The sequence below is a fragment of the Clinocottus analis genome, unplaced genomic scaffold (genome assembly GCF_023055335.1).
Source record: "Clinocottus analis isolate CAN_PGR_092001 unplaced genomic scaffold, fCliAna1.0.p SCAF_36, whole genome shotgun sequence".
NCBI classification, from domain to species: domain Eukaryota; kingdom Metazoa; phylum Chordata; class Actinopteri; order Perciformes; family Cottidae; genus Clinocottus; species Clinocottus analis.
In genome coordinates, this window is record NW_027176109.1 from 12,517 (window position 1) to 156,695 (window position 144,179).

General features: G+C 43.0%; 5 protein-coding genes and 1 non-coding gene across 13 annotated transcripts in view; 5 read left to right on the plus strand and 1 right to left on the minus strand.

Moving 5' to 3' along the window:
• Window positions 1-19,296: 19,296 nt before the first annotated feature.
• Window positions 19,297-71,539, plus strand: LOC137799534 (A disintegrin and metalloproteinase with thrombospondin motifs 16). Its single transcript, XM_068596330.1, has 24 exons — window positions 19,297-19,389; window positions 19,528-19,600; window positions 22,946-23,298; window positions 33,177-33,567; window positions 35,296-35,498; window positions 37,512-37,595; window positions 38,428-38,587; window positions 40,823-40,928; window positions 41,214-41,351; window positions 44,882-45,035; window positions 48,110-48,205; window positions 50,941-51,089; window positions 52,455-52,627; window positions 53,197-53,327; window positions 53,584-53,707; window positions 53,783-54,027; window positions 54,153-54,288; window positions 55,569-55,695; window positions 67,152-67,359; window positions 67,973-68,167; window positions 68,363-68,419; window positions 69,065-69,283; window positions 69,892-70,039; window positions 70,147-71,539. Exons 1-24 carry the CDS (start codon window positions 19,297-19,299, stop codon window positions 70,260-70,262), a joined length of 3,879 nt encoding a protein of 1,292 aa, XP_068452431.1. The 3' UTR covers window positions 70,263-71,539.
• Window positions 71,540-75,313: 3,774 nt separating this feature from the next.
• On the minus strand, window positions 75,314-75,385 carry trnae-cuc (transfer RNA glutamic acid (anticodon CUC)). Its single transcript has one exon. It is a non-coding gene; the product is annotated as a tRNA-Glu (tRNA).
• Window positions 75,386-75,834: 449 nt separating this feature from the next.
• Window positions 75,835-85,971, plus strand: ice1 (KIAA0947-like (H. sapiens)). 4 transcript variants are annotated; one of them, XM_068596384.1, is made up of 20 exons: window positions 75,835-76,027; window positions 76,236-76,294; window positions 77,072-77,183; window positions 77,301-77,377; window positions 77,463-77,500; window positions 77,618-77,700; window positions 77,796-77,872; window positions 78,082-78,119; window positions 78,205-78,278; window positions 78,376-78,412; window positions 78,660-78,716; window positions 78,844-78,927; window positions 79,022-79,341; window positions 79,982-82,654; window positions 82,844-83,012; window positions 83,137-83,297; window positions 83,516-83,706; window positions 83,822-83,922; window positions 84,012-84,110; window positions 85,226-85,971. In XM_068596384.1, exons 1-20 carry the CDS (start codon window positions 75,938-75,940, stop codon window positions 85,438-85,440), a joined length of 4,755 nt encoding a protein of 1,584 aa, XP_068452485.1. In that variant the 5' UTR covers window positions 75,835-75,937; the 3' UTR covers window positions 85,441-85,971. The 4 variants fall into 4 exon arrangements, with proteins under 4 accessions (XP_068452485.1, XP_068452487.1, XP_068452489.1 ...); XM_068596386.1 differs by lacking the exons at window positions 75,835-76,027; window positions 76,236-76,294 and adding an exon at window positions 76,322-76,448; XM_068596388.1 differs by lacking the exons at window positions 75,835-76,027; window positions 76,236-76,294 and adding an exon at window positions 76,325-76,441.
• Window positions 85,972-86,979: 1,008 nt separating this feature from the next.
• LOC137799543 (terminal nucleotidyltransferase 4A-like) lies at window positions 86,980-95,881 on the plus strand. Of its 2 annotated transcripts, none has more exons than XM_068596339.1 (12): window positions 86,980-88,051; window positions 88,580-88,703; window positions 90,071-90,117; window positions 90,577-90,697; window positions 90,892-90,999; window positions 91,108-91,236; window positions 92,424-92,637; window positions 93,075-93,201; window positions 93,289-93,392; window positions 94,413-94,597; window positions 94,703-94,825; window positions 95,378-95,881. In XM_068596339.1, exons 1-12 carry the CDS (start codon window positions 87,198-87,200, stop codon window positions 95,864-95,866), a joined length of 2,625 nt encoding a protein of 874 aa, XP_068452440.1. In that variant the 5' UTR covers window positions 86,980-87,197; the 3' UTR covers window positions 95,867-95,881. The 2 variants fall into 2 exon arrangements, with proteins under 2 accessions (XP_068452440.1, XP_068452441.1); XM_068596340.1 differs by having other exon boundaries at window positions 94,416-94,597.
• A 16,321-nt stretch (window positions 95,882-112,202) lies between these two features.
• On the plus strand, window positions 112,203-115,223 carry LOC137799544 (nuclear factor 7, ovary-like). Its single transcript, XM_068596341.1, has 2 exons — window positions 112,203-113,055; window positions 113,129-115,223. Exons 1-2 carry the CDS (start codon window positions 112,995-112,997, stop codon window positions 114,532-114,534), a joined length of 1,467 nt encoding a protein of 488 aa, XP_068452442.1. The 5' UTR covers window positions 112,203-112,994; the 3' UTR covers window positions 114,535-115,223.
• A 5,465-nt stretch (window positions 115,224-120,688) lies between these two features.
• adcy2a (adenylate cyclase 2a) overlaps window positions 120,689-144,179 on the plus strand; it is a 48,533-nt gene continuing 25,042 nt past the window's right edge. For 2 of the 4 annotated variants that reach the window (XR_011079424.1, XM_068596337.1), the window contains exons 1-3: window positions 120,689-121,085; window positions 124,762-124,959; window positions 134,528-134,689. Coding sequence is in view for 2 of the 4 variants with exons in the window: in XM_068596337.1 (XP_068452438.1) it covers window positions 120,846-121,085; window positions 124,762-124,959; window positions 134,528-134,689 (600 nt within the window). In the remaining 2 variants the exon portion in view is untranslated. The remainder of the gene's footprint in view (window positions 121,086-124,761; window positions 124,960-134,527; window positions 134,690-144,179) is intronic. The other 2 variants (XR_011079425.1, XM_068596338.1) reach the window with 1 other exon arrangement.

A 144,179-nucleotide genomic window follows, 5' to 3' on the forward strand; every position in this document is an offset into this window, starting at 1 on the left:
GGCTTGGAGGGAGGGCGGGGGGGGGGCAGACCAGCTGTTCACAGGATCTACTGCAGAAATATGGAAGGCATCTCCTCTGGTGCAGGGATTCCCCCCATTAGGCTCAAATCATTTGCCGGATTTCGCCTGTGTTAGCCACCTCAGTGTGTGTGTGTGTGTGTGTGTGTGTGTGTGTGTGTGTGTGTGTGTATGTCATAAACCTACAGATATGTTGAAGAAAATTTCAGCTGAAACATCATTCAGCAATAATTCATAGCGCCATCGCCCTCTGGTGGCCAGATGCTGTACAGCTACAAGACGACAGAGTCACAAATAAAACACATAAGTGAAATAAATACATTTTTAAAAAATGCACACACACGCACACATAATCTACTGATACGTGGCCGATGATTGACTTGCCCACAATTTGGCTCGTGGAGCAAAAGCTCATTACCGACACGCACGGGACGAGATGTAAACGCTGAAGTGGAAAGCGGTGGAGGAGATAAGCTTACAGCGAAGGCATGCATCATGCACTATCACTAATCTCCAAACTGCACAGCGCACGTAATGTGCGCACACTTGTGCACGCATGCATAACATGCAAGCAGGTGCCGGCCATTCATCTTGTCAGTCTCGTCATAAGTACAGACGCTCTAATCATCCAACAATCATAGAATAATATTTTCCCCCTTTAAAAACAAAATGACCCCCCCTCGCCTCTCTTTTTGCAGTCATTATGGAATGCAGCCTTGGCGCTGCGTGCGTGTGTGTGTCTGTGTGTGTGTGTGTGTGTGCGCCTTATGCCGTACAACCCGAGCACAGAGCGAGAAGCTAGCTGTCAGTCTTCAAAGGTTTGGCGCAGGCCCCCTCGATATGTTAGCATCCTAATTAGCTTGATTGAAACGCACCCTCGGATTATCACGTCAAGTTTTCCGTTCATTAGACGGCGGTTGTTTGTCGAAGAACGAAAAGCATGAAATGTTCTTCTTCCATCCCAGTTTCCACCCGGTTCTCTACGCGGAAGCTGAAGGAACGGTGACTTCTTTCACTCCTTTACCTCCTTCTTGAAGAAGAGCCACATTATTTTAATTATATTAAAGGAAATAGTGTTTTATGTTCTATGTATTCATGTGTCTATGTGAGGCTATCCATCTGATAAAAGTATATGGACATTACTTTGCTGCTAATATTGACCCAGAAATGGATGCTATAAATCACATAAAACCATTAAAAGCATCAAAATATATAATGCAGAACAATTTTAAAGCAACACAACTGTCCCTGTGTCCTTGTTTCTGTGTCTTTGTGGCAGGAAATAGGATGATGTGCTTTTACTTTAGAAAACAGGATTTAAAATCAGCATGCAAGTCTAATTTATTTCCTACAGCTTCATTTACAACACGACATCATCATACTACTTTTATATCACGTTGAAAGTTGATGTTATAACCAAACATTTCATATATATGACAATCCAACATGTAAAAGTAACCAGATCTAAACGTATAAAGCCTCTTTTTTCAATTATTTGAGTATGCATGTGTGCTTTTTATGAGGAAAAAGAAGACAAATGCTGAAACCTGCTCCTCAAACGCAGCACAACAAGCTGAGCCAGCACTTAAAAGTCTCCACTAGAGCAGCGCCGCCTCCACCGCTGCTGGATGATGAGTTCAACCCAAGCAAGCGCCGACCTCGGGAACCCTTCCCCGGTTCGTAATCAGCTTAGTCTAATGATGTTTTCAACATTGACTAATGAACTGTAACAGCTCTGATTGATGCGTCTGAGTGGGCAGCGTTTAGTGGGGGATGAAGGCCGGGCGCCCAAACAATGCAGGGAGTGATTGAGGAGATGTTTGGAATACCATCTGAGCTCAGCCGGCTCTCAACATGTCCGCCTGACGGCCTCTTCTCTTTCTTCGAGTCTCTCGGTCGTCGGCCTCTCGAGGGGGAATCCCCCCCGATGAACGCCGGCCGCTCGCACGACGTTCGAGCCGAGTCACGCCGTGTGAAGACAGAGAGGCCGACGTCGGTGCTTGTGTTTGCCTGAATGAGCTGAGGTGAAGGTAAACGTCACTTTGTGAATTGGTTTCTAACCTTCAACAGGTTATTCCCAACCGCCCTGATCAATAATCTCCTGTATGCACTCTGGGAAACCTCTTCATGGGAAGTTGCACGTCGTAGATGAAGGTTTAGAAAATGTCCACTGAGCACAACATGCTCCAGATAAAAGGATGGGATTTGAATTGTTCCATTTCATATTGAATATGATGAATTAGACTTTACGTGTCGTGATATTTTAGTTCATGTGGCTCAGTATGTTTTTAAAATTGAGAAGTGTGAGAAAACTAGGTTTAAATAGCGCTCCTACTGGTAGCTATTAGGTATTACAATGGATTTACACAGGTCAAAGGTCAAGCCAAAGAAGCAACACTAAATGTACTCTACAGGTATATTAATGTCATAAAATAACAGGTAGATATGTCATAAAATAACAGGTAGATATGTCATAAAATAACAGGTAGATATGCCGTAGAAGAACTTCTTAATTCATCTAACAAAAGGCGAGATCCCATAAGGAGCGACTTTACCAGTTACTTTGCAGAATTAGATTATTAATACACAATATAAATGAATCAATACATGATCATATTTTGCATCTTACCTCACCTGTTTCCAGGTGCAACACTAAAGTGATGCGTCACTAATAATCCAGTAACACAATAAACACAATGCTGAAATGGGACACATTTTGAAGCAGTGAGTGGGATGTTTCCTGGCTTCACGTATAGTATAATATATGTATGTGTATATATATATATATATATATATATATATATATATGTTATATTATATGTGCTATCTAGACTTTGTCACAAGAAACATGCAAACTGATGAAGAAGACTAAAGAAGTGCAGCATCATAGAGCATAAGAAGATTATTAGAATATAACGCAGCCAATGCAAGATCAGGAGTGCAGAGATGACATCATCGACAGGAAGCACAGTGAATGAATGGAGACTTGAAACACATCATGGATGCAGACGAGGTGTCTGCAGCTTTAACACCCTGAGGTGCAGCCAGCGATCACCTCCAGGAAACAAACATCTGAATATTAGCGTCTTCGTCTTCGGACACATGGGAGGAGAAATCTCCTCCCATCTCCTCAGTATCGACAGGAAGGAGGAGGACTGGAGAGAAAGCACCTGTTGAGACAAGAGGATTACTTTTGATATCTTCAGTCATCACAACAGGTGTCGCGTCTTTCGTCCGGAGCTCGTTCACACGGCTCTAGAAGTCCAGCAGAAAAGAAACGTAATGGGGAAACTCGTGCAACTGGTGAGAAAAAAAACCAACATCCCGTTGGTTGAAGTGAAGTGTGACTCAAGTGTGTAATACATCACAGGGGGAGAAACCCATTCCTTCCTCTGAACATCAGTTAAACTGATACGCGTATCAAATCTACAATCCAGGATGGAAGAAAAGACATTCAGCAGTGGCAAAAACATAAAAAAAGAAAGCTGACGTAATACAGAACGCGTCAGAAAAGACTAAAGCAGTGACCTCTGAAGACACAAAACAGATCTTTATATTATCCTACAACAAATAAACTCACAGGAGATTGTTGAGTGTGGCTCATTATCTTGTGACTTTAAAATAGCAGCTTTCTAATTATCTTAAATCATGGGCATAATAAGTAATATGTATATTACCCAATGGCCTTTGTGCTCCTAGTTCACACACACATTACTATAAGTATCATAAGTATCTACTTAAATATGTCACCCTGCTTCCTGCAGTGGGTCTATTAAAGTGAACATGGACAGTAATAGTTTGGAGATTAAGGCGTGTAGGGATGACTATAGGAACTTGTACGTTAATTAATGTCAAGCCTCAGCTCTCAAGCAAATTCCTTTCTTGGTGCCACAACACGGCAACTGCAGTGTACCACCACAACGGGGGTCTGTGAGACAGGGAGAGCATCTCCAGGAATTAGTGCGTGCACTTCTTTGTTGACCTCTATTCATTTGGCATTAGCTCGGCCTACATTCTGCATAGTTGCATGCTCGCGACAAACTAATATCTGACTCCAGATCTGGAACGGGACGAGCGCTAACGTGGCTCTGCTGCGCCGCAGCTGCTAGCAAGGGAGGCTGTTTCCAATGAGAGGGATTAGTGATAACCAGTTGCTGCAGGATAAAGGAGAGCCTTGGGAGCAAAAGGGGGTCTCCCTGAAACCCCCCAAAAGCACACACACACTTGCACACAATTTACACAAGCACATGCTAGCACCATGAAACGGGAGCACATGCTATGTAACTGACTTCTAGTTTTTTTTAAAGGAATTGCTATTGCCAGTTAGAATAATTGTATGGAAGCCCATTTCCGCCACAAGAAAAATTTAGGACCAAAAAATAAATAAATAGGACAAAAAAAAAATAAAAAAAAATTAATCCACTTTTTTTTTTCATTGTCTTTTTTTTCCGTTGACTTGAAAAAAAAGGCACACAAAAAAAAATTGGACAAAAAAAAAAAAAAAGATTTTTTTTTTCCTCGTTGACTTGGAAAAAAAGGCACACAAAAAAAAATTGGACAAAAAAAAAAAAAAATTCTTTACGTTGTCTTTTTTTCCGTTGCCTTGAAAAATGGCACACAAAAAAATTGAACAAAAAAAAAATGAATCCACTTTTTTTTTTCTTTTTGTTGACTTGGAAAAAAAAGGCGCACAAAAAAAAAAAAAAAGACTTTTCTTTACGTTGTCTTTTTTTCCGTTGACTTGAAAAAAGGTTCCCGAGCGAAGGTCAGGGAGCCTTTCAATTGCGTGCGTAACTTTTTTTCTCGTAGATTCCCGGGTGTATAGTGGAGCGTTTCAGCGTTGCTGACATTTGCGACAAACACAGCACAGATTCATTCTCGCGGATCTCTCTTTTTTTGTCCTCCCACCCATGTGCAAAGGTTTCATTTCCCTCCATCCACTTCTCACATTGCTGAGTGTGGAGACTTCCTTTATGCGGCTCTGCAGTGAAAGGCTCTTCATGTCGGGAGACGAATGGTCTGCCGTCTTCAGATAATAGGCTTGTCGTTGTCTCAGCTGTACGGACGGAGTGACAACTACTTGGAGAACGCCCACACAAAAATGCTCTGCCTTTTCACAGCGGGGACCGGCCCGTGGAAGACACACTTGTTCGGTGGTTGCATTGGTACACCGATCGAGTCTGCATGGGTCTTTGGTAATTTGAATCTTTGCATTGTCACTTTTAGTAAATACAATATACTAATACGGCACAAAGTTGCAGTAAGCAAAACAATATAAGCCAGAGATAGTGATACACATGAAGAGGGTAAAGAGTACAAGATGCATCTCTCACTTTTATTCTCACAAAAGTATTTTGGGATTTTTATGACTTGTTTAAACTTAGTACCCGTTTGCTGAGCTTTTAATATTCTCAAAGAAATAGCCAGTGACTGAAAAGTAAGCAATAAAACCTTGAAAAGTAGTCACCGTCTTACTGTGTGCAGATACCGCATGGATTATGTATTGCTGATTTAAATTCAGACTGTACCACCAGGGCTTGTTAATTCTGGCTACCTGAGGATTCTGGTGGGACTTGCTACTGCTGAGGTTGGGTACAGTTCACATTTGAACAAGAATATATATGGAAGCCCATTTCCTCAACAAAAAAAATAAAATTAGGACAAAAAAAAAAAAAATTCCGACCCAAATTTTTTTTAATGATAATAATAATAATAATAATAATAATAATAATAATGACCAAAAAAAAAATTCCGACCAAAAAAAAATAAATACAAAATTCCGACCAAAAAAAAAAAAAAAAAATTCGGACCCAAAAAGAAAAAAAAAAAAATACTAATGACCAAAAAAAATTTGGACCCCAAAAAAAATTAGGATAATAATCATGACAAAAAAAAGTTAGGACCAAAAAAAAAAAAAAAAAAAGTTAGGTCCTAAGTTTTTTTCATGTCCTATCGTAAAAAAAAGGAATTAAAAAATTAGGTCCTAATTTTTTTTTGGGGAGCGGGAATGCGCTTCCATATATATATATCTGTGTCTGTATCCATTGCTAATTATTTTTGTATACTTTAGCTATGGAAAGAGAGAAATAGATAGATATAGGGAAAAGGGATAAAATAGATACTTTAAAGATTAATAGATATATAACTGCACGTTATTGCATCAATATTGAGCTAAACTGATTACATTGAAACAGATAAATGATCATCATGACACAGCAGCCATAAATAAAAAGATAGAGATAGAGAGAATAAAAGTAGGTCCAGATGAAGAGATAGACAAAGTGGTCTTGATACGGAGATACACAACAAAAATACACTTAAATTACAACTTAAATGGACAGAAATAGAAAAATACTAAATTGACCAAAATGTTTGCGGTCTAACTCCATGCAATATATATAATCAATAAATATCTTACAGGAAATATTTGTTTTGCCACATGGGTCATATTCTTGGTGACAAAAGCCTAATTAGCAGATGTTAATACAGCACAAACCACCTCATAATGCTGCTCAAATCAATGTTTGGAATATGTTTTCATCGTTAGCAACACAACACTGTTAATCCACATGTCTGAGGTCTGAGTATTGTTCCACAGCTGGTGGAAAGTGACCCTTCTGGTTACTGTCTCCTTCGCCTTGATGCGAACCAAATGAAGATGTGCTTACGTGTGACTTTCTCATGCCTTTTCATGAATAAACACTCTTCCCGTTCCGCCTTGAATATAAAAAACGTAGGAAAATTTAAATAAATTAAAGAAAACTGAATACATGAGCACTCCAAGTGGGAAAATACAGCCATTGACATCCTCTCTTCTGCCGAGACAGACACAAAACAGACTAAGCTTTTGTTACATGTGAGGTAAACAGGATAAATGGTGGTATTACAGACCGTGAAAGAACATCATTAGGTTTAACCCTTCAGGGTCTTTGGCCTTTTTCTCGATTTTACATAATTTCTTAAATTCACCTTCACAAGTGTTTTTCTTTCTTCTTCTTCTTTGGATATCTACCAGAACATTAGACAGCTTCGCTTCTCACGAGGCTTTGATCCCGCTTCGATATCGCCAAGAATTGGAAGCTGTGGTTGTTTGAATACAGGCAAGCATGTGTTAAAACAGTGAGGTGCTTAAGTTTTACAAGCAGTTACAGTGGCAGATACCCATGGGGACCTATTAAAGTCTCAGTATTAGTTTTCCAGTAAGCCCGGTGAAAGACTCCCTCTGTGCAAATTGTGTAAAAGAAAGACTAACAAAACAAAAGCTCACCTAAAAAAAGGGGACGGGACTTCAGATCTGTTTCATAATGCCGTTAGCTACGTTAGCTAAGTGGCTGACGGGCGATAGAAGGAAGATCCTTCTCACGCAAGCGCCCCTAAATCAAGTCAAAGCCTCTGTGCCAATGTGTTTAAATGTTCCCAACAGAAATTGTAGTTAAGGCGAATACAAATAGTAGGAAGTCAACTGAAGGCTTCATTATTTAGAGAGCTGGTTTAGCTACGTTAGCTAAGTGACTGACAGCGGTCGCTTTATGAGTGACAGCAGGAAGATGCCTCCAGCACTTCTTACGCAGGCTTGCCTAAATCAAGACAAAGCCTGGCATGTTCTGTATGGCTGAATGCACGTCAGTGTGTTTAAATATTCCCAACAGAAACTGTAGTTAAGGTGAATATAATCAACGGTAGGAAGTCAACACAAGGCTTCATTATTTAGAGAGAGAGCTGGTTTTTGCTTTAGCTACGTTAGCTCAGAGCCGGTTTCTGGTTTAGCTACGTTAGCTCAGAGCTGGTTTCTGGTTTAGCTACGTTAGCTAAGTGACTGACGGCGGTCGCTGATGAGTGACAGCAGGAAGATGCCTCCAGCACTTCTCCTCACGCAGGCTTCCCTAAATTTAGACAAAGCCTGGCATGTTATGTATGGCTAAAACTGTCAATATGTTTAAATGTTAAACAGAAATGGCAGTTAAGGTGAATATAAACAGAAGGCCTCATTATTTAGAGACAGAGCTGCTTTTAAAGCAGCGCAGATCAAAAAGTGAGTGTAATAAATTACTTGACATCTGTGAGTCCGTAACGTGTGGTTATATTTTACTGTTATTTTTCTTTTTCAGCCTTTCAAAAAAAAGGTTGTCTCTGAATGTCGGATCTGTCTCGCTTGTCGGTTTCAGATTTCTGTCATCTTTTATCTTTCGCCCAGATCGAAGGTAGGAATGTGTTTTTTACTGGCGCAGACATGGATATGTAAACTCCCTGCACTACGGGGTCAGAGGGCGTATGGCGTTGTGAAGGAAACCCTATTTTTTATTTTTTTAAAGTCATAATAATAGTGACAGCAAGGAAATATGTTCATGGAGAATTTATGGGCGATGGTTTGAATTTCCATTGTTATGCTGAACAAATCAACTACTTGTGAATCCATTTAAAAGAGATGTTCATAATATGTGAGAATGTATCTGTGAGACTGCTGCTGAGGTACTTACTTCAAGATCACGGGGTTGCACGTTGTACACTTACAGGACACGTTTATGGTACATTGTACTATAGTTAATAGTTTGTCTGTGCACTTTATTTTATATGTTATTGTAAATGTACCTTTTTTGAGCCACAGCACATTTTATACAATAAAAAAAATCCTGCGACACGTCAACAACCCAACAAGTGACAAAATGTCCCATTGTAGCATAGCACATCATATTATTGCGCTACCTACTGGCATGGAAGAGTATTTCATCACCAGGCCAGCCGCCATATTGTAGGCCTGGACGCTACAACAGTGGCGAATTATTTGCGGCAACAAAATTTGACGTTTTTGCGCAATGGTGGAAAAATCACTGGTCGAATGTACGAACCACCCGCCAAGACAAACTCCTCGTATGTAAACATACCTGTCAATAAGGTAAATTTTAGACAGATACACTGCCAATTTACAGCCCGTTTAGAATTTGCTAAAAACTAATCATAACAATACAACCTTACCCCTATAATCTAATAATCTTAATCTATAATCTTGTTTTAAATGTTTGTCTTTGCCCCGGGAGCTGCTTAAACAGTGTTTCTTTGTCGTTTAACAATGACAATAAAGTATTCAATTCAATTATCCTTTCCTTGCTTTTCCTTCCATATTTCTCACTTGTGGGTTTCTCTCTGCGTTTGATGCTTCCGAAACTAATATGCTCAGGTTCAGTGACACCGCCATGACAGCGTCTGTCAGCTTGTGTCTCATGACCTTTGAACCTCACAACCAAAATGAAGCCTGGTCCCCTGATGGACACCTATTTGTGGAGCGGTGACGATTGTCTGGTCGCATGTCGAGTGTTTGTTGTTGTGGTTTTTTCTCTATGCGCTGCAATTAAAGACTGGTGGGGATAAAGTGCATATCGGTTTAAGGGCCGCGCAGCTCTTTCACTATTCCAGCATGCCGTAAGATTGTGAAACCCACGTGAGGACACTTGCGAAAGAGAATATACTAACTAGTTTGCGCTTCAAACAAACGTTGCTTCACAGCAGCACTCGCAAATATGTCAATTCTGTCAATGGAGACGTTTGTATTCCTGAGACAAGCGCACACAACCTGTGTTAGCGTCTTAAATTATATTTAATTGCTTTGGCAGATAGTCAGCACTTTTTCTGACACTAGATATCTGTACTTCAAAAGATGACTGTTTGAGCCCTGAGGAAACTGACTAACTATAACACATAAATCACGCTAAATGCGTATGACACTGTCAGTAGCCCGGTAGCAGGGAATTACATGACCTCTGCTGATGTTCTATTTATTTTGACTCGTCTGAAACCCTTAATGATCCTCCTCCGTGGCCTTATGCATCACCTGCTCTCTATCTCTTGCAGGCTCATTCATGGACACTAATTCATTGCTGTTAGTAAACCTTAGCTTGAATGCCCATTAGTATAATGCTGTTCAGCTTGTCTGCACTTTGAAGAAAATTAAGCATTACTAAAAAAGAACAAAGCGGGCCCTTCATAAGCGGAAGGTGGAGGGTCGCTGCAACCACACGAGGCATTTCCTTCAGCAAGCGGCTGAAAATGTACCGCCGATGGGGCAAAGCGTTCAAAAAGGCTTAGTGGATATGGTCATTGTCAATTAGGCCATTGTGTCCCCTCCGTGCATGTGAGAACGTGTGATTACTGACATATTCACATTTTTTTTTCCAGGACTTTGTGGAAAAAATGCAACTCACCATCCAGTCGGGCAACCTGCCCCATGCAGTGCCCGTGTGTTTGTGTATGTGTGTGTTTGTGTATGTGTGTGTATCCGTGGGTGGTCTTAATGTGAGACTCCCATACTTTGATGAACCCGGGTGGTTGTTGGTTTGGTGACTGGCGGTGAATTCAAGTTTGTTTCCGAATTACGTGCGAAAGGAAATTTTAATCCATATGAGCGAGTTCACTCTGTGAGGTCATTTGTTCACGTGCACGCTGCACAAATACATACAGTAAAGTCTCCCATAATATCTGCAAGAGTCGAGTTGCACAGAATATATCCCGAAATTCCTATAAATCCCAAACAATTACTAATTAACTTGCTGTGTAATCCTCGATCCTGTCCATCAAAGGCGACCATTTGGGTTCACATAGATGAAACGTGGCCCTTTTCATACTCCGGCTGACCCACGTCGGTACCTATAAACTGGAGGGATCCCGTTGAAGTTACAGAGGCGGCCACTGTGTAAAGCCCACACACTGTGTATCTGCTCTGCGTCCCTTCTCTGGGATGTATAAATCAACTGAAAGAGTGCTGCAAATGCACATGAAATATGTAAAGAAAGATGCTTATCTCATGCTGGTTTAACACTTTTAACTAAAGATTGAGCTACGGTGAAAGGTCAAGGGTCAGAATTAGTTTCATTCCCCGTTCTATATATGGAATCTAGGTTATAGTACGAGTGAAACAGAAGACCTGAACCTCCCTTTTGCAGCACGTTTCATTGCCTACGATAAAGAAACGGGTGCACGGACAGATTTTATGAATTGGACTTGACTCAGCAAGACTTTTGCGAGTATGAACGTTCACACACAGCCTTTGGGGCTAAATGAGGACTTTTGTTCTTTTTCCTCATCTTCCTGCCAGCGGGTCCAGTCCCACACCGCACCGTGGACACTGGTGGGTTGTGTGGGTCAGACGCTGTTGGCCAGACTTCGGTTCCCACAGGGTGAAACCCTGCCACCAGTTTTTTTTTTTTTTTTTGCAGACATGCAAATGTTTGAGTGCCGAGAGAGTAAACACTTTCCTATGGGTCTGGCGGCGTAAAATAGAGCTATTGTACAGTACAAGAAGGTGAGACTTGGGCAGTGCTACGAAAACTGGCATCGCATTCATCCTCAATTTTGTGCGAGACTCGGGCAAAGTTTTCTGGAGATCAAGGCTTTTTTTTTTAATAAGAATTTGTCCGAGCCACATTCACTGCACATCTTACACATGTGTTACTCATGGATGTGGATGGAATATGCTGCTAGTTACATCCAACTCTGATTAAAAAAAAAAAACCTTTCAAATTGGCTTTAGAGGCTCTTGTTCCCCGCCAGGATGAAGGCAGTTATTATAACCGGGCTGCTTACACAATACAGAGGTGGTGAACTTTAGCAGGCTCTCACCCCTGCAGAGTGTCATAAGACTAGCCACTTTGTTTTTAGGTTACACCCCTCCAGAGATGCTCTTTCTGCCCCGGCGAACACATACAGCTGACTACCAATAATTAGCGCAATTCTTCAGCCTTTCATTTTCAAACTCAGACAGAGAGAGCGGCGCTGCGTTAGCTCGTTGCTAACATTGCTAAACTTTAATGTGAGAGAGCACCTTGTGAAAAGAGAAAGAAAACACAAAGTGTGTGTGTCTGGGTTAGGGATTTATCCGGTTTATCTTGGAAAACTGAAGTAAAATACAACATAATTATCTAAATGACTCACAAGGAGGAGTATGTGACCTGACGCATTAACTTTGCTGGTGTCGTAATTCGATGATTTCACGCGCTCAAAAAAGCGTGACCGGTGTTTGGACGGGACACTTGTTGCCGTAAATAATGTGCAACTGATTGGATTATTAACCCGAAACTGCTACTTGGACAACAGCGATAGATCAACGTGATGATTACCACAATAAATCAGATTAATCAGGAATATGGCAGCTCCGTCCGGCGTCCTGTCCCGATGTGAACCGCCGCCGGTCGGGACGAGAGACCTCCCACGCTGCAACACTTCTTCCAACCGGTGTAGAGCACGGCCATCACGAATAACCTCGCTAATCAGTGGTTATTATGAGGAATAACGCTGCAGTCGCTCAGCCATGTCCGATACATTATCTAGTTCAGTGGAAGCTATGTGGGGGTGAAGCGGTGCAGTAACGTGTCCGAGGTGAAACTTTGGAGAGTATGCAAGCTAACGTTTTAGTGCTAAATTACTGGAACTAGCCAACGTTGATGAGAAGACTTAAATACCTGGTGGAGTCAGGCTTAAAACCAGAAAAAGTAATGCTGCTTTTCAGGTCATTTTTCACAGATTCGCTCGCACATTCTTCTCAAATAACTTCGGAAGAGAGCAACTGTCCTGTTCTGTGTTTCTTCTCACATCTGACATCGATTCCAGTATCCACACTGCTGAAGACAAACCATGTGGCTCACACAATGTGGACGACAGCTTTTTGTGCTTACAGTTGATACAGTGCATGTACATATTACCACCTTTCTTGCACATATTACCACCTTTCTTGCACATATTGCCACCTTTTTAAGCCTATTGCCACCTTTTTAAGCATATTACCGCGTTTCTTGCACATATTACCGCGTTTCTTGCACATATTACCGCGTTTCTTGCACATATTACCGCGTTTCTTGCACATATTACCGCGTTTCTTGCACATATTACCGCGTTTCTTGCACATATTACTGCGTTTCTTGCACATATTACTGCGTTTCTTGCACATATTACCGCGTTTCTTGCACTTATTACCACCGTTCTTGCACATATTACCACCGTTCTTGCACATATTACCACCGTTCTTGCACATATTACCACCGTTCTTGCACATATTACCACCGTTCTTGCACATATTACCACCTTTTTAAACATATTACCGCGTTTCTTGCACATATTACCACCTTTATTGTACATATTACCACCTTATGTATCGTGTTTTTAGATTTTATTTCCTAAACTGTTGACTGAGAGAGCCCTGCACACTAATTCCACTGTCTGGACTGTTGGTAAATGCACAAATGGCAAATAAAAAAACCTTGAACCTTGTTATGAAGATTTTAAGAGCTTAAATGCTGCCAAGTTCTTTTGGACTGACAATCAGTCATCGGTTTGTGTAACGTAGGTATATATTGTTATTAATAATGCTTGTTTCTGCAGTTTTTTATACAGAGGATTCCTCACTTTGGCAGGTAACTTATTTTTGCAGTCCCTCCAGCATCGAACCAGCCGCTCCGTCAGTCTATTTCCTGTTCCTGTTCAGAACATTTTGCCACGTTATGAATAAATAAACGGTTGTGAGTCCGCAAACTGTTCTTCCCACTTAAACGTCTGCACAAACCAGCCCTTCATACGTGCCTCTTATTGCATACATATTAATCATGGAAAAGCATCCTCTCTGCCCATTTCATGTGTTAAAATTCAAAACTGTAGCGCTTTCTTTGGTCAAACAAATCGGATCTTTAAATAGACTGAATAGAAAGTATTCTCAAACGTAATGCAAGATTGATAAATGGATGACTGGGAATCGGTCCAGTGTTGGCCGAAAGCCAGACTTCAGCACCATCTGCAAATATTTAGAGGAAACAGTTGTTTCCCTCTGAGCCGACGCATCCAAGGTGCACGAGCTGCTCTCGATAAGGTCACGACTACAACGGTCTGGGCATCGGTATTCTTTGACAGCGTGTACGGCATTTCTGCAAAGCCAGACTAAACCTTCAATCATCAAACTGGCTGGCAAACCAGCGTCTCCCTCTGCCCCACACTCACCTTCATCTTCCTCTCCCACCTCCCTTCACTCTCGCTCGCTGTCAGCTCCCATCAGCCTCCCCTCTGCGATGCTCCGAGAGGAATTTTACAGCCGCTGTCAGCTTACTATTCACACACGCACACACATTCGGGACCAAAACACACACATGCACGCGCCTAACATGCGTGTACAGTTTCACACTCAGACACACAGACGCACATAAATCACATAAAAGAGTGTGTGTGTGTGCACACACAGCAGACTCGCATGTGCTCACCACAAGCCCATACGCTCCCGTACACTCCTGCACTCATGTTGCCCCGATGACAATTTTCGGCAGCTAATTAAATTAGACCACGGAGTGAAAAATACCTGCAGAGATAAAAGCCGAAAGAAACTTTAAGACCCACATTGTGAATACAAAATAAAAGAAATCCTCTTGAACCCAAGGCGTCGAGCTCGAAAAGGAAAAGCCTGAAATGCAACTAACCCTAACCCCTAATTTTATTTATGGCTTGAGTTGTGTTCAGAGCTTGTATATGGGGATGATATATTATTCTAGCCCTGATTTTTATGTTTAATTTGATACCTATCATGTATTTTTTGGGTGTGGGGAATTTATATCATGTTTTTTTCTTGATTTGTACCTCGTGACTTGATATAAAAGGGTCCCGATAGAGTTTTAAATAATCCCAGACATAAAACCCATGCAGGAACAGTTTGGGATTTTTAGGAAACTTAAGACCCACATTGTGAGTAGTACGGGAATAAAAAATAAAAGAAATCCTCTTGAACCCAAGGCCTTTAGCTCGAAAAAGAGAAAATTAAAAGAGTGTAACTCTGCAACAAACCCTAACCCCTTATCTTATTTATGGTTTGAGTTGTGTTTAGAGCTTGTACATGGGGATGATATACTATTCTAGCCCTGATTTTTATGTTTAATTTTATACCTATCATGTACTTTTTAGGGTAGGGTCATTTATACCATGTTTTTTTTCTTGATTTGTATCTCGTGACCTGATATAAAAGGATCCCCTCAATAGAGTTTTAAATCCTAGACAGAAAACCAGTGCAGGAATAGTTTGGGATTTTAGGAAACACACGCATTTGCTTTCTTGCTGAGAGTTACATGAGAAGATCACTGCCACCATATTTGAATAGTAAACAGGAAGCTTTTGCCAGGAGTCGGCTAATTCATCAACAGAAGGACTGGAAACAGCTTCTTTGGCTCTGTAACCATATCACATCTGAACATTACCTCTGCACAGACCAATGCTCATAAAGTGAAGTGGTTTTAGCGACGCCATGTTGTGGAAGGATCTTCAAATTGGCCATTTGGGTCCATTTGGCAGCCATCGGGACATTTTTCTCGGCTAACGGTAAAACAGTTTTTGGTCTACGTTTTGAAAAATCAATCAATCAGGCCTCAATAAATGTTCCCATTCAAAGCTAAAAAGGGTGGGGGAAGCATTCCCAGGGAAGAATTACTGAATTATTGGTCTATTTGACAACCTAAAGTATCAGGAGTCATCCGGTAGATGGAGACACAGACGGTGTTTTCACACGCAAGGTAAAGCTAATCAATGCAGACATTGGAGTTGGATTGGAGACATTGGAGTTGCCATTAAGCGCTGTAGCGTAGGCTTCCCTTACAGAACCTCTAACACGTCATTTTTTTAAGCTAGCTAGCTAAACAATTGGGGTTTTCCCCGACTAGCCCGTCTAACTCCACCACTACAAAAGACCCGGTCAATAACACACCATATACAAAACAAAAAAATAGTTCATTCACGGTTTACTTTTTCAGGTTTCATTGCCACTGAACATATCAAACAAACAATTCAGGGACATGTTCTGTACGGCCTTAGGCTCAATGTCCAGGAACATAAAACAAGACTCAAAAAATAGCGTCTGGTTATACCACATCAAAGTCTCTTCCACAATTAATAGAATAAAGAAAAACTCCAGTGAACAGCTAAATAAGTGTGTGGGGGAGGGGTGTGTGAGAAAGTCCCTTTGAGGTCCGTTTCTGAGTATGTGTGTGTGTGTGGCTTTTGGGGAAATAGAGATGGCGAGCGTAAAGGTGTTCAAGGACTTACCTGCCGGGTCCAACGATAGGACAGGAGGTCCTCAGGTGGCCTACGACCGGGGTCCCAACTTGGCTCCGCTCTGGGAAGCGGCTTCTGCTCAGTAGCTTCAGGCGTCCATCTTGATTTCCAGGCATCGGAGGATTCAGCCGGTTTCAGTTCTCTGAGGCTCCCGATGTTCGTTAGACCAACTCGGTTAAGCCTTCACCCACTATCGCTTCTCTCCGCCCGTTCCTCCATGTGGTGTTTCTGGCTTCAGGTTTTTTTTTTTTTCTCTTTCTCCTCTCTCCCGGGCTCACAGGTGAGCTCATTTATAGGTTCTTTGGCTCCACCCCTTTTTCCAATCAGGGAGGGAAAGGGCTGGTCCTATGAGTAAATGGATTTCCTTGTCTGCTCCAGCGCACAGATGTGCTAAACAGCAAAGGTAAGACATAGTTTGTGGTCGCGGCCGCATCAAGTGAAGCTAGTTTCTCTTCGGCTGCTGGTCCAGTGGCTTTCAGGTGGTGTAGCGCTTAGTCCTTTAAGCTAGTGTTTAAATGTGTGTAGTCTCAGCTACGTTTCTCTGTGCGGGTTGAATGAAGCAGGAGAGTTGTCAGAACCAGCAGCACTAAGTTATGCGCGGCGTGCACCGTTAGCGTTAGCATTTTGTTTGGGTAACAATGATTAGCTTTTAGCCGAGCTTCTTCCCATTATTTTGGGTATGCCGAAGACGAGATTATTGCCACATGTTAAACATGCTAAACGTGTGCTTATCTGGCGGCGTGATGCCATGTGCAATCTGTCAGACCGGCATGCACCGCGTGTGTGTGTGTGTGTGTGTGTGTGAGACGCCTCAGTGTGCGTGGAAGTACACGGGATGGAAGGAGCTCCCTTCACGAGCCGGGTCTTTTGCCTTTGTACGAGCCGAAAGAGAGACAGAGGCGGGTCGAGCAGGAACTCCGGGGTTCAGAGGTGGCAGACAGCTCTCCGGGGTCTTCTCTTCATGTCTCAAAGTCTGCTCTATATACCTGCGCACGGCCCACAAAGGAGGACTCGCAAGCCAAAAGTCTGACTGTTCCAAAAGTTCAAAACCCCTCCAATCAGCTCTGTGCACATGCCGAGCAAACGCAAAGAAACTGACTCGCACAGAAATATGTGAGCAGCATGTTTTCAGGTGCAGAGTGAGTACCGCGTGTGTGTGCATGTGTGTGTGTGTGTGTGTTAATGCAAGAGTATGGGTGATATAATTCCAGCAGCAGCTGACACTGTAAAGATTCCCTGAGCCTCCAAACATGTGGTAGGAATTGTCTCTGATGGCATTATATCACTGATTAAATCCAGAACTGGCAGAAATCTGGAAGTCAGCGTTGAACATGTATCAGTTTTATAGACTTAGAGCAAAAGACTCTCAGGACGATACTGCTCAGACGTTTACTTGTTTCGTCCACTTCTTATCTGCGGGGAGTTGCATTTCTTGGTCATTTCCAGGCTTTTTGTCTCAGTTATTCCCGTCCTTCAAGACAAACGCACCCTTTATATTAGCATTCGGTGGATGCTTCAAACGCCTCGCACGAACCCTCGGGACGGAGCGTTTTGGAGAAAAGTCCTGTCCCACTTGTTCACTCGCAGCCATTTATCGGAGAGGTCTTCTCTCATCACCCGCTGTCTAAACTCTAAAATGCTGAAACACGATAGCGAGGTTTTTCTTTTCTTATCTCAAACTCAACGGGTGTCATTAACCGTGCCGGATTCCCAAAACCTTTGTGGCTGAGACCCATCGGCTATCGAGCTGTTGAACTCAATAATGGTTAATTTGTGAAAAATGGTACGATGTTCCAACGTGCAATCTGCATGTTTCAGCAGGAAAATGAATTGAAATTCACAAATTGGCCTCAAAGGGCTTCAGAATGTGCACATCCTCTGTCCCAGGACCCTCGCGTTGGGTAAATGAAGCCTTTACCAATCCATTGCACACCGACACTTGTGGAACCGATGCTGCATGGCGTAAAAAAAGGCGGTGCAACCACCCAATCACCTCTGATTCCCTTCACTGTGATCTAGATATTCTGACTTTGTGCCAAAACCATCACACCGTAAACCGTCACACATTGTACTTCCCCCCGCTGGGCGCTCATCTGGTTTCCTTTTGGGAGGATGAAATGCTCCCAGAATATGAAACAAGCGCTCCCGACCCCCCCCCCCTTTTTTATTTTTTGGCTCCCACACTCCTAAAAAGCACTTTCCATGAATGATTGCGAGGAGTTTATACACGTTGGCACGCTGCCTATCAGTGCAGCTGCGAAATACGGGAGAGATGGGAGAGTGGCGGGCGGATGAAACGGGAAGGGCGGGGTCAAAGGTTACATTTCAGGCCGTAGTAGTCTGTCACAAATTACTGATTACCAGCTCCGGGGAGGCAATCTCCTCATCACGACGTGGTGCAGAACCCAGACTACTGAATTCCAATAAGAAATGAACTTTGAAATGCATCAATCAATTAAACTACCTGATGTGGAACTTTATATACATATAATTATATGTATATACCCTTTTTATTGCCGTCTCCTTACAGTGCAATGCAATTATGCAAATGACACACTGACTCAGCTCCTTTCAGTCATCTACCTGCAACCTGAGAGATGGACACAAACCCACAGCTCAGCACAGGTGTCGAATGTGATTGGCTACTGGCAGTATTTACCAGCGCCCCACCCCCTCCCCCAAAACACACACACACACTCTCACACACACATAGCAGCCTTGCCTTCAGTGCTCCCTCGGCCAGGCTCCCTGCAGAGGGGGTGACAGTGCGACTCTGCCAAAGACGGGACGGAGCCTATTTGAGACAATCACATGATTCCACTGGGAGTCAAAATGGTGCGCGGGGGTCACTGGGTAGAGAGAGAGAGGGAGCGGCGGAGAGAGCGCGTGTGTTAGAGAGAGAGAGAGAGAGAGAGAGGAAGAGAGAGAGAGAGAGACTTTGGATACTGGTGGTCGGGCTCTGCATGGAGTGGAAGAAAAGAACATGACTTGCCGGGAGAGGAGACTCGAGTCCAAGCGGAATACTGCGCGCGGGCGCAGATGAGCGAAGAACCCGTTGATGCCTCACGCACCGCGAGACCCGCACAGCCGCGTCCTCTGCAGTCGGACTTATTCATTTCATCTATTTCAGCAGCTGGCAAGAGGCCAAGTGGCGTGACTCCACGCTGCAGTTTGTTGTTGCTGTTGTTGTTGTTGTGTTGTTTGCGTAAAGGTGAGATGTTCCTGTTCCTGCGGACCTGCGCAGCTCGGAGAGCCTCGACGCGGCCGCTGCTCGCGTTTCAGCTCTTTTGCTTCTTCACTCTGAGCAAAGTAAGTCACGTTCGCGTTCATTCATCTGCACGCAGAGCTCGTAAAAGTTGTCGACACTTCAAATGACAGAGAGCCGAGTTATTTCCCGTCATATATTTCTTTGAGAGTCTCACGTGTGCGTCTCCTTCCCTCCTGCAGAGCGGGCTTCTGAATGACGCTGACCAAGACGCCTCGGCCCTGCTGCGATCCCTCAATCTACCTCAACACACAGGTATACGTCATAGTTGTGCGGCGTGTTGCAGGTTTCTGTGTAGGTGTGTGTGTGTGGGGGCGAGAGAGTGCTATGTTTGTGTTTTTCGGTGCATTTAAAGTATCATCCTCCCCTTGCATCCCTCCACCGGGGTCAGCAGCATCAGGCAGCGCTCACCTGCGCCCTGTGTTGCCTCTCTTCACCGCTAGGGGGCGACCTGCGCCCTGACACGGAGCCATCAGAGCAGTCTGCTGCAGCAGTGGAGCTCAAATCTGAGTCCAATGCAACAAAAAAAGGAAGAAGAAGTTTGAGTTGCTGTAGTAAACCTCACGAGTCGACTCTGACGGGACTTTGTGGAGCAAATGAAAGCAATTCATTCACAAGCATCAATGTGTGCCATCAATCTCGTGGCTTTGAATGGTACAATGCAAAGGCCTCGCACATGTGTTGGCACACCCCGAGCCGCTTCAAAGCCTCACTGAAGGCTTCAGCCGCTCAGTCAATTCGGCAATTAGTGCGAGCGGCGAGCGCGAGACGTTCATCTGTTCTTTGTTTGGTGGATCTCGACCCCATGTGGTGCGCTGAGTCAGCAACTGCTTGGGCTGTGTGTACGGCTCTCCCACTCTCCTTCAGATCCTTTTGTTTTGCTGTTGTTGGTTGTTGTTTTTTGTTGTTGTGTGCGTTGTATCCATGAAAAGCAGACACACAAGTAAACACCAAGACTCTCCTCTCGCGGAACACATGTGTGGGATGATGTGAACCAGAGCGGAGGGGAAAGCCCTGTGCCGGCCGGCACAGCGATAATATTGCTGAGTATGAATGTGTTGCACATCCATACGGAGGAAAAGAGACGTCACGTGTTCATTCTTTTGTTGAGGTTAAGCCAAAGCGCCCATTGGTTGGACCTCCTATCAGTACTAATGGCACTCAGGATCCACTAAACCAACAAAGTAGCCACCGCAGGGTCTCGTCTCAGTCCGTCAGACAACGTGTGTGTGCGTATGTGTGTGTGTGTCCTCCATTCCCGCAGACTCTGTGTTTGTACACTGTCAGACATGGGTCACTGCAGCTGTTTTTCGAGTTAGGGCGGAACAAACACAGTTTGACTAGGTGTTAATGTGCGTTGAGGGTGAAGGGAGAGGGGGGGGGGGGGGCGCGAACGCCAGAAGATAGAGAGAACACACCGCTTTCTGCTTTCGTCTGAGTGCTTCGGTGCCGGCTGCACAGGAACATATCTCGAGACTTGGAAGTGTGTGTGTGTGTGTGTGTGTCGTCTGCTCTCCGCGGCCCTGCAGCCCTCCGGGTGCGTCTGCGTTGTAACACTGGAAGGGGGCCGGAGGTCGGCTCCACGAGAGCTCACAACACAATGCAGGGCCTGAAATAAATGCATCCACTAATAAGCATGTGTCATGTTGTGGGGGGAGGGGGAGGAGCTTCCAAAGGTGCACCACACGGACCTCAGGCGTGCAACCGGTGATGACACACCGTCTGTCGCCCTGAATGTTCCCCCCCCCCGCTGCCAAAACATGTCTGTCTGGACTGCGGGCGCTATATTTACTCATTATTTGGGCTCGCTGGAGCAGGTCACGCTGTACAGTAATAGAGGACGGCTCTTGTTGACGCCCCCCCCCCCACGACGTTGCACTTAAAAGCTGATAAAGCGACCGCGTCTCGTCTTCCCCGTCGGCACGACCGAGCACTTTGCAACCCTGTAACCAAATCAAGCGTCGATTTGTGTGCTCGAAGTGTTTGAAGGTGTGTGTGATGGTTATACTCTCGGGTGGGATGGCCTGCTTTGTGCAACATGCCAGAACGGAAATGGGATGAAGGGCTTTTGTGTCCGCTGCCCCATCAACATGGAAGATGTTGCAGAGTGTTTTAAAGCTCAGAGAACTCAAACCGCTTTTAAATCTAGAAGAAAGCAATGGAGGCAGGTTCCCTAAGATGTAAATGTTTCTTAAACTGACTGTTTTAACTTGTCTTCTTCTATGTTTTCTGTCTGTAACTCTGTGTGTTTTTTACGCTGCTGCCCGTCTTGGCCCTCGAAAAAGAGATTTTTAATCTCAATGGGACTTTCCTGGTTAAATAAAAGTTTAAATACATTTTTTTTAAAAAGGCTCACGGCACAACAACACAAGTTGGTGTCAAGTTTCTCCCGACTGAAACAAATTCACGCTTTGGATAGATTCTGGAGCATTGTGCGAGATGATTTTGTGCGTCACGGTCACCAGAAGCAAGACGATGACTTAACGCTCTCACTCAGAGGTTTGGACGCGAGCGGCGTGCGATGTCACGGATTCCTTCTGGAAAACCAATCGCGATCCGGCTGAAGGACTTCAGCTACTTCTCCGGAGTTGACCCTCGGCCACAAAGCCATTTAGACGGTTTAAGTGGTCTAGAAGGCCCGGCCTGTGACCTGCCACCATCTCCCTTTATGACCTGCAGTTATTCAGCCCGAGCCGTAGTAAAAAGCGTAGTAAAAACACAAGGTCAAACATGATTCACTCCTCCGCTGAAGGGACTGCGTTGGGATTGTCTCAAACTCTTCCTCTTCTTGTAACTCTGCGTTGACCCGGGCCGGCAAAAGTATACGAGGCAGATCAGGGGAAACCTCGCGGACGCACAAAAGCTCGTAGTTTGTGTTCAGCTTGTGATGCAACCGAGGTGGCGGCTGACACAGGATGCTCTTTGTCACAGTGAATGGTTTCGACAGATGGAGTTAATGAAGTTACTGACCACAAGGACGGCGCGTTTAATTCCTGCCAAGTTGCATCTGCAAAATATAGCTCATGAAATCACAGCTTTTTTCTCAGCAATCTCTGCCCCTGTTTGATGCCACGACACCTCTATATATTAAATATATTCATATTCTGAAGGTAGATTTTATGCTTTAAGCTGTTAAAAACTGTGGAACCAATTTTGTCTCCAGACCTCTTTTCCTTGTTTGAGTCGTTGTAGGAACCCCAAATTAATTACAAGAAAAAAAAAGGAATATCTGTAAAAAAAATATATTCGTATTACATATATTTTGATGGTAACTATGAACATCCAGCATGATATGAGCCAGATTCCCCAAAAAAGCCTCCTGGAGCGTCAATAAGACACCTTTTGGGAAAGATTATGACCTAAAGAATCAGAATCTGCAACAAAAATCACAATAAAACAAAGTCTTGTCCTGTTAGGAAGGAGTTTCAGTCAAGAAACTGTGTCGTTCGGTTCAAAAATAGAAAATATTAGGTATTTTATGTCAAAAGATTGTCTGAATGGGGCATACTGGGACTTAAAATTTAGCCCAAACATCCAATAATCTGCTTTTTTTATGTTTCCCTCCTCCTCTCTCTCTTCCATCCTTTATCTCTCATCCAGAATATGAGATAGTGGCTCCCTTTGAGGTAAACAACCAAGGTGTTTACATCTCTCACGACGTTGCACACGACCAGCGCAGAAGGCGACGCAGATCTCTGGCCGGCTCGTCAAAGACCGGCGGCGGCGGCGGCGAAACGGTCCATTTCCGAGTGAGCGGCTTGGGGCAGGACTTCCACATGGAGCTGACGGAGGCCTCGCAGAGCCTGATCGCACCTGGCTTCACCGTCCAGCTCCTGGGAAAGAACGGCACGAAGAGCCTGAGGGCCCGCCGCCAGCACGACCTCTGCTTTTACCAGGGGTCGCTGAGGTCAAAGGTCAACTCCTCGGTGGCATTGTCCACATGCACGGGGATGGTGAGTCTGAACACGCTCGGGGGTCGGGTTGCGGGAGGATTTGGGTGAGAAGGGGAGGGGGGTAAAAAAAGACTGCAGGGTCGGTTTATTTGTACGTCTTTTTTAAATTAAAAACTCGTTCTGTGTGTATTGCAGGTTTTTCCCTAAATCAGCTAATGAATCACCGGCACTAATGAATTAAAAAGTCACGTCTGTGAACACTGCAAAGTGTTTGCCAAGAAAATCACCGTGCATAACATGCCCAAAGCAATGTGACGGCGGTAGTTTATCTTCATATTTATTATGCACATTATACTGTTTGACCAGCTCAGTGTTTTATGAGGCTCACTCTCAACCCTTCCAAGCAATAATATTTGGGAACTGACTGAGTGCAAATGGCAAAACACAGCAGATAGAAACCGTAATTGCTCTGAGTTGTCTAATTTAGGAACGGTGGGGGGCAACTCGGGAGCCAGCTTACTTATTAGACAAGTTTATGAAGGCAAGTTCATGTCATAAATATAGAGCGCAAATGAGCTCCACGCGAGCGCAAATCAAACAGTTTCACACGTAATTTACTCAGACGAACGCTTTTACATCAATCCACAAAGGTTGCACTCGCAAAAGTTCATCAAGAATCTTATTGGACTAAAGTTGCAAGTTGGCGGTAAAAACTTTTTTTGCATAAACTTGGGATTCAGTTTGAGACATAACAGACCAACAGACCAACGTATAACTGTCAGGCAACAGACACGCGAGCGCAGTTTACAGCTTTCAGAGCAAGCAGCAACTTTTGCAAGAGCAACTTTTGAAAGATTAACTTCTGCTCACGCGAGCGGGGATTTCGCTCGCGCAGTGACGTAAAAGCGCTCGTTACATTAAGCGCTCATTTGCTCATTTGCTATTTTTGACATTAATTTGCCTTCGTACGTGGTGATGTTCAAAAGTTATTTATTTTTAGTCATGCATCTCAGATAAAAGTCATTTTATGGCATTAAAAGTACAAATGCTAATTAGTACACTCGGACTTGTTTGTCTTCTGCAAAGTAAGATCGCTAAAGCTGCAGTTCTTGCCTTGGTGGTCCTCCTCTTCTCCAGAGGAAACATGACTGTGAGAATGAGATGAAGTAAGCCCATGTGAAGCAGTGAGACCACACTCGTCCTCTTCGCAGCCTGGAGAACAAAGCGCTTCATGAACACACACTCATCCTTTCAGTCTTGGACTCACATACACATGTGTTCATTTACAACTAAACAATCACTGGAAACAGCAGCCGGGCAGCAACGAGACAAACTCCTGTAATGTTACTGGGTTGTTGTTTTTTTTGCACTTAAATGTGAGCGAAATCTGGCAATCGATGGATTGAAAAAGTCTTGAGAACATTTGAGCTCGTGGAGATATAAACTTTGCATCTGGAGGACCTTGTACAGCAGAAAATACTAAAACAAGCTTACAAATTTGCCGGATTTGCGAAGCTTAAAAACCACTATGACATCTTTCACTTCAGCGTCGCATTCCAGTATTTAAAATATGATCATTTCTTGGTTTTTGATTATTTGCTGTTTATTTATAAATATATATGTTGTCTGAGAATGGCCCTCTGAAAGTTTAGAAACAGGATGGCATATCTCCGGGGATTCCTCTTCCGTGTGTGTGTGTGTGCGTGTGTGTGTGTGTGTGTGTGTGTGTGTGTGTGTGTGCGTGTGTGTGTGTGTGTGTGTGTGTGTGCGTGTGCATTTCAGACCAGATTCCAATAAAAGATTCAGCCAGAAGGTCCAGGGGTTGCTCAGACTGTAAATGTGGTTCTCACGACGGAGGCTGGTTGGGATGGACCCGGGTCAATGCGTGAATGGGAATTTCCACATCGGAACACAATGATATTCAGACTCATGAGAATATAAAATCAGGGCATAAACACGACTGGAACACTGCAATATCCTATGTACCTGAACTCATCCGGCTGCGGCCGAGGCACTGAAAAGAAACAAAGGTTTCTTTACACACCAGATGTTCCAGATTATTTGACGACAGTTGCTCAAAACCTGGTCGCACCTGAGCGCTCAGGGGAGGCCTCGCACTTTGGTCAAAGTCTGGCAGGAGGCCGGTCGATATTGACCGTACGCACTCAGATCAATAGCTGCATCCGCTGGCGTGATGCTGCCCACATGAGATCCTTCCATCCCCTTCGTTGGCTTTGCTTTGTTTGAGACATTTTATCTCCCGACCCTGACCTGGAAATCCCACACAGCCGAATCCAAACGGACTTTCGGTGTAAAAACATGTCGTTCGTCCCAGTGGCCCAAATATGGAAGTTTCCTCTTTAGTGTCCAGATTCATCAGGAACATCTCGTTTCTTTTTTGTCAACAGATGTTCGTTGTGTTTACGTGTGCAAACGTTGTTTGTTGAGTGCGCGTGTGTGTTGTAATGCGTCTCTTTAAACAAAGAAGGGAACGTGCTTCTTTTTTTTCGATGTATATTGATGTCGCGATTGCATTCGTGCAGACGGCTCGCGCTCAGCGAGATGTTGTAAACTCACATTCTCTGCATTGCTGCGATCGCAGTGGTTGTTGGGATTTAATGGATCCTTTTTAAAATTGACTTGCTTTGTCTTTGTTCATTTGCATGTGTTTGACTCACACACACTCTGTCTGGTATATTTCTCCCGGCTCGCCAGTTTAGGGAGACAGAAAAAAAAAGAGGGAAGGATACAAAATGTACAGTCAAGTACCATGAGAGTCATTGTTCCCCTCTGGCATTTTGAAGTGCTGAAAACCCCCTTGTAAGGAGTGTTACGTTGTAAAGCTTATGCATAAATTGCCTTTTCAACTCCTCTGGCAGCCCATTTAGTGGTTTGCCCCGCTTTGATGACAGTAGGGAGTTCAACCATAAAAATCTTGTACTTACAAGCAAAGGAATTGGAGGAATAAAAGAAGCGGGCCGATCCCACGACTCTGTTCACCTGCCAAATGGTTTGAGACGCGGTGACACACATGTGGAAGAGGGGATCATAAAGCGAGGTCCTTCTATGTGTCGACTTTATGCGGCGGCGTAATCCTCTTCAGTCTGGCTTTTATAGGGGTGAGGGAGTTGAGGGGTGAGAGCGGCACGCAGGCATTGTTCTTTTTTTTTTGTTTCTTCCAATACATGACATCTCGGGTGATTTTGGTCCAGACGGAAATATCCCAACATCTATTGAATGAACTTGCATAAACGTTTGAACAGATATTCCTAGAGCCCAGAAAAAAAGAAGTCTTGTGACTTGAGTGATGTCATTTAGCGTAGTCTCCGGGTTAAAACTTCCATTTGCCTCATACTTACATACAAAAATACATACTTACATACATAAATACATACTTACATACATAAATACATACTTACAAACATAAATACATACTTACATACATAAATACATACTTACATACATAAATACATACTTACATACATACATATTTACATACATTACATACATTCCTATTAGCCCAAACTTTGTGTTCAATGCTAATTAGTACATATTAGCATGCTAACACACTTCGTTGTGTGTGTATGTCATTGTGAGTGTGTTGTGCGCTGATGTTAGCATTAGCTCAGAACACCAGTAAAACACTTACCTGCTTACTTCAAATATTCTGTTAATATTCTGACTATCTAAATGTACTTCATACTTCTATTTTCCTCAAATACATACATACATGAATACATTCCTATTAGCCCAAACTTTGTGTTCAGTGCTAATTAGCACATATTAGCATGCTAACAGACTTTGATGTGTGTGTATGTCATTGTGAGTGTGTTGCAGGCTGATGTTAGCATTAGCTTAGAACACCACTTAAACCTATAGCACTACCCCATTAGCATGCTAACACACTCAGCTAAGACATCGACATGTTTGTCTGTAGTTGTGAGTGTTGCATGCTGATGTTAGCATTAGCTCAGAACACCACTAAAACACTCATTATTACCATATTAGCATGCTAACACACTCAGCTAAGACATCCACATGTTTGTATGTCATTGTCATTGTGGGTGTGTTGCATGCTGATGTTAGCATTAGCTCAAAATGTACTTGCGTCCTTCATATTGAGCTACACAGTATCTGTTCGTCTAATCACATTTTTTCTCAGCTTTCGCATGCACACCTTTCCTTCCGCACCAAAGGGAAATGCTCAGCGTCCTCCCACTACAAATCACTTGGAGGTCATGTGTTTTCCTCTTGTAAAAGGTCGGGTGTGTTTCTCGCCTCGGGCCGATCAGTAGTCATAATAATAGAATGTTGTGCACTCGTCCCACCTCTGGGATTTCCAAGGATATCTGAGGGTATGCTCTATTGATGTGATGACGCTTTGAAAAGCAGTCGGTGTGGTCCTGGCAGGTTGCTATCATCAATGTTCTCTCCACACAATGAGAACAATCACAAGTTTTGAATTTGCTCAAGTCACTGTGGTTTTGTCGGTCACACAAAGCAGATTACTGAGTCATGTATGCGTGTGTGTCAGAGGCTGGGATTAAGTCAGCTTGGAGCATTTGGGGGGGGGTTTCTTCCCAAATTGATATAAACCCAGTCGGTGTAATGGGTTCTGGGCGGCGAGCCAGCAGATGACTAAGATACGTCGTGAAGAGAAATCGCTAATTGATTTAGAAATAGTGCTGAAGTGAAAATGTCAGCGTATCATTACCGTATTGTCCAATGAGGCCGCTCGCCGCCGTGCCAAAGATTTAAATGTGCCGGCAGCTGCCAGACACTTTGCATGCACCGAACGCAGGCGAGAGAAACGTAGAAAAGAACAGAAAATCTGCTTTTGAATGACGGTTCGTGGCGGCAACTTCGTGGCTAATGCATTCAAAAAGCTTAAATAATTATGTCGTTGAGGTTTTTTTTGGTTACAATACGCAAAACGATGGGTTGTATATAAGTACATACTGTACTTCTCACGTGCAAATATGATTTTTAAGTAAGTACAGCAGGAGGTGGTCGGTCTCAAGTGACTTTAAGAGAGGAAGGCAGAATGAAGCAGAGACCTATGTACTCTCAAGGTGCACCATCAGGTGCACCTTGTAATGCACTGAATACCCCCCCACCCCCCCTCTTACTCTCCTCCCCTCCCCCCTCCCAGTTCCGTTTTCCTACCCATCCCTCCTTTCCTGTCACTGCTTGTCTGGATGCGTCTGACTCCAAAGAGTCCAGCTGTTTACGCCCTCCCAAGTAGTGTTTCAGCATTTTACGACCGCTATTTCCACCTCGTAGAGCGCAGCGTGTAATCTGATGACTCTGGCTATTTAGGAAATGCACGGTGACTTCGCGTACACACACACACACACGTACACACACACTGAGGAAGTAGCGGACGCATGTTGTCCTGTGTGACACCCGGCGAGGGTTTAAAGACTGCACAGTTTACAAGCTGCAGACATCATAAAAAGATCATCTGTAGTGTATGTTGGCTGTTAAGAAGACAAAGAGGACGCACGTTGCTTTGTTTTTAGACAAAAGAACATTTTAAGTGAATTTACGTACAGTATTCTGCTATTTCATATGGTTTTCTGGACAGTTGTTGCCCTGGTTTCTGTTATAAAGCTGGCTTTGCATACTAGATATAACATTTTCATCCTTTGGAAGAACCCAGAACCTACCAGCACATGTTAAATAATACAACATAAACATCTGGGTTGAATATCGGAAGCACAGGACAAAAGCACAAAGGCAGAATTCATTTGACAACGAGGGCCATTGATCGAACTTGAGGGGGAAGAAAAAAATTCCACCCCGTCAGTGTGACAGCAGACGTAGATGAGAGGAAACAAGAGGGTGTGTGTGGAGACACGTGCATCTTGTTATGATGGAGCCTCAAAACACCAGTAGCATGAAAACCGTAATGTGACCTCAACTTTAACAAGGACATTTGAAGGAGATAAGGGTTGTTTCAAACCAATTTAAAGCTGAATAGAAATGGACAGTTGGCATAAGGATCCACTCAGACTTCATAACATGCACGACATGCTAATGTACACTATGTACAGTTAGCTAAGAATTAGCTCCCACAGCAATCTCGATAAATCTGTCATTTTGCTGAGGGTTTGGAGCATCGTCATGGACCTTTGGAGATCTTCTGAGTCAGTGAATCTGTTTTACACCAACCATGATGTCGGCAGAGGAAAGAAATCATAAAAAAAGCATATGCATGAAAGAGAAGAGACAGAGAGTGAACGTCGTCACCATGAGTTCAGCCATAGCTATTGTGACTTTCATGCACATTGACGTGGCTGCAGACTACATCTCTGCATGATTCACCTTTGATAGTTTACGCTGATACTCTTAATAGTTAAGAAGTGCCGTGCGCAGACAGCGAAAGCAAAGCCATCTTGTAAATAAACCCCCTGTAAGTAATACAGCTCTGCACATGAATTAGCACATATTAGCATGCTAACACACTCAGCTAAGACATCGACATGTTTGTATGTCATTGCGAGTGTGAGTCTGTTGCATGCTAATGTTAGCATTAGCTCAGAACACCACTAAAACACTTAATATTATCAAAATGTACTGATATATATACTTCATAGAGCTTCAGAGTGTCTGTTCTCTTTCCATCGTGGATTTCCTCTTCTTTATCCGTCCCGGCTCGCTCTACTACTATTAGAATACATTTCCCTCCTTTTTAATGCTACGGTCCAGATGCCAAATCACCAGAAACGCTTGTCTACGCTATCACGCTAATGCCAATCCCAGCGCTCAACCCACCCACGCTCACTACGTACTGAACGGGTGACATTTTCAAGCCTGACAGCAGTTCAGGCCGGAGGCCTCTCCGTGCCTTGGAACCAAATTATGACAATCGCCTGTGATTACACAGCGCCGGGGCCGGTGCCATGTGGAGGGACCGGATCATGCGCAGGCTGTCACATGTGATCGCAACCAACGTTTTTTCCCGGCGAAGCTCATTTCGTGACCGTTTGGTAATGGAGCTCCAGTGGAAGGTGCCTCGCTCTTCTCTGTGTCTCTTTTCTCTCAATGATTCATCCCACACCCTCTGCTTTTCTTAATCCCCCCCAAAAGGAAAGCTGGAGTGTAAATCAGGGGAAATTGTTTCATTTTGAAGCCCGAAAACCACAGCTGATCCTTTTTTTTTGGAGGTTTTAACACGGTGTAGAAATGACAGTGCTGCTGTAGAAAAACATGTCTGAGACTCGAGGACTTCACTGTGACGATTCATTGTGTTTGTGGTTTAAGGGGGCCTAAAAGATTGTATTCATTTCAATAAGTACTGGGCGAAGAAGTGTGTTTTCCGGCCGTAAATAGGTCTCCAAATCTATTTGTGCGTTGCTGTTTTTGGGGTTATCATTTGTCTGTCAAAACACCATGTTTCTGTACGCTGGGAAATGATCATTATCCGACGCGGAAACACCTGTAAACAACAACTGCTGTCCACCTGTGGTAAGGGCAAGTTAACAGTGGGCTATATGAGCAGGATATCTTCTGACTAAATAGCCAAATATTTGACAATAAACTGATACGAACTCTTTGGACGTCAGAAGGCAAACAGATGCATGCATTATATCAAAATGGCTGTCTTCTTTTTTACGATATTTTGAAGACATTAAGCCAAATTGGCTGCCGTAGAATCAATAACATTATATTTGTAAGATAATTGCATGATAACTCTTTTTTGCCGCACTGCGTGATGAAAGCTGTGAACTCCACAAACCGGGGCAGTCACAGCTCACACATCTGTGCTGGCTTGTATTTGCAGAGTTCATCTTTTTTTTTTTTAAACTGCTGCCGCTTAAACACAGTTGCAGCATTTTCCAAGGACTCCGTTCCACTGGTTTCCTGAGCCGTGGTTGAAAGGCTGAAGGGGGTAAGCGAGTGATGACGGAATAGGGAGGGAGGGGAAATCAGTTGTGGAGATCATTGTGCAGACATCAAACGCATCAGCAATGAGAGCTGTGCTTCTGCGAGATGGACGGATACAACGCAACGTGAGACACTCCCACCTTGAATGCACACACAGGTGTGCACAAATATGTCCATTCACACGGACAGACATCCAGTTGCACGTGGATAATCTCTGTCTTCCCGGCTTCCACGCTCACCAATTTTTTTTTGGGTCCCACGTACACACACATCCCCTTTGTGCTGTGTTGATACAAGCACACACACACACACACACATAGGCGTACGCGCTGACCCTGGGCCAGACGCAGCCTCGCGACTGCCACTGTGTCAGCCTGTTTCTGTCAGCCAAAAGGACCTCACACTCCATTCCCAGTGAAGAGAAAAAAGAAGAAAGAAAAAAACGTAGTCAATTAAACGTATTTTAGGGAAACTGCTCTTTCTGCCAAGAACAGTTACAGTCCAAACACTCGGTGCCAGTTGACTGTCAACACAGATGTGGTGCGTGTTTGGAGAGACCGAGAGAGACAAAGAGAGGCCGAGACCAAGTAATCTCCAAGGAAAAGTATCTGTCTCCTTCCCAAAGAGACAAAGACAGACGGAGATAGAGAGGAAATAAGGTCAACGGAAGAAAACCTGCACCCAACCTTTTCAGATTTATAATAGGCTTTCCCATAACGTATCCATTACAATCGAAAGCATAAGGCGCTGGTACTTAAAGTGGGGCCCAACAATCACAAGAAGTATGCATTAAATCGAAAAGATTTGTTTCATATTTAGATCATACTTTGTTTGCTAGATTACTAATTAATGTGCAGACCAGAGTAATGAATACGGAGACTTTGAGAGCTGTGAGCGTACACGTCGTTTGCAGGCGAGATGCCACCTCCCTTCATCCTCACGTCAGCTCTTTTTGTTTGAAACTCTTTCTATCTGACCGAGTCTTATTTAGATTCTGCTGAGATAACGTCTGAAGCCGAACAGCAAAACAGATGTTGAACATGAAGAAACACGGCCAGTAATTGAGCCTCGCAGAGGTTTAGGGGGGTTGAGGTCAGGTTCACAGTGACCCCGGAGTAAAATCTTGACTAATTGCTGACAGAGACGGATTGGAAAGCTAAGCGGATAGCTGGTGAAGGGTATTATTCTGTTTATTGGTAACAATACGACTGCAGCCCCAAAGGCTACCTTTTTGAGTGGAGGAGGATGTGTCAGCTGTTGGACACGAGACACTATAACAATACACACTCGACGAGTCCCTTTAGAATATTCTAGCTCCTTGAATTAACTCTGAGAAAGTCAAACATATGTATATACCGTAAAAGTCGGATAACAAGCTGCTCCTACCTTAGCTAACGCTGCTGCTAGCTCCCCTCTGCTGCTGCTGCTGCTAGCATAAGTTGCTGCGTTGAGCCCGGCTGGTCCTGCTACCTTCAGTGGTTGTTGGGAGCTAGCAGAGAACCAGCGGAGAACTAGCAGCAGCGCTATCTGGCTACAGCGGGGAGCTAGTGAGGAACTAGCAGCAGCGCTAGCTGGCTACAGCGGGGAGCTAGTGAGGTACTAGCAGCAGCGCTAGCTGGCTACAGCAGGGAGCTAGTGAGAAACTAGCAGCAGCGCTAGCTGGCTACAGCGGGGAGCTAATGGGGAACGAGCAGCAGCGCTAGCTGGCTACAGCGGGGAGCTAGTGAGGTACTAGCAGCAGCGCTAGCTGGCTACAGCAGGGAGCTAGTGAGAAACTAGCAGCAGCGCTAGCTGGCTACAGCGGGGAGCTAATGGGGAACGAGCAGCAGCGCTAGCTGGCTACAGCGGGGAGCTAGTGAGGAACTAGCAGCCGCGCTAGCTGGCTACAACAGGGAGCGAGCGGGGTTACCCACCGAAGGTAGTAGCGGCTTGAAACCTGACTTTTACAGTAGTTTTGCAAAATAGAGCATATTTTTCCCCCCGGGCTAAATCGATCCCTAAAGAGCTAGCTCTGTAAAGCTAACAAGACTTTTCTGTTTTGCCTCTAGTCAGGTTTGATCAGAACACAGGACGCCGACTACTTCTTGAGACCCGTGTCCCACCGCTCGGCCCAGACAGGGAACGTTACGACGCCCTCCGGCCACCAGCCACACATCCTCTACAAGAGCAAGGGGGCTGGGCCGAGAGGTCACGACCCCCGGGCCTTTTGGAAGAGGTCCCCGGATTCCTCTCGCCGCGAATCGAGCCGACACTTTGTCACCAAGAGGTCCGCGAATCACGGCGATCAACAAGGCGGCGGCGGTCACGCTGACCCGATGGAGCATCGTGGCGGCGGCCATCATGACGGCGGCCATCGTGACGGCGGCCATCGGGACGGCGGCCATCCCCACGACCGGGACCCCAGGCAGAGGCAACACTTCTGTGGGAGACGGAAGAAATGTATGTAAGGGCAATTTCTTATTCTAATCCACGTGTTGCATGCGGCGTTATTATTATAAACTGCACTTTTTCATATATGGCTCTCGTCTTCATGTTGAGATGAATTAAAGGCCTGCAACTGCTTCACATGCATATGTGGAGCAGGACTGTCATACAGATGTCTTTAGTTTTCTATTTACATTCTACAAATCAAAATGAAAGCGGTTAACCTAAGAATGCTCCCACCTAGACATGTGTCTCACATTGCACTTTTTAGGCATCGCAATGATAATAGTAATATGCTTTACTTTCCAGATATAACTAAATTAGTGGTTTGAACTCACATTTCAAAGAATTATCACTTCACTGCCACAGAAAAAAAGATTGACGTATGTTAATAATTATATTTGTTGACATTTAACCGTTAAATATGTTCGCAGATGGCCTCCGAGATGTTTGATTAATGTATTGTCATATTGCTTTTATTGCAATAAATGCCTGTGGTATCATATATTTAGTTAGTGCACAGAGTATTCCTGAAGTGAAAACAACACATGTTGCACAGTTTGTAACACACCACGAAGACTTTGTGTCATTAACACGTGCGCTGTGGTATGTACAGACAACAAGATGAGTGTTTTTATTAACTTTCAAAAGCTACACTATTAATCCATGCTGCCCAGCATTTTTGTCTTATCAGTCATTTTCTAAGCTAACCTTTGAACACAATGCTAAATCAACATGGTCATTTTCCTTGAAAAAGGATCCTGAGGTTTTCGATTTTTGTGTGTGTTTTTTTCAACGTGATGACTAATGTTTTCCTTTGAAGAACATAATCTCAATCTATATTGACATTTTGTGACGTGACCTGTGGAAAAAGGTCAAGGGAAATGTTGTATATTCACTTTAACACTGTGACAAATGTTTACTCTCAAGGAATTACCACCAGATCAGTTAACATTGACGGGGTCTACAGGGGTCGTTTGAAAAAAAAAAAAAAAAAAGGTACCACCACCATTACCCTGCAGAACCCCAGCTGTCTGTTCCCTCGGGGAAACACAAAGATGTTTACATTCCCAGAGCATGACATCACTGAACACCTGTGCCATGTTTGAGTCAAATAGGCACACTGGTCGCTCACCTGCCGTCCGCCTATATAAACAAAACCTTCGAGCCTTTTTAGTTTATCGCAGCCGGGCTGTGAAGGTTTTGATGAGCTGGAAACGGAGAGGAGAAGAAGGTTGATAGAGTTTGAGGCGGCGCTTATCTTTGACTTGTGTGTACTAAGTGAGGATGGATGTCAGACAGGTCTCTGAAGATTAAGTGCGTGTTTATCTGAGTCACATGTTCACTTAACAAAGCACTGATAAGTTTTCACAATAAGCTTGTATTGGGAATTCATCGCGATTTACGTCATCAATTTTTTTCATTTCTGAGGAAAATAACCCGGCTTATCTTATCTGTGAAAAATGACCTTCATTAGTGGTGAACATGTAATCAGCTGTGGGAAGGGAAGGATTGCATATTTGTAATAGGCTTCATAACTGCCATTAACTTATTATATGTGCTTTTTGTTTATTGCTTTTCCATCAATCACGTTGATCCCACTCTACTGTAACGGTGTGATCCCATGCATGTCGACTCTGCAGCCTCATTCACTTTTTCTTGGTTAGTTTCCGCCATTTTCTTTGGTTTCCAAACGGTTAATTGGTTCACTAACCTGTTTTTGTTTTTTTTTAATTTATTCAGACATGCCCAAACCTCCAGAAGAAGACGCCTTCGTCCTTCCAGACGAGTACAAGTTCGTCCCGAGGAACAAGAGAGCGGCGCCGATGAAGAACCAGGCCAATCAGAAGCTCAACGTGGAGACGCTGGTGGTGGTGGACAGGAAGATGATGGACAACCACGGTCACGAGAACATTACCACATATGTTCTCACTGTGCTCAACATGGTGAGGGAATCCTACTCATTGCATTACATTTAGCTAACACTTTCATCCAAAGCGACTTACAATAAGTGCGTTCAACCGTGAGTACAAACTCAGAACAACATGAATCAGTAAAGTACAATTTCTGCAATAAAGTCAAACTACAAAGTGCTATCAGTAAGAGACATTTAAGTGCTACTAAAGTGCCGCTACTGCGCTAGCTTCCTTAAAAGTGTAGTTGAAAACTCAAAGGAAGCGAAAGAAAAGGAAATGAGCATATAGTTAGCATGAAAATATCCTGGACTCAGAACATGGTGAAGATTAAAGCTGCTAAACATTAGCGTGTTAACATTGTCATTTTGAGCATTTGTAGCCTTCGGATGTTAGCATTTAGCTCGATACAGTTTCACAGAGCTAGAAGCATTGGCCGACGTATTCCTATATAAAAAAGAAATGTGATGGAGGATATATTTTTCTACTAGCTGTGTGTTTAGCTTCATGCAAGGAAGAGAATCTTGCAAAATGGTGAACATTAAAGCTGCTAAACATCAGCGTGTTCACATTGTCATTTTGAGCATTGTAGCATTTGGATGTTAGCATTTAGTTCGATACAGAGCTGGTCGCGACGTGATGGAGGATATGTTTTTCTACTAGATGTGCTATGTCTTTAGCTTCATGCAAGGAAGATCATCTTGCAATACATCAACATATATAAAGTGAAAGGTATTAGAGGGTGCAACAAAGTCTATTAGTTAGCGGCGATTTATTTTCCTCTGATTTCTGTTCTGGCACACTGATTTCTGTCCTGATGTAGCACGCAGAGGTCAAACATCAGCAGAGGTTGATTTGGGAGCCGTAAGATTTCGCCATAGCTTAAGGTTTAGTGACTTGACACCCCCCCCCTGTCTTCCATTCTCACTTATCAGAAAGAGCTGAAAACATGAAACCGATATCCGGGTGAGATCACAGTGTCCGCCCGTCCCTCTCAGCTGATCCGCGAGCAAATTCCGTCGTGGTGGTTTTGCTACTTAATGACTGACTGACAAATCCAAAGATAATCCGGCTATTTTCAAAACATAGTTCCCTCTCGTAGAAATCCAAGTTGGAGCGGTCACAGCCCGCCGCAGAGGAGTCACCTAAATGCAGTATGGGGTTTCACAGAAAGCACCCAACACCCCCTCCAACACCCCCAACCCAGCTGCCAGCTCCCATGGGTCTCAAAAGGGTGATTTCATGTTTGTCAAAAAAAAGTTAGCAGAAGAAAAGGCTTAAAAAATAACTACAAAAATGAAAAAAACACCCTATTTTATGTAGCATTGAACACCAAAGCTCTATAAAAACTGATTGTTTCTTCTTTAAAGGAGTGAAAACACACTATTTTATGTAGCATTAAACACTGAAGCTCCATAAAAACTGATTGTTTCTTCTGTAAAGGAGTGAAAACGCACTCGTTTGCTGTAACCTTTAAATTTTGGAAATCTGCAAGCTCTGTCAAACAAACGGTGTTCCAGGAGACCTTAGCAGTGGTTTCTATTGCCTCTTTGACCTCCGTATTTAGCTTGAATTTGGTAACAAACCACAGCCATGTGTCTTCACATGAGTCAGTGCCGAGGAAGACCAAAACATCGGGAACATAAGGAACGAATGAAGGGGGGAGGGGCTTAGTGAGCGACACCTGAGGGCCCAAAAGAAAGACGAGAACAAGAGCAACAGATTGTGTTATGTTTGATGGTCAGATAATCGTGTGAGGACTAGAAGCTGAATTAAGAACAGCAGTTGTGTCTGTCATACCTTAGCGACACAAGTATGTAAGGTATATTGTCTCATACACTTGAAGTAGACCTCTCTGTCGTCTGAATCTGACTATTTTAATGACTAATCCTGCATGTCTGATGACAGAATACCACCAATCCAATCCAAAGCTCTCTGAAAATACATGTTCAAAAGTGACATATGCTTTCTTTCAGCCAAAACTGTCTCGACAATCGTAGACACTAGTGTTAATAACCGGTGATGATGTCTGTTTGTGTGCCCTAGGTCTCCAGCCTCTTCAAAGACGGTACAATAGGGGGGAACATCAACATCGTGATAGTCGGCCTTGTGCTTCTGGATGAAGAGCAGGTGAGCCTCTCAAAGCATGTAAACCTGAGTATGTCAAAAAAAAAGATCCTGATACTCAAACCGCTAAACTGAGACTGACTTTTAAACGGGTTTGTGTGTTTGAAAGTTGGGGAAAATGTCTTCGAGAGCATCGCGAACAGATCATGTGTTTGTTTGTTTGTCTTCGTGCCTGAAGGTCCAGATCTCTTCGGTTCCCCCCGAGGGGTTTTGCAATCGCAGCGGTTAATTACAGGGTGTGCATTTCCTTGGATCTTTGCCAGATTTAGTGCGGGAGAATGAAGGATACTTTGAGCGCGAGAGAAAAAAAGAGGGAGAGGATAACAGGTGGGAGCACTGTCAGCGAAAAAGAGTCGAGCGGGTCGAGGTGAGCGGCCTCTGGTTTCCATCCACCTGTGATGTTGAGAGATTTCAATCTTCCTTTAAGAGGCAATTATCTACAGGAAGCATGCCAAAAATGGCAAAAATGTCCCAGACGTTTGTCTTGTCCGAGTAGAAACACTTAAGACGATCAGTGTGTCCCTCTCTCTCGTCTCCATATTGCCTTTGTCCTACACATGTCTGAAGATCTTAGTAATTGAATGTGAAGACCAGGCAAAGGATCTGGTGGAAGGATTAGCAGTAAATGCGTTTGCATTGACTTCCTCGTATTCTTGTTTATGTGGCGACGTGAGGTGGTTTGATTAACGTCTGTCGACGCAGACGGGGAAAGGTAATGTCATTCACAACGACCGACTGCTTTACCGTTTTAGATCCGCAACACGTTGGGGGCTCACAGCGTCGTCTCTCTTTCTGCCTCCTTCTTTTATCGTCTCTTTTATCGTCTCTTTTGCAGGACGGTTTGGTGATCAACCACCACGCAGACCACACGCTCAACAGCTTCTGCCACTGGCAGTCCACCCTGGGAGGCCGAGAGGGCCGACACCACGACCACGCCATCCTCCTCACGGGACTGGACATCTGCTCCTGGAAGAATGAGCCCTGCGACACTCTCGGTAGGCTGACACCCTCGACGTTAAGATCGGTTACAAAATGCCCTGAAGTGTCCTTTAAATGATGTAAATAGCACACAAAAAGCAGGTGAAATATAAATAATGCCGAGTGAGTGTTATTTTGACACACAAGTTCTCTTTTGGTAAATAACAAGAGCACTTGAATATAAAACAGTGTTTGCAATGTTGAATTAAAAGAATACGTGAATTGAAACATGATTGGATTATTATGTGACTTGTACTTGTTTTGTTGTATGAACAATACATATTTACATTTAAATGAAGGTATTGTAAAACCAAAGTGATGAAATAACGTATTGCTTAAATGTTTTTTTTTTTTTTTTCGTCAAGGATTTTTTTTTATTGTCTTCATTTATTTATTTATTTTTTTGGTCCTATTTTTTTTTTTTTTTTTTTTTGATCCTAATTGTTTTTTTGTTTTTTTTTGGTCCTAATTTATTTATTTTTTGGTCCTATTTTTTTTTTTTTTTTAATTTTTTTGGTCCTAATTTATTTATTTTTTGGGGTCAAAATCTTTATTTTTTTTGTGTGGCGGAAATGGGCTTCCATAGTTATGTGTGCTTTGCAGCTCTTTAATATAAATATGGTATTCTCTCCTGACACCTTCTCTGGGAAGGTGTCCGTGTCCTGCATCACACGACGTGACCGAGGGTCACTTCAGCCAAACCACATGTAGAAAAAACAAAAAAAAGCTTTCAGATCTTTTTAACTCCACAGTATTACTTACTTAAAAAGTTTAAGTTTAACAGCAGATGAAAAGGAAAGTTATTACTTAAGCACAACGAGCCTCATCGAATCCAAAACGTACATTGCTGCATGAATGCAGGTGCAAGAAAACAACGCGTACATTCATGTTTCCACTGAATTCACAGAGCATTCAGACATTTTTTTATCTGTTATATGTACAGACCAAGCTTCCTTTAAAGCCACTCGCACTCAGTTAACATGAGTGTGACCCATCTAACAAACTAACAACAGCTTGTTTGTGGTAATGACCATGCAAACACATTGTTGTCTTCCCCCCTGTGAGAAAAAACTTCCATTGTGTGTCCCTGAGAAACATGGCCATTCTCACACACACACACACACACACACACACACACACACACACACACACACACACACATGTACAAGAAAACACACATTCCCTTCACACCCCAGAGTTAGGTTTTGACTTCAAAGTGTGGAGGCTAGCATTAGCGCTAATCGTTGCTATGGAAGTCCAGTTCAAAGGTCTGTGTGTGTGTGTGTGTGTGTGTGTGTGTGTGTGTCTCTGCGGTGTGTTTGCGGTCAAACAAAGTTAGAGTTAGCGCCGACATTCCCAAAAGGTGCGAGGCAAAATGACCATTAGAGCTACAAACGTACCGCAGTGTATTCACTTTATCGTTCTGGCCTTATCTCTCAATGTTTTCCTCCATATTTAAAAAGCAGTTTATAATATCGGTGATTTACCTCTTTCCTGCCACGAAAAGGCAAACAAACGGTCGTTCTCACAGTCAAGCAAGCAGTCTGCTTGTGCTTAATATCATTATTCACATTAGCAAACGTACATGAGAACATTACTTCAGGGGTTTTGTGCTCTATGGCGAATGACTTAAAGCCGTAAAATAACAAAACACCAGGCTGAATTCTCCCTAAGACACCGAGACAAAAACATTAAGAGAGGCCCCCGTGGGTATTATCCTTTTTGATTCAGAGCCAGGGTGTGTGTGTGTGTGTGTGTGTGTGTGTGTGTGTGTGTGTGTGTAGGTGTGTGTGTGACAGAAGGAGAATGGACAGAGAGAGGGCATAAAGGGAGCTGAATAGTAAAAGGGGGTTTAATAAAGAATGAGAGATGTGAGAAAGAAGTGAAAACAGATAAAGAATGTTTTAAAGTGACGTGAAAGGTAGCAGGGGATCGAGGAATGTGTCCACAGAGTCCCGTATTTTAACATGTGGATGGGTTCTTAACCCGGTTCTGGTGCGTTTGATCTTTCTTTATTCATGCAATCTGAGTTCAGAGAGAATCCTGTTGGGAGTTTCAGAAAAAAAAAAAAGAGGCAAAAGTCCACGTTTTGTTTGGTTCGAGTAAACACAGCTTGACAGTTGGTTATTATAATCAATCAATTACAGTTTACGTTGGAACGGAGCGAGTTGCCGTTGATGAAATAATTGAAGTGCGACGTCGAATTTTTGTCGAATTATATCGTTGTTGTTTTTTTTTTGTTTTTTTTGCAGGTTTCGCTCCAATTAGCGGGATGTGCAGCAAGTACCGGAGCTGCACCATTAACGAGGACACGGGCCTGGGTCTGGCATTCACTATCGCGCATGAATCCGGACACAAGTAAGGATTTCACATCCTCCTCATGAGTGCAGTTAAGGCGTCAACCATGGCACACAATGTCCAACCATAGGCTTTTTTAGTTTTTGTTGCATTGCTGTCTTTCTTAAATGATATCCATGCGCAAACCCTCCCCAAAAAACATAATAATGCACTGCTGTGGTTTTTGCTAGCTCACACATTCCCATGTTCCGGCCACCTTGTCGTCCTCTGTCTCTGTTAAATGAAATAATATGGATCCATCGCCACCCAAACCACAACTTGCAAATGCTTTGTCCGCTCCTAAAGTTTCGGGATGGTCCACGATGGCGAAGGGAACGTTTGTAAGAAGTCCGAAGGCAACATCATGTCTCCCACGTTAGCGGGTCACAACGGCATCTTCTCCTGGTCGGACTGCAGCCGGCAGTACCTCAGCCGCTTCCTCAAGTAAGCGGACGTGTTTTTACTACTACTGCTACTGCTATGGCTTTGTGGTTTTGCTAAAACAAGATTAAAATAATTGATTTAAGAAGCTACTTCTTGTTGAAAATGGCATTTTTAATGGATACGACCGCTTGAAGGGTCACATTATTTTCTCAATCACATCCATATGGCACACTGATAATACTGAGTAAAGAGTAAACCCTCCTGCCAGCCTTTGTTAACTGCTCATGCAAAAAAAAGAAGCATATAAAGCACTGTGTCAGTTTATAAAAACAGACTTAATAAAGCAAGAGTCCCACTGGTAATAGCCGTTTTGAACATGCATTGTGTTTTTATTATTCTGCACGTGTTACTGATAGTAAAAACAAGTCAGCAGCAGATATATCATTTAAATGCTGCTCTGATCCCCAAGAGTGCCAAGTGAAAAACTATTATTGGACTTGATTTTGCAAAAGCAAGGACCCACTGCATGTGTGTGTGTGTGTGTGTGTGTGTGTGTGTGTGTGTGTGTGTGTGTGTGTGTGTGTGTGTGTGTGTGTGTGTGTGTGAGGGGGGGTGGGGGGGATATATAGCTGACAGAGCAATTAAGTGGTATGTGGCGCTGCTATTCTGCTTTACAGCCTGCATACTGTACGTATTACGTGTCAACATATGGGTGGGGGGAAGTGTGTGTGAGGGGGGGGAAGTCATGCATGTGTGTGTGTGTTTGTGCATCTATCCATGTGAGGAAAACAAGCATCACGGGCGTAGCGTCCATGTGTCTGTGCATGTGTTTCTATGTGTGTGTGTGCTTGAAATGAGATAGCTCAGAGTCAGTGCCCGCCACTAAATTTACCAGTGTGTTAACTGAACTGTCAGGCCTCCCCTCTCAGAGTGGTGGAGACAGACAGTGTATTTCCTCGCTGAGTTATTAGAGCCGTGGTGACCTCACCCTTGTTAGGGCCTGTCAGCCTTATATTAAACTCTCGTCGTCCGTGGACGGGGGGGAAGGGGGATGTCTTCACCACTTGAAACGACCAGGGGTCGTCTTCCCGGGATAATCCCTTTTATGATTAAAAAAATGCTGAAATGCTGTACGTTTTCCTAAATTGCAATCAACAGAATGTTATGATATTTAATAGCTTTTGGCTACATGTGTCTAGTTGCGTTAGCTAACGGAGGTGGAGCGTTGTTGGCTACATGCGTCTCGTTGCGTTAGCTAACGGAGGTGGAGCGTTGTTGGCTTCAGGCGTCTCGTCGTGTCAGCTAACGGATGTGGAGCGTTGTTGGCTACATGCGTCTCGTTAGCTAACGGAGGTGGAGCATTGTTGGCTTCATGCGTCTCGTTGCGTTAGCAAACGGAGGTGGAGCGTTGTTGGCTACATGCGTCTCATTGCGTTAGCTAACGGAAGTGGATCGTTGTTGGCTACAGGCGTCTCGTCGTGTCAGCTAACGGATGTGGAGCGTTGTTGGCTACATGCGTCTCGTTGCGTTAGCTAACGAAGGTGGAGCGTTGTTGGCTACAGGCGTCTTGTTGCGTTAGCTAACGGAGGTGGAGCGTTGTTGGCTACAGGCGTCTCGTTGCGTTAGCTAACGGAGGTGGAGCGTTGTTGGCTACAGGCGTCTTGTTGCGTTAGCTAACGGAGGTGGAGCTGCGCCAACGCTGTGTGTAAAGATGCCCGATCCGGACGGACAACTTTCATGGCAAGGGAAAAGCAAAATCCCCTTTAAAGCCACTTGTCTCGCACTGATGACCCTGTTGGAAAGGCAGTGAAACGTTAAAAGGTCTCTCTTTTCCCAGGGTCAGACACAGCCAACATCTGAGGCGACATCTTTATGTCTCTTGTGGAAGCTTTATGTCTCGTGACTCGCTCTATTCGATGTATTGCCAAGCACGCAGCCCGGCGGTTAGTTGGGCTCAGCACGACGACTGGACACAGGAAGCTAGGCTACGTACAACATCTGTGTTAATCAGTGACTTCAGAAAGCGAACGGATAAACACATTATATCTCGCTTCTGAACACACGTCTGTACGAAGTGGAACAAACAGAGTTAGCTGTTTTATGAGTGTCTGACTTTTTCCTGGCCTCAAACGGTAACTTCCTGCCAACGAACCAGGAAACTTCACACTTCAGTGTTTAATCAGTGCGCTTTAGAGGTGCCGATAGGTGGATTGTGTTACCTTTTGGACTGGAGCGCAAAGCTAAGCTAACAGAATCCACCTGTGACCACTAATCCCTTTGCTCGTTTTGTAATTATATTTAGGCTGTAACTGTAATTTTAACAATTGTCAGTAGTCAAGTTCTTATTTCTCTCCTGGAATGAAACGGGAAACTTTTTTTTTTTTTTTTTGCCTTTTTTTTAAGTCAAAGGGGAAAAAAGACAATTTTGGTCCTCATTATTTTTTTTTATTTTTTTTTTGGTCCAATTTTTTTTTTCCATTTAAAAAAAAAAAAAAAAAAAATTAGGACCAAAAAAAATAAAAAAAAATTAGGTCCTAATTTTTTCTCTCTTTTTTTTGGTCATAATTTTTTTTTTTTGTGTGGTGGAAATGGGCATTCATACATTAGAGAATATGAAAAGCTTCTCTAAAGTCTATTTGTAAAATCTGTTAAATTGGGCTTGTAATTTCATGACTGAGTCCAGGCGTGCCGCGGTCCCCGCTGATGCGCGTGCACTTTAAACGTAAATGTATTTTTACAGAAACCTTATCATGTGAATGATGTCAAAACCATCTGAATGTTGCACTTGCAGAACAGCCATTGTTTTCTGTCGACCCAAAGGAGCCGTAAAGCGATAGAAGATCTCCCTCTCACACACACACACACACACGGACTCACAGACACACACTCTGCTAAAGCAATCAAGACCATTCACAAGCACCGCGGACCTTTCCAACATATTTTGCCTTTTCATGCTCTTTCCACCATATAGTTGCATTATATTCCCCTGACTGCAGTGTATAAGCAGTAAAACATCTCTGTATAAGTAACCAGTGATATCAGTTAACATTGGAAACCCCCTCCATGACCCCCCCCCCCCCCCCCCCCCCCGCGCTGGTGTTAGGATATGAGCAATATGGGCAAGGATTTTATACGTCCGTCATAATTGAGCCCCTGATCCATTAAAACCATTACTCTTCGGGTTTGAATTGGGCGAAACATGTGTTGTGTTACTGTGGCAACACTTTGCACAGCGCTCTCCCCAAATGAGAAACAGTGCAGGGAGTATCTATTGTGGAATTTCTGTGTGCACAGCATGGAGCCTTATATATATATAAATATATATATAAACCAGTGACCTTACGTTAATAAAACACTGCATCACATGTCTGTTTGTGTCTGCATGCATGTTGTTTATCGCCAGATTAATGACACATGCTGCTTCTTTTTTTACTGTCCTCCGCTGACCTTTTCACCTCTGCTCCGCTCCTCTTCTCGCACTTTTGTCGACCTCTTCGTTCGTCCTCGTCCTGCTGCGTCCTCTCTTTTTCCTTCACCAACTTCTGCATTACGTCGTCTTTTATTCCCCCGCCCCCCCTCCCCTCCTCCAGCTCGGCCCAGGCTGTGTGCTTATCGGATGAACCCCGAGCCGTCAAGGAGTACAGGTACCCCGAGAAGCTGCCCGGCGAGCTGTACGACGCAGACACGCAGTGTAAATGGCAATTTGGGGAAAAGGCCAAACTCTGCACCCTGGACTTCAAGAAGGTATACAATCGACTCCATTGTGCCATCCCATGCTAAGTTTAAAACAAGTTAAGTCCCATGCAATGCTTTAATTTTCTCTGGGGTTTTCTCAGCACACACACACACACACACACACACTCACACACTTAAACTCAAAGTTCTCAATTACCTTAAAACAATGTGGTGGCAATTGTTCCCTATCGGAAAAAAACACTGTGAAAGAGGTTGAGAGCAGGATGGGGGGAGAATGAGGTAGGGGAAAAAAATGAAAGAGTGAAGGAAAGAGGAAGGAAAAGAGAAACTGATTAGGATTGAATTCCCGCATGTGCTCATACAGACACACACACACACACACACATGCATGCACACTGTACTCTCTCACACACACAAACACAAAATAAACAGTTGAGAGTTATATTTCTGCTCATGAAATGCTCACTGGGATGGATGACTAAATATACTCTGGAGCGTTGCCAATGGGAATCTCTGCTCGTTGCTTCTTCCTTTTGTCTCATTACTGCTGATGTTACTGTTTGAGACACCCCGTTAGAGTCCAGGGAGGGTTTGGATTACTTCACTGCTTCATGTAAAATGTTATGAAATATCGGTGGTGCTTCTGGATCGGTGATCTTCCTGGGAACAACAATGGTTCCCCACCTTGAACCCCACAGGTTGCACCTGCTCTGCCGAAAGAAAAGAGGAGAAGAAGAGTCAACGGCTATTTGTTTGTGGTGTTTCTTTTAGTTTTACACTCAGAAAACTCATATATATACGTCTACCTTCAATAAGACACACCTACCTTCAATAAGACACGCCCACCTTCAATTAGACATAACTACCTTCATTAAGACACACCCACCTTCAATAAGACACGCCTACCTTCAATAAGACACGCCTACCTTCAATAAGACACGCCTACCTTCAATAAGACACGCCCACCTTCAATAACGTCTGCGAGCATCATGAAGCTACACAAAGATTCATGCAACTCAGACAAAAAGCAACACAATAAAAATCACCCGACGGCAGTGTTTTAGGGTTAAAGGGACACAGCGATCCACTTTTATTTTTTTGGACGAGACCTCTCGTGACTCCTGAATGTGCACAATGGAAAAACTACCTTGTTCCACAGTGTGTTTTTTTCAGGGCACGGCCTGGTCTTCATGGAGCAAACATGATTAGTTCTCACAGCTTCAAAGCATCAACACTTGACACGGGATGAGAACCCAACGCTTAATACGGGGAATTGTGGTCGACATTGTTTGGAAACTGAGTGGATGGAGTATGGGACGGGACTGGCAAGAATAAAAGTTATTTTCAAGATCACTTTTGAAGTTTTCTGCTTTACTGAAGATGTTGGAAAGCGTTAGAAAAGGAGCTTCGCGATGCCTTTAGAGATCATTTGCTAGGATCTCCATGATATGAGCAGATGGTTTCCTGCTTCGCTCGCCCGTTTAAACATTGAAACATCTCTTCATCATTTCAACTGTAAGATATTATAGAATCCCTCGTGGTTTTTTTTGTTTTTTGGTCTTTTTTTCCTTCTTCATGCACCTGGTATAAGCGGCAAGGTGCACGGTCCCGGAGCAGCACTTACGCTCACTGTCTTCCCAGACACTTGTTACTCATGAAAAAATAATAACATGACAATCGTCCTCGGCGGTGCAATTTATCGCGAAATGAATTCATATTTCATGCAAACTTTTTGGCGGGCGATGTAGAGATCAGGGTACCGCCGGAGGAGCCAAAGGATACTCTCTGTGGTGTGTGTGTGTGTGTGTGTGTGTGTGTGTGTGTGGTTAGGATAGAGCTGGGCCATACCCTTGCAAAAAAAAAAAAGCCAAATAATAAGTGTGAGTGTTTTTCACCTTTTTCTCTCTTCAACTCAGTTTCGGTCCCACTCTGTCCATCATCCCTCTCTCTCTCTCTGTCTTTTCCTTCCACCACTCACTCACTCTTTCCCCCTGTTGCTCTCGGCCATTCGCACCACTACAAAAGGCCTGAGCGAGCAAAACAGCTGGACGAATCGGCCTTGGGATGAATTCCATGGTGGTTCTTGGCAGCGACAAGCTGAGGCCAAGGTGCCTGTCAACATCTGCACTGAGTTGTCAAAATCTGATATAGTCATTCAGAAAGTAATACAGTGGATATGTAAAAAAAGAAAAAAAGAAAAAGCAGGCCATGTTTCTCAGGCAATGTGAGCAGGGAAAGCACCCGGTGCTCCCATCTGAATCTTTCAGACCTCTGCTGAGAAACACAGCCATGAAGTCATGTAAGAAGTTTAAGTCAACTGTTAATTTGCACAATCAGCATTATCTCTATATCCTTTGTGGGTTTTCATATTTTTTTCCCCCCGAAAGAAAATGTATGAAATGATTAAATCAACTTTAATTGTTTTGTCATTTTTTATTACAACTGATGTGAGGCCTGTGGGATGATACACTGTTGTTATCCTAGCTACTGAAGCGTAAATATTTTTTGGAAACACACGGTTGCTGCACACTGAAAGCTTGCCAACGGGTCATTATTCAGACAATCTCTATTTCAGCAAGTTTCCATCTGCATGTTTTAATAGCTCTCTAGTGTGCGAAACAGCAATGTTAGCGTTATTTATTTTCCTTCCCATGGCGAGCTTTGTTTACAGCTGTTGCGCGATACCGATACTGAGCACGAGTTAGCAGTGTTAGCAATTTTTAGCAGCGTTAGCATTGGCATCTAATTGACTCTCTGCCTTTCTGGCAAAAAAAGCAACGTTAGCATTATTTATTTTCCTTCTCATCGCGAGCTTTGTTTAGAGCTGTTGTGCGATACCGATACTGAGCACGGGTTAGCACATGTTGGCAGCGTTAGCAGTGTTAGCCGCGGCGTGTAATTGACTCTCTGCCTTTCTCCCGTGTTGTTCCCAGTGTTTTAATAGCTCTCTAGTGGCAAAAAAAGCAATGTTAGCATTATTTATTTTCCTTCCCATTGCAAGCTTTTTTTTACAGCTGTTGCACGATACCGATACTGAGCATGAGTTAGCACACTTTAGCAGCGTTAGCAGGGTTAGCCGCGGCGTGTAATTGACTCTCTGCCTTTCTCCCGTGTTGTTCCAGGATATCTGCAAAGCTCTGTGGTGCCACCGTGTTGGGAGGAAGTGTGAGACCAAGTTCATGCCAGCTGCCGAAGGCTCCGCCTGCGGCCCTGATATGGTGACTTAACACGTGTTTTTGTGTGTGTGTGTGTGTGTGTGTGTGAGGTGGAGGGTACGCTGGGCGATATAGGCTCACGAGCCTTGTCACCTCAAGAGTGGTATCACATGACACGCATGGAAACCAAGTCATTTCCTTTGGTCTTTTTTAAAGTGTTCTTACCCAAGGCTTTTATAGCAGCTAGCTAGCAGGCACACGCAGCGCTGTTTTTAAACGCTCGCTCCACAAACACTACGATTTAAGTGTTCCACTTTAGCCCTAAGCAGCCAAACATTATTTAGCAGTCGGAGCGCCTGTTTTGTCAAACGAGGACAGCATGTGATGGTCTTCTGTTTACTCGACTGTTGCCAGCACACTGCTGCATGGCAACATCTTGCCAAATAAATCCTACAAATGAAAGCCACCAAACAATAGCCTCTCGCAAACCTATTTGCAATTTTTTTTTGGTGAAAATATGCTCCAAAAAAAACAAGAACATTGGATGTGACAGCTCTCAGATGCCCTGCATGTTAAACGCACCGAGCTGCACAAGTCCAATGAAGTAAGTGGATTTCAGAGTGGATTTTCCCCTTTAGGGCACAAGTTGGCTCATGGAGTTTCTTCACAGCGCTGCTCAGCATAATCAGCTGTGTGACATTTAGTTTAAGAGGGGTAGAGCTTGTAAAGAGACGCCTCACACACGGTTGCATGCATAGATTCCTCCTGCCGAGGGATACCAATGACCCCTCTGAGTGAGTAAATTGCACAAGACAAAGGACGATATGATCTTTTATGGTAAACAGAGCTCAATTTATGGAGACGCTATCATGAAAGTAAAAATGTGTCGAGTGGTTTAATGTTGTGTAGAGCAAATACTTCCACCCAGTTCGGCCATTTCAAAACAAAAGGCCTTGAAACTGAGGGAGCCTGCACTTTGTTTAGGCGTCTCTTTAACACACTAATGCCTTTGTCCCACGACAGACTAATACATCAACGTCCGAGCAAAGCAGCTTGGATTCACTTGGATTCGGGTTCATTTGAGTGCAGTCTCGGTTTAAAAAATCGCTTCTTTTTGATAGCGGTACCACGCTCTCCCTTCGTTATTTCACCTCGGGGAGCAGCTGCAATTGGTTTGGTTGCTGACGTGACAAAAAATATGCCATTGGGGCCGGCGCCAAAAAGCAATCTGTGCTCTTTATTTATTCTTTGTTTCATTCCTTACTTCTTTCAAGATGATTCTCCCCCCAGGGCTCTCGCGCTCTCTCTCTCTCTCTCTCTCTCTCTCTCTCTCTCTCTCTCTCTCTTACCCTCTCTCTCCCCTGACAGCCCCTCGTCCACATTTTGCTTCTCAATATATTGAACTTGATGGTTTAATCCCGCCCTTTCCCTCCACGGGACAATTAACTGAACACAAACAATGACAGGCTCACTTAGGAATCTGTGGCACTCAGCCGCAGGGGGAAAACTGAGGGGGAAATCAGCTGTTCTAGTTCTGGAGTCCGGGACCTCCAGATTAGTCGGTGGGGCGTGTGAGGCTGTGTGTGTGTTCTTGTGTGTGTGTGTGTGTGTGTCTTGTGGGCAGGCACAGACACACAACGCGAACAAGACCAGCTTAATATATGTCACACTAATCAATACCAATGCACGAGTGGGCTGTGTGTTGCACACAGTGTGTGTGTGTTGCATACAGTGTGTGTGTGTGTGTCAATATGAGCCGTGGGGACTAAAGTCATCTTAACACACACACACAAATCCAGCTAAATCTGGTGCTAGCGACCAGCCATGTGACATAATGTTGCTTCAACTAAGTCGTGATTCTCACTTTACATTTGGGGACTTTTTTTTGGGGAGTGAAGTGCTGCTAATTTTTGAGCAATACGATTGGTTGGTTTGGTGATGACTCAGCCGTTTTGCTGTTTTTTAAAAGGTGCATGCAGTAACCTCCGTCGTCCCATCCGACACACTGTATTTACGTTTCTTTTGCCATTTGGTTTAATATTTCTCTCTCCCGGCCTCGCCTGGTTGCCTCATCGTGGAACACATGTCCACTCGGTGCTGCGCTCAGGAGGGGTGGTGAACCCCACTGACGCTCCTCTTATGTGGGGTAAAAAGAAGCAGCTGGTGGCTCCATGAGAGCACATGGCTCCCTGCCTCACCAAATTGGGCTTATTTATTTTTTTTAATGCTTGGTCAAAAAAAAAGAAAAAACCCCTGCTGGCTCTGGTTTAATTCTTTCCAACCTGTTTCTTGTTTTATAGTGATTGTGTTTTACTTTCACTGCTTTTGAAAAGAAGAAGAAAAGCTAATGTTGTTACGGTTGTAGGTCAACATGAAAGGCAATATTACGACTATTACTGTATGAGAATATCCTGGTCAGGTATGACACCGTTTTTTCCACATTTCAGTTTGGCGTGTTTGGCTCAGTCCTGTTAGCTTTAGCTGGGGGAAAGCTTCAGAGTAGAGGCTGTCCAAAAAGCAGCAGCACTGATAGATTGTGACTCTGAAACCAGGACTGGACCACAACCTCTCTGACGGCAGTTAAACCCGAAATCTATGTCATGCAGGACGTATTATACGGTCTGACAGACGGCCATCATAAAGAAGATAACGGGGGCTGGGTCCACTGGAAAAGTCTGGATGTTTTTGACGCTTTTGTGAGACTTTTTGGCGCCTCCCTCCTCTGCAGCCTCAGCCTCTCTGCCTCCATCTTAATCCCCTCCATCGGCTCATAACGTCCTTCTTTGTCGTCCTCGCAGTGGTGTCGTAGGGGCCAGTGTGTGAAGCAGGGCGACGAGGGCCCGAGGCCTCAGCACGGCCAGTGGTCCGAGTGGTCGTCCTGGTCGTCCTGCTCGCGGAGCTGCGAGAGCGGAGTCACCTACCGAGAGCGGCAGTGCAACAACCCGAGGTAGAGGTAACACACAGTAACACACAGTAACAGGCCCCCGAACGACAAAGTGTGTAGCAGTGCATGTGAGCAACACAATTGAGGAGATCGGTAGCATCTCAACTCTGCATGGTACCCAAACAAAAAACACAAATATTTAGTTTTTATTTTATTTTTTTACTCTTTTTTTTGCCTTTTTTGCTGAAGACAGAAAGACACATCTACAGAAATGAAAAACAAACGACAATAACCACAAAAAAAAGGGTGTGGTTTGCTCTGTCCTCTCTAAAACACAACAAATCCGTCTCATATATTTCCATCTCTTTGTAATTGCCTTTTTTACAAGCTGCTAGCAGAATTTAAGCAGATATCTGTCTGTCCACTAAACATTTTATTTTTTAGCTTTGTTGGAGGAGCTAAGCTAGCTGTTTCCCCCAGTAATGGAAAGCTAAGCTAAGCTAACCATCTCCTAGCTCTAGCAATAGCAATCTTCTTTTCTAACTCTTCTTTTCTCTCAAAGTAAAACAGTATTTGTACATTTCACCAAACACATAACAAGTAAACTAATGCTAAAGGATGCTAAAAATGCTAAAAGCTCAAAACGAGGATAACACCCACAACTAAAACTGACTGTTGTCGACCATTTCCTATCATTTTTAGGACACACTGAAGATTATCAAGGGACTATATGTTTTGGTTTGCTCTGTTTGTGAATGCAAGACTCAAGGCCAAGAGTATATTAAGACATGTGATTAAAATAGTGAGGATCACTCACACGGGTCTGTCGCTTCATCACTTATCTGCTCACTTAGTCTCTATACTCATCAGTCACTCAGGATTATTTGCTCTTGCTCCGTCAGTAGAGGGGCCCTTTCCCAAATGCCGGGGCCTCCTCTCTCTTTATCATGTCATGCCAAGATCCTTGACAAGTGGCGGGTTAAATTAGACAGAGGGTGTTGAGGAGAAAGAGAGAGATGGTGGAGGTGGAGGGTGAGGAAGACAAAGACAGGCATGAGGAGAGACAGGAAGGTGAAGGAGAGGTGGAGGGGTAGGAGAGATGACAGAGAAGGGATTTTTAAAAATGCAAAAGATGAAATGCAGACATATAAAAAGAGAATCTGAGAGATAAGTGAGATTAGAGGGCTTAGAGAAGGTGTAATTGACCCGTGGAAGAGATTTTAAGGAACATAGCCCGAGGACATACACCTGTGATTGGAGAACCCTTCACAAAGGCATACTTGCACACAGCCATATATATATACTTGCCCATATATTTATATATATATGGGCAAGTATGTGCATCTATTACATGGAATTACAATTAAATGCAATGTTCTTCTTTGTCATCTCAATCTTTAAATCTTCATTTTCCTTCCTTCTTTGCAGACCCGCGTATGGGGGACGGTTCTGCGAGGGCTCCTTCAGGTCGTACAAGCTGTGCAACACCGAGGATTGCCCCCCCGACACCGCCGAGTACAGGGCGCAGCAGTGTGCCGAGTTCAACGGCAAACAGTTCAGAGGGTGGTACTACAGCTGGAGGCCGTACACCAGAGTGGACGGTGAGAGAAAAGAAAAAAAGATGGGGAAAACCAGGGTTATATGGAAGTCCATTATGACACACAAAAAACTAATTTTGTATTATTATAAATAAATTATCTTTTATTTTTCACAAAAAAAAGTGATTTTATTTTTTACCCTCCAAAAAATATTTTATTTTTCACAAAAAAAAAGTGATTTTATTTTTTCACAAAAAAAGTGACTTTATTTTTTACCCCCCAAAAAATATTTTATTTTTCACAAAAAAAAGTTTTTTCTTTTTCACAAAAAAAAATAATTCACCCAAAAAATACATTTTCAATTTTTTTATTTTTTATTTTTATAAATAAATTATCTTTTCTTTTTCACAAAAAAAAAAAAAATTCACCCCAAAAAAAAAATTCACCCCAAAAAAAAAATTCACCCAAAAAATAAAAATACATTTTCAAAAAAAACATTTTTCACAAAAAAAAAACATTTTATTTTTCACAAAAAAGTTTTTAAAAAAATTGTTGCGGAAATGGGCTTCCATAGGTTTTTGCCACATCACGCTTGTTGTCTGAGTCTCCTGTGTGTCTTTCCCTCCTTCCAGATCAAGACGTCTGTAAGCTGTACTGCTTTGCAGAGGGATATGATTTCTTCTTTGCTCTGGCCAGCAAAGTTAAGGACGGGACGCTCTGCTCACAGGACAGCTCTAACGTCTGCATCGACGGACTGTGTGAGGTAATGCTCCCGAAAGTCCGAGCAGTGAGACTGAAGAGTGATTTCAAAGCATTCGGAAGTCAGCGCTCGATGATGTCATAGTTGACGTCTCTGAAGTGGAGTGTGGATGTAGCACCAGGAGAACATCTGTAGACGCCCGCGTTGTGCTGTTTCACCACGACTTTAAATGTCATGTTTGTTTTAACAATAGTTCACAACACGTTGTATGCTATATAATCTACTTTCTTCAATAAATCAATGTTTTTTTCTCCCACAGAAAGTGGGCTGCGATCGTGTTTTGGGCTCCACGGCTGTGCCTGATGCTTGCGGGCTGTGTAGCGGAGACAACTCCACCTGCAAGATCTACAAAGGGCAGTACAGCAAGCAGCATTATACCAACCGTAAGTCACAGTCGTTCATTGGTCCCCTCCTTGGCTTTTCCCTTGCCTTTTGTCACTGTTTGTCCTCTTTCCCAGAGTACTACGGGGTGGTGACGATCCCAGCGGGAGCTCGGAGTATCCGCGTGATGGAACTGAATACGTCCAGCTCCTACCTGGCTGTCAGGGACACCCAGAGGCGCTACTACCTGAACGGCCACTGGACGGTGGACTGGCCGGGCCGACACCCCATCGCCGGAGCTATCTTTGAGTACAAGAGACCGTACAACAGACCAGAGAGCTTCATATCAACCGGCCCCACCAATGAGACGCTCGTCATCGAGGTGAAGAATCCCCGGACACAGACGGATGTCATACACTTTATATATCAAGTCATGCATGTATTGGTGCAACTCTGTGTCTCTTTGTGCTTGGTCGCATGGCTCTTACCACATTCTCCCTCCTGTAGATCTTGTTGCAGGGCAGGAACCCAGGCGTACGTTGGGAATACACTCTGAAGAAAGCGGATGAGAGAAGGAACCACATCAAACACAACTACACGTGGGCCATCATACGCGCCCAATGCTCAGCGACGTGTGCCGGAGGTAAGCGTAAGCATGCATGACACAAATAGTTTGTAATTGCATCATCAAATCCCACTGAAAGGTTGTTTTTGAACGTGTGTTTTTCTTAACTGAGATGTGTTCAGAGTGTGGTATGGTCCTAAACTTATTTAAAAGTCTATTCGTTGGATGAAATGAACGGATCACCTCCAGATCCTCGATCCCGGTCGTCATCTAAAGCTCAGTCTGACCTCTCTAATCTGTCCTTTTAGCTGCAGGTTAAATGGAGAGGGAGGCATTCCCATCATGAGTATAGCTCTTGTTTGGGACTGGTGGGACCTCTTCTTGTTGTATTGGAGACCTGCTATTACATGCACACACACACACACTCAGTAACACACACATGTGCTAAAGGGGAAAACAAGCACACACATGCATGACTTTGACCAGTGGCCTTTGTCCCACCTGAGGCCTAGTATTAAAGGAGCACACACAAACACATGAAAACTGTGTTGTGTTGACCTCGGGAGACCCTGGCACGGCGTGTGTGTGCGTGTGTGCGTGTGTGTGTGCGTGTGCGTGTGCACTGGAGTGTGAACAAAGCTCCCAGTGTGGAGTTCCTATTGATTGACACTGCAGGTTAAAGTTCCCCACCCTGGTCTGTTGCAGGTCCAACCTCACCAGCTCCGCCTCTTTGTGTCCTGATTGTAGGCCACGACGGGCTGGGGGTCGTTTGCGTTATTAAAGAGTGTGACTGACTAACTGACCCGAATGACTGAGGATGTGCAGATTGACCAAAGCCCAAGGCCAAATACCAAACGGCTGATCTGTAAAGCCGGGGGTTCATGTTTCACATAAATCAAAAAAGTGGATTTTTAGATGCCAATTTTTTTATGTTTTAGAGATAAAAAGTTCCTTGCACATCACACAGTTTAGTTTAGTAACAGTTTAGTTTAGTTTATTTACTGGATCTGGATTAGCATTTACTGGATCCCCGTTAGCTGACGCCTTAGCGGCCGCTAATCTTCCTGAGGTCCACTACACAGTAATGCTGATCAAATCCATCAGCATGCCTTTAACTACTAGAAGATATTGCAAGGTAAAATGTTGTAACATTAATACACATGTTTCACATTGCAGGTATGTTTTGTGCAAACATTTGATAGCATCCAAAGATTTAGCCAACAATGCTGTTTTGTGCTAAATAAGTTTGTCAAACAGCTGTTTCCAAGACCAAGAAAGAGCCAGCTCGCTCAATAACACTGGTGTTTTAATACATTAGTGCCAATAATAATCCCCCACCCTCCCGCCTCCCTCTGCAGGTCAGATGAACACCAAGGCCGCGTGCTACAAAGACTTGAGAGTGCAAGTGAACACATCCTACTGCAACCTCAGATCGAGACCGGCCACTGGACCGATGCCCTGCAACACCCAACCATGTCCCGCCAGGTCAGACGCTCTGCGCCGTCTCATGGATGTTGTTGTGTTTGCTGGCCGCAGTGGTGATTCAGAGATCAAAGGGTTCTCCATTTGTGATTGTTTTTCTGTCTTGCTAGCTTGATGGCTCTTTAAACGGCCACCACTGTGGTCCAGAGTGAAAGAGCTAAACAGTTGTTAAACGGACTGCCAGAACTTTGTGTGCAGGCATTCATGGTCCCCAGAAGATGAATCATACCCCTTTTAATGGTTGACATTGTGTTGGATAAATTGCAATCACTTTGGTGATTGTCAGAGAGTTTTATCCAGTTACCATTAAGTCAAAATGAAATGATATCTGATGTGTCCAGGTCTTTGGGTAATAACTAAATAACTATTAGCATTCCCACCAGCCTCAACTTTGTGCTCGCTAAATAAACTAGCATGCTAACATGCTATAGAGAGTTTGTGGTCATGGTGAGCTGATCAAAATAGGCATGTTAACATTTTCATTGTGAGAAGATGGATCATACGCCTTCAATGGTTGACATTTTGTTGGATGAATTGCAATCACATTAAGTCAAATGTTAGCATGCTTCCATGCTAACATTTGACTTTATGGTGGTTGGATAAAAAAAGTCTGACAATTAACTTTTTTATATAGCCACTATTAAGTCAACTATTAGCATGCTTACATGCTAAAGAGAGTTTGTGAACATGGTGAACATTATAGCTGCTCCAAATAGGCACGTTAACATTGTCACTGTGAGTTTGTTAACATGCTACCATTAGCATTAAGCTCAAGAGTCACTGGGTCAAAGTACAGCCTCACAAATCCGCTGGCGTGGCCGTCCACTGTTATTCAGATTAGCGTTCATGTCATCGCTTCTCATTCAGCTCAAACCCGAGTGATGTCAACGACAAACCGTGGCCTTCAAGACGTGAACAAATGACCTCATGGATACATCTATATGCTGGCTCTCGCTGTGGACGTCGTTAGAAAGTGGTGTTTGAACGGTGCGGACGTTTTGGGTGGAAAAAAGACAGAATAGTTGGCCCTGTCCAGACCTCTCGACTTCGCGGTATGTCCAATGATTCAATTGTTGAGTTGGCGTGCAGCCTGTGAGCGTTTGTGTACGAGACAGCCAGGTACATCGCCGGCTGTTACCGCTTGACAGTCTGTACATGCGTGTTCATGTCGGGAACCTGAGGAGGCAGCTTTAGAGGCCACCAGCCAAAGAGGTTGATACAGTTGTCAAGCTCACCACGCCTGTGAAGCGATACATGGATAGATAGATACATTTATAGATGGATTGATCTTTAGATAAATAGATAAATTCATAGATAGATAAATAGATACATTTCTAGATAGATAGATACATTTATAGATAGATAGATACATTTATAGATAGATAGATACATTAATAGATACATTTATAGATAGATACATTTATAGATACATTTACAGATAGATGGATACATTAATAGATACATTTATAGATAGATAGATACATTTATAGATACATTTATAGATAGATAGATACATTTATAGATACATTTACAGATAGATGGATACATTCATAGATAGATAGATAGAAGTATTCTCTTTACTTAGTCTTCTAGTTTGTGTCTTTTGCTTCTGCCATCCTACTTCCCCATATGGGGCTTTTGTCTTCCTTCCTTCTGTCCTTTTCCCCTCCTCCCTCCTCCCTCTTTCCTCCTGGTCGACATGTGTTATTGGTCTACAACACCTACACATCTGTTCTGTAATTTCTTGACATGCGGTGTCAAAAAGAGCTGTTTATTGGTTGAGTCAACTCTTTCCAAACTTCCCACACCATCTCCTCATCATAGAGCGAATGAGGGCTGTCGGGCAGCGCTGGCCGTGTCCTCCACCCAGCAGAGGCACCTGTTCTACCATGATGACAATTTCCTCTGGTGTCATGAAAAATAACTTGTGTTTTTGGCTTCGACATTGTGTGCGAGAGACACGGGGGGGAAAAGAGGGAAAGTTTCAGCGGATATTCTCCTTGTGTCTTCATCTAGTTCAGCGCGATACCTCACCGACTGTCAGGAACGGTTAGCTTCTGTGTTTGTTTAACTCGGCGGGCCAAGGACTTGTAAACCTTTTTCACATGTAGCACCACTGTGGGACCCAAACTCATAAGACAACGCCAGTTCTCCGGCCCCATAAAGACCCACCGGAGACATCGCGTATGAATCAAACATGAACCGCTGCATTGCAGTGATGGAGCATGTTGGTTCCTCCAAACCCGTGCTGATCCTGATCATATGTTGAAGATCTATCTATCCATCTATCTACACATCTATCTATCTATCTATCTATCTATCTATCTATCTATCTATCTATCTATCTATCTATCTATCTATCTATCTATCTATCTATCTATCTATCTATACATCAATCTATCTATCTATCTATCTATCTATCTATCTATCTATCTATCTATCTATCTATACATCTATCTATCTCTATCTATCTATACATCTATACATCTATCTATCTATCTATACATCTATACATCTATCTATCCATCTATACATATATCCATCTATCTATCTATCTATCTATCTATCTATCTATCTATCTATCTATCTATCTATCTATCTATCTATCTATCTATCTATCTATCTATCTATCTATCTATCTATCTATCTAAACCCGTGCTGATCCTCGTCATGTGTCGAGCTTCCCATCCAGGATGTTGTGGTAAAAGAGGGAGTTTCTCACCGCTGTCACTTCGAGTGGCACCGACACATTTTCCATGATGTCTGATGACACCAAACAGAGAGAGTTTGAGTTCTGTGGTTTGAGGTTTTCTGGGATCTTGGCTCCTCGTCTGTTCCCCTAACACACAGAAAAGCATCAATCAATGAGGTCCTGATGGCGCGGACATGGTAGGGAGCGGCGTGTCCGTTGACAGGCGGGACATGTGTGTAACACAGACACACATAAAGACACACATAAAGACACACACTGGGGAAATGTCCCTCCCTCGTCTCGTGTGCTGCCCTGGACAGCGTCACGAAGGGTAAAAACTTTGGCCGGGAAGAACACACTCGTTGGGATAACGTTGGCTTTTAAGAGAGGAGGAGATTGTCTTGAGGAAAATCTGATTTTATGTTAAAGAAAAGGGGATTTTTTTGTATTTTTCTTTAAGCCAAGAAACACTGTGTAAGGTTGCTATTGCAGCTTACGTTAAAGCAGACAAACACATCCATTTTTGTTGTTTTAAAGCGGTTAGAAAAAGACACCAAACTCCTAGCTAGTTGCTAAGTTGCTACGCTAATGTCTGTTAGGAGCAAACAGTAAATTATTCTACACTTTGTATGAAATAATACAACATATCGCCTGTATATAATGGCGTATAAATTGTGTGTGTGTGTGTGTGTGTGTGTGTGTGTGTGTGTGTGTGTGTGTGTGTGTGTGTGTGTGTGTGTGTGTGTGTGTGTGTGTGTGTGTGTGTGTGTGTGTGTGTAGAGCCTCTGTGAGGACGAGCACAGACAGAGGAGGGTATAGTAGGTGTCTTTCTCCAAAAGGATTAACAAGAACATTAATCTCGGGGCTTTCGACAGCTGCTGTCGAGGCGTCAATTCCTCCGCGCCTCTATTCAGAGTATTCCCTCATACACTCGAATATCAGCCAGATTCTTGCAAATGAAGTGGCTACTGATGACACGTTGTGTGCTTTTGATTCACAGGCAGAGACACTGACCTCATCTTTGGTCAGTTGTCGCATGTGGTGGTTGTCCAATTGTGTCGTTGTCCCCTGCATGGAGAAGTGTTTCGCTACGTTGTGGCCAACGCCGAGCCCTTTAAAATACTGTAAAAAGCCTCAATGTAGTTGTGGATGTAAGGAAGGCCGAGCCAGAGACGGGCACAATGAGGCCTTTTGTTTCATCTTTGCCCCTGGGCATCGCGGCTTCTAATGTTGTGAGTTGCTTCCTATAATAGTGTTACTGAAATGTAATATGATAAAGTTGTTTCTCATCTTTGAGGAGCGAAATTTAAAAAAAAAAATACTGGACAGAAACAGAGCAAGTCAAAGAGCAAATAACCTGAAATGTTACGAGATTATGCGATGTCATGCATAAAGTGTGTGACGATTGCTACACACACACACACACACACACACACACACACACACACACACACACACACACACACACACACACAGGAAGAAGACAGGGCAGAGCAGGAGAGGAACAGCGATGGTGTTTTGTTACTATGAAGTTCACTCACACCCAAAATCTCTCACCCTTTCATCAAGACTTCCAGGTGGGAACGTTTTTCAAACGTTTCTTTCTCGTACGCCTCCCCCCTCCCGATGAACGCTGCAGCGCGGCGTCTCAATCTGCACTGAAACGCATCACAGTAACGCTAATGGATGCTTCTCTTTGAAGTCTCCGTGTGAAGTCATCTCTTCCCTTAATCCTCAGTATGACAAAGAAAGTCATGACAAAGAAAGTCATGACAAAGAAAGTCATGACAAAAAAAGTCATGACAAAAAAAAAGTCATAAGAAAAAAGTCATGACGAAAATAAATGACAAAAAAGTATGACAAAAAAAAGTTGACAAAAAAAAGTTGACAAAAAAAGTCATGACAAAAAAAAGTTGACAAAAAAAGTCATGACAAAAAAAAGTTGACAAAAAAAGTCATGACAAAAAAAAGTTGACAAAAAAAAGTCATAAGAAAAAAGTCATGACGAAAATAAATGACAAAAAAAGTTGACAAAAGTCACGACAAAAAAAAGTTGACAAAAAAAGTCATGACGAAAAAAGTTGACAAAAAAAGTATAACAAAAAAAGTCGACAAAAAAAAGTCATAAGAGAAAAGTCATGACGAAAATAAATGATAAAAAAAGTATGACCAAAAAAGTCATGACAAAAAAAAGTATGACAAAAAGTCATGACCCCCCTCTCTATGAACGCTGCATCTCAAACTGCGTCTCAATCTGCACTGAAACGCGTCACAGTAACACTAATGGATGCTTCTCTTTGAAGTCTCCGTGTGAAGTCATCTCTTCCCTTAATCCTCAGTGTGACAAAAAAAAGTATGATCAAAAAAGTATGACAAAATAAAATAGGACAAAAAAAGGCATGACAAAAAAAAGTCATAAGAAAAAACTATGACAAAAAAAAAGTTGACAAAAAAAAGTCATAAGAAAAAAGTCACAACGAAAAAAAGTTGACAAAAAAAGTCATGACAAAAAAAAGTTGACAAAAAAAAGTCATAAGAAAAAAGTCATGACGAAAATAAATGACAAAAAAAGTAGGACAAAAAAAAAGTTGGCAAAAAAAGTCATGACGAAAAAAAGTTGACCAAAAAAGTCATGATGAAAAAAGTTGACAAAAAAAAGTCATAAGAAAAAAGTCATGACGAAAATAAATGATAAAAAAAATGACCAAAAAAGTCATGACAAAAAAAAGTATGACAAAAAGTCATGACCCCCCTCTCTATGAACGCTGCATCTCAAACTGCGTCTCAATCTGCACTGAAACGCGTCCCAGTAACACTAATGGATGCTTCTCTTTGAAGTCTCCGTGTGAAGTCATCTCTTCCGCTGAAAACAACGTTCTCAGTTCTGTAAGCAGCACTGAACTCATGGAACCACAGTTACGTTCTGTCTCATGCTTTACAGCAACCAACAGCAGCGGCAGCGCCCGTTATCAGACCAGGAGATGATGAAAAAAGTGACGTTTCCTTCAGGATCCAGGGAACCACAACGTTGATTAACTTCATTTAAGTTGTCCTGATGTGCAGTCGTTGCTGCTGTTGTTGCTGCTGTTGTTGTCCTCTCAGAGCACGAGGTTTCACAGATTGTGGTGGTCGGGCACTTTGGGTGTTGTGTTCGCATGACTCCCACTCAACTCCACCTGCAGTTCAAACCCTTGGTGTGTATTGGGGTGATTCCTGTTGCCATGTGACAGCAACACACATGCTTCAGTCCAGAAGCCCACGCCAGCCACGAAATAAGTCATGTCATCACATGACCAAAAAAGTATGACAAAAAATAAAAGGTTGACATAAAAAGTATGACAAAATAAAAGTTGACAAAAAAAGTATGACAAAAAAATAAAAAGTATGACAAAAAAAAGTATGACAAAAAAATTATGACAAAAAAATAAAAAGTTGACAAAAAAAAGCATGACAAAAAAAGTTGACAAAAAGAATTATGACAAAAAAATAAAAAGTTGACAAAAAAGTATTTAAAAAAACTTGACAAAAAAGTATGACACAATAAAAGTTGGCCTAAAAAAGTTTGGAAAAAAAATATGACAAAAATTTGATCGAAAAAAAGTTGACCAAAAAAAAGTATGACAAAAAAAAAGTTGATAAAATGGACATGGAGGAGAAGATGGAGGAGAGGAGCTACATGGAGGAGGACATGGAGGAGAACATGGAGGAGAGGAGAACATGAAGGAGAACATGGAGGAGAACATGGAGGAGAGGAGAACATGAAGGAGAACATGGAGGAGAGGAGAACATGGAGGAGAACATGGAGGAGAACATGGAGGAGAGGAGAACATGGAGGAGAACATGGAGGAGAACATGGAGGAGAAGATGGAGGAGAAGATCAGCTCCCTGCAGAGAGAACAAACAGTGCTTTGTCTTCCCGTTCACGTTGTGTCAGGACCCTCCACGTGTTTCAGTCACTGCTTCACTGCTGACTCATCCACCAAGATACTGGAGGTGCAACAGATGCTTCATTTCCCCTCAACCTCCACACAGACACAGACACACACACACACACACACACACACACACACACACACACACACACACACACACACACACACACACACACACACACACACAGCACTTATCTCTCTCCTTCATCCCCCACAACTTCTATCCGTCCCACTATCTCAGTCTATCTCCCTCCGTCTCTCTCTCACACACACCGAGGCATAGGTAAAGCCTTTGAGGTCAGCTGGGAGGTCTTTTTGTCTCACACACACACACACACACACACACACACACACACACACACACACACACACGTAAAGCCTATTCCGGCTCCGCTGTAAACATAACCCTCATGACCCGGACACTTTGATGTGACGTCTCTTTTTTTTTCACTGTGACCTGTCCAACCCTGTTCTTACACACACACACACACACACACACACACACACACACACACACACACACACACACACACACACACACACACACACACACACACACACACACAGACAGACACACACCAAGCAGCCGGCCCAGGATAGCTGTCATTCAACTTTGTTGTGTTTGGGGATTTGTGGAGCTTTATAACAAACAAACACACTCTGTCTGCTTGTCTGTCTGTCTCTCTCTCTCTCTCTCTCTCTCTCTCTCTCTCTCTCTCTCTCTCTCTCTCTCTCTCTCTCTCTCTCTCTCTTCTATAATTAAGCTTAGATGTTGATGAACCTCTCTTATAGTTCTTGTTTCCATCTCACTTTCTTTTCCCTTTCTTACCTTCTCCTGCTCGACAACTTACAAAGACACACACACAGACACACACACACACACAGACACACACACACGGCAGCCCCGATCAGCGTTTACTCACTAATGGGTTTGTGTGTTTACTCTCATTAGAGAAAGCGGTGATAATGGTGGCAGTAAAGTCATCTCACCACCGTTCACACTCGTCTCCTTTCTCCTCCAGCAGCTACCTCTGAGGGTGTGTGTGTGAGAGAGAGAGTGTCAGTGTGTGTGTGTGTGTGTGTGACTTTAACAGTAATGTGAGAGTGTTTGATATGGAGACTCATGATTGCACAACTGTCAGATAATCTATAAATTAGTAAAATGCAAGATTCATCTCTCAATCAATGGAGCTTTTAGAGATATTGTCAAGGAACTTTTAGGAAAAGCAAAAATAACATATAACCACATTATGAATTGATCATTTCTATGTAAAACTCATACACTTCATTAATGCTGACTACTGCAGGAGCTAAGTGCATCTATGTATTGTGTCAATCACTCAATTTAAAGCATTTAAATATCCAGATATGTATCACACTCTTTTCTTTCAATTTGCATTTTATGCTAATTTTATCAGAATTGTGAGTTCTTGGTGGGTTCAGGCTCAAGCTGTGTAACAACGTATACTTCCTGACATTCATTTCACATTTAAAGCAGAATAATTCTCATGTTACAGCAACATTAATGATATCAGGTCATGGATATGTTTATAATATGTTTCTATGTTTGTTGCAGCAGAAGCCTGCAGGCTTTATTCCCACACTGTGATTACAGTGAGGTGCAGCAGTGTGATGCATGAAGGTCTCTCATTTCATATGAAACATCCACAACATGCATGCATTGTCGTTGCAGCGGTGCAGTCGTGTTTGGGTCACAATACTGAACTTTATTAGAGTTATAGTTCATAGTTTAATCAAGCAGAACTAACTCAGCTGTGCCTTTTTTTTGTTGCTACAGTATCGAACATTTCTGCTCTAAACTGAACCACATTGTCCTGGTTAGTGCACATGTTGCTCTCGGGCCCTTCCTCGCACTCATAAACTGTGAGAAGAGAAGAAAACACGTGCAAAGCATGCAGACCGGACCAGACGAGCTATCTGCGGCCGTCCGTCCATCTCTGCAGTTCATTCTATTCTCAGGCCTCCGGCGGCGGTTATTTTATTTTGCTGCGTCTGCAAGTTGGACAGAAAGTGACATTACATCATGGAAGAAGCTTCACATTTAGAGTATGACACTCTCTCTCTCTCTCTCTGGACGCACACACTGACACGAGCAGAGCGACGCCCACGCACTGTCGTGTGCACTCCAAGCGCTCAAACGCGCCGCTCAGCGGCTCAGCCGTGAGCGGCGGTCAGAAGTTATTTAATGCCTCCAGACAGCGTCGCTTCGCCCACGCAGGCTATCTGACACGCCGTCCAGAGGGTGTGACGCTCACTCGTCCTCCGACACCCAACGGCCGAGGCGAAAGATCACAAGGTGCTGTTCCACTTGATACGGCATCCATCAGTACATTACACCACCGAGGTGATGACTCTGTGATGTAAGTGAAGGTCCTGCGGTGATAATTAAAGCTATCGTATGCCGACGTCATCAGCTCGCTCATTAAAACTGATATCTGAGATGTGATCGAGAGCCAAAATAAGTCGATGTTCTTCCGTAATGAACCTAAATTAAGACGCCGGCTAACCGCTACATGCTCGTATGTTACAGCGGAGAGATCCTGTATTGACATGTTTATGATATGAAGGACTACAAATTAAGAAAGTGGATTAAATCCCCTCTCTCTCTCTCTCTCTCTCTCTCTCTCTTTCTCTCTCTCTCTCTCTATGTCTCTGTGTCTCTCTCTCTCTCTCTCTCTCTCTCTCTCTCTCTCTCTCTCTCTCTCTCTCTCTCTCTGGAAGCCAACAATGCGACTGAGTGCGTCCAAATGTGAAAGACGCCGAGGCGGCTCTAAATATTGCCGTGACTTTATTTGCTTGTCTGCTTCCATTTTATTTATGTATTAAATAACTCCACAAGGATTTAGCTCCTATTTCGGTGCCGAGGGGCCGACATGTCATCGCGTTAAACCAATTTTGTCTCCAGACACAAATGACTTGTTTATTGTATGTATTTGTTCAGAAAAGTCTTGGAAAATAAATGTATATCTGCAGAAAATCACTTTTAAAAGATGTTTTGATGGTAACTATGAACATCTGGCGTGATATGAGCCAGATTCCCCAAAAATGCCTCCTGGAGCGTCAATAAGACACCTTTTTGTAAAGATTAGGACCTAAAGAATCAGAATCTGCAACAAAAATCACAATAAAACAAAGTCTTGTCCTGTTAGGAAGAGTTTCAGTCAAAGAAACTTTCGTTTGGTTAAAAAATGGAAAGATTACGTATTTTATACCAAAAGATTGTCTAAATGGGGCATGCTGGGACTTAAAATGGCCGCAGGAGGATTGTCGTGCACGGTTTCCAAAAGATTAAACATGTTTCATGTTGATTGTGTTCAATGTTGAGATGTTCATCGCTACGTGTTCCTCTCATTCGATGATCCTCCGGCGCGTCTCTCTTCCTCCTGACAAGTCATAACACATATAGAAGCAGATGGAATTCCTCCGTCCGTATTTATTTAGATTGCGTCGTGCGCGTACAATGCCCTCTGCTCATCCTCCTCACACAACATTCCAAGCAAATGATGCACCGAATCACCACAAATAAAGACCGTTAATGTACACAACTCTTTGTGCTGACGCCGGTGTTCTCGGGGTGGTTCGGGGTCGATCGCAGGAGCGTCGGGTTTAGGGTTTACATCGGGGCGAAGTCAGCTGGAGGTTGACGGAGTGTGTGATGAGGGATTGAGCCGCCTGCACCTCCAGTTAGGGTTCACTTGGGATGGATGCAATGAGGAGAGGAGGAATAGGAGGCTCTGGGATTAGGCGCTTAGACATGTGATCTGCCTACATGCATTTTTTGTGAAGGGGGGAAAAAAAGGCCTTAAAATAACATAAACTATACTGTCCTTTATAACCGCGCTCTCGCCGGTCGGAGCGTTGCGTGTCTCAGATGAATCAATATCAAGAATGCTGAATTTATCTCGGAAAAAAAGCGGCCGCCTTGTTGCGCCAACATATGCATTTGTTGGGAGTGTACGTTACAAATGGAGGTGATTATGACAGAAGTATGTGATGTTGTAGTTTTTTAGTGGGGACGAGGGCTGAGTTTAAGGGGTTCAAAACTGTGGAACCAAGTTTGCCTCCAGACCTCCTTTTCCCCTGTGTTTAAGTCGTCGTAGGAACCCCAAATTAATTCCAATACTTGTGTTTATTGTATGTATTTGTTCAGCAAAGTCTTGGGGAAAAAATGTATATCTGCAAAAAAAAAAATCACTTTTAAAGGATATTTTGATGGTAACTATGAACATCGAGCATTATATGAGCCAGATTCCACCAAAAATGCCTATAAGACACCTTTTTGGAAAGACTAGGACCGAAAGAATCAGAATCTGCAACAAAAATCACAATAAAACAAAGTCTTAGTCTCTTAGGAAGGAGTTTCAGTCAAAAAACTGAGTCGTTCGGTTCAAAAATGGAAAAATATTACATATTTTATGCCAAGAGATTGTTTGAATGGGGCATGCCGGGACTTAAAATGGGCACGGGAGGATTTTCTCTCGGTCCTGCAACAGTCCAACGACTTCAAAGACATTTATGGACTGGTGGTCGGTCTCAGAGGCGCATCCTCCTATTCCCACCTTCACATTTATTATCACATTATTGGTATCGTCTGCCAAGGAGCCGGGTGTTTCTGTGAAAAGATGTTCTATTCCAAAGATGATCATTTCAGGGTTTTTTACAGTCCCTTCTGTGCCATTTCTGAAGAAGTTGAAGTCACACAGGGAGTCTCTTAGTCGCTATTGTCGTACAGTTATTGCGTCTTTTGTGGATGTCTGAGTGTCGTGATTGAAGAGCTTCTGCGTGTTGACTTGTTTGCGTTTGTGTTGCCCCAGCTGGTCCGTAGGCGAGTGGGGGGGCTGCAGTCGGAGCTGTGGCGGAGGGGAGCAGACGCGGCGGGTCCAGTGCGTCCAGACAACCAGCCGGACCGACGCCGACGCCCCGGCGGCCGACGCCCGCTGTGCCCGGCCCGCTCCGGCCCCGAGGCGAGCCTGCAGCGCTCACAGCTGCCCGCCGGTGTGGACCGCCGGGCCGTGGTCGCAGGTAAGAGCGCGCGTGGAGGGGAAGGATGCCGACCTGAGAATCTCAAGGGTTTTCCCATGTAAGTCAGCAGAGGCGTGACGCTGGGGGGGAAAAGCACATCAAAGCTGCACATTTACCATTTAGCTAAGTGACACCCGAAGCTTTGATGGCTTCACCACATTTTACGACGGTGGCTTTAAAGCAGGAACGCGCCCACTGAGACGTCCCAGTTCCTTCACAGTTCCACGTCCAGTTCCTACACTTGTCTTTTCTGTTAATACTGTCATTTTAGCCAACGTATCCTTCACTACCCGCCACATACGGTGTCCAGTGTACTTCCTCTATGGGGCGCAGGGCGTCCCTTTGTTTCTTAAATGTAGTGAAATACTTTGAAGATATTTATATCAGATGTGTGCGTAGGCTCAGAATGTATATCAGAGGGTTTGTTGGACCGTCTGAAAGGAAGTAAAGCAAAGTAAGTCTCCAGCGTTATACATTTAATAGACATAACTCTTGATAAATCTTTGTAGACACATTCTTTGTGTGTGATCTTCCGCCGTGAAGATAAAGTTGCAGTTCGAAGCGTTTAAGGATTTCAAAACGTATCAACGTCACGTCTCCGTTTCCTCGTCAGTGTTCCCGTAAGTGCGGCAGCGGCTTGAGGAAGAGGACGGTTCTGTGCACCAGCGCCGACCCGGCGGCCCGGACGCAGACGCTGGCGGACGGCCTGTGTGCCGGCCCGACGAAACCCGCCGGTCAGGAATCCTGTTTCATCAAACGCTGCCAGAAACAACGCAAAGTCCAATGGTTTGTCTCCACCTGGCAAGAGGTAATTAATATAAATCTAAAAACTTACATGAATACAGCGTGAGGAATGCAGTGTGGACAGGTCTCCCCTTGAAAAATAGATTTTTTAATCTCAATGGGACTCTCCTGGTTGAATAATGGTTTAAATGAAAGATGTATTGTTTTATTTTTTTGTGCTAATGTCCATTTCTTCTGTTTCTCTCCTTTGAATGTTTAGTGTTCGGTAACTTGTGGCCGTGGCTCTCAGGCACGCTTCATCAAGTGTGCAGAGAAGGTGTGTATTGTGTTCACATATCTATAGAAGGCGTTTTAAAGCTAGCAATTAAGCTAGCAATTTAGTTAGCATTTCTGCGAGCATTTGTGTCAATGAATTGTAAACATAATATGCGTAATCATAACATAATTTCACCGGTATTACAGTAATGCCTGTGTGTCTAGCAGCAACTTGTGCAACCCAATTAGTTAAGTTTTTTTGTGTTTTTTTAAAAAACAAAATGGCATTTTGAAGGTAGCATTTAAGCTAGCAATTTATTTTTTGTCAATGAATATCAAGCATCATATTAGTAATCATAACATAACATTGATGGTATTACAGTTTGGCTGTTGTGCAGTGTCTAGAGGCAACTTGTGCACTTTTTTTGTGTTTTCTGAAAAAATTAAAAAAATTACTTCGGCCATTATTCATACATGGCAAAACGTTGATTCCTACATATTAAATTATTAACTTTGAATTTTAGTTTAGTGACAAATCACTGTTTTAATTTAATTTTTACAATCCTGATTTGTTTAACTTAGGTTTGACCTTTTTTATTCAATGCATGAAGTGCTACACGATGTTATTGTGAAGAATAGTTTTCTTGAGGGTGTCAATGGAATATTTTTTTGGCTTACGTGACTATTGTTTGTTTCCATAACACAGGACACTGCTGGAAAGTACAGAGAGCTCGCTGCCAAGAAGTGCCACCACGTCCCCAAGCCCACTGTGGAGCTCCAGAGGCCCTGCACCCCGGCTGAGTGCCCCGCCCGCACCACGCCGCCGGTCCACCGATGGAGCGTGCATCACCTCCCCCATCATCCACCTCAACCCCTCCCTGCACCTCCGCCTCCAGCAGAGTGGCACTCGTCTCCTTGGTCTCAGGTGCGTTTAATTTGGAGGGGGGTCGCTTAGCTGGGTTAGCTCGCCGTTAGCTCAGGGGTCTCAAACTTCGCTTACCTGGGGGCCGCTAGAGTATTTCATAAAAAAAAGTACTGATCCAATCTTCTCAATCTGTATTAATAACAGTTCAGAACACAAACGAGTTCTTCACAACTAATCTATTCTCCTAAAAATTGCATCCCCACAAAACTAAAATGCCTGAGATGGAGTTTCTTCTTGCTGTGTGGGCGAGCTGTACCCAGCATGCAGTTTGGCGGTATAATTTTATAAACATACAATTATTGGTGTTACAAAATGTTTATGTCACAAACAGTCGTGTCGTGATGTTTTACCCTGTTAAGGACCGTTAGCTGTGGGTTATTAATTGTTTTAAAGTTTTAACCATGCGCGCTAACACTAAACGGCTGCTAGTTGGAGACCCTCGCGTTAGCTAGTTCCTTAGCTGTGTAATGAGCCCTAGCTATACATTTTATGTCCACCATTTTGTACGCGCATCAACACCTGGCGATCGCCAGGAGAGGAGGACAATGAATGTGTTGTGTGTTGACGTGCTATCTTTCATGGAGGTTTTGTGTCTTTGCGCTCCACAGTGCACGGTGACGTGTGGCGGGGGGGTGCAGGCCAGGACGGTCCAATGTCTGGTCCAAGGGAAGCCGTCTCCTGGATGTGCCCTCCATCTGAAACCCTCCATGTCCCAGGCCTGCAACACCAACTTCTGCCCACAACCTGAGAAGAAAGGTAGCCGCAACTCTGACAGATTGTAATCTGTAGTCAGAGCAGAGTTATCGCAACACCCTGTCGCAATAGAAACAAGCTTTCATGAGTGTTTTTTCCCCCCTTCACAGACGTTGCATGCAGGGATTACTTCAACTGGTGTTACCTGGTGCCCCAGCATGGAGTCTGCAACCACAAGTTCTACGGAAAGCAGTGCTGTCAATCATGTTCAAATTCAAACCTATAATCATACGGAGGGACTCTGTGGCACAGACAGATAGGTAGTTAGATAGACAAAAGACTATATTTGACATCCATGCTTAAAAAGACAGTGTTTTTTTGGTTGCTTTAAGCGTGTGCCGAGCACTGAAAAACATGTGACGCTTCAACGGAAGTGCAAGAGAGTCGCAAGTGCTGTTTCTTCTCCCTGTGATGCCGGACATCTGGATGCAAGAACTCCATCCACGACACAGGGAAAGGAATCGGGACAGTGCATATAAAGGAGGGAGTTAAGAGGAGGAACTAGCGAAATGGGAATCTTGATTAAAGCATAGCGGCCTGACATATCCAAAAGAAACTGAAAACCTTTGTTTATATACTGTATGTAATTGCACAGATCTGCGCCCAGGACACCCCGACATCTCCCACAGGTCAAACGATGGCCGGCCTATAAATATATATATATATATATATATTTCCGCCCTGGTCTGGTCTGGTCTGCACTGCGATTTCTTGATCAATCGGAAATCTGAAGGTCTGATAATGAAAAGGGATGTTTTCGAAGAAGCAACATCGTTTTTTTAACCCTGCGGCTTGATAGAAAACAGACCGGGAATCATCAAAGCGGTCTTCCTCAATAGTTGGGACAATAAGCAAGACGCCGTGTGTTGTCATGAGAAAAAAAAAGGAAAGAGCAAGAAATAAAAGTGCGTCTCACACACACACACACACACACACACACACATACGTGAGAGCGATTCTGAGACGGGTCAACTGTGTGAACTGACTTTCACGCTCAGCGGTGCTACAACGTTTTTCTGTCACAAGAGCAACGTGAAATCCTCGAGTTTCAGGAAAAGAACACGTGTACAGTATTGTTTGTTTTATTTATTGGCTTTACAATACAGCGTTGCTGGAAGACTGTATTAATAAGCAGCATAAATGTGTCATTTTATTACTCTACCCTAAGCCCGTGACCTTTATATTTTGTATTATGTTTCATAGGATTACATGCTGACAAACTGCACTTTTTTTTGAAGAAGAAGAAAAATATGGGATGTCAAACGCCCAATTCATTCATATCAACATGGATTCAGTGATTATTTACACCAGCCGCCGAGTCAAAATCTGTATTAATGACTGAAGGTATGAAGGTCTGCTCCAGCCATCCATCACAATCGGCCGACGTCATTACACAAGTCGTGTATTGCATGAAAATTGATATTCCACGAACATCCCGCATTAGTGTAACAGACAGGCGATGTTCACGATGTAACCGAAATAACAATAAACAAACGTGAGTCATGTCAGCATCTCAATTGTGGCACGTGTCCTGATTTCCATTCATTACAGTCGTTGTTTTCAGGAGTCAGTTTGAGGGAGTTACACCCAGTTTACAAGACTAAATACATATTTGTAACAAGATATATATTCACCATATGTTCATCACACCCTGACAAAGATGTGTCTTTCGACAAACTGCAGCTCTGTGTACACAACGCTAGTTTAGAAATTGATAAACCTGCAATAATAATAAGAAATCTCGGCCATTTTGAGGGGGGAAATTCAAGGAGCCTGGTTTGTTAGCAAACAGCTGCTTGTGTGTGTGTGTGTGTGTGTGTGTGTGTGTGTGTGTGTGTGTGTGTGTGTGTGTGTGTACACATCCAGCGGTCAGGGTCCAGCGTCACCGTTTTGTTTGAAGTGGAGCTTCTGGCCACCAGATGGACGCAAGTCCAAAGCAAACTCATCCCTCAGCTCTGGTTTTGGTCTTCCACGGCTGAGAGAAGTGCCGTGCTCTTTTGGCAGCTCAATATGTTCACCATGCTAGTCGCTAACTGTACCGCGGGCAGGACACATACAGACGTTTCTTTTTTTTGATATTATAATGAGGACATCTTGATGCCGCTTGATGAGAGCAGTGACTCAAAAACCATAAAGTTGTTAGCCATCAAAAATAATGAGCTGAAAGGGCTTAAACGCTCCGTAGGGCTGAGGGACACTGCGTGGTCTGTTTCTGTGTGGTTTTGTCTGCGACTATTCTTCATCCACAGTTCTTCTTCTTCTTTCTTTCTCCTGGGTTCTAAAATTAAGCATCCGGCCATTATAGGTCTATCTGGTACACTGTAAAAAAATAATAGTTAGGGGTATTATTATTCATCTGATTATTATTTTAGAACATTGGACTGTTTTTTGGGCGACTTGTCATCCTCCAAAAGTCACCAAATTTTGCACGCTCGTCAGACCTGGTGAAAATAGACGTATGAAATAGACGTCAAATTTGTGTAAAACAAAAAGTCTCTCTTGCGCCCCCTAGACGTTGTACCGGCGACGCCCCTCGCCCAGATTGTCCGATTGACTTAAAAAAAAAGTACATATGTCCAGCTCCACCTGCTCTACAAAAAAGCCTCTCAGACCCATAAAGTCTGCCTTTCTTCTTCTTTCTTTCTCCTGGGATGCCCCGTCTGGGTTCTAAAATGAAGCATCCGGCCATTACAGGTCTATCTGGTACACTGCAAAAAAAATAAATATTTAAGAACTTTGGAGTGTTTTTTTGGGGACTTGTCATCCTCCAAAAGTCACCAAATTTTGCACGATTGTCAGACGTATGGAATAGGCATCAAATTTGTGTCAAAAGAAAAGTCTCTCTAGCGCCCTCTAGAAGTTAAACCGCCTACCAAATTTTCCCGCCATTTTAAATTTTGTGAAAAATAAAACACGTTTTTGCACTTTACACCTAGAATTCTTTGCCCGATTCATACTGAACTTTCTGTGCATCATGAATGGAGTTGTAGCTTCAAAACTGCGTTTAAAGCTTTTTGATATCTCATTGCGTTGAGGAGAGACAGACCAATTAAACTCTTAGGGGGCATGTCTTGTTGGAATTGAATTACTTCAATTGGTAACACACAAATGAAGAATTTTTTTTCAAATCAAGTTAACAAGTTAGATTAACACAACTGCTTTAAGTCAGATGTATGTCATAATTTGAATGGTGTTAAATTAATGGTTTGCATTGTTCAAATCAACTTAAAGTGTTCAGTTTTTTCAACTATTATTGAGGTATACAAGTTGACTTGGGATTTAAGAAATGACCCCATTTAGCCTTATTCTAAGATTTTGACAGAGTGCATGCACATGAGGCGACCAGTGTTAGCCTTTTCAACACATACGACATCTTGTGTCCGGCCTTTACACTTCAGTTACTTCATTCTCAACAAGTAAAGTAGACACAGATGCCCAGAACAAAAAATCACCATGTCATAACGGCCGGGCGCTCGCCCCCCTTCAGGGAGAGAGAGGCAGAGAAAGAGAGAGAGTGAAGGAGGGAGAGAGGAATACAGTTGAAAGTAGGGCGGAGGAAGGGCATCAATGTTTTTGGTGCTGTCATAGAAAAATGCTGTGAGAAAGGGAAGGAGTGAGCCAGAGGGAGAGGTGGGTATGGAGAGAAAAAGGGGTTTTCCTCCATGTCAACCACCTCCCTGTAGCTGATTTATATGGTCAGCTGTGGTAATGTGTGTGTGTGTGTGTGACGGTGTAGACACTGTATTTATACATCATAAATGTAGGCCTTGGGAGCAGTATTATTAATTAATGGCAGGTCACAAAGTCGCATTACTCTTATAATGTATAACAACAACATAGCACACTATGATTCTTGCAAAAAAATAACATACAACCCCAAATTGTTATTATCTCAAAACCTGTGTAAATCTGTCTCTAAATGACATGAGTCATAATAATAATTAAGCCTTTATTTAGTGGGGGAAATACATTCTCTGTATTTTAGGCAGTTGGCTTCCTTGTTAAGTGGCCAGGGAGCAACTAGGGGTTCAGTGTCTTGCTCAGGGAAACTTCAACATGCAAACTATCAGGTTACCGGGGATCGAACCAGCAACCTCGTGGTTTCAGAACAAGCACAGACAGTCTGCCTGGAGTTTGCATTGTCTTCCCTCCCCACTATTCAAAGAGTTCAGGAGTGAACACAAATGTGCATGTGTTTGTCTGTCAGTGTGAGTCAGCTCTGTGATAGCTGGGCGGCCATTTTTATTTTTTTTAAAGATAACTATCCTTTTTCAGTAATTAGGCGACAAAAAACAATAATTTATTGCTTGATTTGTGGCTTATATTTCGACTTGATTCTGTATAAATTGTGACAAAGGTTAAACAAAGAAAACAAAGAAGAGTCAAAAAAAAAAATCCAACCACACAAGAAGAAAGGGATTAGGAGGAAGAAGTGTTTTGTTTATACAAAGATTGTGATCAGACGAAGGCTTCCTGTAGATAACAGAGGCGATCGAGACAAATCTGGCAACATCCAAAGTGTTACCTAACCCCTGTCAAGGTAACAGGAGAGATTATCTGTCAGAGAGAGACAAGGAAGAGAGAAAGAGAGCATGCCCAGCACTCCCTTTTCCACTTCAAAAAATGAGCCTATGCTATCTCTGACGGCATCTGTTTGGAGAGATTTGCCTCTTTAGCCTGGAGGCTACACTCTGAAGGTTCATCTGAAGTTACAGGGTTATTATCTTTCCGTCAGGATGCACCTACAACAATCCAGCACCTTTGGTTGTATCCTCGCAGCTATGTGAATTAGTAGGCTGGAGACGACTTGCTGCTGCAGTAATGAGGACCGATGTGCAGCACAACAAACAGGCAATTATCTCAAAAAATGCATTTTTTATTTATTCATCGTAAAAGCTTTCTTAAATTCATGACCTAATGACCTCCAAAGTATCAATTTTAAAACTTTTTTTGTTGTGGTTTGTGTAGAAACTCTTTGATTTTGTATCGGGACCTTGACTACATAGGAAGCACTTAGTGGGACAGAGAGAGAGAGACAGAAGGACAGAGAGAGGGAGGAAGGAAAGGCATAGCTTGGGAACACTGTGGTTATATTTTGTACAACAGTACCCTCTGTTGACTATAGAGGGAATACAAGTTCCCACATAACCGTTAGGGCTGTGCATTCTTGTGAAGTATATGTGTACAGTCTAGTCTAAGTCTAGCCGTAGCCTTTAGCTGTTATAACTTTAAGTTTCGAATAGGATAGTGTTCCTTTACCAAGGTGTCAAAATGTAGTTCCCTGACCGGGAATCGAACCCGGGCCGCGGCGGTGAGAGCGCCGAATCCTAACCACTAGACCACCAGGGACTATTGTGTAATACGAACGTGAATAGAAAATAGAATATTACATTCAACGTATAAACCTGAGTATGATTATGTAATCCATAGATGTCATGCATTGCCGTACTAAGGGACGTGTGTTTCAATAACGCTAAGCCTTTATAGTCGCAACATTAAACAGTTAGTGAAAACTAGATTGTTACTGCGCCCCTACTGGTAACAGTGTGCTGCGGCGCACGCTGTTACATCATAGGTGTCTTAACAAACTGCCTGAACGAAAATCCGAATGTCCGAAAACATCCAATTTCGATAAAAAAAAATACTCAACTGAAAGCCTTTGTTAGTCATATTTAATTGAATCCAACCCAGAACGTAAAAGCAAATACAATCTAGTAAGAAATCTATAATTTAGGTAAACCGGCATCCCGCAAAGCTTCCCCGTGTAGGTCCTAGCTCGGGGTCCTTGGTCAACGTGGGATACACGAAAATGTGAAGTTTATTTTTTTAACCTGTCTGGGATTTGTTTTCAACATGGTCGTCTTTTCATAGAATATAAGACAACGCCGGGGTGATCTTATCATGATGCCGGGAGACAACCAGTCCAAAACGGCAACAATGGCCACCGACGCGATGGTTGGAAACTGTCAAAACTGCCCCGTTCTGCACCAGGTCAGATCATCTTTCTACACAAAAAGTCAGTCAAAAAGTTCCGTTTCGTCTTCATACGACGGCCGTAAACAGGCTACCGCTGCTGTGACATAAACGTGAACCAATGTATCGCTGTTTGTAATCTTATCAGCTCCAGTAAACGCTGTTGGTGATAATACATGTCCCTATTTGTTTTGGTTTTGCTTCTCCCCCGTCTCTCTCACTACAGAGCCTGACCGAGTATGTGACGTCATTTCTGGCGCTGAAACAGAAGATAACGGTGACCGAGTGAGTAACGATGATTTGTAGTTGCCATGGCGATCCTCTCATCGTTTACACGTTAGCGTTAGCTTTAGCCGGATGACGGCTCACTTGACACCAGCGTTCACACACCGGGCAGTCTTCACGAGATGTACCCCTGCAGGGCACCTGCGGGTATCAGGTGCTAAGTAGTTTAATTTAATAATTTAAAAAAATATACACGCTTACTTATTATGATTTTTTTCCCCGCAACATTTCTTGTGTGTTAACTAGCTAGCTAACTAAACATGTTAGCTAGCTAGTTAACTTTTGAATGTGTTTGAAGTAAAACACTGAAAATCAACTGTCAAGATAACCACAAAGTTTCAACTTTTTAACTATGTAATTTGTATGTATTGTTAATATAACATAGTCAGTCAATATAACTATTGTATCACTAGTAACTAACTAGTATTTTCCGCCGCACATCTTTTCCGACTAACCTCTCAACCTTGAATAAAGAAAGTAGCACTTAAATATCCCTTATTTATAGCACTTTGTAATTTGTCTTTTTTGAAGAAATTATACTTTCTTGATTCTTGTTGTTCTGAATGCACTTATTGTCAATCACTTTGGAGAAAAGCGTGTCAGCTAAAAGAAATGTAATGTAATGTGTGATGCTCAATTGTGGCTCGAGTAACTAAGGACGAAGGAGGGGAAACAAGTTGTGCTAAGTTACTTAAAGAATCTCACAATGATGTGACTACAATCTCCCTGTGTTAGTTTCTGAAGAATAAATTCCTGCTGTGAATGTGTTTTCTGCAGCGATGCGATCCGGCTCCAGCAGCAGCTGGAGGAGCTGCAGAGCCGACTCCTGACGCTGGAGAAGAAGACGGAGGATTATGAATCTGTTCAAGCTGAACTGGAGGAAAAGAAGGTACGGCCATTTATAGGAGCTTCCCTCTGACGGCAGTAACGTATTGGTCTTCTAATCCTTTCTGCTGTCATGCTGATACTGACACTGTGTTCACGCTGGTGTTATTTGTTTTGATAGGGTGCTCTTGAGACCTACAGGAGGATGTCTGAGGAGATGGACAAATTGAAGCAGCAAAACAGCAAGACGATGACAGAGTAAGAGATAAATATATTATATCATATTACAACATGTTATCTTTGTGGTGGTACAATGTGAACTATCATTTTTCTCACCCCTCAGGAATATTAAGCTTGAAGACCAGCTCAAGAATCTGGAAGGTACTTGGCATTTATTTAAATTCTCTTACGTTAACTTTAAAGCATACTATAATTTGTAAATGATTAATATATTTAAATGTGTAACAGTGTTTGTGTGTTGTTTCTTTATAAACTCAGAACTGTCAGAGTCACAGTCTCTTGAAAACGCACTGCTGAAGAGGGAAAAGGCCAGTGTAGAAAACATCTTGCTGGAAACACAGGTAAGTGAAAAAAAAAAAAAAAGTGTCATTTAAATCTCATAACTCCCAACAAATGGGAAACTATAAACTTCATTTATATTTTCACCTCTTTTCAGACGTCTTTGAAGAAATCTCAAGCACAAGCAGACCGGGTCGACCAATTGATAGAAGAGAACGCCAAGACAACGATCATGTAAGAACGTGCACTCGCTTTCTTCCATGAGACGTCTTCTCTCTGTGTCTTTTTCTGTTATTTATTATGACACTTTGATGGACTTTTACGTTATGATCATTCATCATTTCATTGTTTATTTTATTCATCATGCTTGTGAGAAAAGAAAGTCATTTTTAAATCAAAACTATGCTAAAAGGCCCCATGTTTTTTCTTCTTCTCCTCAACAGAAAGAACAACATTGAAAATAAAGTTAAGCTGCTTGAAGGTTTGTATTGAACGTCTTGAATTTGCGTTTGTGTGACGACGCTGGCTTTGTGGTGTGAGCTGGATGTTTCTGATCTGTGTTTCAGATTCGGTCAATCATAAAATTCACCAGCTGACCAATGAAAATAATCTGCTGTTGACACATATTGATGACCTCCAGGTGCAGTAATGACCTTTTGTATAGATGTCAAATTGGTGGAAGTATATCTTAAATAATGTTGAAATGACCTCTATTATGTGTATGATTTCAACTGCAGATGAGACTGATGAAACTGGAAAGAGAAAGGAATAAAGGTAAATGAGGAATGTTTACTATAAACAAAATTCCATTTTTTTTTCTTTTTTCCTGTGGTCAAATGTCAAAACCATTTTTTTTTTTAATTTTTAAAAAAAATAGCCCAATTAAAATATGTTTAAAATGAGGTTTCAAAAGGCTCTAATGTAAAAAAAAAAAAAAAAATCTTCAAATTTATAAAACAGCAGCAATTTTTCTGACTTAAAATGATATTTAAATCTAAATATCTGTATTTTCTCTCGACAGAATACAGGAGCACATCGACTCAAGCTCGTGCACCAGAGGAGCCTAAAGTTGACAAAGGTATCCAACCAGCTTCACCCATCATTCATAACATTAACTTAAGCAGCTTATCACATGCAGATAGTTGTCATTTTCACTTCTGCAGCGCGTCATTGTGTCTGTTTTTCATTTCTTTTCTTTTTTTTAGAAAAGTTCCAGATGCTGCTCCAGAACTTGTGGGCATGTGTGGAACCGAAGCAGCAGCTCTCCGTCAGCTTGACGCCCGTATCTGGTGAGGCCGTGTCCATCTGTGTGTTATTACTGCCTTAACTCAAGAAGCGTCTTCACTTTGAATACTCATTCTTGTTGATTCTTGTTGATTTCAGAGTCCGGCTCCAAACCAGTCCCGCCTTGCTCCCCGCGGAACCGACCGCGCCCTCAACCGAGTAGCGCATCGCAGTCTTCTCCCCACAAGCCTCATGTGTCCCCCCGTCGCCTCGCGCAAACAAGCGGCGCTTTTACTCAGTTAAAACCTTTTCCGGATTGGTGGAAGGAAACGGACACGCCCAAAGTGAGAGCGTGTTTATCCATGGAAAATAAAACCGAGGCGTCATCCGCCGACCTGGACGGCTCCACCAAGTCTGTCGGGAAGATACTGGCTCTGTTCAAACCGATGCTCCCCTGCATCTCGCCTCTGCCAGATTCGGTGAGAAATCATAAATACAAGGTGCTGTGTTGCAGTCTTTTTATATAATGAAATCACAATGCGAGAACTGTTAGTAGGGGAAAAAATCAACACATCATAGTATCGAGATATTTTGCGTGTCGATATTGTATCGACACACAAAAGCCAAGTATCCATCTTTTATTGAATCAATTCTAAATGTTTTTGGTCCTAGAATAGTAAAATCAATTTATTTCTTGTCGACAAAGCTTTCCTTTGGGGACAATTTGTGGTTGAAAAAAAAGCTAATATATCGCAATATTGTGATAATATCGTATCGGCACTTAAGTATCGTGACGATATCGTATCGTGGGACCTCTGGTGATTCTACAATGAATGAGCCATCTGTTTAAAGGATGTCCCAGAAGGTGGACCTGGTTTCAAGGCATTGAATTTATTAACCTTAAAATAAGGTCCTAATTGGTATTGAAAGAATTTACAAGTCTTACAAAATGCAAAGACGTGGGAATTGGGACTGTAGGAATTTGTATGAACGTCGAAAAAAAGGGGGATTGTTCTTGCCTTCTGATCAGCCTCTCAAAGTGCCATGTTTGGTTGTATATTATGACTTCATTGAAATGACAGCTATGTGTTTTTTTTCCTCCGCTGTGTCGTCTTGTAGGACACAGAGATGGAATCTATGGAGGCGACTGATTGCGACAAGGAAAAGCATCCCCAACTCTCTGACGACGGTGTTCTTCACGCCCGAGAAGAGTCCCGACTCGCCCCCACGTCGATAACGAGCCACGAGCCGAACTCTTCTGCACCGCCAACGGAGGAGACGGCGGACTTGCCGGAGGTCCCAACGCCGGAGGTCGCGACGGCGGAGGTTACGACACTAGAGGCCGCGACACCGAAGGTCCCAACACCAGAGGCTCCAACGCCCGAGGTCGCGACGCCGGATGTCCCAACGCCGAATGTCTCAACGCCGGAGGTCACGACACAGGAAGTGGAACACGTTCCCAATGACCCCGAAGGTTCGGCACAACATGAGTTGAGTGCCGTTACGGAAATGAAGAACAAAAGGGGCACAAGTGAAGAGGAAATGCATCTTGAAGTACACATGCCGATAGAGCAGGACCCGGTAACTGTGCAGCTGGCGTCGGCATCCTCCTCCTCCTCCGTGTCAGACGTTACACTTTTGGAAAGTCACGAGCTCGGCGGCGGTGCCGAGAGCACATCTCAAAGTGAAAATTCTCCCCAAGAGCCAAAGGAGGATCGGACGGAGCCGATTACGGAGATGGAAGTTGACGCGAGCCCCAGTGATGGCGCCGGTGCTGAATCGGTCGCTGCCGATGGTGGAGAGTCCCCGAGAAGGAGCGACGCAACTGCACTTCCTGAAGAAACGGGAAATGTGTGGTTAGTTTCCTCCTCTGTGACTTCCACAGACTCTGTGGCGGACACGGGGGCTACGACTACAGACAGCGGTTCAGGAGTGGGGGAAAGTCGTCAGGACTGTTGTGGCAGTCTCAGAGGACAGGACGGTGAAGACGGCACCGTTGTTGAACCCCAGGTGAGCGAAAGCCAGCTGAACAAGGACACGGAGGTACCAGAAGATAGCCCCTGTTTGTCCAGCGGCGGCGGCGGCGGTGTCATTGTTGGTGCCTCAAATGGACATGTTGAAGAAGGGCTTGAAAGTGGCGATGCATCCTCCGAACTTCTTAGGAAGAAAGCACGAGGAGCTGGACTGGTCGGTGTAGCAGCTTCTCCCTCAGGGTCAAGCGACGATATCGGTCCTCCGCCTCCTAGCGAGTCCCCGCTGTTGAAGACGGAGGCCGGCGAGCGCCGCGCCGACCGTCAATCCGCTCAAGCAAATGGTAAAACTCCTCCGAAAAAGGACGTTGACGCGGAGACATCGAACAGCCGAACGCTGGCGGGTGACGGGTCTCCCCTCTCCGACTCTCAAGAGACCATCAACTACGAATCCTTGAAAGAGAACATACACTCGGCCTGCAGGCAGCTGAGTCCCACGTGCCTGTTGCCCACGTTGGAGTTGCAGGCTCTGGAGGAAGTCGGCGTTGTCGAGAAGGCCGTCGGCAGAGACAAAGAGAGCATTCACTCGGCCTGCAGGCTGCTGAGTCCCACGTGTCTGTTGCCCACGTTGGAGTTGCATGCTCTGGAGGAAGACGTCTGCAAAGACCTGCTTCAGGACGGCGTGGACGCGAGGGATCGCAAAGAGGCCAAATATAACCTGCGCCACCTCCGGTCCGCCGCCTCGTCGAAGAGCGCCGCCGCCACAAACGGACACAATGAATGTCCAGAGTCGGGCATCAAAGCACCTGGAAGACAGAGCCCTCGCGTGCTCGGCGGGGGGAAGCCGAGCCCCCCGGTGGCTCGTTCCAGCGCGGCGCGGCCGCCTGAGTGCATCGGCCAAGTCCGCTCCGAAATGGGCCCTCCTCTTCCTCGTCTGCTCACGCCCCTGAGGACGCCCCCGAAGGCGGGCAAGTCGATCAATCCAAGGCAGGCGATCGGGAAACTCTCCTTTCCGTCGCCCATGAATCGGCTGGCGTCGCCCACGACTCCCGTCCAGGCCCACCTGACCCCCACGGGCCAGCACCCGAGTTCCTCGTCGTTGAACAGTCCGCTCCGTCCCAACGGCGTCCCGTCGTCGCCGCTTCAGTTCGGCTCCGCCACCCCGAAACACGCCGTGCCCGTTCCGGGTCGCCTGCCGCCGCCGCCAGCGATGATTCCTTCCCCGTCGTCCAGCCCGTCGCAGGAGAACTCCATGAGGATCCTGGACACCATGTACCCGGAGCTGTCGGCCCACGGCCGGACCCTGAGCATCCTCAGGGGCAACGTCGGCCTCGGCATCTGTTCGTCGGAGAGCGGGACGTCCCCGACGGCGACCGACGGCGGGGCGCCGTCCCGCTTCAACTCCTCCTCCACGGCCTTCACCAAGACGGAGACGAGAGGAGGAGCGAAGAGGCCGGCGGCGTTTCTGCTTCAACCCAAAAGCAGCAAATGTCTCCGGATGGATAACTGCTCGCCCGCCGTCGGTCGCGAGCGGGTGCCTACCTCCCCCTCCTCTTCCCACTCCTCCTCAAACAGCGGCGTGGAGTCCACCTCGCCCCGGACTCCCAGTGCCACGCCGCTCAAAGGCGAGACCACCCCTCCTCCGGTCGCAGAGCCTCCGGAGCAAGACCTCATCGAGAAATATTTCAAGCAGATTGAAAGCCAGGCATTCGATCTGCTGCCCGTGATCCAGAGCCACCTGTACGTCGGGAACCTGCCCAAAAAGCCCGTCCTGAGGGACGAGGAGAAGGAGGTCATCTCTGAGATTTGCCGCATCAGCTCGGTGAGTGCAGTGCTGTGTTTACTGGGCTCGTGTTTCGGAAATTCGCATTGCTCTTCCAGTGTAAGAAATGATCTTTTTTTGGGGCACATGTCGACTTCTTTTAGCAGGTTTTCCTTCATTCTTTTTAGGAGAAGAGTATATGTGAAGAATGAACTGTGACATGTTCTGTGTGTTTTTTCTTCTCTTCAGCTTGAGGCAGATTATATGATGTTGCCCATCCTGAACAAGCTGAAAGCGGAGAAACGAGATCTGAGCAGAAACTACATGCAGGCCCTCTGCAGAGTGTACACGGGCATCTGTCGACAGAAGAGAGACTGGGAGAAGGCTCACATCCTGGCCTACAGCCTCCTCACTGAAGGTGAGCAGCACGTGCCTCACACACACACACACACACACACACACACTCCATACACCTGCACCCGCCGTGGTGACTCAATGCACAGAAATGTTTTTCTATTTTCTCATTGTGTACTCTATTGCAGATTTCCCCGACTCTGCCACGCTGGTTCTGTTCATGGTGACGACGTGGCCCAGCGTCCTCTGTCACAGCAGCGCTCTGTGCCGCGCCATACACACCGTCACCAAGCTGAAGGCACCAGAAAGCGTCCGCCGCTGCCTTTCAGCGTTCCTCGAATGGGAGAAGGTGAAGGATTTTGTAGAGACGGGGCTCTTCATTTTGTCTTTATTCCTGTACCTCGACTTTAGCTCATCTCCTATTGAATAATTTTAGACACCTTGGGAGTGATTATTTTTGCTATATACATGTATACTGTTTGATTTCCAACCTGTGCGACCTCAGTTAAGACTTCTTCCCCATTTGTAGCCCCTAACTCTGAACTATGTGTCTCCACGCTGCTGCAGAGTCCTCCCTGTGACATCGACACGCTGATCTCCAGAACGCTCTCTGACATCCGGTCCGGGTCGAGCCGTTCCTTCACCACGCACTGCCGCTACGGGCACGACGTTGGGACTGAGGCGTGGCAGAACATCTTCGCGCTGCAGCTCCTTTGTTCACACAAGAAGTGGAAGTGGACCTACGATAACATTTTGGGGTTTGGGCTTTTTTTTTCTCTGACTTGAAGAGTTAGTCAAACAGACTCTTCTGTGTATAGTCTTTGTAAAAAGTGTGGTACTCCGGTGTTGATGTGTTGTTTTTATCCTTGACAGCAAGGAGCTGTGGCCCCTGATGAACACTTGGGTGACGCAGCCCAGAGGACAACAAGCCCCCGTCTCTGATATGAGCGTCGCCACCATCCTGCGACTCATCGGTCAGTTTTTTTCAACCTGATGAGACGTTTAGTTTAAAGACATCAAATGGCCGTCAGGGATTTCATTACCTTGTTCTTCTTTTCAATAGGATACCTGTGTCACCTGGGACTCAAGGAGAGGTGTGTGTCCACGGTGGGAACGGTCGCCAACGTCATGAACTCGTTCGGAAGACATGGACAGGCTGAAGGTATGAAATATGAGAGATTTCTTTCGTTAGATATTTGGAATATTTAGATTTTGTTTATGTCTTCTATGTGTGTCCACACAACTACTGACCTGTGTAATTAATTGTGCTAGATATATTTATTTTTTATACATTAAATTTGTTTATATATATATATTTTTTAATTGTATATATGTATATATATATATATATATATATATATATATATATATATATATATATATATATGTATATGTATATGTGTATGTATATATATATATGTATATATATATATATGTATATGTATATGTGTATGTATATATATATGTATATGTATATGTATATATATATGTATATGTATATATATATGTATATATATATATGTATATGTATATATATGTATATATATATATATATATATGTATATATATGTATATATATGTATATATATATATATATATATATATATATATATATATATATATATATATATATATATATATATATATATATATATGTATATATATATATATGTATATATATATATATATATATATATATATATATATATATGTATATATATATATATGTATATATATATATATGTATATATATATATGTATATATACATATATGTATATATACATATATGTATATATACATATACATATATATATACATATACATATATATATACATATATATATATATATACATATACATATATATATATATACATATATATATATATATATATATATATATATATACATATATATATATATATATATATATATATACATATACATATACATATATATATGTATATATGTATACATATACATATACATATATATATGTATACATATATATATATATATATATATATATATATATATATATATATATATGTATATATATTTTATATATGTATACAGTGTATATATTTTATTTTTATGTTGTGTGTATATATATATATCTATCTCAAATAGTAATATTTGAATAATATATATATATATAATATTTTTATTTAATTTATTTTTATATATATATATGTATATAATGCTTTGACATCCAGCAGATGTATCTCCATAAGCAGTGTAATCGCATCACCCCCCCCCCCCCCCTCCTCCCTCCAGGTGTGCCATGGGAGGTCCAGCTGTCTGCCATCTACTGCATCTACGACCTCTCTCCCTGCAATCCCAAACAGGCCCTGGAGGCCATAGCGGAGTGGAGAGGAGAAACGTCCGGCAGCGTCCCTCCTGCCGTCACCAGCTGCATCACCCAGTTAGCTTCTGTCTGCAGGCAGGGCTCCGAGCTGAAGAAGACGCTCGCGCCGCAGCCGTCCACCTGAACACGCCTGTGAGTCTGTTTCCCATATCACAGACGGGGGCGAAAGAAACTATTTTAACTTGCCGACGACAGAGCTGCTCACCGTCTGCAGACATTACAGACGGGTTTTATCCTCAGTGCCTGGAGCTTCACTGCGTCTGCAGCTGAAACAAGCAGTCAGCGACGGTTTCAGACACTCAAACGTTTTACTTTTTTTGTTACGTGCACTTCTACTTTATAAAATACATTACTTAAATGTACTCAAGATTTTGTAGCAAATTTGTCCCACTTGTTTTTTTTATTGTTGGAGACATTATTTTATCTGCCCACACCGTGTAATAAAGGTACCGGCACGACTCCTCCCTGCGGTTCTCAGGTAATGTTCTAAAGTGTTGTAAAATATGTTCAGGTATGATTGTGGCTTTGTTGTATATGTTCATTTCATTTGTGTGTTTGTACATACGAGGTATTGCTGTCAATACTTTGTACAGCTTAACAGTTCAGAGGTTATTTAACTTTTTCAAAATAAAAATTTCTACATATTGAAAATAAATTGTCTGTGTCGGTGCATTATCTTCTCACCTGTCTTACTGCATCACATGCAGTGAATATATAAAAATACTGCTGTGTGTACCAGTTTATGACTCATGTTAATTAACCACAAACATTAATATAAGACATTAGTGATGAAGGCAGCGATAATGTTCCAGCTAAATTACTTTTAACTCTCACGTTTTGTCCATCCTGCCCCCTTCTGAAAAGTGTTGAAACGCTTTAAAGCAGCAGTTTCCGGGGCCAGCAATCCTTCAAAATAAAAGCTTAAAACTAAATTAGAGCCATACACGCCATAAAGTATAAAGAAACGGCTCCTGTGGTCAGTGTGTGGTCATACAAGGAATTTGACTATTGACTTCTATTACTGTCGATGTACTTTCATAAGATCTATAAAAAAAATAAAAAGATGTAAAGTCAGAAATAAATGGCCTTCCATATTCATATGATGATGAATAAAAAAAATCTTTCAAAGAATATATTATACAAAATATATATTTATATTCATTTGGAATTGTATCTGTTGTGTCTTTTTCTGCCACAAAAAACGTATGGCAAAAAAAAGGTATGACAAAAAAAAGTCATAATTATGAGATAATAAAGTCGAAATTATGAGATAAAAAGTCGATATGATGACTTTTTATCTCTTTATTTTTCCTTTATTGGTGGAAGTGGGCTTCTATGAATAAAACAAATAATAATAATTTATACAATATATATATATATATATGTATGTATTCATTTGGAATTGTGTCTTTGGTGTCTGACGTTTGATATCTTTCAAAGAAATAAAAAATATATGTATTTAAAATATATATTATATATATTATTTAAAATATATATTAGCTTAACTTCCGGTTTGTGTGGCGTGAACGCGGAAGACTTGACGCGCCTCTCAGTCTCGAGGGGGCGTGGTCAAAAGATTTAAATCCCTCACACATGCGTAGACGCGGATCCGTGCTGCTGGGTGCGCCATATTGGCTGCTTTTACACTGGGAGTGGAGTTAGACAAGCCGCTTGAAGCGAGAGAGACAGAGAGAAGATAAAAATGATCAGTTTCAGGACATGAAGCATTGCAACGATGACAAGTGAACCAACGCGGTAGGATCAACTCGTTTTCTTACGCGGACAAAGTCTTTTAATTTGCTCCAATTTGCGCTCTCATTTCCTCCGAAAAAAAGGAGGTTCTCGACTCCCAACTCTCCCCCCTCCCCCCTCCAAGTCCAAATGGACCCCAGGACCGCTTGGATCCAGCCGGAGCAGAAGGGACCTGCCAATTCCCTGTGGATGCACATTTGGGAAACCTCTCAGGGATTCAGAGCCGCCGACAACAACCACCACCACCACCACCACCTCCACCACCACCACCACCTCCACCTGCAGCGCAACTTTGCGGCGCAAAACTCAACGGAGTCCAACGGCGAGTATTGCAAAAATGTTGCGTCGGTGTCGTTGGCGCCGCTGGTGGGGTGTGTGTTTGGGAAACTGCCGAAGCGAGACGGCGGCGGCGGCGGAGGAGAGAGGGCGACCGTCCGGAGGAAAGGCTCGCTGTCGCCGTCCTCCTCCTCGCTGGACTCGGAGGCCGAGAGCAGCTCCTCGCCCTCGGGCTCCTCGCTGCAAATCGATAATTTGAACGTCGCAGAGGAGGCCAGCCGGTTCCTCCACTACGGCGAGCACCAGCTGAACGAGAGCAACCTCAGGCAGCAGTATCTTCATCATCATCATCATCATCTTCCTCCTCCTCCCGTTGCTGCTCCTGCTCCTCTCCACCACGCCGCTCAGCAGCAACACTGTCGCAGCATGCAACAGCCCGGCGGCCACACCCCCGCCGGGACTCAAGCCCAGCACCACCAGCAGCACCAACACCACCACCACCACCACCACCAGCAGCAGCAGCATGGGACCAGTAACCACCACCACCACCACCACCAGTCCCAGTCGTCCGGCCGCAGGAAGCACCTGAGCAGAGCCAACACTTTCCACGGCGTCAACCCGCAGCCGTCCTCGGGCTGCGATGGCCACCACGCAGACTCCTCCTGCAGCCTGTGGAAGTGCAGGCGCTACAGCCCTGGCATTAACGGGTGAGTGTAGAAGAATGTGTTTTTAAAATATATATATATACACAACATTTTGTTGCATGATTATTGTGCTTCTACCAGCAGGTCACCCAGCAACACGAGCAGTGGTTTCAGGCTCACTGCTGCATGTGTCGCAAGGCCAAATGTTAAATATGGAGGACAGATATTCACATTTTATTCTCTGCATGTTGTGCAACATAGTTGTGACTATACACCTGAAGATGTGTGTTACCTTAAACTATCATGGCAGTAATTGACCCATGAACTTGACTTTATGTGTCATATTTCTTTATTTTTCCCCAACCAATCTAAGTAGTTTGCAAAACTTAAGTTCCTGTGTGTGTGTGTGTGTGTGTGTGTGTGTGTGTGTGTGTGTGTGTGTGTGTGTGTGGCCCAAATCAATGATCAATTTCCCAGTGCTTCAAGCATTTACCAGCAGCAGGCCTCTTTTATTCATTTATCTCTAATACTACAGTCCGTAGTCCGGCTCCGTCCATGACCCTCGGCTGTCCTGTTAAATTTTCTCCACAGTCTCCACGAAGAGATCGTGGACTTCTTCAACTTCATGTCTCCGCGGCCGGAGGAGGAGGCCATGAGGCGAGCGGTCGTGAACAGAATAGAAAGCGTCATCAAGGACATGTGGCCCATGGCGCGGGTGAGTGGCTCAAGCTCTGGCTCTGCACAGGAAGTAGGACCTCGGGCCCGTTTTGAGATTATTACTCTTCTTCTTTTCAGTGGATTATATGAGCGACTAATCTGAGTCGCTGCGTGATCTCTAAACCTCCACCAAAGTTGGACGTGCTGTAGTTTCACACGCTGCTTAAATTCATGCGTGACAGTAAAATAGATGATTGATTTGAGTCTCTGAGTGAGAGGCGGTGATGTAGTGGACTGCTTCATGTTCAGAGAGAGACAGAATATTATGAGTTAAATATCTGAAGATACTTTATTCATCCACAGGGGGACATTTGTTTGCAGCAGCAAGCAAAAAATATTAAATAAGAAGTATAAATTCAGGCTTTTTTCACGCTCTGTCTACTCAAACTGTGTATTGAAGGCCTCAGAATGAATGGGACTGATCTTAAATGTTTGTTTTTTGGCGCTGTAAACCTGTCAACACACTAAAGAATATAGTTTATAAATCTATTTCAGATGAACAATGCTTTAAAAATGCCCGTGGAGTTGCCGTTTAACATTTTGTCTTTTTGATTTAATGCATTTTGTGTGAAGTGTATTGCTCTGCATGGCGTGTTATTGCCTGTTTGAAAGAAAATCCTGATTATTGTGTCTGGCGGTTTGAATGCATCCTGTTTACACTGCACCTCTAAACACAGTCGGGTGTACTCAGTGTTCACGTCACTGAGAGCAACATTAGTCCATTATTTTCCGTTCCATGTTGCCAACAGAATGTTAGACGGCGTTTATACTTTGTGAGAATCGCCATTTTTATGTGTATGTGTTAACATTTTGAGCTAATTATAGCGCAGACGAGTCCCACCGGGCCTCGCGTTCCTCTAAAGACCAATTTGTGTTACTTTTCCAAGCGGCGGTGACACAAATGTGTAATGTTCGTGTCGTGGTCCCTAAATAGAAAACGGGTTGTTGACCGTGACACAGTCCATTTTTACAGGATGACATGTGTCTCCTCTTGGAGCCACATGCAGTATTTTGAGAACTATTTCTGAAGTTATTAATATTTAGAAAAGCCCAGTGAGACATCGACTCAAACTATCGCTTACTGCTTATCATAAGTGAGGACTTCTAGACATTTTAACAGTATTATTATCCTGCAAGTTTGTCTGTACACATCAACGGCACGAATAGATTACATAAATACGTTATGGTTTTTATTCTCTCCTAACCTGTTTGCTCTGGCATGAGGAAGCACACACACCGGGCGGTAAACTTCAATGAGCGGTGTCGCTAACTGCTAACCGCTAACACACACACACACACAGAGAGGTCAAACTATCTTTTCACCGTAATGTTTTACGACTCGACTCTTGTTTATTCGTCTCGCAGGTGGAGATCTTTGGCAGCTTCAGCACAGGACTTTATCTTCCGTCGAGGTAATATCTGTTTGTTTTTTTGTTTTTTTTATACGGGCCGGTTTGCAATTGTCTCTTAAAATGCAAGTTTGCGACTACAAATGCAACCACATTGCTAGAAATTCAGATTTTACTTGTCATGGATAAAGTTTGTTCCTCACGGCTGTCGTATACTGCTAAGCAGGAGGGTCATATTTTAACATTTTAGTGAAAGTGATTTAAAGCAATTTTTTTTTGATTAAGGTGTAGAAAAGGCTGCTTTTTTAATCCCATATTAATTATTAAATGTAAAAAAAGTCTCTTGTTCCTAATCTTTCAGTTTCACATTGTTTGCACAGCCTTTTCCTCAAAAGCCTGACTTAATGACATAACATAAAACTAAGCTTTTCACGTCGTGACCTCTGCGTCACTGTGTGTTCATGGAAAACCTGTAAGCGACACACTCGTTGCGGTACAAAGTTCGTTGTGTCTCCTCCTCAGTGACATTGACCTGGTGGTGTTTGGAAACTGGGACCATCCCCCACTGCAGGAACTGGAGCAAGCCCTGAGGAAACACAACGTGGCGGGGTCGTATCCCATCAAGGTCCTCGACAAAGCGACTGTACGTCACCGGGAGAGTCTTTTTTTAACATTATTTTATGAATTGTTTTACATTGAGAACCCACACAAGCGGGTTTAAAGCTCATGCTCGAGTCAAGTCCTTCTGAATCATGTAAAGCAGATTTGGCTCCCCTTACCTTTTTTTAAAAAAAATTTTATGGCTTGATTCCAATTGACTCTTCGACCCGTCCTCAGGTGCCAATCATCAAGCTTACGGACCATGAAACGGAGGTGAAAGTGGACATCAGCTTCAATGTGGAGACGGCTGTTAAAGCGGCGCAGTTCATCAAAAGCTATCTGAAGGTAAAAGCTTTTAACACTTGACCTGTTCAACACAAGTGTGTGTGTGTGTGTGTGTGTGTGTGTGTGTGTGTGTGTGTGTGTGTCATGCTTTGTCTTTCTCTCTCGTAGAAGTACACGGTTCTGCCGCCTCTGATCTTCGTGCTGAAGCAGTTCCTGCTGCAGAGGGATCTGAATGAAGTCTTCACCGGAGGAATCAGCTCTTACAGCCTCATTCTAATGGCTATCAGCTTCCTGCAGGTACATACATACATACATACATACATGCATGCATGCATACATACACATGCCCGCTGCATCCATTAAACATGAGCATTTTGTCTGTTAACAATGTTGTTTTGTCAAATCAACTTCAGCAAATTCTGTGTGAGATTAGTAAATGTGATTTATTTTGTACTTGTAACTTCTCCGTGTGCGTGTGATGCGTCATGCTGCGTTCACTAAACAAAACAGTTGCGAATATTCGCCATTCTTTTTCCGCCTTATTTTACTCGCTCGACTTTATGTGGTTAATTCACTTTTTCACAACCATTCACGGCGGAAAGGGGGCGCGGCTTGAGCTACGTTAGCCCAAGTTTCCAGCACGTAGCCTCACTAGCTAACCTAAACTGACCCGGTCACGCTCCTGTAGCTACCAGCACATAGCCTCACTAGCTAACCTAAACTGGCCCGGTCACGTTCCTGTAGCTACGAGCACATAGCCTCACTAGCTAACCTAAACTGGCCCGGTCACATTCCTGTAGCTAGCAGCACATAGCCTCACTAGCTAACCTAAACTGGCCCGGTCACATTCCTGTAGCTAGCAACACATAGCCTCACTAGCTAACCTAAACTGGCCCGGTCACGTATCTGTAGCTAGCAGCACATAGCCTCACTAGCTAACCTAAACTGACCCGGTCACGTTCCTGTAGCTAGCAGCACATAGCCTCACTAGCTAACCTAAACTGGCCCGGTCACATTCCTGTAGCTACCAGCACATAGCCTCACTAGCTAACCTAAACTGACCCGGTCACGCTCCTGTAGCTAGGAACACATAGCCTCACTAGCTAACCTAAACTGGCCCGGTCACATTCCTGTAGCTAGCAAGCTAGGAGCACATAGCCTCACTAGCTAACCTAAACTGGCCCGGTCACATTCCTGTAGCTAGCAGCACATAGCCTCACTAGCTAACCTAAACTGGCCCGGTCACATTCCTGTACCTAGCAGCACATAGCCTCACTAGCTAACCTAAACTGGCCCGGTCGTGTATCTGTAGCTAGCAGCACATAGCCTCACTAGCTAACCTAAACTGGCCCGGTCGTGTATCTGTAGCTAGCAGCACATAGCCTCACTAGCTAATATGCTGTGAACGGGCTTCAGACTTAAAAACCCTTTTTTTCTTAACGAGCTGCCGCTTTGTGTTTTTTTTTTTTTCCCCCGCTCATCAGCTGCACCCTCGGATCGACACGCGGCGCTCCAACATCAACCTGGGCATCCTGCTGATCGAGTTCTTCGAGCTGTACGGCCGCGACTTCAACTACATGAAGACCGGCATCCGGGTGAAGAACGGAGGGTCCTACCACTCAAAGGAGGAGCTGCTCAAAGACATGGGGAGCGAGAACCGGCCGTCCATGCTCTGCATAGAGGACCCCATACATCCAGGTCAGCTGGGGGTCCGACCCGATGACGACTTAAAATGGAGCGTGGCATGAGTTTATTTAATTAGATGCACAACCATGTGATAAAAGGATAATCGGCTATGACGTAGCGAACGTTTATCATCTGCCATTAGCGCATCTACGTGGGGGAAACATGACAAAAGGGCGAATAACTATTGTACAGTGAACTGAAGACTAAACAAAGTGGAGAAAAGAAGCAGATGAGTCTGTGTTGAGTTCTGGTTGTTGCCTCATTGTGTCGAGTAATGTTACATTTGAGTAAAACGACACCCAATTAATCTGGATTTGACTGACAGGCTTTGCCTCTCGTGCCGAGCTGACTGCTGCTGTTTCTTCGTTTCGCTGGACTTTAAACGGACCGTTGTCCACGTATCGTATTCTCCAAGGTAATCTCCATATGTTTTGTATTAATTGTCCCAGAGAACGATGTTGGCAGGAGCTCGTACGGCGTTCTGCAAGTCAAGCAGGTGTTTGACTTTGCCTACATGGTGCTGAGTCACGGCGTGTCTGCTCTCGCTCGCGCTTACCCCAACAAAGAGTACGACAGGTCGGTGTCTCCTCACATTATTTAAATCATTGCTTTTCACTTCTTTTTTTTGCGTGTTCTGACGGCGTTGCGGGTCTGTGTTTGCAGTACTTTAGGACGCATCATCAAAGTCAGCCCCGAGGTGTTGGCCTACAGGGACTGGACCAATAGGAAGTGGGGCGCCCAGCAGCACGCCAACCCCGAGAACCACGGTAACCTTTTCAGGGGAAGCTTTGGTGTCGCGTCTACTTTGTGACGTTTAGGGGGATTTCACACCTTTTTGTTCATGTGGTCCAGAAAAAGATGGAAACAAACACTACCGGTCAGAAGTACAGCCCCTTTTTTACCAGTTTTTATTGAAATTTAAGCAGTTTAAGTCCAGTGTCAAACCTTAAAAGGGTTGAAAGGTCAGCGGCAAACTGCCAGAGGTCAAACAGAATTACCAAAGGAAGACAGAGAGACCGTTATAACCTTTAAAAGTGTCTTTCCTTCAGAGAAATTGCAAAGAAAGCAAAAGCAGCTGTTATATCTGCAAAAGGCTTCTTAGATTAGTCAAACATGTAGATTACATTTTGTTAAAAAAAAATCATTGAATCGTTTTTACCTTCAATTGTTTATTTGTTCATGCTTAAATTAAGAAATTACATTGAGAAATTAAACTGTACATTTCAATAAAAACTGGAGACATTGAGGCATTTTAAAACCTTTGACCGGTAGTATGCGCTGCTGCATTTTAATTCTGTTTTTTGATTTCTAAGCATTTTTAGTCATAATTCATAACATGCTGTCACTTTGCAACTCTCATAATGCTAACAGGTAAAGACGGGTTGAAAAGTACAGTTGGATTTAACAGCTTTGACCTATTTAATCAGAATAAACCTGTGCTGACACGTTAACACGGTTACATATGCTTATTTGCACGGCCTTATACGGAGGAATCCTAAGATTTCTGGACAGATTTCACGAACGGCAGCTGGATTTATTAGTAAAATAGCATGTTAACAAACATCTGCCGCCATAATATCCTGTTTTTGTTAGTTTTTTTAATGCTTTCACATGACGGACGACTCACTAGTGTCTGCTGTGTGTTTGAACCGACCTGGTTTGGTGTGAAAACGCCATTTTTGTTTCTTGGTGACGTTTCCAGTAAACGTGACCAGATGTCCTGCAGACTCCCGTCATGTGGTAATGTGCCTGAAAGCTCAGCTCCAGTGTCCTGTCTTTGGTCCCAGAAGTAGAGAGCTGTGAGCGGGACATCGCCAGACTGAGGCTCGGTTCAGTGGAGGACCAGAGAGACGCTTCCTCGCCGCTCAGCGCCGACTCCCCCTCGCCGCCGCCCGTCTTCCTCTCCAGCCCTCAACACCGCTCCTCGTCATCCTCCGCATGCTCGCTCTCCTCCTACTCCGGAAGCGACATGGTAAGACGTGTTTTTGTCTCTTGATGCAATCAGAATCTGCCATCATTTATCCACATTTTCTCCTTTTTTCTATGTGCAACTTTGCCTTTTTTTTTGTTTTTCCAGGAGTCTGATTCTCCTCCGATGCAGCTCCACCCCCTGAGCCTGGCCTCCGTCCACTCGGTGCTCCAGATGGCTGCTGACCCGAGGGCCGCTCATCCTGCAGGCTTCCTCCACGCCACGCCGCAGGTTGGTGTCATTTACTTTGTCCCACCTCCTTCTACAGGTATAAACCTTCATGTAAAACGATATAAACCTTTCATCAGGACTCTTACGGTCACAAAAAACCTAGAAAAAAAGACATGCAATTTTTAAAATGGTTATTTTCAGGCCTGGAAAAGAAAAATAATAAGTGTTGGGAAAAGTTCATGATGTTTGAAATAATAAATCTGCTTTAGCAGACATACAGGCATCTATATAAATGTTTATTCTTTTAATCAAACTATTGTCTCTCATTCATTTGAGTCATTTAAGGTTTACTGTGTGCTTTGAATCCTCATTGTTAGTTTAAATACGACATTTTATCACTTTTTACTGTTTACACACACATTTCACACAATGTTTGCTCATGGACATTGGATTAAAAGTCATAGAAATATGCTTAAAAAGTCATGAAAATCCATTGGTCATAAAGTATATGAACCCTGTACTGTGGGCCTAAAAAGTACTGCACAAAACATCCCAGAAACCTTTCTCTTGGTGGCGTTGTCGCGGCATCTTGCACTTCTTTTGGCTCTTCAGGTCCAGATGTCGCTCCCAGAAGCCCTCGCCGTGTCCTCGCTCGCCGACTGCCAGTTCTACCACGAGAATCCACCTACGATCGGCCTCGTGCATCATCACATGACGCAAGCTGCCCACGTCTCCCAGCACCCCAACTCCACGAGCCCCCTGCCCAGCCCCCTCCACCACCAGCTCCACCAGCAGCACCCCCAGCACCACCAGCAGCAGCAGCACCCCCACCCTCCTCAGATGGCGGGGCCCCACAGCCACCCGTACACCACGCGCTCCAGTTCCCATGGCTCGCTCGAGCCGCACAAAGCCGGCTTAAAGCACAACCAGGGCCTCCGAGGTCCAGACCCTGGACGCTGCGGCTTCAGCCCCCAGCGGAGGTTCGGCCCCCAGGGGCCGGCCGCGGCGCCGCCGGGCTTCAGGAGCCAGCAGCAGTACAACCGCAACACCTGGCGGCGCCGGAGGAGGGACAACATGCCCGCGCTTAACCACATCAGATGAAACGCCTGCATGACTGGCAATGACACTTTTTTTTTTTTTTTTTTTCATTCTTTTTTTTTTTTTTGAATTTATTTATTTTGAATTTATTTATTTATTTATTTATTTTGAATTTTTTTTTTTTTTTTTTGAAATCCTCACGACTTTCGTCCTGGAATTCACACGTCGACAGAAGTCGTCTCCCAAAGGTGTCAAATGATGATCGATCCCTGCAAAGCACAGAGTGCTGCAGCGAGCAGAGGCCGAGAGGGTCTGTCGCTCTGCTCGCGTCGCTCTGCTCGCGTCGCTCTGCTCGCGTCGCTCTGCTCGCGTCGCTCCCATCGCTCTGATGACGGTCCTCTAACCTTCATCACACCAGCACGGACTCTGAGTTGGATTACCGACTCCGCCGCACTGGGTCTCGCTCTTCTTCCCCAGTGTCACTTTTTGCAGCAGACAAGGACTGAAAAAGACACTTGAAAGCTTTTCACGGAGCAACATAATGTGCCATAGTACTGACGATTATCTAACCTGGTCTCTCTTGAAGGTTTGACTCTTTCTGGACCCTTTTTTTTTGTTTTTTGTTTTTTTCTCTGGTCCTCCTGAATGCAACTTCCTCCCAACGGCGACGGTTCTGACTCAGAGTTCCTGCAGCTTGGACTCTCCTCCACCAGTCGTGCTCTGGACGGAGCGCAGCTCCACCTTCCTACCTATGCAGCGCCACGCTGACTTGATGTGTGTTTGGTGTGACGGCACAAAACGGACCTGGACCCGAGTGCTTAAACTGTGATGACTCGTCTGAATGTACCAAATGTTTCTCTCTCTCTCGTGTGTGTGTGTGTGTGTGTGTGTGTGTGTGTGTGTGTGTGTGTGTGTGTGTGTGTGTGTGTGTGTGTGTGTGTGTGTGTGTGTGTGTGTGTGTGTGTGTGTGTGTGTGTGTGTGTGTGTGTGTGTGTGTGTGTGGGGTCATTTGTTCTCTTGTTTTTGTCACCAGAGGGCTTTTCATTTGTTCACATTGGCACTATTATGTTTTGTTTTTTTGTATTGTGTACATTGCCACCTTTTTATGTGTGTTGCGTTCCATGTGCAATAATTGCTTTTAATTTAATTTGTCACATTTTGGTTTTTATTAAGTTTGCTCTTTATTTTTTTTTTATTATTTGTCGACAACATTGATCTGTGCAATATATGGATTTAAGGGCCGTGTGTGTGTGTGTGTGTGTGTGTACGTGTGTCTGTGTGTGCAGCTTTCCAGCACAAGGGGGAGCTATGGCAAAGCAACATGAGAAATGTGCCAAAAATGACATGATTTATCATTGCATTATGATCACCTTATCACCACTCATATCACCTTTTCTTTTTACAGTATTTAACATTTTATTTGGCTGTTTTTTTCCTCCTCATAGAGGAGAAATGCACCTTTTTTTTTTTTTTTTTTTTTAGCAGTGTTAACGCGTGTCATCTTAAATAGTTGGTGCTACTTTATTACCAGCGAAGTGCATTTTTCTGCCTTATATCTCCGTTTTTGATTCTGTTAAAGCAACAGGTTAACTGCCTTCCTAAATGACCAAATTTGCCCTTTTTTCCTCCTCCCTGTACGTAGTCATCTTTCTCCATTTTGTTTCTATAAGCACTGCCAGGTTTACTTGGCTTTTATTTCTTCACAACCAGCTTCCAGTTGTCTGTTCGACTCCTACTGCAGTCGATCGATTGTTAACATTGTGTCGCGTTTATTTTTTTAACTTCAGAAGGTCTTCCCCTCTCCCGTATTTATAGTCGGCGTTTCTACATCTCGTAAAACGAGGCGTGGAAAGCTACACGATGTGCACGGCAATCCCATAAAGGGGGAACTTTTGGAGCCGGGGATGTCGCAGAGTCGCCATTACTGTAGTTTTGGCCGAGCCGCGGGCAAAACCAAAACGTGGTGCTGGTCATGTGGTTTTGTTTTTTTAAGACGTCTGTGGTTATTGTTGACTCCCTGCACACCGATACGACGGACGATGGACTCAACACGAGCGGTCGGCATCATCCCGTCGTCTTCAAAAAGCCCCCTGGAGGACGATCGATGCGTTGTTGCGTCATAGTGCCACAAACCAGATCCCCAGCTCAGATGTGTGTGGTTAAGGATGGGTTTGTTCTGTGTAATTGACTGACATATATATCTAAATATATATAGATGTATACCTTGGTTTTTTTATGTAAGTTTTCTATTTTTTTAATAAACATTTTAAAACTCCATTTCCAGTTTGCGTGTCTGTTTTGCAATGAGTTAAGTACATTTTTGTCTTCATCTTTTTAGTGACATGTAAAGTATAAATAGTGCTGCTCTCTTTAGTTTTTTAAAGGTACGTTTTCCAGTTAAGTGTGTACATTTGTGTGTTTAAATCCATTCATAAGCGGAGAAGTGCATTTTTGTCATCTTTCTTTTGACATGTAAAGTATAAATAATGCTGCCGTTCTGAAGTTTGAGAGGAACTTTCGCATTTAGTTTTCAACACACTTTTCAAGTTACTTGTCAATTCAATTAACTTTATTGGCACGAATGTTGCAACAACAATATTGCCAAAGCATCAAAACACATCAGAAAAACAGAAAAGTGTCTAAGTCTCTTAACATCTCGTTTGTTTGCACTAAGGCCCTCGATCATCTGTTGTAATGCCTCCTGCTGTCTGATGGGGGCGCTGGTGGATCGCTGCTCGGTGTGTGTGTGTGCATCTCATCCATTTAACTTTTTTTCCACATTGTAAAGGGATGTAGAAGCGGAGGAGAGCGCTTCAACACGACCCTCAAGTTCAATCATCGGAGGGTTTGCAGCTGGAACAGTTGTCATTTTATTCCAATTAAAACCAAAGAGGGGGAAAAGTCCCGTTTTATTTTTTTCGAGGACCTCTTTAGTCTTTCTTGACTCAAACTAGCTGACTAAAGCACTGGGCAATTAGATGCAGCCTCCGTGTCCGTCCACTTTCTTGGATCCAGTCTACGTTCATGATTAAAAAGAAGTGATATGTTGGCTCCGGCTACAGTTCATAATGCTGTTATAAAGCTGGCACTTTCTTCCGTGTGTGTGTGTGTGTGTGTGTGTGTGTGTGAGAGAGAGAGAAATAACTCGATTACACTGGCAGGGAAGCATTGATCCTGAATTTAATGATACGCAGACGCAAACGCTGGTGTGACGTGTGCGGGCTCCGGCCCGTCGCTGCGCACATGAATAATCCAGTTTCCATTACGAGCTCAGCAGATGCCGACGCAACATGGTAAGTGTTGCAACACAGGGTGTGTGTGTGTTGTGTGTGTGTTGTGTGTGTTTACTTGCGTGTCTTCTCTCCACGGGAGGACGTCTCTCTGTTCAAGACGCTCACGTTACCTTACTGTCGACTCTTCAATGCAACTGCAGATACAAATACATCAACTTTTCAGAACTTTTCCCATGTTTATCAATACAGTATTCAAGTTACATTTCATTTAGCTGTTAGCTAACGTTTTTATCCCAAGAGAATTACATTCAACCGGAAGTACAAACGCAGAACTTTAAGAATCAATAAAGTTAAACTATGAAGTGCTTTAATTGCCATTTGACCTTCCTCTTGTGTTAGCTTTCTGTTAGCATCCTGTTAGCATCTCTTGTGTTAGCTTTCTGTTTGCATCTCTTGTGTTAGCTTTCTGTTAGCATCTCTTGTGTTAGGGTTCTGTTAGCATATATTGTGTTAGCTTTCTGTTAGCGGCTCTTGTGTTATCTTTCTGTGAGCAGCTCTTGTGTTAGCATTGTGTTAGCATCTCTTGTGTTAGCTTTCTGTTAGCATCTCTTGTGTTATCTTTCTGTGAGCATCTCTTGTGTTAGTTTTCTGTTAGCATCCTGTGAGCATCTCTTGTGTTAGCTTTCTGTTAGCAGCTCTTGTGTTAGCGTTCTGTTAGCATCTCTTGTGCTAGCTTTCTGTTAGCAGCCCTTGTGTTATCTTTCTATTAGCACATCTTGTGTTAGCTTTCTGTTAGCAGCTCTTGTGTTAGCTTTCTGTTAGCAGCTCTTGTGTTAGCTTTCGGTCAGCATCTCTTGTGTTACTGTGTAACTTTAATACAAACACAAACTAAAAAGCAGAACAAGTCATAACACAAAATATACATTTGCAGGTAAAAACAACAACCAATCAATCATCTTATTTTATAACAGGGTCGAAAACGACCCTAACAAAGATCTAATACTGCAGTAATGCTGCAGAGAAACCTCTCAGTCCAGCTCTCACAGGTAGAGCGATGCACGCAGTTATTTAAAACACCTTTCTTCCAAATCCCACTGGCATGAAAAATAAAGTCCTCCTCAGAAAAGGTCAGTAGTTGCACCTCCAGGCTGTCTGTGGCTGTCAATGTCTCCACAATGGAACATTTGCATCTGCGCCTATTCAAGTCCACCCGAGCTCTCCACAGCGAGCGGAGCCACGTGGCTGTAATTAGTGTTTGCAAACAGCATTGTTCCTTTGACGGTTGGACAAAGGAGACGTCAGTTAAATCCAAAGTGTTATGTCAGGACTCAGACTCGGATTCAGACCGACGCCGGGAAATAAATGCTGTTTTTTTATTCTCTGCGTCCTCGGTTTCTTCCCTCAAGCCACGACGGGTTTAATTGGGTTGGCGCATATAATTGCCGTCATTTCTTTATTATTGGAAGAGAAGAGTTAAAAGTGGAACATCTTATGATTTTACAGACTGCAGCCACATTTGTTTTCTGAAAAATAAAAAACTTTAACCTATGCAATATTAATTAATACACTGTTCATAATAGCTATATTTATTCCGTATGTGTGCATATATATATATATATATGTATGTGTGTGAGATAATTCGGTATCGTATATTGTTTTTTGGGCAGTTTATTTATATATATATATATATATATATATATATATATATATATATATATATATATATATATATATATATATATATATATATATTGTATATATATATATATATATTGATTTAATTTTTTACTATGTCTCTCATGTGTGCTTTACCCTGTTTGCTGCTTTAATCGTGAGACTATTAATGAAATATCTAATCTAATTGTCATTATTAGTCACACACAATTAATATACAATCCACTTTATTTAGCTTGGAGACTTAGTGAATGCCCTTCAAGCTGTACAAGCACAATATTGTTATCTCCACGTCGTGGTAAGTGGATAAAGAATTGGTGGAAAACAAGCTTATTTCTGCGTGGAGCAGACGTGGAGCCGCGTCAGCATTAATTTAGAGATGTGTTTGCCGCTGGCTGCCGGGCGGCGTGCAGTCGGCAAAACAGGAAAACAAGCGGCGCCCCGTTGCCGCAGGGCGACGCCACAAGTTTGAAAGACTCCACTGATCAGAAGCCACAACGGATGAGTCCGACTCGAGTCTAGTATTGATCACAAAGACATGTGTTTATGTTTTGCCAAAGTGCTGCGCAAGTGCATTTGACGATAAGGCTATTGTGTTACAGCTCTTTTCAAATCCCCAGAATCCCACAACAAGCAGGTGTTTTGTTTGTCTTTGACTGCGCATTTGTTACATGGCTCATGTCCAGCGTGTTGTGGTTCACCATCAAGCAGTCGAGGCCACATTTTGGACAATAGTGTTGTTTCTTTTAAAAGAAAAGTAACTTCGACAGGCCTCTTCCCTCCACGTCTTTCCAGAGACATTTGATCAAAGGACGTATGGAAGAAGTTCTTCGACTATATTATGCTATTTACAGCACAAAGCCCACCAGAGACCCATGATGAGATCACAAAGCTTAAAAATAAATAAAAACGGAGGTGGTATTGACGGACATGCCTTTGTATTTCCAGTAGAAAGAAGAAAAAATGATATCAAAGAAAGTCAAGAAATGGAAACAAAGTCGCTCTTGGCCGCTGTGAGATAGTCTCTTCTGTGTTAACACAGTCTGTCTGATAGACCAGCAAGTACCTCCACAGTTCTCTGACACAAGTTCAGTGTCACTGGTGAGTTCTTGAGTAAAATAATGACGTAAGTCAGGAGAAGCATGCCTGCTAACTCATCAGAACATGCTTTATTTTCCATGATCCAGTAAATGTCAACCCTCGTGCTGTGGACACAGAAATCTAACTGAGATGTCAACATCATCTGTGATGTTCTCTGAACAACACGCACCATGTTGACAAAAAAAAAAACGGCAAATTGGACATTTCATAAAGGCCTATTACACTGATCCTTTTTTTTCCCAAATTAGTGATTTGATTGGGTACAATTTGTGACCTCAACATGTTCCCTGCATTTATTTGTGTTTGTGTTAGTGCAGTGCAGACTATTGAGTTTGTTTTTTTTGAGCCAACCATCCTCCTTCCCTCTACGACCAAACATCAGGGGTTAGCAGACCGGGTACAGCGAGTACAATGTGTCTAACACCAGAGCCCATTAAATATGGGCCGGTGTGTCCTCATCCAACCGTGCTCATTCGTCTTTCTTTAAAGATACAATTATCATAAGTCTTGTCTCCCTTATTTGTTCCTGGATTCAAAAGCATAACCCACAGACCCCTCGGCCTAGATATCGTCACTTTCCTTGATTTCATGCTCCATTCACGGTTGGATTCACATTGTGTTCACTTGGGGTGTCCTTTCTTTTCCTCTGTGACTCAAAAAGGCCTGATGGATTTCTTGTTCTGTTTTCTGTCTGGTAAAATAGCTTTATTCAAGCCTCTCTTGTACGTAGATCACTAATGACCCCGTACAATGCCGCTCTTCAGGTACTTCACACAAAACATTTGTGCATTTTTTTTTCTTGTTGTGGAAAATGGGCTCTCTTCTCTCCCGCCGCTTTAAGAAACTACTTTCCCTCTGGAGATCCTTCCAGCGGCCTCCCTCGTTACAGCGATGCCCGCGGCTCATTACGCCTCGCGCCTCTGAGCCAGACTCCGCTGTAGCCGCCGGATGTTGTGTTCAGGTTCGTCCATCTGCTCGTCAGCTCATGACTGCCTCTCGTTCTCCTAGCTAGGGTTGCTTCAAATTTGTATTTGCTGGGTAAAGTCACCGCGGAGCCACACAAAACACAAATGTGGCCATAACGCATGTGAATTCATGTGCTAATTAGGATAAGTAGCCACAAATGTCCAATAGGATAAAATGAGGACATTTTTGACGGGCATAGGTGTGGACTGCAACTTGACTGGTTGGCGTAGGCCTGCAAACGCTGAGGCGGTAGCATTCTTCTTCTTCTTCTTCTTCTTCTTCTTCTTCTTCTTCTTCTTCTTCTTCTTCTTCTTCTTCTTCTTATTAAAAGTCGTGTTACAAGCCATGTCCCCTCTTGTAGCAAGTTAACGCTTCTGCAAGCTCCCCACTGCAGCAATCTAACGCTGCTGCTAGCTCCCCGCTGCAGCAAGCTAGCGCTAATGCAAGCTCCCCGCTGCAGCAAGCTAATGCTACTGCTAGCTACCGACTAGCTGCTGCTGCTGCTACTGCCCGCGTCCCCTCTGCCCGAGTCGGGCGTCGAGCCGGGGCTGGTCCCGCTACCTTCAGTGGTTGTTGGGGAGCTAACAGGGAGCTAGCAGCAGCGCTAGCAGCAGCGCTAGCTGGCGACAGTGGGGAGCTAGTGGGGACTTTTGTTTGTTTATGAACAGCTGAAGTTTGTCATAAATATTCTTAGTTCTTTCATCGCTGCTGTCGTCATGATGATTTTATTTTTCTTGATCTCTCTGACATCATTTATTTCTCATCACATGTTCCTTTTATTAATGTGCATGCCGTTAGCTCCTAATAAAGCCAACACATTACATACGGGAATGCGTGTGTGATAAATTGTGTGTTGTGAGCCACTCATTTCAGAGAGTCCTTGTACACACACAACTGTCCTTGGTGCCTGACAATAAAAATACACAACAGGGGGCTACGTTCATATGAATGCATTATTAAAGATATAGATTTTTTACTCGTAAAAAGTCTACTTCATATCAACATTGCTTTGTGTTCTTCATTGAAACACATTGCATGTTTGTTGGAATGAGACGTGCTGCATGAATAAAGCTTTCACGAGCCGGGAACGACAAAAATAAATTGCATCCTAAAGTCCCGTAACTGTAATTGTATCAGCCTTGTGGGTGCGAGGATGCACAAAACCACACAATTGAGCGAACATGGCAGACATGCTAATGTTAGCTGGCATCTGTGAAGTGACAGCTCACGCTGTCAACAATCGGCCGATACCCTGAATTAACACGGCGCTCCATATTCATTATTAAAACAATAAAGCAGCTGAAAATAGTCACGTTTCATCCCCTCAAGTCATGCAGTGACCAGCTGGTCATGTCTGGTACTACCAGGAAGTTGTCAATATCTTTTATTAATAAGCTGCAAGCGATGCAGACTGAAGAGTGTTCTCTGAACCGTCACGCCGGAAGTCAGCAGTTTGAATTTATGATTATAAAATAAATAAGATTTAGAGGAATTAAATATAGCGGTTCTTGAGACGAAATAATGCGTCTTCGAGTGTGTAGTGGCACTATCAAGGTTGCTCGAGTCAATATTATGTTAAAAAAATTGTTTATTCACTCTTGCCGCTCTTGTCAATCAGCGTAATTTCGCCGGCTTTTTTTTGTGAATGAAAATCTATAAAAAAACAACAACAAACAAAGCATCACATGGCACACTACACAACAGGCTGGGAAACACAGTGGAACATCTAGCAGCAAAAAGGGACTGAGGAATATTAATAATGACCAAAACAAAACTTATATGTGACTTGTAACAGGTGAGGTGGTCAGAAAGGTGACAGAAATGTTGCTCTGTGTCTGCTGCTTGTGTACATAATCACCTGTTTAATAATGTCTTATTGTTCTGTTTACGGCGTATGGAGCTGCCCTAAAGTGACCTCTATCCTCCCCCATAGATTACATTTTCATGTTTTATAGCTCGGCAGCCATGAGGAGACGATGCGCTGGCATTACACATCTGCAGCAGCAAGCAGCACAGCTGCAATGGCCTCGCACGCCGATACCAGTGTTGTAAAACAGCAGCGGTAAAATACTGTACATGCAACTCAGATTGGTTTATTACAACGAGCTCCGACCTCATCGAAATGCGATGTCTGCGACGAGATTAAAGGCGTCACGGTGTGAAATAGAAGCAGTTCTGAGGCAATATTTCACTTTGACAACTGGGTTGGATGTAGCCCGCGGGGTTGAGAGACAGGAGGAGAGTGACAGGTAAATTGACTGCTGGATGATTATTTTTTCCCTGGCAGAGATCCACATCTTTCTCAAGTGTCACTGGAAAGGAGTTCTTATGACAGCGGTGGATGACTTTTAATTGCTTAATTTTCACTCCCGGCTCACTCACCGCCAAGGCAACAGATTAACAGATAAAAAAAAAGAAAAATATTATGTAAATTCTCATCAAACTTCTGGCTGTAGATGATAAGAGATGGCAGCTTTTAATATCTAGGAGGATAGCAGTAAAAACATCATTATGACTGTATGTTTGCTTGACATATATATACATTAAGCACTAATAATATGGTCTAATTTAGTTTGATTGGGTCACGCAGAGAGCAGAATTAAACATACGTTCTGTGACTTTCTGTAACAGCAATTACAACGAACGTGTTAGCTAGTAAACAATGACAGACGCATGTAGCTAGCATTCAGCTTTTAGCTCCTTAAATACCTACACATCACTAAACAGATAAGGTTAAATACAAGCTAAAGCTATCAAGGTCTCTTGTTCAATTAAAACAAATGTGACTTCACTCTTTTGAACTTCATTCGACGGTTTGATGCCGTGATGTCGCGATGCTATTTCTGAGCTAGCGCCTGACTTTCTCAGCCGCGTTGTCGCGTCTCTCGCTTGACAGCCGGGCTTTATAATTACACACCGTGTTCATTATCACATTCGGCTGCGCGTGCAGGCCAGTCAGCTAGCCGTGAGCAGTATTTCAGGACGTGCCAAACTGTGTGCACGCGCATGTGACAGTGTGTTGTCACGCTCTTTTTTTTGTTGTTGCCGTTAGCACGCTGTTAGCAGTCACACCACAACTTCTGCAGAAGTTCACATTGAAGTGGCCCTTTCACTAAGTTTCTCACTGTATATAGATTATTTTATATGTCATCTGTATCATTCTTTTATCTATTTAAGTATATGTTGAACTCCATTTCATTCAGCTTGTTCCTTTTCATTTATTTATCATGAACTTTTTCACATCTTACTTAGCCCTCCTTTTACCTTCGGGGTCATTTTGACCTCATTCATTGTTTAACGTCTATAAATAAATAATTGACGCCATTTTTTTTGCTTCATATTTCATGACTTTTCCTAATTTAATGGGGACAACTCAAATTAACATGATGATATGTTTTCATTATCCTGTAGACATCTTGTACGCATCTGTGTTTTTTGGGGGTAATTTGACCCCAGCTTTATTTCAGTGTGTAAAACATAATAATAATAATAATAATAATAATATTAATAATAAGCTTTATTTGTATAGCGCCTTTCGCTGACTAACGTCACAAAGTGCTTTATAATAACAACAATACACAGTTTAGAAGTACATATAAATTTAAAATTTATTAATTTTTAATTTTTTAATTTTTAAAATTTTAAAATTTAAAATTTTTTAAAATTTAAAAAGGCCAAAACATCTCAGTGTCAAAACATGAAAGAAATATCAACATTTTCCATACATTGGTTTCTATTGTTTTGGGGGCACTGTAACATATATTGTATAATCCTCAGTAAGTTTTAGGGCCCTTAACCTTACACAACACACAGTTACCTCTGTTTAAAAGGTGCCTTATGAATAAACCTTCCTTGCCTTCAGTGTTTTAATGGATAGGTTTCTGCGTTTCTGCTAATAGATGATAATTTCCTTCGAAGACTGTACTCAAGAGTCAATTTGAGTCCATCAGACGTGATATTAATTGAGAAGCGCAGAGACCGTGGATGATTATTCAGAAAGGCTCTTACTTCCTGTCCTCCTGACATTCGCTTTAATTTCCATGTTGACAACCTGGCATGTCATATAGAAAAAGATAATAACCTTTACTTTGAAACCGTCCATGTTGCTCATTACTGATTCCACAATGTGATATTCTTAAGTTTTCTCTATACTTTCATTACTATTACAAAGCCACTCCTTCTTCGATGGAACATTCTGGTCCCTGAATGCATCAACGCATTTAGTGTCTGTACCTTTCTTTTCCTGGAAAATGTTAGCGACGGCCAACACAACATACTCCATTGATGCATTGACTAATACCTGCAATGAGCGTCACTCAACCATGAACAAAAGCAGAGAAAAGCTTAAAGCAGGGCACTACGTCATGCGTCTGCGCTCGGGCTGTCAGAGAAATGCTTTATTTGCTTTAATAGTGCTCGTCTGAGCAGCGTCCTCCTACACCACACAGGGCCGATAAGAATGAAGGCCGGCACAAAGAGATGTGAGCCCTCGATGCAACTGAATGGAGCTCGCCCGCTAATATACATCACTCAAGTTTACTCTCCTTGCAGAGGACATCTGGACAATGAAGCCCACCGGCTTAGCAAGATTACTGTACCAAGCGGTCGCTCTTCTGTGGGTTTAAATCGGGTAAGAGCGGCGTTTTTGGAGGTTATTCGCGACGCGCTCTTTACTAGTGGAGGAATGCCACGAAAGAGGGTTTCATAAAATGTCCAAAGCTTTATTCTGCTGCAATGATCTCAGTCAGTTTGATGTCCGTTTGATCAGGATAAATCGGGTCGCAGGTGTAAAATGAACATTGCACCACGAGCGCTTCTTGCACATGGTTGAAAAAACGTGATATGAAGGGAAAAAATGGCATTGCCAGATAATGCTGTCGTGCTCCTCAAACATCTCTTCTATGTCTATTTCCATTTAATCTATTGTATTTTATTTTAATCACGCAATACGTCACATGTGATGTAGCTGTCGCATTGCTGGCACTTGCGTGAAATATGAATAATCCCGGTGACAGGCCATTTATTGCCTCGCCTGTGAGACTTGGCACACAGCCACAGCAGGTGGGGGCGTGAATTGAGATCTTAGAGTAAGTGGTAATGTTGATCAAACAGCGCACATTCATGGCTGCTCTTAATCATAACCTTTGCATTAACTCCAATATATACCTTTCCATGACATCTTTGCTTTACATTTAAATGGATTTACAAATTCAAATGAGGAAGTAACGTGTGCATGGGTTCAGAATAAATCTGTAAAGACATGAACATACCATATAAAAGTGTTTCTGGTCAATGCTCTCCAGTTAAAAAAAGCACAAGTTGTGTTTTCAGATAACGTTTTGGGTGCAAATTATGACACAGAGCAGGAAGTGTAAAGACACAGGTGTATTCAATTGAGCTGCTAATTTTTCTCCCCCAGCATATATATATATATATATATATATATATATATATATATATATATATATATATATATATATATATATATATATATATATATATATATATATATATATATATACCTCGTCCACTGTATTCTCTAGAAGCCAGCGTTTAGAGCAGATATGTCTAATTAGCCACTCAATTAAACGCACCTGTGTGTCTTTCCGCTCCTGCAGGAAGCTCCTTCCTTCCTTCCTTCCTTCCTTCCTTCCTTCCTTCCTCTTCTACATCTCGCTCTCTCAAAAAAAACATTTTTGTTTGATCTTTTTGTTTTTTTCAATCATCTGGACTCGCTACTTTTCCAGAGTTCTACGTTCTCGTGTGCAGCGTCTCACGTGTGCGGTTAATACACTAGAAAGAGAGAGAAAGAGAGAGAAAGAGAGAGGGAGAGGGAGAAGGTACATTAAAGTGACGAGGACTCTTTCCCTTCATGCCAGAAGGCGCAGACACATCAAACCTCTGATTGAGCGTTCTCGGTCGTTCGGTTTGAGACGTCCTGAAGAGGCTCGTGACATTGACCGTCGCCATGGAAAACACAACCGTAAAGCCTTTTAAACATAACATCTTTGACCTTACAAAGGTGTAATGAGCCTTTTCTTTCTCGTGACATTTGGCGCCCCCCCCCCCCCTCTCCCCGAGTGCGCCGCCATTGGGTTTAGACCTCCGGTTGCATCCGGTTGACTTCCATTCAAACACCTGGCTTCCTGCAGCTGTTTGAGGATTCTTGCGTCGCGAGACGGTCATGGAGCGACGACGTCGAATACTATAAATACACGTTGCCAAGGTAACAAGCAGGGGTGAGAGGTGTATGTTGTATGTGTGAGGCTGATAAGCATCTCCATGCCTTTAGAGGAAGGATCCAACCTTCTCCAAAGCCATGACTGCCACAGCAGAGCAGCTTCACAGATCATATCCAGAAGCCCTTTCTTCACTCATTAGCTCGATGACGTACATTTAGACACATTTGTGTGTGTGTGTGTGTGTGTGTGTGTGTGTGTGTTTCATTACAATCTAAAGCACCATAGGTTTCTGGAGGCCACACACAATGGACGTTGGGTTTCGGGCCAATGCTTTTCCATTGCTGCAAGAATGTTGAAAGCCACACACACACAAACACACACACACACACACACACACACACACACACACACGTGAGCGTACATTGCTGTTGCAGCCGCTGTCCTGAAAAGTAAAGACACGTTAGTGATTGAAGTCCCTCGGTGCATGCAGTGCTTAGTCTTTTCTCACGAAGAAGAAAATGTCTATTTTTAGCTTGTTTCGTTTCAAGAGAATGACACCTGAATCCAAAGCGTTTACTGTCCTTTTTACACTCCAGGAGGAGGAGGAAGAGGAGGAGGAGGAAGAGGAGGAGAGAGATACTGTAAAGGGCAGCGGCTGATTGCCCCTCCCTTTGTGCAACGCCATGCGGGGAAAGAAAAAGGAGATGGTGGAAGAGGAAGAGGAAGATAAGTCCCATGACCACACTCCAGCTGTACTCATTCTGTCAAGCACACACACACACACACACACACACACACACACACACACACACGCTGTCACATCACCCTCTCCCCGTTTCAAAGAGTGTCAAAGACAATGAAGTGCACTCATTCCCCCATCAGTTCTTTCAAATTTCACACATTTCCTCTTTATTGTGTTAAATTATAATTCTTTATGTTCACTTTTAATCACTTAATTCATCTCGTGGTGCAATATCCATTACATTTAAGTACATTTAAATACATTTAAACACATATATTTAATATTCTTAATTTTTAGTTTTGTTTTATGACTGCTGTACTGTTTATTTATATTACTTGATTTTTTAATCTTTATTTACTTGTGAGCAATGCTGCTGTAATCCTGTAATTTATCCACTGAGGGACTTATAAAGGATTATCTTATCTTATTTTCTCTTATCTTAACCTTTTGGAAACCGTGGAAACCAATTTTAAGTCCCAGCATGACCCATTCAGACGTATAAAATACGTAATTTTTCTCATTTTTGAACCGAACGACACAGTTTTTTGACTGAAACTCCTTCCTAACAGGACAAGACTTTGTTTTATTGTGATTTTTGTTGCAGATTCTGATTCTTTAGGTCCTAATCTTTCCATAAAGGTGTCTTATTGACGCTCCAGGAGGCTTTATTTGGGGAATCTGGCTCATATCATGCTGGACGTTCATAGTTATGATCAAAATATCTTTTAAAAGTGATTTTTTTGCAGATATGCATTTTTTCCCAAGGCTTTGCTGAACAAATACATACAATAAACACAAGTATTGGAATTAATTTGGGGTTCCTACAACGACTCAAACAGGGAAAAGAGGTCTGGAGGCAAAATTGGTTCCACAGTTTTTAACGGGTTAATCCAAACTAACAGCGGACAGACAGAACCGGGTTAGAGAACAAAGAGCTGGACCAGCGTTACAGGAGGATGTGTCACACTTTCTAAACTGTGAATCGAGGCCTTTTTCCTTCTGACGCCACGGACGAGCTGTTAATAATTGAAGTCATTTTCAAAGAGAAGCAGTGGGGGAAATGATGGCAGCGGGAAAAATAAATCTCCACTTCCTAATGTGACGCTTCTTTGATTCTTTCTCCCCCGTTTGCTCCGAGTTTGAACACTCGCCCCGTGCATATCCTTCCCACCGCAAACACGATATAATTGAGATGTTACATGCAAATTGGAACTCCTTCTCTTTTCGCTTCTCATCCGGGGACCTTTCGCTGAAGAAATGTGTTTGATTATATCAGGAAACCAGCAGTTTGTCTGTGGTCGAACAAGAAGGTCAATGAGTCTCTTGTTAGGTTTCTGCTGCACAGATTCACTGCCGTCTCATCAAGGAGACCTGATGTTTCAGGAGGATGAACACAAAGAAGAAAGCAGAACCGTAGGTGTATTTAATACGTAAGGTTCAACCGAATCATATAAATGAATCTAGCCAGAAAAGCAACCCGACTTAATTGCATCGCTCGCCTGTTCCTATTCAGTTTCGAGCACATTTAAGGTGGATGTCGGGCTTGCAAATGGTGTTTTATGGAAGAACAAAATACCCTTATAACTGGAGCGAGGACGTTTTTTGGGAAAGTAATGATGACATTTCGTTAAGTCTTGAATTCTTCAAAGGTCAGTCAGGAGGTCAGTGGTATGATTAGGTCGAGGTTTGGCTTTGAGTTATGAACGTAGCTGTGGGGATTTGGGGCTGAGGAATGCAGTCGTGAAGGTCATAAGCGTGTGTGTGTGTGTGTGTGTGTGTGTGTGTGTACGTGCAGAGTAACATGAAGCTCGGATGCTAAATGTATGAAAAGGCATGTGGCACAAACTGTAGATACACCTGTGGCTTGTTTTAGAGTCGACACTCAACCTGAATCCAAAAGATATTCGTAATTCTTTCAGTGATAATGATGTTTTATAACCCAAAAAATACTGTAAAAAACCTGTGAAAACTGTGAAAATACTGTTAGTGAACAGACCCACTTACTTCTGTGCACGGCTAATGAGCGGCTTAAAGTAAATACAGTCCTGACTGACAACAGCCACGGCTATTTTAAGATCTAGGTTATACCAAACGAGATGGAGACACAGCCAGAAAAAGAGAATACGATAAAGGCTCTAATATCAACGATAGCATGTCAAATGATTTTATGAAGTCATCATGACATCAGGTGAGAAATTATCCATTTTTATTGCATTCAAAATACAATTTTGTGGATTTTCTGTTTAGGTTAGAGGAAAGGATAAGCTTCATTTAACACTATCGTATGTGCTCGCCGTACCTGGAAGAGTCGGTGAAATTCACCGAGCTGCTAACGGACGGTGTTATGAACCCAAACACAAGGGCGTTTGATGTTCCAACGACTGAGATAAGCCACGCCCCCTTTGTGTTCACGCCAAACGCGACGCAAAGATTTGCGTCGCGTTTGGCGTGAACGCAGCATCACGGCGCTCCTCCAGCGCTCCGAGGAGTCAGTCTGGTCATTTAGGGCCAAACTCAAAAGCCCCCAAAAACTTCACACAAACAAGTGCTTCATGTCCTTCACCCCCGTAGCGGTCCATGCTGGATCGGTCCCTGTTGATTCAAAAAGCAAGAATGGAAAGTAAAATATGGCGTTAGCACGACTACATCCAGCGGCTAGCTTGTAGCTTAGCCGTCTCTCCACAGAAGCTGCTTCCCTTTTAGCCAGTCTGTTGTGTTTTGGAGAGGTCCAGTTGATCTGGGACCAGGTGTTTCACCTGTAGTTTCTCCTCCAAAGTTCTTCTTTCAAATGGTGTTGGAGGAGAGATTCTCCCGAGTTAGCATTTGGCAATGTTGACAATCTTTTTGGGGTGGCCATCTATTGGCCGGTCGCCACTGCTCAGTGGACACGTTCCACTTCGCTGCGACACCTGCAGAGTCCGTGAGTGAAGCTCATGACCTGAATGTGTGATGACGCTCCTGTAACCCAACGCCCACCATTTTCCCTTCATCTCCTGATCCATTATTATATAATTACAAGATCTTTCAACAGGCAGCTTAAAATCTACATTCACTGCACATTGAAATTTCCTGCTTCTGCAACACAATTCTTTAATCTCATCTGGTGTTGTGTGAACTTTGCTCGACATTATTGCTTTTTTTTTTTATTGAAGGCAAACATTTGAACTCAAGTTCCTGCAACACTTTAATATTTTATAAGCTTAAAGAAGATTCAAATGTACCGTACAATACAGATAAAATGCTGTTAATCAGTAACTTCTCGAGGTCTGAGAGCTGTTCTTTTGGACTTTGCAATGAAACACACATCTGTGTTACAGGTGAACCGTTTAGCAAAGGAGGAGTCACACACTGAATGTGAGTTTGACTCCACACAGTGAAGTTAGTCAAGGAGGAGGGAGCCATAACTCATGTACTTTTTGCGTTTCAGCTTCACTCAGAGACAACATGGCTTCCCGATCAGAGGAGGATCTCTGCTGTCCGGTCTGTCATGACGTCTTTAGAGATCCTGTTCTTCTGTCATGTAGCCACAGCTTCTGTAAAGACTGTCTGAAGATGTGGTGGAGAGCGAAACCAACTCTTGAGTGTCCAGTTTGTAAGAGAAGATCTTCAAAGGAAGAACCACCTTGTAACCTGGTGTTAAAGAACCTGTGTGAGGCCTTCTTACTGGAGAGAGACCAGAGACCTGCAGAGACTCTCTGCAGTCTGCACTCTGAGAAACTCAGACTCTTCTGTCTGGACCATCAGCAGCTAGTTTGTGTCATCTGCAGAGACTCAGAGAAACACACCGACCACAGATTCAAACCCATCGATGAAGCTGCTCCATATCTCAAGAAGAAGCTTCAGGAAACTCTGGAGCCCTTGAAGCAGAAGTTAAAGGTCTTTGAACGAGTCAAAGTGAAGTCTGATCAAGCAGCAGAACACATCAAGGTCCAGGCCCGACGCACAGAGAGGAAGATTCAGGATCAGTTTGAGAAGCTTCACCAGTTTCTACAGGAGGAAGAGGAGGCCAGGATGGCTGCACTGAGGGAGGAAGAGGAGCAGAAGAGTCAGATGATGAAGGAGGAGATGGAGGCTCTGAGCAGAGAGATAGCAGCTCTTTCAGACACAGTCAGAGCCACAGAGGACGAGCTGAGAGCCGAAGACGTCTCATTCCTCAACAACTACAAGGCCGCAGTGGAGCGAGTCCAGCGGCGCCCCCTGCTGGAGGATCCACAGCTGCTCTCAGGAGCTCTGATAGACCAGGCCAAACACCTGGGCAACCTGATGTTCAACATCTGGAACAAGATGAAGGACCTGGTCTCCTACACTCCTGTGATTCTGGACCCAAACACTGCTTATCCAGACCTCATCCTGTCTGATGATCTGACCAGTGTGAGACGAGGAGAAAGGCAGGAGCTTCCTGATAATCCAGAGAGGTTTGATCATTACTTGTCTGTTCTGGGCTCTGAGGGATTTAACTCTGGGACTCACAGCTGGGATGTCGAGGTCGGAGACGTTAGAGGCTGGTTACTGGCTGTGTTAGCAGAGTCTGTCCAGAGGAAGGGAAGCATACGGTCTGGATTATGGGGAATACAGTTAATTAAAGGTAAATACTCAACATGTTCACCAACAGGTCCAGTCTCTAATTTTGTTGTGCAGAAGAAGCCTCAGAGGATCAGAGTGGAGCTGGACTTGAACAGAGGAAAGCTGTCATTCTCTGATCCTGATACTAACACACACATACACACCATCACACGCACTTTTACCGAGAAGTGTGTGTTTCCATACATTAACGCTTCAGAAAAAGTGAAGATATCGCCACTGAAGGTCTGTGTGTCAAAGCAACAGGTCTGATAGATACTTTAGTTTGAAGGAGGTGATTGTTAGTTATTCACCTCTTAAAATATAAATCCTGTGTTTTTTCTCTTTTCAGCAGAAAACATGAACCTTTCTGCAGTCGGCAGTTTAAACTGCGTTGCTTTTAGCTGCTTTATGACTTTATCTTCCTTCAGATTCATTAACATTACATCATCGAACAGTCCAAGGTCTGAGCTTTGATTGGTCACCAGGCTGTGATTTAGGAGTTGATATCTTTATATTGAGCATAATCAGTAGTGCAGCGCCGCAGAAACGCTTCTGAACTCTTATTGTTTGTGGAGAAAAGAGACGATGAGACATCAAGACTCACCTGCACACAGGTGATCAGGAACCTGCACTTTACTTTCTCTAGTTCCTTTTATACGTTCAGTCATTTGTAAAAAGATATGCGTTCAGTTTCTCTTCAGACTTTTCCTGAACGACTGAAGTTACATTGATCAGACAAAACTAAAGATATTTTATGATGAAATCATTAAATATGAAGTTTAGTCCCTCCATCACAACAGACAAGTCAAGGTCTTATTTGAGTTTTCTTTTACACATTTTAAACTGTGTGTTATAAACTGTACATTTACAGGCTGTCGTCACTGACTGTTTCCTTTAAGTCCAGTCTAGTTTGTTTCTTCTATAACTGTCTTCATATTATTGTTGTTATATATGTGTAAGTATATGAGAGAGAGAGAGAGAGAGAGAGAGAGAGAGAGAGAGAGAGAGAGAGAGAGAGAGAGAGAGAGAGAGAGAGAGAGAGAGAGAGAGAGAGAGAGAGAGAGAGAGAGAGAGAGAGAGAGAGAGAGAGAGAGAGAGAGAGAGAGAGAGAGAGAGAGATCTGTATTAATGCTTTTTTCCAATTTTAGTGTGGCTTATTGGAATGAAATGTAAATAGATATGTGATTGTATCTCATGTGTTGTGTTCAATAAATGTTCATCCAGTCTGATTTTAAAGATGGTCTGGGCTGGTGTTTCACATATTTTAATTTAATAAATAACAGGGGACTACTCAGCTTGACAGCGTTAGTAAATATCAATGTATATGTAGTTTTCACTGAGTTCTCTGTATTCTTCTTATTTTCACATTGTTTGTTCTGCTAAGCGTTAGCTACCTTACTTTAGCTTAGCTGCTAGCAATGGCTTCCTTCTCTTCCTCTCATGCTCTCTCTTGCTCAGCGTCTCACATGTTTAGTTATTATTATTAGCGGTACAGGTAATAAGTGTCGTTTATTTGCTCGGCAGGTCTCTGTGGATTAGATCCACAGCTTCGCACCATCGTAGCTCAGACTTTATCTACATTAACCAGCCTAATCCCCAGAGTCAGTGTGGTCCAGTTAGCTTTAGCCTCTGCTAGCTTCAGCTGTTCGCCTAGAGCCCCAAGCAACCATTTCAGAATTTGTGGCAAACTCACTGACTTTAGATGTCACAAAACTTGCATTTGAACCCCTAACAATAGATAGATAGATAATCAGATGATTTTCTCAATGAAGGAAGTATCCTTCTAAAGCTTATTGGTAATAAAAGTACAATTAGAACTGTAACACATTGTGTTGTTAACATCTTGGTCGGATGAAGTGAGGGACTTCATGAGCAGATCCGTGATGGCAACTGAATTTTCTGCATTTTTTTGTTAGCTCATTAGCTTTACACTACATGCTGATTACTTATAATCAGCAGAGTTATATATATATATATATATATATATATATATATATATATATATATATATATATATATATATATATATATATATATATATATATATTATTCTGGGCCGATTGATTGACAACTTGAAGCTTTTCTTGAAACAATAACAATAAGTCAGGAGGAGCAATCACTGTCAGAGCTGCTGGGATAACGTGTGCATGTGTGTACATACATGTGCATAAAACACACAACTCTCTCAATGCGCCTTTTCTTTCTTGACCTCCACTTAACCTCCGAATATGTCGATACCTGCCAGCTGCTTCACTGCCTCTCTGATGTGCAGACGTGTTTGCGTTCATCTCCTGAACCTCCGGCTTCCTCGCAGACTATTTTGAACCCTGACTCATAAACCTGAGCACGGAAGTGTAAAAAAAAAAAAAAACAGCGCCGCATATTTTCATTTAATTATCTCACTCGGTAATAACCATGCTGTGATCACGAGGGAAGAATGTGAGATGATTGTGAAAGATATTTTAATTAAATGATATTTCATATTGTGCCTTAGTGACATCTGCCTATTTACATATCCATGTTTTATAACTACACAAATAAAAGAATGGTTGATTCCTCATCATGCACCTGTTTTTATGCATCTTAAATCCGTTGTTAATGTTTTTAGGTAAATTTAATAAACACTCGTGCCGTCGTCTTTGTTTACTGGTCAGCTTGTGTTTAAAATCATAGTGCTATGAATTGTGGGTAATTTCCTCAGGCGAAGGGGACATCCAAAGTGTCTTAATAGCAACCTTGTTTCCTTCACTTGCGTCTTTTCCTCTTGTGTCTAAGTCCCTCCCACCAAGGACGCGTGAAGAGACGCAAGGAAACCATACGAGGAGATAGGAAACGAGGAAATGAGTGTTAGGAGAAACGAGACGTCCTTTTCCTCCGTTTGTGTCCGTAAAGGCAGTTATCACCTTATTTATTCATTATTTTTTGAAATTCTGATTGTGACGTCGTTATTAAACCCAGAATATGATTACAGGTTTCTTTTGAACGCTGGATTGAATTCATGAGCCTCGATGTTTCGAGGGAAATTAAAATGATATAACTCATCAAAACCCCGACGCTCTGGAAGAATCAGCCTCACGTGACTGAACAGATGAATAAATTACGTTAAAAAATATATATAAATAAAAGGTTTGAAGAGAAATAACAGATAATGAAAAGATGTCTGAGACATGAAGGAAGTGGTTTGTGTTCCTTCAGTTGTTCAGACTTTTAAGCAGATGGCGGATCAGAAAACAAGTCAATTATAAAACTCCAGCGTTTTCTTGGAGGAACATCAGTCCGATCGGCTGCAACGTCCACGATAATAACTGTTCATCCAGGTCACATGACATCTGTTGCTTCTGTCCATCCTGATAGAGCATCCTCCTCTGGTGCTCTATGAAGGTTCTTCCCTTTATTCCCTGTTGAAGGGTTTTTACTCTCTTTATCTGGGGGAGGTTTTCCTGTGAAGTTAATGAATATGCGTGTACCATACATATACTACTCATTACATGAAGAATGTGAAAGGGGGAAGATGTGAGGAGACGAAAGAAGTGGCATGAAGATGTGATGGAGATGAGGAAGAAAAGGGAAAAGGAGCTTCATTTATATTTGTATTTTCACCGCTGCCTGTATCGAAGCCATCACTCTCACTGTCCGCCAACATCTACTGCACTTAGAAGTAATCAATCCAATGTTTTCTAAGCTTTTTGCTGAGTCATGCTATCTGCTATGACATTTGAGTTCGGTTCAAAAATTGGCAATAAAATCTCCAGAATAGATGCCCATACTGATAAATCAGATGAGCTGTAATGATCGCCGAGGGGGAAAGTCTGTGTTTGCGGGAGCAGAGGAAGAGATTTAGATAAGACCAGAGACAATGCAGAGTATAAAGATAACAAAACAATTACAGCGGGAGACTCTGAGATCACAATTAATATCTTTATTGTGTGTTTGTTGCAGGCTAGTGTTGTTTTTTACAGCTCTTTATGTGTGTAAACGGCTTTATTGGTCCTATTTACTTACTGGGGAGGAGAGCCAGAACAGATATATAACTATAGAAATCCTCTAATTATGCTTATTTAGCTGCTGATGCTAATTGATGATCAATATTGGAAGATAATAGTTCTGTTTTGCTTTAGCAGATGGTGTACGAGGCTTTAGTTTATTGTTTTTTACCCAAAATGTCAAAGTAAACCATCAAGTCGTCTTTTGTGTTTTGCATTAAAACATTTAATTCAAATGATTAGGAATTAAAAGATTGTTTTTATTGAGTAAAACACTTTTATGATGCATTCTACGTTGCTTGCAGTTAGTTTTATAAAGTTAAAAAGGTTATAATGTCTATTTAAATTGAGTATGAAAACATATTTTTCAAACAAAAATATATTTTTGAAGTTTGAAGTTTGTTTTAAAGTGTTAATATGGATTAGTTATTGTAATGAACTTCCTGTAAACTTAAATGTTCTGTATCAAAGAACAAGTTTTAACACTTTGAAGTGTTTTGAGTTGTTGCTCATTGTGTTAACATCATTTCAACAGAGCCCAACGCGTCATAATGTAGAGATGTAGTTTCCCTCGTTGGATATTCACAGAAAATTGGAAAATAAATCAGAACTTGGACGACAAAGTGGGAAAAAAATACTAAAAATCAAAGTGAGACCCGGGAAGAGTTCACCGCTTCGCTGCGTGGTCGTCGGTAAAACTCGTACTTTATTTTTTTAATGAGCGGCGGAGGACGAGTCCTGAGTCCGAGCAGAACGACATCGTTAACGTTTAATACGCACGTTGTGTGTCTGCAGAGCCTCAAAGGCCAGTGTGTTGCACTGTTTCCAGCTCGGGGTGAGACGCCTTCAAAAGCTCTTTTATTGTTTGGACTCAGTGATTTGAAGGTGCTGCCAATAAAATGTTGTTTTTGGAATAAAAATGTGGAAGTAGTTCAACGAGAAGGGACGAAGTGTCCACTCACTAGAGACATGAATGAAGTTTACAAACACAAACGCGCCGCCATGAGCTCATAAAATACTCTTTATGAAAATGGATGTGTACAACGGGGGATTTATTGCTTTGTGCGGTTTAAACTCGGCACTCAAATCCAGTCGTTCACGTGGAGAAGAGGATTAGAGGAATTTAAAGAGTCATCGTTTATTCATCTTCATAAAAGCAGCACAACTCTCATCACGCTGGTGTGTGTGTGCATCTTTTTAGCGTGTACGTCACCGTGTGTGAGTGCGTTTGTCTACTTTTATTCTGTATTGTTTTGCTCTCTGAGTTGCTTAATCGATTAAGTTATGACTTTTAACTCGTTGAAAACTGTGGATCCATTTTTGTCTCCAAACCTCCTTTTCACTGTTTGAGTCGTCGTATTAACAACAAATTAATTACAATACTTGTGTTTATTGTATGTATTTGTTCAGCAAAGTCTGGGGAAAAAAATGTATATCTGCAAAAAAAGAAAAATCACTTTTAAAAGATATTTTGATGGTAACTATGAACATCCAGCATGATATGAGCCAGATTCTGCCAAAAAGCCTCCTGGAGCGTCAATAAGACACCTTTATGGAAAGATTAGGACCTAAAGAATCAGAATCTGCAACAACAATCACAATAAAACAAAGTCTTGTGTGTTAGGAAGGAGTTTCAGTCAAAAAACTGTGTCGTTCGGTTCAAAAATGAGAAAAATTACGTATTTTTTGCCAAAAGATTGTCTGAATGGGGCATGCTGGGTATTAAAATTGGCGCACGGTTTCCAGAAGGTTGATTTATCTCGCGTTTAATCAAAGTCTTACAGCAACAAATGAAACACAAAGACACATTTCTATCTGACCGTGTGGAGCGAGGGAACGAGGCTGCACGGCGCGTAATCCAGAAAATCCTCATCACCTCTTGGGATTGAGCTCAATTAGTGTTTTATCAATTTTCTCTCAGAATTACGAAAACACATAGTGCACAAATGCCAGTGTTTTCTTCCTTTTTTCTCTCTCTCTCTCTCTCTCTCTCTCTCTCTCTCTCTCTCTCTCTCTCTCTCTCTCTCTCTCTACTTGCTGACTTCTCCCTGCTGCTGCACCTTCTTTCCTCATCCTCCCCTCCCCCTTAGCCCTCTCTCCCTCCCCTTTCCCTTCACTTCCCTCCCACTTCTCTCTCTCTCACTCTCTCTCTCTCTCTCTCTCTCTCTCTCTCTCTCTCTCTCTCTCCCCTCACACTAAAGAGCACTCAGTCTTTCCCGAAGCTCCCCTTTTCATTTCCCGCTCCAACATGTTGGCAGGAGGCGGAGGAGAGAGAGGAGGAGGATGCTGCGCTCTACCCTCGGTGCGTTCTCGCCACCTCTCCGGCCGGCGCGCGCTGCCTCCGACTCAGACTCGCCCTCAGCTCTCGGCCGTCTGCGACTGAGGGACTCCAGGCAGGAGGAAGAGGAGGAGGAGGTGGAGGAGGAGGTAGTGGTGGAGGAGGAGGAACCCAAGGGGAACTCTCACAGCGGGGTCTCCGACGAGGAGAGAGCCGATCGCCCCTCACCCGCGGTGGTGGAAACCACCGGCACCTCGGAGGCGGTGACCGCCTCCTCCGGTTTCCCCCGCTCCTGTTCCTCCTTCTCGGCTCCGAGATCCATGTGGCAGGAGGCGATAAGGAGGAAGCGGTACCTCCTGGACCGGGCAGGGGAGTCGGGCGAAGGGGACAGAGGAGGAGGAGGAGGGAGAGGTCACGGCAGGAAGAGGAACAGGTCCCCGGATTGGCTGTACGAGTCCTACTACTGCATGAGCCAGCAGCATCCTCTGATTGTGTTCCTGCTGCTCATCGTGATGGGAGCCTGCCTGGCTCTGCTCACCGTCTTCTTTGCTTCGGGACTGGTAAGCGTCTCTTTTACTTCCTGACACACACACACACACACACACACACACACACACACACACACACACGGGGATGCATTCAGCAAATTAAAAAAAGTACAAATAAAGCAACATGCGGATGGCAGGACGCTTCCTGTGAGCGCTGTGAACTCTCACGTTTTCTCTAAGCACGCAAAGAAACAGGGTCACACAAACAAGCTTGCCAATCATGATCACACACACACACTCCTCTCTCTCAGAGACACACACACACACACACAGTGCACGCTCTCACAGCATGGGGTCCTCATCGCAGCACTAATGTGAAGAGAAGGGTGAGATAAAAGTGAGGAGGAGTAAGCGGCTGAGTGAGGAGATCTGTTGCCCTGCGTCTGTATTTTGACGGTTTATCTTCACACGCAATACATAAATAATGCATATACTGTATATACTGTATATAACACCATGTTAAGTATAATAACATCATTAAAGCTCATAAGATATTTGCCTCTCATCATTTGAGTCGGCAATTAAAAAGGTAAGAAGGGATTAATCTAAAAACTGAAAGAAACATGACTAAAACTGAATGAAAACAGAATTAAAAGTTGTTTCTATTCACTATTACACATAACCAACAGATATATATATATATATATATATATATATATATATATATATATATATATGTATGTATATATATATATATATATATATATATATATATATATATATATATATATATACAATCAACACAATCAGATCAGCATCACTTAATCCATCAACAAACGAACTCCCTTATCTAAAATATTAGAAGCAACATCAGTTTATGATTTTTTTTGTAATCTTGCAACTTTTCTGACAGTTGATTGCATTTTAATATCCTCCTACGCACACCGCTGTTATTGCTGTTATTGCTGTAATGCTGCTTTTATGATGGTCTTTCACATTCAAGTGGTAAATCTTACTTCATCAGTATTATTTTTGACTTGTGTTCGTCCTAATGAATCACTTAATTCACTCCACTTTGCCTTTGTGAGTCTGTCCGGCGGTATTTGTGTAGAAGTTGCGGTAATGTGCCAAAGTAAAAGCAGCTGTAAAGGATTAAATATGAATGTAGAGTTGGGAACATGAGTGCTCCAGAGCGGTTAAAGATGGCCTTTGAAATCCCCGGTTTAAAAAGGGCACAAAAAAAAAAAGACATAATCTGACTTTCAGAATATATTCTGCGATGTTTTTTATGCCTCTTGCTGTCAGGCCGATGCTGCGTCTCTCTGTCCTCCATCCTGGCTTCTGCTGCTCGCTTGTTGTTGTTTTTTTCTTCCTCTGTCATCCGCTATTCCTCTCCGTTCTCGTGTCTGTCATCTCTCACCTCCTGATATTTCCGTCTCTCTTTCATTTGTATCCTGTCATCCCTCCGTTCGGCTGGATGACCCAGATCCTGAGCTGTTTGGGAGCACACTGCTCTGGGCGAAGACAAACTCTGCGTGGCTTTTACACACACACACACACACACACACACACACACACACACACACACACACACACCCTCCTGTCCCAGTGCATTGACTGTGAGCATGAGAAAGGGATGGAGGGGGTGGAGGTGGAGGGGTGGAGGCGCTAAAGACGGAGAGAGAGAGAGACGGAGAGGACCACTGCAGAGAGCAGTGTGTGACGTAAAAACAACGTGATGGTTTAGTCGCTTCTGAAATGAAGGATTGGTTTTTAGCTGATTAATGACTCCAATGTATGATGAACAACAAAATATTTCATTTTAATTTACAGTTTACTAGGATCCATGATTGTAATTTCATTTAGTGGAATTGGTTTTATTGATTTATGACTGCAATGTACAATAAAAAAGAACATTTTAATATGCATTTTAACCACGACTGTAAATATTTACAACACTGATTTAAGTTAGAAGTTAACAATAATCCACTCATCGGGCTTTATTAATTATATTAACCCGAGTCCAAACAAAGCCGCATTGATGATGCTATTAGATGGAGTCACTGAGCAGCGAGGTCATTTTTACTGAGCTATTTGGGGTTAAATTTGAATATCTGTAAGTAACTCTATATGTGTTTTAAAGTTAGAAACTGTTTGCCTCTCAATTTCTTTGTTGTGTGTTTTTGTCTGCCAAGGTGTGCTTTTATTTTGAAGGCGAAAAACACAAGTCGAAAACAAGTCAGAGTGGCTAAGAATTACGGTTTTAACGGTCAATGAAACTGTTTGCCGATCAATTTTGTTGTTTTTTGTTGCATGTTTACAAAGGTGCTTTATTTTGAAGGCGAAAAACAAAAGGCAAAAAACATAAGTCGAAAACAAGTCAGAGTGCGCCGTTTGACTGCAAAAAAATTACAATTTGAACGGTCAATATGTGTTTTAAAGTTAGAAACCGTTAGCCTATCAATTTTCTGTTGTATGTTTTTGTGTGCCAGGGTGCTTTTATTTTGAAGGCGAAAAACATAAGTGGAAAATGAGTCGGATTGCGCCATTTAACGTCTAAAAATTACAGTTTTAACAGTGAATATCTGTTTTAAAGTTAGAAACTGTTTGCCTTTCAGTTTTGTTGTTTTCTGTTGCATGTTTTTGTCTGCAAAGATGCTTTTATTTTGAAGGTGAAAACCGTGAGCCGAAAACAAGTCGCAGTGCGTCGTTTAACGACTAAGAATTACGGTTTTAACGGTCAATATGTGTTTTAAAGTTAGAAACCGTTTGCCTATTAATTTTTTGTTGCATGTTTTTGTCTGCCATTGTGCTTTTATTTTGAAGAAAATCTGAGTTAAAGTCCAACGCTATCTGTCTGAGGGCTACGCTACAACATCAGTGTATTCAGTGTGTGTCCCAGATGTGTCACTTACCAAAAAACAGCTGAATGTGCCGGTGAGGATGCGACACATCTGCCTACATACATCTCTGCACACTGACCCACTTCCATCCTGAAAAAGAGCAAAGGCGGGGCGTCACAAACGACCCACTTCACTGCGCTGTATCCTCCTACATCCACCTTGAAGAAACTCCTGAAAGTTTTATTAGAACTTTTAGATCCAAGAGTGTTTCAGAACGGCAGCGGCGAATACATTATGGATGAGGCTTCAGCGTTACTACTGGTTCACACTGAAGGAGCTTTTTAGTGGGTTTCTTTTCTTCCCTTCACTTCCTCTCAATATGAAGGTTGATCCACTCTCAGGGATGGGATTCGTTAGATTTTTATGGAAATCGATTCTGTTCACAATCCTCAGTCCAGACTCAATTGAGTCCGGTCCAAATTTGATGTCAAATAGAAAATCAAAGAGCAAAAAAAAGAGCTTTTTTGTCATTTCGTTCCCGTCTCCTCTGTCAGATTATGTTGAGCAAAGAAGACTTTAGTAGTGACACCTTGTTGAGAAAATGTTCTTTTCTGTACTTACTGCTTTCTCTGGGTGATTCACATGTCTGCCTTGGTTGTTTGTACTTTCAGGACACTAAAGAGAAAAGACTAGAAGAGTCTTTTTATAACACGGTCAGACAGTTGTATGCCCCCCTCGAGAAAGTCTGTCTCCTTAATGTTCTTATTTTTTCCCCTTATCGCTCTCTCAGGCAACCATAGTTTTCATAGTATTCCTCCTTTCTCTGCTGAAGTGCATCTCTCGTCCACTCTCTCTGCAATTGACTGTCTCATTTTATTTCATTTTAAACGTTGTCTTTCTTCCAGAACATCGAGGACCACGTGGCCTTCGTGATCACCGTGCCCACGGCGCTGGCCATCTTCCTGGCGGTTTTTGTACTCGTCTGCATCGAGTCCATTTTCAAGAAGCTTCTCCGCGTTTTCTCCCTGGTCATCTGGGCTTGCTTGGTTGCAATGGGTTACCTTTTCATGTTTTCCGGCGGGATCATCTGTCCGTGGGATCAGGTAAGACACAGTAATGCAAGTTCATGTAATGTATTCCACAGTGAATGCATTGGTTGGGAGAGGAATATGTGCATTTCTACAGAGTTTTGGGTGCACATATGCCCGAAATTACGTGATTGGCTGCATCTGTTTGCCTGATGTTAACAGGTTTGTGTGTGAGACCGCACCTTGTACTCCTCCCCGAGCGACAATACACCCTTAAAACATAACGTGGATTGAAAATAAATGAAACCATCGGTTGTTTTTTTGTCAAAACAAATGTCTACGACTAGTTTTGGTACGATCCAAAATAATGTTAGCAATACCAGCAACATGTAGACTTGCAACAGGTAGTGTTATCAATACCTTACAACCAGCAGTGTTAGCAATACCTTACAACCGGTAGTGTTAGCAATACCTTACAACCAGTAGTGTTAGCAATACCTTACAACCGGTAGTGTTAGCAATACCTTACAACCGGTAGTGTTAGCAATACCTTACAACCAGTAGTGTTAGCAATACCTTACAACAGGTAGAGGTTGCAATACCTTAACCAGAGAAAAGCATCACTACTCTTCGTCTCAACGCTTGCCGGGAAAGAAGCAGTATCTCCCGTTGCACTCACCCAGTTGCTGCAAGATGGCTGCAGGATGGCTAAGCCAAGAAATCGAGAACCTGGACTGAGGGGACTCTGGCCTAAGGTTCATGCTCAGGCAGTGGCTGAGAACCCCAAAGAGCATTGAACAGGTGAATGACCGGTGGCTGAACTGGGGAGGTTGTTGTGGACGTGCTAGATCCAGAGCAGTTGTGTTGACCTGAAGAAGGGAATTCATTGGAGGAGAGACAAGGCTGTCTAGATTAAGGTGGAACCAAGGTGATGAACTGATAGAGGCCACCAGCAGCCTGCAAAACTCAGTCCAAAAGCAAGAGGTGAAGTATAGCTGAGACCACATCATTGGGAAGAACTTGCAACCGAAACAAATTTTGCATTTTTGGCAAAAAAAAGTGGGATTAAGCAGATTTAGAAAACTGAACAATGACTGAGTATGGCTGTCCGTCAGAGGGAAGCAGGGCCTTCAATGAAATCAAAAGATATGTAGGCCCATAGACGATGAGGAACTTGCAGGGGATGAAGAAGGCCAGAGGCACAGAACTGGCAAGCAAGCGATGAATCCCTTGGGATCTTCCTCTGTGGAAGTCCACCTAAGGACGGAGACTGGCAGGGATAAACAAACTGTCACCAGGATCCGCACTGGGAGCAAGGTGTTCAACCTTGTCCTCCATCTCTAAAGTCATCGCACCAATGACAAATGCAGGATTGAGGATACCTTCAGGATGTGATGGAGAGTTGTCTGGCTCTTCCTGACGAGACGAGTCGTCAGGTTTGACTATCTTTGAGCCTAGTCTGTGCAAGAGGAAGAATTTAAAAGACGAGGGCCCACTTAGATTGGCAAGAGTTCAGCCGCTCATGTAATTTCTGACCTACATTCTGGCTTACATTTTGGACTTATTACACACAAGCTAGAGTGCTTCCTGACATTTTGTCATGGTTTATTTCTATGCCTCGGCGCCGGCAACATTAAGCTTTCGGGTTGTCTGCCTGGTCCATTCCGGTAAAGGCAATATCTCAGGAACGCTCGGAGAGAATTTCTTCAAATTTGTCCATACTGCTTGCACTCAAGGTCCACCTGATTTGATTGTGTAAGTCAAAAGGTCAAGGTCATTGGGGTCTGGTTGATCTGGTTGAAAAAGTAGCACTCGGCTGGTAAGAAGGAAGCCTGGTCGATGTGACGTGTGAAACTGCTGAAAACGAAGGTCCATGCATTCATTAAGCTTCAAGGGCACTGCTGCAAGGCTTGCTGACTGTGGTCCTCACAATGTGCCGCTGCTCTCTGGTAATATGAAGGCCACAGTTCACACAGCTCAATTCTGGTCCAACATCACATCTGCAGTTAAATGTGGCGAGACAAAACAAACAGCAGCGTTTGCAAAGCCCAGCCGTATGCGTCCTGCAACACGGCTCATTGAAATCAGTACAGTACATTAGTTCTCCGTCTTTTTGAGAGATATACTTACTCAACAGTACTTGGCAAGACAGATGTCTAGTGTGGTCTTATCTATCACAGATAGGTTGCTAAACATGCACTGATTCACATGCCACACCATTCATTCCTTTCTTCTGCTTATTAGAAATGTCAGGCCATTATGTCATCGCTGCTCCCCGACTGCTGCATCTCAGCCACTTATCTGGAGCGACATTATTGTTGACTGGCATGTCTCTCTGTGTGTTTAAGGGGCCTGCTGCCATATTATAGATTGAGGAAATGAGTCATCGGGGGTTTGCACATTGCTCCACCTCAGTATTCAGTATATTCATTATACTTTAATCTCATCAGCAGAGGGCCCACTTCCTGTATCAGTGAATATGAATGTGAGTTACATCTCTTTATGCAGCCAGTAATTGAATGAAGCTTTGAATGATGTATCTGTATGTGTATATATGTACGTGTGTATGTATATATATCTGTGTGTGCATGTCTGTGTATATATATATATATATATATATATATATATATATATATATATTTACTTGTGAGTATATAAGATATATGTTATATATAATACATATATATAAATATATATACATATATGTAAATATATATATATATATATATATATATATATATATATATATATATATATATATATATATACATACATACACATACATATATGTAAATCTGTCTCCTTAATTACCACATTATATTTCAATTGCCCACAAATAATGCTCTCCATCTGAGGTTGTGGTACTAAATACATCGGCTGATCAAAGCCTGAGAGAAGCCGATCCACCACAGAGCTGTCATTCCTTTAAACACACATTGTTGCTCAGATGTTTGGGTTTCTCTGAAATGTCAGACGAGCTGCTGATAATGAGGTTGACTGAAAATATCGGGGACAAGCCATCGGTCTAGAAATGTTCAGGGTCGACCCTTTCATGCTGGCAGGCGTGTTAGGCGGAGCGCCATAAAGTAAAGATCATACAAAGTAGGCATTACAATATAATAAATCTGCACAAGGAACAGCAAAGAAAGGATATGTATTATGTTTGTTTTTTTGCAGAAATACAATGCCATCGATGTATCAGTCCATTACCGCCGATGTCTGTTAACACCAGCTTTCCGGTGCCAGAATCGCTTCGTGCCACAGCTGTCAAGCTGCAGAGAGAGGTGTGCAGGTGCTCGTTAAAACAAAAAAGATGGCAAAGAAAAAACAGCAACGGGATCTTTCCATTCTGCATATTGTATTTGCAATTTACTCTTCATTGTTTACTGTCTACCGTTTCCTTTGAGCGCCCTCCAAAAGTAGTGCTGATGGCAAAAAACAAAATGAAAAATATTTTTTTCAGCACCGCTGACAGACAGCTGAGATTAGAGTAAACCAATTATGTGTCTGTCTGTCTGTATGTGTGTATATATATATATATATATATATATATATATATATATATATATATATATATATATATATATATATATATATATATATATATACATATATTTATATATGTATATATTTTTATAGATATATATAAATGTATATATATACGGAATAGTAGATTTGTGAAAAAATGAGTGATTTTGGTCACTGCGAGTAAATAAATAAATACAAATTGTGAGGTTTGGGCGGTTCTCTTGCTCACTGTGGAATTGTGAAGGACTTTTCTCACAATGTTGACATTTATTAGACTCAACAATTGATTAATTGAGAAAATAATGTGATTTGCATGGACCCTCATCTTCCTTTAAGATCAGTGTTTGCACATGTAGAGTATGAGTAGGTTTTTCGACATGCTGAGATCCGGCAAATAAATCCAGAAAAACATTTTTGTACCTCAACCTGGAGTCAGATGTGAGGACATCGGCCTCCCTGCAGTGTATGTTCTTCCACATGTACGCACCTGGACTTGCAGCATGCTGAGCACTGGTTTATCAGCCAATTATAATAATAACCAAGTCCTTGACTCTGCGGCCACCCTGCTGTTACTGCACAGTTAGAAAATAATGCATTGAGGGAGTCGAAAGGAAGTCGCTTAATGAAATGCTCTCTGTGCTGCAGAGAGGAGGTAAAGTAGAGAAGTGGAATCAGAGGAAGGGGCCTCATGCTGCCTCACCTGTCATGTATAGCCCTCAGCTCATTAAGGACGATGGCTTTGGTCCAATGTCATTCGTGCGATGGTGCGGTTGCTACTCAGAGGGAGAAGATGTCGCTTACACCTTGTGTGGACGGTGCACACACTCCTCCGCCTCCTCTCCTCATTGGCTGCTGTCTCCGGGCATTACGCCTCTCCGGCTGCAAGCCTTTGTGTAATGGCTTCTGCTCAGCCCCCTTCGGGCTCGCGTCCCGCACGGGTCGTGCTCCTAAACAAGCAGAGTCAGCGATGGCTTATATTGCTTGGCTCGTCTCCCCGAACATGACTTGGGAAAGGAATCAGCCAGATGTTCCTCCGTCCACAGCTGAGATGGACAGCAGAGACACTGTGATGTGTCCCAAATTCAATCTGTACATTTGGGCGGCGCGGCGGCTCAGAGCTCAACTCTAATTAACTTCAAAGTGGATAAAATGAATGACTGTAAAAGTCGGGTTACAAGCCGCTCCTACCGTCGCTGTCGGTGGGTGTCCTGGCTGTAGCAAGCTAGCGCTGCTGCTAGCTCCCCGCTAGCTGCTGCTGCTACTGCCCACGTCCCTGCTGCCTGAGTCGGGCGTCGAGCCGGGGCTGGTCCCGCTACCTCCGGTGGTTGTCGGGGAGCTAGCAGGGAGCTAGCGAGAGCAAGCGGTGAGCTAGTGAGAGCAAGCGGAGAGCTAGCAGCAGCGCTAGCAGCAGCGCTAGCAGGCTACAACGGGGACACCTACCGAAGGTAGTAGCGTCTTGTAACCCGACTTTTATGGCATATTAGCAGCTAAAGAGCCAAATGTTTCTCTCAGGAGTTGGTTGAGAACAAGACAGAGCTGAAAGACAGTTAATTTTGAACTTAAATTCATTCATTCAGACTCCAAGTACTTCCTTTGGTCTTCAAATGTAACGGGTTAGTCGCCGGTTAAGCCTGATTGGTGTCGAAAGCAAAGTCCCACGCATCGTTTTCTGTAGACGACCAGTCAGGTAATGAACTTGAACAAGTCAGTGTGCTTTCATATCTCTTTCAGTGTTTGTGCAATGATTTGAGATAGAAGATATGTTTAAGGTGATGATTCGTTTGGAGACTAGGCGCTAGTTCCTGCTCCTTCTGGTATTATCATCGTCTCTGTAGGCGCTCGCCCCTTAACTTTATTCCGGTGGCAGGAAGTGTGAGCTGTCAAAACAACTGGTATCTGTGTTGATATCCACATTGATAAACGGCGAGACAGCACAGAGCACGAGAGACGGTTGCATTACAAACCGCACCGTCAGTACAGTACACTGTCAGCTGAAATAAAAATCAGAGGGTGCAAGTATTTCCTCGGCTGTGTTGAGCTCGCCGCCGCCGCTCTCTCAGAGTTATTTTGTGCACGGTACACTTTCTATTTTCAAACCTGAAATCAATGCGATGCTTATCCTCCCCCCACAAAGCCCTGTGTGTTTGTTGACGGCGGGGAGATGGGCTTATCTGTTCGGTCCAGCCTCCACCCCTCGCTGAGAGATGTCTGGACCCTGCATCATGTCCTCCTTTTCCTTCTGTCCGTGTCTCTCCATCCCGCCCTGTGTGTCACACAAAAGCTCAGATGCGCACACACACACACACTTCTTTGTGAGTACACAGCCAGCCCTCATTAGGCTTTTAGGAGAGAGGAGGTGCTGAAAGCGAGAGTAGGGGGTGAAGGAAGAAGCATGCCAGGATGGAATAGTAAAGAGGAGGGAAGATAGTGAAAATAGGACAGGAAACACGGGCAGAAAAAAAAAGACAGCTACTAGATTGAGGTTATAGAAAAGAGGGAGGCCGAGAGAGACGTGGAGACGTGCAACATAACATGTAAAGAGGAGTATTGAGCCATTTCCTTGGAGTTTTGATTCTAAAAAACACTGGAAAATAACACGTTTTCTTTTTTTTTAACACCTTAATTTATCTCGGGGATCAGGAACGACGCCCAGACTGATGGTGGAAACTGTGGAAATCAAACCAAGCACTTTGTCTTGATGTTTATTATCTACGGTGTTTAAGATCTTCTCGATAAATCAACCAACGCGTCCTGTTGCTCCGATTTAGTGCAGCGAGAAAAGAAGAGAGCATATGTCTTTTTTTAGGGCTCAACACACACACACACACACACACACTCTCCACATTGTAAATCTAGCTTGTAAACTAATCCCCGCCACAGACTGTAGACTAAAAGCCTGATGTAATCTGACACTCCATCTCTATAATTTGTTTTATGAACCCTCCTCAGTGTCATTATCCAGGATTGATTCATGGGGCAGAAGCAGAGTTGACTGAACCATGATGGACCACAAGAAAAAGCCTCGGCCACTTAATTGCCAGAGAGGAGGGTCCTTGTGTGCTCGTCTTAACCACACTGAAGGAAGCGCCTCGCTGTTTTATTACTGCATCAAGTATCAATTATGCAGAAGACCTCTGCAGGTGTCTCTCCCCCCGCAGCCTCTCCATTATCCTCGGTACAGTTCCACGATCCAGGAGCTGCATCGGATTTCAGATTTTTCATTTAAAAAACGGCTTTATGGACGCAAATGATGTTACTGAGGCCGTTTGTCAATTTGCAGCTCTCTCTCTTATTGGGAAGTAAGTTAATACTTTATTATTCTTCATCTCAGATGGTGAATGAATAACACGTTTCTAATTTTCCTTTATTGGTCTAAAAATGATCTGTTGCATTCGTCATCTGTACTGATTCTGCACTCTCATCACTTTAAAAAAAAAAAAGTATTGTGTTTTTAGAGCATTTTCAGCAATAACGTCACAGCGCTTTTATATATCAGAAGGATTATTATCAATAATTATTTAATTATTCAAGATATTTTCACTGTCATGTACACAGATAACTATGAAAGCCCATTTCCGCCCCCCCAAAAAAATGAGGACAAAAAAAAAAAGATTAGGACAAGAAAAAAAAAAAAATTAGGACCAAAAAAAAAAAAAATTACCAAAGAAATTTTTTTTCCCGTTGTCTTTTTTTTCTTGACTTGAAAAAAGGCACAAAAAAAGTTTCCTTTTTTTTATTTTCGTCAACGAGAAAAAAAAGATAAATTTTTTTTTTCCTAATTTTTTTATTATTTTTTTTAGTCCAAATTATTATTATTATTATTTTTTGGTCGTAATTGTTTTTTTTTTGGTGATAATGGGCTTCCATAGGTAACAGACAGTTATTCTGCACAATGAAAAGATTTTGCTTGGTCCTCAAAACACAGAATTACAATAAACTTAAGGTAAAAAATAAATAAAAATAAGGCACAAAATATAAAAAATATAAAAGTATTGCACAACAAATAGGATAATAGTTTTGCTCTGTGTATAAAGTGCACTATGCATTGCTACAATAGTAGTGCATAGTGGTAGGTAATAATAATCAATACATTTCACGTTTTTTTCCCAAGAAACGTGGGCGTGGCATTCGTGCAATCATTAGATCTAAACAAGCATTTCAGGAAATACAAATTCAGGATAACGCATATCGCTGCTACGTTTTCTGCACTTCAAATCTGGTCCCCTTCAAATGGACCTCGAGGAAGCTTATTTTAAACATCCCAATACATCCGTCGCACAGGAAGTATCTCCAGGTTCTTTCTGGCGAAAGGTTACGATTATCTCGTCCTCCCCTTCGGTCTCTCACTGAGCGCATGAGTGTTGGCTGTCGGATTCCCTTCCAGCTTCACCTTTTCACTGGAACCTTTTGAGATATAAAACTGTAAATCATAGCTTGTTTTATGACAAAAAAACAACCCAACCTGCTGTATTTGGATGTATTGAACACCATAAGTAATTATGCAGAAGCCAGCTTGGTTAAAGAACAAAAAAAGAAGAGAAAACAGACCATTTTCTTTGGAAACCCAAAATTATATTCACTGTCACGCACGAGGGATTATTAAAGCAAGCTGTTGGTTTATGCAGTCATGTAAACGGCTTTAAGTGAAAGAGAAAATGGAGATGCCAGACGACAGATTTATATAGATACGCTCTGAAAAAGAAACAGTCGTGGTGCAGGTCGGGGACCAATAACATGGTGACACAACGCCAAAGCAGGAGGCACCGCTGGCCGTTTAAAAAAAGATAATTACGCACTTTCTGTAACGTCCAGACCTGTTGGATAGTTGTGTTGTCACTGTCTGTTTCTGTTGTGTTGTCTGTCACTCACCTTCAGGCTTCTCCCTCCTCCTTGTCTTCCCGCCTTTGTGATTGCAAGCCCCGCCCTCATTGTTTGCACCTGTGCCTCCTCACCTTCCCTGGGTATTTAGCTGGTGTCAAGTCACTGCTCTGTGTCAGTTTGTTTCTTATGTATTATGGGTTTACCAGCGATTTCCTCCCAGTGTTTTTACCTTTCTATCTGGATACCTCCGGCCCGCCTCCACTGATTCTCTGCACTGAACCCTGCGTGAAGTGAAGACTTTGTTTTTGCACCCGACCGCCTTGCTGTGTGAGTCCTGCTCCCTGCGGTTCACAGTTCCCCGACACAACATTGCCTCCTATTGGAGTCGGCACCAAGCAGCTCTTCATGGCGAGCTCTTGCACGGGGTCTAAAATCTACTACAGCAACACACCAACGGCTGCCATGTGTTTTTAAAGGCTACTTCCTTGTACCGCAAAGAAAAGGAGACGACGTGACGGATACAGAAGTCGTCCTATCTCTTTCTTTCCTGTGTACAGGACTGCACATTATGCTCCGTGATCGTTTGACTGTTCATCAGAGCTTCATTGTCTGCTAGTGTTCACATGTGTTGTTTCAATCTTTTGCTGTTTCCTGTATAAAGATCCAGGTTGCAGTCTACATTTCGATCTTGTTTATGTCTCTGCAGCTCTATATTGACGTAGTTCTGAATCATAATTGGTAGTATAATGTGACTTTGAGACTGTGAGCTTAACACATCTTTACTCCTAATTGCAACGAGGAATTAAATCTAGTAATCTGCATTTTCCAAATAGAAACTCCACTTAGCCGTTAGCCAAAAACAATGGTGTAGGTTAGCAGAGGAAGCTAATCTATAAGGTAGTACTCCAGTACGAGTAAAGTATTGCAGCTGCTACAAATATTTAAAAAATGGCAGTGTTTTAATAAGACTTTAGGTAATTGCTTCTACCTTAGTCGGCTATTTGAAAATGATCGTTGTAGTTAGTCACCAAAGCTCAAACACAGGAGGAACTGTGTCTTAGTTGTCATCTCTTTTATCTATCTATCCATCTATCCTTATGTAGCTGCACACAGTATAAATAAACTTAACTTTAGGAAGCAGTGTTGGTTATCAGACCGGGGCCGTGCTCTTTCTTTCCCTGCAGGATCGATATTATATTTCTGTCTGTATTCCTTTATTGTGCATCCATCTCTCTTGCCTCTTTCCTGCTTGACTCTGCAGGTGTGTTTTAAAACTCTCTCTCTCTCTCCACAGGTGTCATTCTTCCTGTTCATCGTGTTCGTGGTTTACACCATGCTGCCCTTCTGCATGCGGGACGCCATCATCGCCAGCGTCCTGACGTCCGCCTCTCACACCGTCGTGCTGAGCGTCTGCCTCTACGCCACAGCCGACCACTTGGAGCCGGTCGTATGGCAGGTGAGCCGTCACTGAGGGTTAACAGGACGAGACACATTGACACCAGAACAGAGAGTCTCTCAACACATGCAAACAACACCGTGTGCCTGAACCCGACAAGTGATGTGTTCGTTACTATTGAGTGACTTGAACCATGGAGACTTCAAGATTCAAGATGTTTTACTGTCATAAGCACAGATGACAGTTATTCTGTACAATGAAAAGATTATTTTGCTCGGTCCTCCTGACACAGAATTACTATAAACCTAAGGTAAAAAATTAATAAAAAATAAGGCATAAAATATATAACAGTATTGCACACAAATGATCATAATATTGCGACGATAAATATAAAATATGATAGTTTTGCTGTGATGAATATGATGATAATAGTATTTCTCATTGTATCTTTATACACTTTGCATTGCTACAACATTGCTATAATGGTATATTGATATAATAATTATTCATATTCCTCTCTTGTCTGTGTGGTAAATGTGTAGCTGGAGCCGGTTAGCTTAGCTTAGCATGAGAATTGATAACCGGGAGAAATGTCTGGCCTCGTTCTGACAATTTTATGAGGCGGTTATGTAGAATTATATTATGTGCCAGGCCCGGTGACGTCCTGGAGTTGGTCATTCAGCCTTGAAGCAGAAGTTGTTGTTGTTGGTTCACACATGTGTTGTCATGTGCTAGTGATGAACAAAAACAACATGGAGGCTGCTTGAGGTTTACGTACATCTCCTTCCCAGGGAACACTGCTCACAATAGTCTGTGTTTTATTACCCAGATTGAATCTTAATGGAATTGTTTTTCCTTTCCAGACATTTAATGGTTCTAGTCATTTTAATTATAATCATAAATTCTGTATATTTAGCAAGCAAAACAAATGTGACCTTTCAAACTAAAACAGATTTAGCGTAGCAGGTGAGCGATATAAATTCAAATGTTTTTTTTTTTAAAATACTTTATTGAAAGGTCAACCTCTTTCCCAGCAGTATTGCTGTTTCAAACGCACATGTATCCGGCAGTCGGCACACGCTGAGAAAGACACAAATAGCAATATCAGAAAACCAATTATCTGGCTAATGCAGACTTCAATTAATTTGCGCTCATTCAAACCTGAGCGCAGAAGCCAATGATTGCCTATACACCTCCGGCTCATTCCAACTAATGCACAAAGAAATCAACATTACTTCGACAAGCATCTCATCAACGCCACACCTCACTGATAATCAGAGATTGTCGGTCCTTCCTGGATGCAATTTACAGCTCAGAGCCACAAAAGGGCTTTTTTTAGTCTCCAAAGAGGCCTCGCTATTATTATTTTTATACCAAGATCTCATCTCAGTCGCCTCAAACGTGTCACTTGCTCTTCTCTAAATTGTTGCTACACAATGGCATTCTCTAAATTGTGTTGCAAGCACATACCCTGTGTTCAGCCGTCAAACTATTACCTCTCTGTCTTCAAGAATAAACCAAAGGACCATTTGTAGTATTCAGATAACTGGACGAAAGTCTCCTTTGCTCCATATAACTCAAACAGTGCACATAATCTAATCTCTTTCCGTACCAGATGATGATTCTCGTGCATGTATCTTCATGTTTCTCTGTATCCGTGCCCCTCAAACCTTCGCAAACATTCTCGATTGCCTCTGTGAACTCAGCCGCGATGGCCTGGTATTTAGTCTACTTGTCTTTTTGTGTGTAACTGGTGCGTGGGCAGACTGGCATCTGGGCGGCCCGGGGCTGCAGTGTAGCTAACATGGTCGCTATCGGCCGGCTCCTCCTGTGCACCAGACCAGCATGAATCCAGTGGGGGAAAAAATCCTTTTAAGAGAATTTCCCTTGTAGACATATTGGATCGTATCAGAATCAGTGTAAAAAGCATAATATAAAATACTCTGCAAGTTGAAGTACAAGGTAAATCATCCATAATGCAATTTATATCATTAGAATATGCTTTAGCTAAACGAATGCATTAATAGGGTTGTGCTTAATCATGTTAGGTAGTATACTGTAATGTTTAAAGTGGAAAACATTGACATTGAGAAACCTGGTAATGTGTGCTAGTGCTAAAGTGCTGTCTTGTCAGTGCGTATTATTTTCTAGTTGCAAGAGATCAGCGTGACAGATATATTAGGAAGGCATTACTATTTTGTTTTTGTTGTATCGTCCGTGTGTGGCAAGCTACAAATACATTGTTTTTGGAAGAAGACAGCTTGCTTCCATCTCTATTGGCGGTAGAGATGGCATGCTGGGATGCTGGGAAAGACGTGACCTTGCCAAGGAACAACATGCCCGCCAGTAAACACGGACTGGCTGCTCCGTGTCATCCCATTTGTGTGTTCGTTGCCAGTGTCGGTCGCGTGGTTTTGTTGCGGTTTGTCGCGTGTCCTCAGGGCCAAGTCTGTAGTTGTGGTTATGAGGATTGTGGACATGATGTACTGGGGTCTAAAGAGAGTTCAAAGATGACTTTTATTGGAAGATGAAGACTGTCCCGTGCATGTCCTGAAGAATGGGAACAGAGCAACCGTGTTGGAAGAGCGCTTCAGACAGATGGAGCAACATGTGCAATTGTGTTCAGCTGCTGCCAGTTTGGCTGTACCTTTTGCCCATTAGGAGTATTTATCAATTACCTCCTGTAATGGATCTGTGTAAGCCTCTTTTGCCCTCTCAACTTACATTAATAGTGTAATGTGTGTCATAGAGTATGCACCTCATTTACATCTGCATTAATATAATACTATGAGGGTATTTCACATACATCTGACATCCATTCAAAGGTATTAACAAATGAAATGCGTATATGTGTATCGTAAAATCAACACTGAACTATTAACTTCCACACTAACCCTTAAGGAACCATAACATGGCATAAATGATCATTATTTAATTATCTTTCTATATCTTCAGCCGTTAAAGGCTGATATCTCTCCCTTTTACTCTGAAACATGCGACACAGTGAGACTAACTGATAATTTACTACGGTTTCTAAATCTATGAATCATTTTATGTTGTCTGATTTGATCTGTTCCTGGAGATGAGACCTTGATTTTCCATTCAGTTGTCGGCCAAAAGCCATTTTATTTGTGTGTTGACGTGACACAGTGCATTTCAATTATACTTATTATAGTATAATTATGGATGGTTGAGATGTATCTCTGAGTTGTTATGGGTCGGGAACTGCTTTATCCCTGTCTCCTTATTCGTTTACATGGTTGTATCAGGTGGCTGTGGGCAATGTCTCAAAAAAAAGACAAACGGGAATTGTATATGATTTTTTTTGGCATCAATTTGAACAAGTACCTTATTAAATTACCAGTTATTTAATTTGCCGGGTTAGTCTTTTTTATTTTATCCATCAACGACTGCTTAGTTGTTGTTCCAGAACAAATTAAGTACATTGTGCTATGTCTCAATATTACATTTTGATATTGTATATAAAATAAAAGCCGGGTTACAAGCTGCTGCTACCTTCGGTGGGCAGCACCGCTAGCTTCCAGCTGTAGCCAGCTAGCGCTGCTGCTAGCCCACCCTTAGCTCCTCGCTAGCGCTGCTGCTAGCGGTACGCTAGCTCCCTGCTAGCTCCCCAACAACCACCGACGGTAGCGGGACCAGTCCCGGCTCGACGCGCGACTTGAGCAGCAGCAGCAGCAGCAGCAGCAGCAGCGGGGAGCTAGCAGCAGCGCTAGCTTGCTACAGCCGGGAAACCCACCAAATGTCTGAGCGGCTTTTAAACCTTTTACGTATATAAATATATATCCTGTCGGAGAGGATTTTAACCATATTGCCAAGGCCTGTGTACAGAATGTTTCTGTCAGTGTGCGTCCGCTGTGTGCGTCAAACGGAGAGCGCGCATGCACAATGTTTCTCCGGCAACCCGGCAGCGTCGGTTCAACCCTTTGTGTCGGCGCCGGCTCAGACCTTCATGTCCCTTTTTTTAGATGAGCAGTGAGGTTGAGTGACAAGACGCTGGAAGGCCTGTGCGTCAGAGGGCGTGAAGGCCTCTCCAGCGCTCAATGTCTCTTGTGCCACAGCGAGGCTGATGGATTTGTAGGACTACAACATGTGGGTTTTTTGTACTATGGGTTTTATTCAGTCAATCATTACATACAATTCAATAGGTAAAGGACTGAAAAAGGCATAGGTAGAAGCATAATGCGTATATATTCCTATACTAAATTCTTATAAATTAAATCAGATGAATAATTCAATAAATAATTTGAAAAATAAATATGTTCCCTCCTTTTTATTATGCATTTATAGTTATGGAGATGAGTACAACCTAACCCAACTCTCTCTCTCTCTCTCTCGAGATAGATAGATAGATAGATAGATAGATAGATATAGCTGTCCACTAGCTCCCGCTCATGTTAGCGTTTTTCCGTAATTAAACACGTACAATAGAAATACATCTTTTAATCCTTTTTTTTTTTTTTTTTTTTTTTTAGCTTTCTGTACAGTAAACGTACAAACATCTCTCAAATCATATTTACACTTGTGTATTGTAAACAACCTTTTGTACACAGCCGGGCAGTGACTTAGCTTTAGCGCTGTACATTGTCTGCATTATTTTATATTACATGCTGTTCACTCACAAGCCAATTTGACTTTAATACACTGAGTCAGTGCGTTTACATGCTGGTAATAATTCGAATCTTGCTTTAGTCGGACTATGCTCTCTTTCGGGGCAACTGCTGTTATCCGAATATACATGGCAGTGAATAAATCGAATCATTGGCCGAATGCATGTCATATCCGATACGACAGGTGGCGCTGTTTTCATTACATGTAGTGGTGATACAGCCATCTCCGCTTGACCTCTTCACTCTTCATAATGGAGAGAACCCTGCTAGCTTCGGTGGTTGTCGGGGAGCTAGCGCAGAGCAAACAGGGAACTAGCAGCAGCGCTAGCTGGCTACATCAGGGAGCTAGCAGAGACACCCACCGAAGGTACTATCGGCTCGTAACCCGACTTTTACGTTTGTTTGTTTCTGCCGGCCGTGACAACTTATCGTCTCTTTCGACTTCCGGGTCACGACCTGGGAGGGAGGGAGGAGGCGGCGGGATCTTGAGCATGCGCACAAACGCATTGTCCAGTTCCGATCCGATTCAGCGTATACATGCAGCGTTATTCGAATTATCAATCGAATCGAGTTATCCAGGGGTGTTAATCGGATCGTAGTCGGACCGCAGTTATTCGAATAAAGGTGTTTACATGAACTGGATAATTCGATTTTAGTCGGACTAAGCCAGTTATTCGAATCCATGTAACCGCACTGAATGTGACTGAATAATCACCTCTGGTTGGACACTGAATGAGAGATTTATTTTCTGACCCTTTATTTCATTCGAGAGGAAATAGCTTTCTCCAGTAGCGACGTCACTTTAAACGACGATGCTAACAAAACGCAGTTGATTGGGTGTTTTTTTTTCCATAGTCAGAGATGTACAGTAGCACATTGATCCCCTCCTGGAGCTGTCCCTTTGTCGAACTTAGTGAAGAACAACGATGAACACATGTGCTCTATCCCTGAAACGTGTTGTTTGGAGGCGTTAGCATCTCGAAGGCTTACGTCAAGCGATCTTGCGAGCTATTGATGCACACGTGTGCTATATTTAGCTTTTTCAGTAACGATTCCCTGCCTCACGTTGTACAGCTAAGACTTATATTTGTGTCTTAATCTGATTAAGACTTGTCTTATCTGATGAAGATGACGTTAAAGCAGTTAATTAAACCCCGTTGTGCACATAGAAAGTTACATTGTTGCTCAGGTACATCAAGAAGCCCTTGAAAGGAAAAGGTAGATAAGAACATACTCCACATGTCTGTTCAGTAAATGTGCAGCTAATAATATTCTCATCTACTCTTAGCGAGAAACTGAGTCTGTAAACTTAACAAAATGTCAAACTATTCCCAAGGAAACCCGCACACACATCTTGTATGCGTGCGTCTGCGGCGTGTTGAATTTTTAAAAAAACTTTATTTCAGCTCAGCAATTTGGAGAAAAAACACGCCTGATTATCCTGCCAAGGATTTGTAAATGTCAGCCATTAAATGTCCAGACTCTTGTACATTGACTCCAGTGTGCGTACGAACGGCCCAGAGGGTATTTAGCGAGGAAGGAACCGGACCGACGGCTCCACTTTGTCACGTCCGTTAAACTTTACAGCGCCGGCTCATTGAAGTCTGGACCCGGCACATTTATCACAAAGATGAACGCTTTCCCGTTCGGTCCAGATTTATGTGCACGTCATATTTAGAATGATTTCATTTTTGCGTGGTGTACGTTATTTTTCTGAAACTATATCCTTCTTCTAAAAGGTGGGAAGTAGGGGAATTTATATGGAAGTCCATTTACGACGCACACAAAAAAAAAGAATTAGGACCACAAAAAAAAGAAGAATTAGGACCAAGGCAACAAAAGGCAACAAAAAAAAGTTGATGCATTTTTTTTATTGTCCTTTTTTTATTTTTGGTCCTAATTTTTTAATTTTTTTTGGTCCTAATTTTTATTTTTCCTCTTACATTTGATTTAACAACTTTTTTTTATGTCACTGTTAGTACACTCTTTCTACATCTAAACTTAACCAAAATCAACTTAGTGAGAGTGATTTTTACAAAATTATTTTATCGCACTATAACTCTGTATTGTCCTTATCCGTAGTGGGAAGTAGGATCTGACTACTTATATGCTCAGTCTTGTAGTACTTCCACACAGCCTTGTTTTACAGGAAGTAAATGCTCATAAACACAAAACATTACGTGACAAAGATCTCTTCTTGTAATAGACAGAACTTTTAAATATTCACATTTGATCCAAACTGAAATCCTCCCACAGTGTCTACATCTCAGACCCCAAACAACCTACATTTACATTTTTTGTGTGATTAGTTGTTAATTTATATCCCCAATAATTCATCACAACACTCGCACTCCATTACAGCTACATCTGATATGATGTCACAGCTGTTGCATATCACAGGGATCACTTATTGAGGGTTCATTTAAATCCAAAGGGAAGTGTTTGCGTTTGCTGACTTTGCTCTTTAACTCATTAGTTTCTTTTCTTTTTTAAAACAAAAAGGTGAAGAGCAACACGAGCCCACGCGCCGCCGTCGTACGTGACGCAGGTGAAGGTGCTTCAACTTCTCTTTATCCTTTTTGAAAGAGTCGTTCATTTCCGTGAAAAGGGATAATGAAAACGCGTCATCTCATAGTTGTCTTGCCTCGCGCATGGCGGCATAACAGCCATAATAAACAACATAAACAACATCCATAATGGACTCTCTGATGTACACAACCCCAGAATCATCGCCCTGTAGAGAGCATCCTCACCGCTGACCTTTGAGATCGCCTCCTATCAGTGTCTCGTCTATCAGATGTCAGCTGATAGATCCCCCCCCCCCCACACACACACACACACACATCCATAATCTACATCTAACATCACATGGAAGTTTTGAGGACTTTTTGCTGATGTTTTTTTGGGTTGTCGAGTGCTACTTTTCTTTAATTGGCAGACTCTCCGAGAGAGGTTGAATGGGTTAGCTGAATGGATTTTTAATTAAAATGCGAGAATGCTTTGAGGTTATTTAAAGTGTGATTATAAAATATTGCATACAATTGATGTAGCGCTGAAAACCCCTCTTTTTTTTTTTTTTTTATATAAAGCGACTTACAAAAGGCCCCCAGTCCATCTCCTTGTGTCTGCTTTCAGTCATTCAGTGCACTAGCGTGAACCCACTGTCTCGTTGCACAAAGTTCATCTGGTTTTTGTCCGACTTTCTATAGAAAATAAAATCGAGAACGAAGCCGGGCTCAGAGGAATATAATGCCTTTTTTTTAATTTGGAGAAAATAACTTTCAGTGTTTTGTAAATGTTCAGAGATGGAAGAGACAATGAATTCAGTGGACAGCGAAAAGGGGACGTCTGGCCTAAATACGCTGAATAGATGTGAACATGTGACCTCTTGGCCCTGATGTTTGCTTTTGTCAAACATAAAGGAGCGACGGCGGCATTCAGGAGTACATTCAGCTGATGTACGTTCAGCATTCAGAGGGTCTGAACATACAAAGAAGATGATTTTCTAGTCTATACGTCTTTAGTGTTGTTGGTTTTTATTACAATATTGATATCATTAGTTGATTTTCTTTTTAAAGATGTTGTGAAACAGTTATTGAACTCTGCTTATGAGCAATCAGTGTCTTCTTATTCAAGATGAAACGACGTCTTCAACTGTTGCCAAAAAGGAAACCATTGACTCAAAGAGTTGCACACATGCCGGGGCAATGAAATTGCCATTATCTTCATAATTGTCCTCGGACGTCAGCTTTTTCTATTTGTCTGTTAGAACGTGCCCGCCTTCACTAAGACACACCCACCTTTAATAAGACACGCCCACCTTTAATAAGACACGCCCACCTTTAATAAGACACGCCCACCTTTAATAAGACACGCCCACCTTCAACAAGACACACCTATCTTAATAAGACACGCCCACCTTCAACAAGACACACCTATCTTAATAAGACACACCCGCCTTCACTAAGACACACCCGCCTTCACTAAGACACACCCGCCTTCACTAAGACACACCCACCTTCACTAAGACACACCCACCTTCACTAAGACACACCCACCTTCACTAAGACACACCCACCTTCACTAAGACACACCCACCTTCACTAAGACACGCCCACCTTCACTAAGACACGCCCACCTTCACTAAGACACGCCTACCTTCACTAAGACACGCCTACCTTCACTAAGACACGCCTACCTTCACTAAGACACGCCTACCTTCACTAAGACACACCCACCTTTAATAAGACACGCCCGCCTCCAATAAGACACACCTATCTTAATAAGACACACCCACCTTCACTAAGACACACCCACCTTCACTAAGACACACCCACCTTTAATAAGACACGCCCGCCTCCAATAAGACACACCTATCTTAATAAGACACACCCACCTTCACTAAGACACACCCACCTTCACTAAGACACACCCACCTTCACTAAGACACGCCTACCTTCACTAAGACACACCCACCTTTAATAAGACACGCCCACCTTCAACAAGACACACCTATCTTAATAAGACACACCCGCCTTCACTAAGACACACCCGCCTTCAATAAGACACACCCACCTTCACTAAGACACGCCCACCTCCAATAAGACACACCTATCTTAACAAGACACGCCCACCTCCAAGAAGGCACGCCCACCTTCAATAACACACGCCTACCTGCAATAAGACACGCCTACCTTGAATAATGTTTGTGAGCAGCATGAAGCTACACAACTCAGACAAAAGCAACACAATGAAAATAACGTCGCCACAATCCTCCTACGTTCGTGTTCTCGGTTTGAGGAAAAGCTTTTCCCTCGTTTCAGACCCCGGAGGTTTCCCTTCAGCCTCGTTTCCAGGTCACAGAAGCTCCTTTCCTCCTCAGGACTCACAACGCAGAAAGCACTGCTTCTGTTTTCACATCG

Bases quoted from the DNA above. Each gene is read 5' to 3' on its own strand.
- LOC137799534 (XM_068596330.1), top strand. From the start codon at position 19,297: ATGTTCCTGTTCCTGCGGACCTGCGCAGCTCGGAGAGCCTCGACGCGG. The intron at 41,352-44,881 runs GTAAGCGGACGT...CCCCTCCTCCAG, and splicing joins TACCTCAGCCGCTTCCTCAA to CTCGGCCCAGGCTGTGTGCT. The intron at 48,206-50,940 runs GTGACTTAACAC...TCGTCCTCGCAG, and splicing joins CCGCCTGCGGCCCTGATATG to TGGTGTCGTAGGGGCCAGTG.
- ice1 (XM_068596384.1), top strand. From the start codon at position 75,938: ATGATGCCGGGAGACAACCAGTCCAAAACGGCAACAATGGCCACCGAC. The intron at 77,501-77,617 runs GTACTTGGCATT...TTATAAACTCAG, and splicing joins CCAGCTCAAGAATCTGGAAG to AACTGTCAGAGTCACAGTCT. The intron at 82,655-82,843 runs GTGAGTGCAGTG...TCTTCTCTTCAG, and splicing joins AGATTTGCCGCATCAGCTCG to CTTGAGGCAGATTATATGAT.
- LOC137799543 (XM_068596339.1), top strand. From the start codon at position 87,198: ATGGACCCCAGGACCGCTTGGATCCAGCCGGAGCAGAAGGGACCTGCC. The intron at 90,698-90,891 runs GTACGTCACCGG...ACCCGTCCTCAG, and splicing joins AGGTCCTCGACAAAGCGACT to GTGCCAATCATCAAGCTTAC. The intron at 91,237-92,423 runs GTACATACATAC...CCCGCTCATCAG, and splicing joins TGGCTATCAGCTTCCTGCAG to CTGCACCCTCGGATCGACAC.
- LOC137799544 (XM_068596341.1), top strand. From the start codon at position 112,995: ATGAAACACACATCTGTGTTACAGGTGAACCGTTTAGCAAAGGAGGAG. The intron at 113,056-113,128 runs GTGAGTTTGACT...TTTGCGTTTCAG, and splicing joins GGAGGAGTCACACACTGAAT to CTTCACTCAGAGACAACATG.